This window comes from Piliocolobus tephrosceles, chromosome 3 (genome assembly GCF_002776525.5).
Source record: "Piliocolobus tephrosceles isolate RC106 chromosome 3, ASM277652v3, whole genome shotgun sequence".
In the NCBI taxonomy this organism is placed as follows: domain Eukaryota; kingdom Metazoa; phylum Chordata; class Mammalia; order Primates; family Cercopithecidae; genus Piliocolobus; species Piliocolobus tephrosceles.
In genome coordinates this window covers 79,472,478-79,590,487 of record NC_045436.1, presented here as the reverse complement: position 1 = coordinate 79,590,487, position 118,010 = coordinate 79,472,478, and the positions used below count along the sequence as shown (strand labels likewise).

At 39.9% G+C, this 118,010-nt stretch overlaps 1 protein-coding gene across 2 annotated transcripts; it reads right to left on the bottom strand.

The window, feature by feature from the left end:
- Positions 1 to 10,108: 10,108 nt before the first annotated feature.
- DAPP1 (dual adaptor of phosphotyrosine and 3-phosphoinositides 1) lies at positions 10,109 to 63,504 on the bottom strand. Of its 2 annotated transcripts, none has more exons than XM_023220081.3 (9): positions 63,192 to 63,501; positions 44,256 to 44,378; positions 39,679 to 39,812; positions 26,845 to 26,975; positions 18,617 to 18,664; positions 17,235 to 17,297; positions 16,448 to 16,533; positions 14,150 to 14,237; positions 10,109 to 12,189 (listed from the first exon to the last, which is right to left on the bottom strand). In XM_023220081.3, exons 1-9 carry the CDS (start codon positions 63,290 to 63,292, stop codon positions 12,121 to 12,123), a joined length of 843 nt encoding a protein of 280 aa, XP_023075849.1. In that variant the 5' UTR covers positions 63,293 to 63,501; the 3' UTR covers positions 10,109 to 12,120. The 2 variants fall into 2 exon arrangements, with proteins under 2 accessions (XP_023075849.1, XP_023075850.1); XM_023220082.3 differs by lacking the exon at positions 10,109 to 12,189 and adding an exon at positions 13,551 to 13,724 and having other exon boundaries at positions 63,192 to 63,504.
- Between the last annotated feature and the right edge of the window lie 54,506 nt (positions 63,505 to 118,010).

Genomic DNA, 118,010 nt, shown 5'->3' with positions numbered 1-118,010 from the left:
GAATCCAGTCTATCATTCAGAGTTGTTAATTTCTTTCTAGTTTCTTTGACAATCAATTTTTCCCTGGAACAGTTCAGTACATATGCATTGAGCACCTGTGTGCCAGTCAGCAGAGCTATCACATTGCACAATTCTAAGAAACACCATTCATGTCACATCATATTTCTATGCTCTGGGAGTTGCTTTTCACATAGAATATGTGTGATTGTTATCCCTAGAATTGTGCAGTGAGGCAATTGGCTAGGTGCTGTGCTGCTTTTTCTTTGTTTGTTTGGTTTTTTTTTAGAGACAGAGTCTTGCCATGTTGCCCCGTCTGGAGTGCAGTGGTGGCATGATCTTGCCTCACTGTAACCTCTGCCTCCTGGGTTCAAGCTGTTCTCATGCCTCATTCTCTCTTGTAGCTGGGATTACAGTCTTACACCATTGCGCTTGGCAAATTTTGTATTTTCAGTAGAGATAGGAGTTCACCATGTTGGCCAGGCTGGTCTTGAACTCCTGACCTCAAGTGATCCGTCTGCTTTGGCCTCCCAAAATGCTAGTATTACACGTGTGAGCCACAGCACCAGGCCATGTGCTACTTTTTCTTCCTTCCATCCTTCCACCCCCCTTCCAGTGTAAATATGAGATTAATTTGTGATACTGTCCTTTAAAGAACTTAGAGGTCAGTAAAGGAAGCAGGTATAGAAAGTGCTATGATAAAGCTATACATAGGATGGTATAGAACCACAGACTAGAGGCACCTAAAATAGGCAAGAAAATAGCCTTTACAAATAAAATAGAAGCAAGAGATATAATGCTTTACTTGCAAAAAAACTATAAATATAGCCATGTACCATATAATGATGTTGCACTTAATGAAAGACCACATACGAGGGTGGTCAGAACAGCAGGCTATACCATATAGCCTAGGTGTGTAGTAGTAGGCTGTACTATCTGAGGTTCTTGTCAGTACAGTATGATGTCCATATAATGATGAAATCACCTAGCAAAGCATGTCTTGAAATGTATCTGCATTGTTAAGCAACACATGACTGTAGTTAATTGTTACAATTGAAATATTAGATGTACTCATTAAAATCCAGAATTCCCATTATCTGGATTATTATTTAATAATGTTCAGGAAATTTTGCCAGTGCAATGGTGCATTAAACAATGTCTTTTAGAAATGAGGTGGCCAGATTTCTATTTGCAGGTAATAATTGTATATCGAAAACTAGAAAACGAAATGATTATAAATGGAGCTACTTAACCTTTACATGTTGAATGCTGCCACTGTTAAAATTTGTGAAGGGGTATAATAGAGAAACTATCCCATAGTTCATCTGGAAAAATAAGTAGGTGAAAATAGCTAAGAAGTTTTTGAAAGGGTAATAGAAACCTAGATTAACTATTTTTGAAAGGTAGTACAGAACTGAATGCACAATTAGATATCAATGGTATGTACTCACCCAAAAAAGATTTCAGTATCATACATGTGAGGGCTTAAAACATTGTGATAAAGATGGGATCACAATGGGAAAAGGATTATCCAATAAGTAGGGCAGGCATTCTCTGTGCCTGCTAGGGAAGTGTAACTTGTTATACAGTCTGTGAAACCTAAATTCACATACATAACCTTTTGCCCTGCAGGTCCACTTCTAGAAATTTACCCTACCAAACAAAGCACATAGATGTGCAGAAGTATGTATTTACAAGTATATTCTTTGCAACTTGGTAATATCAAAGAATTGGAAGCAGCCTAAATATCTGCCATAGGTAGGATAACCGTATGCTCTGGCTTTTTGAACACTATCAGTTTATACCTGCTGTTCTTGGTATAATTATTAATCGTGTTCCTTTCACTCTCAGTGTCTCACTTTAGATAATAAATTATACAGGATTGGTGAAACAAATTTCATTTGCCCAATGGAAGAAGGATTGAAGAAGTGCTTTAGGTACTGAGATGAAAGGATCTCTAAGGCATAATAATGTTTATCGAGAAAAGCATGGTGTGAAACTGTGTGGCATGCTACAATTGATGTATAAGAAGAAAAACGTGTGTATTCATATTTGTTTGCATATGGTAGACTGTCTCTGAAGACATACATGGAAGAACATGATCACATTGGTAGTCTCCAAGGAGTGGAACTAGATACCTGGGGGATAAGGATCCCAGGAGTGCTCCTTTTCATTATAAACTTCATTGTACTTTGAGTTTTTAACTGTTCAAAAATATTAAAATTAGAAATAAAATATTTCAACAAACAATACAATGGGATATTTGGGGAAGAAAGTTATCTCAGGGCTTCCAAAGAAGAAGAAGCAGTTGGATATATGAGTATTTATTTCAAGGAAGTGGCTTATGCTATTGTGGGGACTGGCAAGTCTAAAATCTGTGGGACAGGTCAGAAGACTGAAAAGTCTCAGGTAGGAGCTGAAGCTGCGGTTTGGGAGCAAAAGTTCTTCCTCTTGGAAACTTCAGGTTTGCTCTTAAGGCCTTTCAGTTGATTGGTTGAGTCTCACCCACATTATGGAGGATTATCTGTTTCTACTTAAATTTAAGAGATTATAAATGTTAAGTACATCTCCAGAATACATCCACAGGAGTACCTAGATTCAAGTTTTAATAACTAGGCAATGTGTCCTAGCCAAGTTGATGCGCAAAACTAACCTTCACAGTCCATTCCTAGTCAACTTGGCACCTGTATGCATATTTTTTGGTTTTTTTGTTGTTTTGTTTTTTTGTGAGACAGTCTCACTCTGCCACTTAGGCTGGAGTGCTGTGGCCCGATCTCAGCTCACTGCAACCTCTGCCTCCCGGGTTAAAGCGAGTCTCCTGCCTCAGCCTCCTGAGTAGCTGGGATTACAGACGTACACCACCACACCTGGCTGATTTTTGTATTTTAATAGAGACGGGCTTTTGCCATGTTGGCCAGGGTGATCTTGAACTCCCAACCTCTGGTGATCTGCCTGCCTTAGCCTCCCAAAGTGCTGGGATTACAGGCATGAGCCACTGCACCTGGCCTGTATGCATCTTAAACCATATTTTAGTCTCTATTTAAATAAAGACAGTAACTATTTTGTATTTCTAACATGTACAACCACGAATATTCCCTGGAGGAGGTTTCCTCAGAAGAGGATGCAATCCATTCCCCAAAGGAGGATGCAAAGTCCTTGGGTGATCACTTTTTTCCTTGCTATCCTGTACCTTAATACTGCAATGTAAGGATACTACTATTAATATATCTTACATTAGCTAAGAGGATAAAAGGGGGAAAAAGATTTGTTCAGTATATATATGTGTGTATGTGCAATATATACATATTGTATACATGAGTACACAGACATAATCACAGTTCTTGTTTTGGCAATTGGACATGTGGTTGTAGCTGGTATTTTTAACATCTTGCACTGCCTATTCCATATTTCCTTGCTCTCAGCGAGCAACTTGGCTATTTGGGATTCTGCCTGGTGAGGTATTCCAAACCTTCATTCCTGAAGAATCTCAGCCATTCGTTGTCCTGCCTGTATTGGGTTTTAAAGTTTTCCATTGACTTTAATCAGGGCTTGGTAAAACAGGTCTAGTGGATCTCCTGTATTCCAGACATACCCTTCTTTATTTCCTTGTGCAGTAGCAGCCCAGTTTCCCCAGGCAATCAGGACTAGTCACCGTAGTCAGTACAGTAATTCTCTTCTTTATGTGTTGATTCAGAGGCATGAGGAGTGCAAAGTGGCGGAGTGGTAATCTTAATGTCCAGTTTAATAGAATCATTGTGTCTCCTGGTTGAGGTATTACTGGTTTTGGAACAAAGTCTTCTAGAACTAAAGAGCATAGGGACAGAAAACAAAAATCGTTCCAGTGGACAAGGGGTGATAGTGAGTGGCACAGCTCCCATTTCCACCCATTTCATTGCTGGATCTGTGAATACTGGCTCTGGAAGAAAGAACACCATATATTGGATGCTGATTTTACAGCATATATAGCCTCCTGGAGAACATTCCCTCAGCCCTGCAAGATATCGCCACCTACCTAGTGCTGTAACTGAGCTTTCAAAAGGCTATTATACCATTTTCTCAAGCCAGCTGCTCCAGGATTATGGGCAACATGGTAAGACCAATGAATTACATGAGCAATACGGAAAACAATGTTGCCTCCAAAATCCAAAGATGCTTGTTAGGTATGTACTGTTTTTTTTTTTTTTTATTGTCAGAGGGCCAGATGCAACAAGTTATTCTTTACCTTAGGAAAGATATCTTGACATGTCCCACAACACTGGACCCCTAGAAATTTTGGTAAATTGGAAGGCATTTGAATTTTTGTCATATTTATTTCCCACTCTCTGAGACAAATGTCTCACCAATATGTCTAGGGTATTTGCTACTTCTTGTTGACTAGGTCCAGTCAACGTAATGTCATCAATGTAATAGACGACTGTGATGTCTTGTGGAAGGGAAATGCGATCAAAGACCCTGTGGAGAAATTATGACATAGAGTCAGAGAGCTGATACACCCTTGGGGTAGGACAGTAAAGGTATGTTGTTGGCCTTACCAGCTGAAAGCATACTGCTGTTGGTGGGGCTTATGGACAGGGAAGGAGAAAAAGGCATTTGCCAGATCAGTAGCTGCATACTGGGTGTCAGCGGATGTGTTAATTTGCTTAAGCAATGAAATCACATCTGGAAAAGCATCTGCAACTGGAGTCACCACATGAGTAAGTTTGTGATAATGTACTCATTTTCCCAAGACCTATCTTCTTCTGCATAGGTCAAATAGGTGGGCTGAATGGAGATGTGGTGGAATCACCACCATTGCATCCATTAAGTCCTTGATGGTGGCACTGACCTCTGAAGTCCCTCTGGCAATGTGGGCTTGCTTTTGGTTTACTATCTTCCCAGATAGAGGCAGTTCTAGTGGTTTCTACTTGGCCTTTCCTGTTATAATAGCCCACACCGTGTAGATCAGGGAACCAATGTTGGGGTTCTGTCGGTTGCTGAGTACAGCCATACCTCATTCATTAACTATGTCTAGGATTTGCCTTGAAGTGTTCCGAACAGAAAAAAAAGAAATTTTTAAGTGTGGGAGAGATCAACAATATGGCAAAATATTGATGACATTTTGAAAATTTCAGGAAAAGTTAAGCAAAAAAAAAAAAAAAAAAAAAATGAAATTGTTGCAGATGGTATCTTTGTGTAGAGAAGGAAAAAAAATTGTAAGTTTTTTGATCATGCAGTTTGCTCTTGTTTGAGACCTGTCTTTTTGGATCATGGTTTGCCTGTAAGTTTTTTTTTTGTTGTTGTTATTGTTAATAAAGGCCAACTTCAGTATCTGATTTAAACAAAACAGGCTGGACTTGTCAGTTGCTCTGGTTTCATCACATGAAGGATACTTTATTGTCTGAGACTGCTTAGCTGTCTTGAATAGCTAAGTTCATCAACCCAGGCATACCTTGTTTTATTGCTCTTTGCTTTACTGTGTTTTTTAGATGTCTTTGTTACAAATTAAAGGTTTATGGCAACCCTGAGTTGAACAAGTCTATTGGCACCATTTGTTCAACAGCGTATATTCACTTTGTGTCTCTGTGTTGCAATTTGGTAATTCTTGCAATATTTCAAACTGGTTTGATGATTATTTTATCTGTTATGGTGCTTTGTAATCAGTGATCTTTGATGTTACTATTGTAATACTTTGGGGTGCAATAAACCACACCCATATAAGGCAACAAGCTTAATAAATGTGTGTGTTCTGGCTGCTTCACTGACTTGCTGTTCCTCCATCTCTCTCCCTCCCCTTGACACAACCTTCCCTGAGACACAACAGTATTTAAATTAGGCCAATTAATAATCCTAAAATGGCCTCTAAGTGTTCACATGAAAGGAAGAGTCTCACATCTCTCATTTTGAATCAAAAGCTAGAAATGATTAAGCTTAGTGAAAAAGGCATGTTGAAAACTGAGACAGACCAGAAACTAGGCCTCTTGTGCCAAAAAATTGTGAATGCAAAGGAAACATTTTTGAAGAAAATTGAAAGTGCTACTCTAATCAGCACATGAATACGAAGCAAGACAGCATTATTGCTGAGATGGAGAAAGTTTGAGTGTGAGTGGTCGGGACTGAAGATCAAGCTAGCCACAATATTTCCTTAAATCAAATCCTAATCCAGAGCAAAGCCCTAACTCCTTTCAATTCTGTGAAGGCTGAGAGAGGTAAGGAAGCTGCAGAAGAAAAGTTCAAAGCTAGCAGATGTTGGTTCATGAGATTTAAGGAAAGAAACCATCTCCATAACAAAACTGCAAGGTGAAACAGCAAGTGATGATGTAGATGCTGCAGCAAGGTATGCAAAGGATCTAGCTAAGATCATTGATGAAAATGCCTACACTAAACACCACATTTTCAATGGAGCAGAATAGTCTTCTATTGGAAGAAGAGGCCATCCTTTGAAGCTTTGAAGCCAGTCATTGACTTCTCCTTTCTAGCACTTTCATAGCCAAAGAGAAGTCGATGCCTGCCTTCAGAGCTTCAAAGGATAGGCTGACTCCCTTGTTAGGGGTTAATACAGCTGGTGTTTAACCTGAAACCAGTGCTTACTTACCATTTTGAAAATCCTTGGGCTCTTAAGAGTTACGCTAAATCTACCCTGCCCCTGCTCTATAAATGAGACAAAGCCTGATAATAGTACATCTGTTCTCAGGGTGGTGTACTGGATATTTCTAACCCACTGTTGAGATTTACTGCTCAGAAACAAGAATTCTTTCAAAATATTACTGCTCATTGAAAATGCATCTGGTCACACAAGAGTTCCGATATGTACAATAAGATTAATGTTGTTTTCATACCTGGTAACAGGATCCATTCTGCAGCCCATAGACAAAGGAGTAATTTTGACTTTCAACTTTCAAATATTATTATTTAAGGAATACATTTAATAAGGCTATCACTACCATAGATAGTGATTCCTTTGATGTATCCAGGCAAAGTGAACTGAAAACCTTCCCAGAAGGATTCACCCTTCTAAATGCCATTAAGAATATTAGTGACCAGGTACAGTGACTTAAGCCTGTAATTCCAACACTTTGGGAGGCCAAGGCCTCCCAAGAGGAGGTCAGGGGTTCAAGACCAGCCTGGCCAACATGGTGAAATCCTGTCTTCACCAAAAATACAAAAATTAGCAGGGTGTGGTGGTGCACACTTGTAGTCCCAGCTACTTGGGAGGCTGAGCCAGGAGAATCGCTTGAACCTGGGAGGCGGAGATTGCAGTGAGTTGAGATCACACCACTACACTCCAGCCTGAGTGACAGAGTGAGACCTCATCCCAAAAAAAAAAAAAAACACCCAGAACCCAAAGAACAAACAAAAATAAGAACATTTGTGATTTATAGGAGGAGGTCAAAATACCAACATTAGCAGGAGTTGAGAAGAACTTGATTTCAGCCCTTATGAATGACTGTGAGAGGTTCAAGACTTACTGGAGGAAGTAGCAGATGTGATGGAAATAGTAAGAGAACTAGAATTAGGAGTGAAGCCTGAAGATGGGTCTGAATTGCTGCAATCTCATGATTAAAATTCAATGGATGATGAGTTGTTTCTTATGGATGAGCAAATAAAGTCATTTCTTGAGGTGAAATCTACTTCTGCTGAAGATGCTGTGAACTTGTTGAAGCGACAATAAAAGATTTAGAATGTTACATAAACTTAGTTGATAAAGCAGTTGCAGGGTTTGAGAGGAATGACTGCAATTTTGAAAGAAATTCTACGGTTAGTAAAATGCTATCAACCAGCATCTTATGCTACAGTGAAAGCTTTCAGGAAAGGAAGAATCAATTGATGTAGCAAACTTCATTTTTGTCTTATTTTCAGAAATTGCTGCAGCCACCCCAACCCTTAACAAGCATCACCTGATCAGTGAACAGGCATCACCTTCCAGGCAAGACTCTCCACCAGCAAAACGACTGCAACTTGCTGAAAGCTCAGATGATCATTATAATTTTTTTAGTAATAACTTTAGTATGAATTGGGAAAGAAAAAAATGGTGGGACTTACTTTATTGCAATATTTGCTTTATTGTGGTGGTGTGGATCCAAATCTGCAATATCTTCAAGGTATGCCTGGATGGCTATACTAATGATGCGTCTGGAACAGGGGAAATAATCATAAGATGGGATCAGGGACCTGCTGGGCTAACTTCTCTGGCTCCAATCTTGCTTTTACTGTGGAAAATATGGTCATTCTCAAATGCCTCCCAGATATTTCTGGAAGTCCTCATAGACCCTTCACATGTACTCCTGAAACCACATGGCATCTGCCATTATTTTATTTTCTTTGTTCTTGCTCTCTGGGATGATTATGCCCCACAACTCTGGCCATTGTTGCTACTGCTAAGTGAGGTTGTGGCTGCTGTTGTCTACAAGAGCACACAACCCTCGCTTAAGGCCAAGAGTGCCATCTTTGTTCACAGCTGAAAATGTGACACAACTTACTATCTCATTGTCTGTGCACTGGAGACTCTGGTGAAATAGCTCCTTTAGATTTTGCTGAGGAGGGACTGAGTAACAACCAAGAATATGCTCTGAATCACCTTTCCCCTCTAATGATGCCCATATTCCATCAATAAAATATGTGCACTTCAACCCTTTCTGTCTTCAGGTGAATTCTTTCTCAAGAAGGCTATTTCCTTTTACCTGCCAGTCAGCTAGACCTGTGCTACTCACGACGTGGTCCACAGACTGGGCTGTTGTGCACACTGTTTGCTCGCAAGATAAGTACAGAAATGCCCGTTTTAAGTGTTGAAAAACTTACAACAATTTAACATAGTAACTTTGTTGAATCTGATAATAGTAAACTGGGATTGTGATATTTGTATTTTTTGCTTGATTTTTCTAATAATTTATTGAATTTTATGAGATCTCAGTCTGTGATAGATTATAAATTAAAAAAAACAAAAAACAAAAGAAAGAAAATCAGATCCTTTGCCACAGATAATTTAAGAAACTCTGCTTGACATCATGGTCAGACAGCCTGAATTCATAGAGAGCAGAACGTAGGCTCAGCTTGGCACTCTGCTATGTAGTATACTTGACTAGGAAGAGTTTGGTAGAAACATGGATTTGCTGCAGAGGATCTGAAGTAGTGGAAAAGGAAGGAAGTAGAACGGACCTTCTCCGTATAGTTCTCTTGCTTTCTGCCTGAAACAGGGACAGAGCATAATGTGCTGACCTGCATGCCAAGCACTTGTGAGAAATAAGGAGAGAGGAACCCACTCTCTTGCATGCCATGTGGTTGGGAAAAGAAGGGTCCTGCCCTGCTGAGTTCTCTGATGTCCAGCTGTTCTGGCATAGGGTGAAGGTTTCCCCCAGAAATAGTACAGAAGCTCCTTGACGTATGGTGGGGTTCCATCCTAATAAGGTCATTTTAAGTCAAAGATATCAAAGGAGGAAATGTATTTAATACCCCAATAGACCCTTTGTGAAGTTGAACAATCCTAAATCAAATCATGATAAGTCAGGGACCATCTGTATTAGCCTTCCCTCACCATGTTGGTGTCTCCATTGGTCCAGAGAAAACTGCTCCTGTGGACCAGGATCTTCCCGGAGGGAATTCTGAGAATAACTGCTAATACTCTGTCTTAATAAGTTCATACCTGTTAGCAGACAGGTCATAATGCAGATATCCCACTCTCTTCTCCCATATTCCCCCGCTCTGATCTGCCATTGGCACAAAACATCCTCCCTCTTTTTGGACTTGGAGAAATAGCTGAGGAACCCTCACAGGCTCCACTTAGGAGTTAGAATCATTTCTTTGCAGGAATGCTGAGGGCAGGCAAAACACCTAGCCTAGTACTAATTACATAGGAGGTACATGTTAGCTCACCCTTTTCATGTCAAAACCCTCCAACAAATTGTTTTATCCCCTGCTGAAGCACCTGTTCCATAATATAGCTTTCTGTACTTCTCTTACAGTAATTGTCTTATTTACTGCTATATATATATATATATGTTTATCGTTTTGTCCATATTCAACCAAGAACTCCTTGAGATCTTGGACTATTTCTTCAACTTCCAATCCTTTGTGGTTAATAGTCTAAGTGAAGTGAATTCTTCATTACTATTTATGATATTAATCAGGTGTATATCTCTTTCAAGTTACAAATATTAAAATATATTTTAATAGCAAAATAGTACATACACAGCAAAATCATGCTCTTTTTAATAAACAGAGTCAAAGAATATAAATAAACAGGTTATGTTTTATAAAAGGTAAACATAGTAAAACACAGTATTACACACAAAGAAACACATTTGTTTCTAAGAAAACAAACATAGAACCATACACATCCGTGAGAATTCATTTGTAACCTCTGGTTTTTGTTTTGTTTTGTTTTTGTTTTTGTTTTTGTTTTTGAGACGGAGTCTCACTTTGTCACCCAGGCTGGAGGGCAGTGGTGCGATCTTGGCTCACTGCAACCTCTGCCTCCTGGGTTCAAGTGATTCTCCTGCCTCAGCCTCCTGAGTATCTGGGATTACAGGCACCTGCCACCACGTCCAGCTAATTTTTGTATTTTTAGTAAAGACAAAGTTTCATCATGTTGGCCAGACTGGTCTCGAACTCCTGACCTCAAGTGGTCTGCCTGTCTTGGCCTCACAAAGTGCTGGGATTACAGGCGTGAGCTGCCACGCCCAGCCAGTAACTTCTTACATTACAAATGACACAATGCATTTTAACTCAACATTTGCTTTATCCCATATAATACAAACATAACAAAATACATTAAAATGGTGTTGAAATATACAAAACTTTAATGTAATTTCTGAGTCTTAGATGTTTAAATAAGAAACTTCTTTAACCAGGTATCCCTTTGGACTGCAAGAGCAGTTTATATCATAACTTTGCATCATAATCTTTTTACTCTCAGGGTCTTCAAGCATTTTTATCTTCTTTGAAACTTCTATCTAAACAAAAATACTATTTAAAAAGATAACAGAAGGGGTTAGATTCTACCAATGATCTTTGGACATCAGTATCTCATTCTTCTGTTTGTCTCCTTATTCTAGTTTGAAAAAGCTTTGGAACATACTATTACCTATCATTATTACATATTTCATGTAGCTTTAGTGTTACTCCCTGAACTGGAAACAGAAGTTGCTCTTTAATAAGGCCCGGGGTGCTTAGGGAGCAATGCAAGATTTTTCTTACATCTCTTGGGTCAACCCTATACAACTAATTCTGGGAAAGGAATTGTTAAAATACACTGTCCTTGAGAAGTGTCTTTTGGTCATTTGGAGAAATGGTTAAAGATAGCTCAGTGCTTACAAGCATCTATTATGATTATCCTCATGACAATAACTATTATTAAACTAAAAGTTACCTACTGCTTTATCACCCTTCCTCAATTTATGCTTTCTCACTCTTTAAAACGTTTACCTCCAAAGGGTGAAAATAATGGCTTAAAAATTGTACCTTCATTTACCTTTATTACACTACCTAATTGCCCATAGGACATCTAGCCCTCACAGTTTTATCATTAGAAGCAAAGGACTCACCAAATTTCTGAACCTTTTAAAAAGAGAAAATAAATGCCACAAGCATTTTCCATTTTAGTTTTGGAAATGTTCTTGTTTTTTTTTGTATAACGGGGGAAAATTAAATTAAAAAAAGAAAAAAACCTCTTCCCTGAAAATATATGATGTTTGCTGTCTCAATATAAATCCTGCAGAAGTCATCTAAGCTTCTAAGTATCTGTTTCCTTCCTGGTTAGTAGCACAACCTGGATGTCAGACAGGCTGACCATGACTCAGAGTGGGACTCTAGGCAACTAGTGTCAATAGGCTTGGGGACCACAATGAGTGAAAACAAAAACCCTTCCTCCTCCATTGTGTGTTCTATGAGTGAGCAGACCTAGGAGTGGTGGTTTAAGCACTTTCTATCAGAATGGTGATTGCTTCAGCATTTTCAAGGAGATGGCAACATCATGGAAGGGCAGCAATGTGAATCAGCAACGTGGTATATGGGTCCCAATCAGCATCTGCTTCTGATTTGTTTTTAAAGGAAAATCCTTAGCTGGTTTTCATTTGAAGCCTGCTGCAGATTACAGCATCAGGGAACATTCCACCTTATTCCTGGGCCAGAGCAGTCCTTGGCAAGAAAGATCTATTCAAAGATGAACGACCGAGATCGGATCGTGCCTTCCCCTCGGTTGAGCTGTTTTCTTATTTGTGACTGTAATAAAGCACACACACGTGTATCCATTATTGAGTGATTGTAATGAACCCTGGATTCTAACAAATATTAAATAAGACATTTGATTAGTAAGGATGTCATACAACTATAAGCTAATTATGTGCCCACCCCCAACTATAAGCTAATTAATCATGTGTCCAGAAAAATTTTCTGCATTTTTTTTAGGACACATATTGTAAAGTGATTGCTAAAACATGTACAAATTGGGAATTGGTCTAATACTTACAGTAATCTATAAAATGCAATAGTATTCAATGAGTCAAAAGAAAAATATAGATCTAAAATTAATATGGAAAAATGTTCACAATATATTGCTAAGTGAAGGGAGCAGATATAGAACACCAGCAAGTGATTGTTTGTATATTATCAATAAAGATGCTATGAACATTATTGTAACATTTTTTGGTAGCTACACGCACTCATTTCTCTTAGATATACATCTCAGCGTGAAAATGCTGAATTATAGTGTAAGCATATGTATAGTTTTAAAAGAAACTGGCAAGCAATTTTTCAAAGTAGTCATACACATTTTCATTCTCTCTAGCAATGTAGGAGAGTTCTAGTTCCTTTGCATTCATGTTAATACTTGATATTGACAGTCTTCATTGTATCCATTCTGAAGGGTGTGTAGGGGTACATCATTGTGGTTTTTACTTCTAGCAAGTGATTAAATTTTGTTTTTAAATATTTATTTGTACAGAGAGAAGTCTAAAAGTGTGTATACTTGATATATTTTTCTATAATTCTTGTATAATGATTTTGTGTTACTTTGAAAATTAAAAATAGAAAGAATAAGAAATTAATTCATATCTGAGCAAAGGTTTCACAAGACAAATTATCCCTCACTGAATAATAAATACATTGGAACAATTTAAAAATGAATGGTACACTTATTTGAATTTCAAACTAAAAAGATAATTGAAAGCAAAAATCTCAGTATCTAGAAAGGAGTTTTCACATATGAGACAATTTTACAAAAACTAATTAAGAAAAATGTTTTATGTTTGAAATCATCTGCTCCGGCATGGTGGCTCACACCTGTAATCCCAACACTTTGGGAGGCTGAGGCCGTGGATCATTTGAGGTCAGGAGTTCAAGACCAGCCTGGCCAAAATGGTGAAACCCCGTCTCTGCTAAAAATATAAAAATTAACCGGGCATGCTGGCGGGCTCTATAATCCCAGTTATTAGGGAGGTTGAGGCACGAAAGTCGCTGGAACCCAAGAGGCAGAAGTTGCAGTGAGCCAAGATCACACCATTGCACTCCAGCCTGGACAACAGAACGAGACTCTGTCTCAAAAAAAAAAAGAAAAAAAAAACCATCAAAGCTTTCAAGATGGTATTTACAGGAAATTTTAGCCAGCTTTAAGGACAAGTTCTTGGCTAACAACTCACTAACTTGCAAGCACGTGAAAAACACGTAGAATATTGGTGAAGTTTTGTAAGTACTCACTCAGTCTTCTCCCCGGGAGATACATAGAGAGCAGACAAAATAAACCAGCTTTTGTCCTTGACCTGCACAAAGTGATGCTTACACTGGAAATGAAGCTAAGTTCCTCTGGCAAACTTTCTTCTCTAACAATTTAAGAGGCTTTTCAAAATAGGTCGGCTTTCCTCTGTCAGACCTTCTGGTCATAAATGTCTCCCTCCAGGCAAAGCTGAACTAACTGACACACCTTAAAGGAAGTCTGATAGGTGGTTATTAGGCTAAGGCTCTATGTCTAAGATCCAAATACAGCTTAATTCTTCCTTTTTTATAACCCTGTCTTCATCTCTTCTCATGTCCCAGAAGAATTAACAGACTGTTCCGCAAGCCTGGAAGTAGGCACCCAGACATCTCTTTGATTCTCGGGGATAGTCTGACTCTTGATAGAAATATGTTTGAAATCATCAACATGTTATTTCTCAAGACTCGATATCTGAAGGCTTAAAAATCTCACCAGTTTCCAGCGTAATATCTTGATCCACTCATCAGCTTCTACTCCAGTCTTTGCACAGAGATAAAATGTCCTGAATGGAAATACCAAACTAATAGGACAAAAGAAAGAACATAAGATATTGCAGATGGTTAGCTCTCTCTCTCTCTATATATATATATATATACACACACACACACATATATAGGTTGATTAGCTATATATATTTATATATATATGTTGAACACTAATTAGAGTATTGCAAGGGAAAAATGAATTGATAAAAGATCCAGGTAAGTACCTTTAAGAGCTGGTATATATGGACCTATTACTGCCAGCAAACTGCAGAAATGTTAAGGAAGTTGTAGATTCATATTACTACTCCAGGTCAGATGTATATACTCGAATAAGACTTTGAAGAAGAAAGAAGCATGTTCAGGACACCCCCAGATCCTTTTGTGGTTTATGTCTTAGGCTAACTCTAATACTTATGTATTTATTCAGCTGATCTCTCAAAGATCTCTCAAAAACTTGTGCTATGATTCAAAGAATAAGCAAGACAGGGAAGTTTGCTAAAAAGAACTCATTTGTGTTAGATTGCTTCAATGAGGATAACTCTGCCTTCTGTGGTTGTTGGCAATTTCAACTATCGAGAGAGTAAAAAGAGACAACAAAACTCAATTAGTTATTTCTCCCATCTCTGACCAAGAGTCAGTCTCTGCTTCAGGGATATGAACTTTCCTACTGGCACAAAATACTTTTCCTAGATATAGAGTAATTTTTCATTTGACTGTGTCTGATTACCTAGTTAAAATTATGCAAGTGATAATAAGGTCAGCTCTAAATTATACATTGAACATACTTCCCTGTACTTACAGTTGAGATGCAAAATATCAAAAATCTTTTCTTTTTGTGAAAAAAAGCCTTCAGGAGGGTTTCTATATCTTAAAGCCTACGCTGTATATTTTGTTGATGCCAGCAATTAATATTGAATAGGTAAGAGGTAAGTCCTTGTGCACAGAAGGTAATACCTTGCTGTGAGGTCTAGTGGAGGGTGAGCGGACAGTGGTGGGGAGGGAGTGATGTAGTGCATATACTTGAAAACTGGTTTCTGTAATTGTCATTGTTTGGTATTCCCTATGGGAGACATTATTACCTGCCAATTAATAAAGATACTTTTTCCTTTCTCTTGCTAACAGAACCCCAAGCAATAAATCCTAATTTGTTTAAGCCAATTATCATCAGCTTCTGGGGATGGCATGGCACCTAGTCTTGGCCAATGAGATATAAGGGACAACCTTATAGGGGAGTTTCTGGAGAAACATTGGTTTTCCTGATAAAAAGGGACAGACATGGCTGATACCATCCCTACATCTTTCTTTGTACTTTGTTGAAAACATGAGATCTACAGGTGTAGTAGACGCTTGAATCCTGAAGTAGCCAGCATGAGAAAAGGTCAGGAGAACTGCAGAGACCCTGGTCCTGACCTTGTCACCATAGCTGCTTGCCTCCTGATTTTTGGATATCTGAGAAAAATAAAGCTCTGCTAGCTCATAGGGCATGTCTACGCAAATTTTAAACAAGACACCCATTCTCAGTTGATATTATAGAATTAACATTAATTTCCTCAGGTGTAATAATGATATTGTAGTCCTATATGTGATATTTTATTCTTAGGAGACACATACTCAAGTCTTTAGGGGTAAAGTGCCATGATGTCTGCAAATTACTTTCAACTGATTCAGGAAAAAAAAAGTGGACAGACTGGGATAAAGCAAATATGGCAAGATATATTAATAACTGCTGATGGAGGGTATATAAATGTATGTCTTTCAACTTGTGTGTGCTTGAAAAACTTTAAAATAAAAGGTAGTGGGAAATAAGACATGCCTTTCTCAAGACTCTTCTCCCAGTTAGAACATTTTTATAATATATTGATTATGTTAGAAAAAAATATTTTTGTGCCATCTGCCAGAAATCGTCATAACAATACAAATCACCTATGATTAGAGTCAACAAAGTTATAATTAAAATGGGGGAGAGAGCCTCAAAGAAATTAAATTGTCTAAGATGTGAATGGCATCCTCTATGTGAGTCATACTTCTCCAGTACACAACGTAAGCTGAACTGATCTGCCTGTTTGTTTAAGCTACTTTAAATGAGGTGTTATGTCACGCTCAGCTGAAAACACTCCTAATATGTAGGCATGCCCCTCAGATCTGAACTTTGTAGACATTGAGATATACAGCTTTCTATTCCTTAGCCAAAATAAGTGTCTGGCAAGAAGACATTAAAAAATGTTTTCTTAATAAAACGACTTACCAAAAACAGTTTACCCTTTCTTGTGAATAATCAAATTGTACAGCTGAACATTCTGTTAGGTCAAGGATCCGAATTGGTTCTGGTGACTAAATAAAATAAAAAGCAACATATATCATCTTAAAACAAAAACAAAAACAAAACAAAACAGATAAATCTGTCCCTCACTTATTCCCCTCACAAGTCTTCCACTATGTGCAATTGTCAAATTTCACTAACAGGACTGACAATAGAAAAGCCCTACCAAGGGAAGTCCTTGGTTTTGGAACGAGCCTTTCATAAAACTGTACATTAAGATACTACCTTTATCAATTTACTGATGAAGATGGATTTTAACACATGGTAGAGAGGCATATTTTTCTCTCATTTTTTAAAAACTTCTACTTTCTTAGAAATTTTATGTAAGAAAAGTGAGAAAAAATAATTTTAAATTGGCTTAATGAAATGGGCATGGGAAATGGACAGACTGTATTTTTAATAAAGGAACAAATTGCTACAGAGAGATAGTTAATAAATTGTGGCAAGAGAATAATCACATTGCCCTAAACAGAGGGAATTATGTGCCCTGGGGAACTATAGTTTAGCCAATCCAAGAGAGCAATTTCTGGGATACACATCTCATCTTTGCAAAATAACTCTGTTCATTTCAGGAATCAAGATTTCATATCTCCAATCATTTATTAGGTGTTTCAGGTGGATATAAAGATAATTTCAGAGATTTTAAAGGCATAAGTTTCTTTCATCTAGAGAATTGATTTTTAAATGAAAAATATATTATCATGTTTCTCACCATCTGGTCTTTGTAGTATTTCAGTTCATTCCTGTGCAGGGTAAACCATCTTGTTTTCCAGGTCTGAGAAAAACACACACACAGAAACACATACACACACAAAGTTTTGAATGCAGAAATGCAATATTTGAACTAGATGATTTATTTTCATTTTAAAAGTATCTAAAAAATTAAATACTATAACCCTGAAAAAATTCTTGTGTGCCATTTCTGAGAAAAAAAGTTTCAAAATATCTATAAAAATTAAAATAATTTCTTACATGAAGCTCATAATGAAGGCAGATATATCATTAGTATATTTTTAAATACAAAAAGAATTAAGTCTATCATAAATATTCAATATGATTTATAACAAACCACTACAATTTCCATTTTATTAACCCTATAATAAAGACAAATATTGTTCTTTGAGTACCTAATATGGATGATATACTATCGTTGGAGGCTTTATATATAATACTCAATCCTCACACAACAATGCCAGCGTTATTATTCTTGTCTTACAGATAAGAAAACCGAGGTTTAGGAACCCTGACTCACATGCCATTCTAAACCTTGCCTAAGAACTCCAAGGTATCAGTGGTAAAAACCGTCGCTGCCCGCTATTACCTTCTTATATACAAACAGCATCCTACTCAGCATCCTACTCTATCCTGTGTGGCAATGTGCCCAGTTAAAAGAAGTAACAGAGGATTTAAACATAAGTATGCTATGAATATGAATACTCTCTGTCCTCAGGGAGCATTTGATCTAGAAGGGACACAAATAACAAAATTATTTAGGCTCATTCCAAGCACGCCAATACCTGTGAGAGGTTAAATACTGTGACTCTTAAAATAAGAAGGAGCAGGCACATTCTATGAAGGTCTTCTTGGCACATTCAGATGAAACAAAGGAATTCTAAAGGTACAATCTCATAAATGGGGAACATTTGGATACTCTGAACTTGTAAAAACCTAAATTATGTTTTTCTTGGGATTTTATAACATAGTTTCAGTAGCATCAGTGATGTTTTGGGCCTATCTTTAAGGAAACATTTTATACAATTTTGACTTCTTCCTTGTTTTAGAAAAAGAACGAAAGATGTTCTAGAGTTAACTTGCTATCTTCATCCTCAATCATCCCATTAAGAGGACTATATTTTATTGACTTTTAACTATAAGCTATACCTATGCAGGGCTTTGTCAAAGAATAGTCAAGTCATTTTCCAGAATTTCGACTAATAAGCCATAAAATGGACTCTTGAGTCAGGTAAATATTATAAGTGGGTTAAAATGAGCAGGCAATTATGCTTCCAAGAAAAACCATCAAGATGCGAATTGAGTCTACATGACGTGTTCTCTTTTTCTGTGGCTGGCGTGAGCAAAATCATACTTCCTTACCTTGACCAGGCCTCCCTGTTTGGTGAGGTAACCTTCTTTGGTACCCAGCTGAAAAAGAAGAGCACTGAATGAAGCCCAGAACTGTCACAACAGGACGTTTGTCCTTCCTTTCCTGTCCTATTTTTAAATGAAGAATGTTTGCATTTGATCTTTAAATTACTGTCTATGATTTTTCACCTAGGCACTTGAAAAGCTTCCATGTGCTATGAGAGATTGTTTTCAGATTGGATCTACTCGCGTCATTCGGTAGCTACTAACTCTAGTTAGCAATTTGTAAACAGTAAACCACATCATTTCACTTATAAAAGTCTGTGTTTGCCAGTGTGTCATGTGAAATCCAGCTGTTTGGATTGTTACAGGGTTATTAGCACATAAACACACACACATCTATTGTCAATATGTTTGGGAGACTGGATTAAGAAAACAAGAATGTTTTACTTCAGGGCTTCCCAGAGTCTATATTATGCTAATATACTTTGTAAATTTTTGAGAAGGAACCTTAGAAACAGCATTTTTACCATTTATTTTATCACATAATCCTCCTCCCCAGGTCCCACACTCTCTTGAGATCCATGTTCCGAGAAACAGACTGTCAGGAGTGTAGATTTATTTACACCTGATTTATCCAAAATGACTTTGAAATAAGAAAGAGCCAGTTCTTTTAACTCATGTTGTCGTTAATTTAAAGGTAAAAACAACAGCACACACTTAGCTAGCACCTATGAATTATAAGGAAGGGTGGAGAATTGTGTGAACAGAAATTTGCATAAGACAAGTAGCCTAACATCAAAAAATCTATCATTTCATAAATTCCAGAAAAAATTCAATTCCTAGTAGAATATTTTGTTCAAATGTGATGTCATCATATGTCTTAGTAAGAAACAAAATTAACAAAAATTGGGAAGTGATTTGGTTGACACCAAGGTTCTTTCTATGGTAATTTCCAGAATATTTTTTTCTGAGGTGAATTCTCCCTACCAAATACAAAGAGGAACAACCATCTCTACCACAATAAAAAGTCAAAGCAGGAAATAAGCAAACACATCTTTTAAAATCTTATGATATAAAATTAAGGATAAACTACCCAAATGTTCACTTGAATAATACTAATCAATATTGGTGAATTTGATATCTCATAATCAGTGTGATTTATTTTGACATTAAAGAAATTGAATTGACACAATTGAGTTTAGGTGTTATGGAAGGGCAAAAAGTAATATTTTGGGCTGCTACAGGTTAAAACCTGTAGAGGCAAAATAACTAGGAGTAAACTGTTACATAAAATATCCTGATAGAATTATTTACTGAAATCAAGCTAGGGAATAATCCCATCTTACCTCCACCCAAACAATATAAGTGTAGTGTTTTTCTAAGGTTTTCATAGATAAGTGGAAGGCTGCATGGGAAAGCACTGAGACTATTAATTTTATTCAGGGTCTCAAGATGGTAAGAAAGTAAATAATTATAGAGCAGATTTATCTTTAAAAATCTATGATCTGTAACAGAAAAACTGTTTATAAGAGCCCCCATTGGGGTACCACCTAAATGTTCAAAAACAAAGGACTATCTTTTCTGCCATCCTACCTACCTACTTGTCTCCCAGCCTTAAATGTAGTCAGAAGCCAACAGGTCAGGTAAAGCAAGGCAGGTATTGATGTGTGTGTGGAGGGCTTTCAAGCACCTTAGTACAAGGTGGTGGAGCCCAAGCAGGGCACAGGGAGCCTCTGTATGGACAATGGCGATGACGGTGGCAGCAGCAGCTGTGTGTGAGGCATTGAAGCCTGGCAGGGTGTGGAGGGCTTCTGCCTGAAGGGGTGGATTGGGCAGCTACTGCACAGTTTCAGAGCCAAGTTGGGCTAGGTAGGCATCTGTAGTCAGGGTGGGAGCAGCAGTGACCTGGAACTGGGCATTGAAGCATGACTGGGTGATTGGAGTGTCGGGGTAGGGGTTGGGTAGTAGAAACAGCGATGTGAGATTGCTTATATTCAATTGATCATCACATAAGTAAGTGTACTGAGGATGATAAGATCCATATTTTCTCACTGTGGGAGAAGGGAAAAAACTAGAATGAACTTTGTGGTATTGGAAGTATTGTTGTGAACTCATGGATGGATGAATGAATCGACAGATAAATACAGATGTAAAAGTATGTATGTGTACATGTGTGTATACATACATATCTTCCCAGCTCTGCTCACTGAGTGGGCTGGGAGAGTGACATCCCAATAACAATAAGCACACAGTACCTAGATGTCGATTTCTAAAGTACTATTCTGCGGAAACAGAGCAGGGTTTCTTGAAGAAATAGCTGGTTCTAGAGCAGCGTACAAAGAAAGAACAAGATACATCTGAATCATCTTGCTATTCAGAAAGTAAGAAGGTTCTTAAAGAATTTTGAGGCCAGGCCAGGCACGGAGGCTCACAACTATAATCCCAGCACTTTGGGAGGCCGAAGCATAAAGACTGCTTGAGCCCAGGAGTTCAATACCAGCCTGGTTAAAAACGGTGAAACCTTGACTCTACAAAAAACAAAATAAAACAAAACAAAAACCAAATATTAGCCAGGAGTGGTGGTGCACACCTGTAGTCCCTGCTACTCAGGTGGCTGAGGAGGGAGAGTCACCTGAACCCAGGAGGTCAAGGCTTCATGAGCCGTAATCACACCACCGCACTCCAGCCTGGGAGACAGAGTGCAGAGCGACAAAAAAAAAAAAAGGAATTTTGAGGTCATATGAACACAGACATCACTGAAAAGGCTCTTTCCCCAACTGGCCAAATCAGAGAAATTTTGAAGGATCAACACAAATAATGGTAGTTAGGATTGTAACCATTTGATATAAAATGATTGAAAATTTTGAAGAATAAAAAGCTTTTCCTTACAGTAGAATGACAACCAATAAATGTAAAAAGGAATAAGAGAATCAGAGAGTCACCATTTGATAACAATCATAGTAATGATTAAAACAGCCAAGAAACATCAGTAAATGCTGAAATTGGCGAGTAAAAATTTAATAAGCAACAGAATATTTTTATAGTCTCAAACAAGCTCTCCCCAAATATTTTTTAATAACAAAGGGAATATGGTGACTTTAGAGGGAAGAAACCTGGCGGACACCACTTAAGGAATCAAACACACCATAGTGGGACAGATTGCAATTGTGTTATGTCTGAGAGGATGCAGTGAGGAGTGCAGACAAAGCATACTTCTGTGGTATTTGTACCCAACATGAAAAAACCTGTATCTAATCATGATTCAATATCATATAAACCAAAGTTGGGGAACAATTTACAAAATAACTGGCCTTTAAGTTTCAGATGTGTCAAAGTCACCAAATTAAGGAAAAACTGAGGAAGTGTTCCAAAGTGAAGAATATTCCAGAGACAGGACAGATAAGTGCAACTTGTGCTTGAGAACTGGATCCTTTTACTCTGAAGGACCTTACTGAGAAAACTAGTGAAGCTTGAATGAGATCTGTGGATGAAACAGTGGCACGGCCTCAATGTTAATTTTCTAGTTTGAAAGGCTCTATGTGGTCATGTAGGCAAATGCCATTATTTTTGGAAACACACACTGAATTATTCAGGGTGATAGGGCATCATGTAGGCAATTTACTCTTAAATGGCTTGGGGAAAACCAAGTTCTGTGTACTATCCTAGCAATTATTCTGTAACTTTGACATTATTTCAAATAAAAAAGCATGTAAAAACATAATAATGGATTAACTGAATAAACTGATATACCCAATAATGGAATATTATGGAATTTGTTTAATGGTGTTTTAGAAAACTAAGTAATTACATGAAACAAATGCTAAAGATATAGTTAATTAAACAAGAATATTACAACTCTACAATGAAGAGCTCATTATTTTACATGTGTGTGTGCGTGTGTGTGTGTATACACACACACAAAAGACTGGAAGGATAAGCAACAAAATATTAAACCTGAGAAGAGTTTCAAAAGCAAAATACTGGAAAAGGGCAATATGTAAGGAAAGTGTCCAAGAAGAGGAACTATAAAATGTGTCAAAGATTACAGAATAAAAAGAGAAAGATATTGCCAAAGCTAAGGAAACAGAATTTTTAGAAGGAGGGAGTTGTTAAAAATGTCAAATACCACAAAAGGGAAGCTAAGGAAACTAACATTTTAGATAGGACCTATTATGTCAGGAATTTGAACTATATTAATTTCAATCTCTACCAACCAACTAATTGGTATTTCACATTTAACATGTCCAAAATAGAGCTCTTCTTTCTCATCCCCTCAACCCACCCCTCCAGCAGAGCCGGTCTTCTAAGTAAATAGCAGGGCTTCTCTGCCATGACTGTGCTACTCTTTCTTTTGTGTATCACATTCAATCCATGTAAAATAATTTTTTTTAAACAAGCTCAGAAGGTAAAGAATTTTTATGTTATGGACAAAAAGTACTATTGAGATTTTTGGGCAAGATAATTCTTTACTACTCTTTGAAGAATAGTTGGCCCCTGATCACTGTTGGGAAACAATTCTCTACGGGTCTCTTGTGTTTCCAAAAGTCTTATGAGCAAGGCATTAACAGCTCTTTGTTGCAGACTGATATTTAAAGCATGCTTATACAAGCAGCCTTGGAATATAGAAATATTTCACTTCAGAGCAAAAGACATGTCTACTGATCATTAGAAAAGATTTGGGTTCCCAAGGCTCAGGATTCCTCTCCTGTAGGGCAACCCATTATGGATATCAACTGGCCCTTTCAATGTTGCCCTTTGGGAACTTCGACTCAGCACAGGGAACTAGCACAAATACTGATATCCTAGCTTTTGCTCTTCCTATGAATAACAAACTGTTTTTCATCTCTTACTTAGAAGTCTTGTGTTATCCATCAGCATCCATGAAACTGTAGCAGGCTAACTTGTTAGCTTGCAAGCAGGGTAAAGTCAGACTCTTCATGGCTCTTGACACTCATTCATGATAGTAGTGCTGCAAAGCATTGCACCAGCAGAAACACTCATATTTCTAAATGTTCAGCTGGGAGGTGCTGCTCTTTGAAAACTCCATTGCCTTATGTGATCTGACCCCTCATTACCTCAATAATCTCACCTTCTACAACTTTTCCTCTAGCTCACTTCATCCCATAATTCTGACCTTCTTTCTAGCCTTTGAAACACCTCAATTTAGTTCACACTCCAGGGCTTTTGTACTATTTCCTCTGCCTGCAGCACTCTTTCCACATCTTGACATGAATCACTCCTTCCCTTCAGTGAAATCTCTTACTAATGGTTCCTCCTCACAGAGGCCTCCCCCTGCTTCCCTCTTCTCCCCTTATCCTACTTTTTCTTTTCATGATGTATTACCATCTGGCATTAGATTACTGCATTGATTATTGTCTGTGATCTTCACTAGAATGTGAGCTCAGTGACGGGAGGAGGACCATTGTCAAAATCACTGCCAAACTCCCAGTGCTTAAAACAGTTGTGAGTGTATTGGAAAAACTTTTTAAAAAAAGTTTGTTTAATAAATGAATTAATTAAATTTAATCCTATCATGGGAACTCAATGCTATGTTGTTTATGAGACATAAATAGCAATTTCCCCAAATGCAGTTACTAAAAGATGTTAAACAGTTTTACACAATCATCTGCATTTCTGGGCAGTGGGGCATCTTTCACTTTCACTTCAAACAAGAAGTTCTTTTAATTCTCTTCCTCCACTGCTAAACCTTGAGCCAGAACTACACCCCAAAAGGAAAATGCAGAAGTCTGAAAACCCTCAGGGCTCTCAGACTGGAGATGGAGGTGCAGCATCATGTAGCCATTTGGGGTAGCAAATGAAGGCTTAGAACTTGTGTTCGATAAGGGACAAGAGCATTCTGATCAGACCAGAACTCTTTCCCCAGTTATGCTGGTCCAGTCACCAATGATTTCCCAATAAGAAGTAATGAGAAACATTTCAGATCCTCTAGGAAACCTTTACAGTTTTTTTTGTCCATAGTGATGTACAATCAACTTCATAAGCTTGTCATTATACAATGTGAGTTCAAGTCATTGTCAATCAATCACTCCCCACTATTTTAAAAACTCCATTTTAAAAGAGGTGAATCCATCTGATAGCTGGAGTGAGCAAAGAAGATAAGTAACAAGGTTTCCAGAATGTGCTTTAAAGAGGCTTATTTCTGCATAAAGATACTATATCTTCTGCTCACACCAATCTCACAAATTAGGTATTATCTGTATTTTATTGCTGATTAAGAACACACTTAGTAGGATATGGTTTGATTGACTTTGAGTGGAGACCTTTAGGGGAAGTGTAGCAGAGGAGAAAGTGAAGTTAAACTAACAGTGCAAATGAAATAGATGTTGAAGTGACTGGTGACCTATATTAAGGCTAAGGATGGGTAAAGAGGAAATTATGAAGGGACTGGTCAACTGGAAAACAAGAATTGGTTGCAGAGTAGATCTTGATTTGTTCTTTGCTCTTTTCTGCCTCTGGACTATTTATTATCTTGTGCTCCTAAATTTCTCAAGTTCTGAGTTATGATGCTTTCTCCCCCACTTCTAGCAAAGCCAAAATAACTTTCTCAGTCAATTTTCAAGATTTTTATTTCTGAGGAGATGTAGCACTGCAACGAAAATGTAAGATGTGCCATGAGCCAGACTAGGCTGTAAAGCTGCAAGGACAAGCAATGATTCATGTCCTTAGATGTTTCTGGCTGGTGGGGAGGGCAGAGAGATGTGAAGGTAATTAGCCCACAGCATGGTAATTTTAGAATAAAGGCAAACAGAGGGTGCTCTGGAGCACAGAAGAGGAGCATTGTAAAAGAAGCTAGAGGGAGTGAAGAAAGGCTTCCTGGAAGATACTGATCCCTGATAGCAGTCTTGAGGGATGAGTAGATAGCAATGGTGTTGGCAGCATTTCAGATGCAGGGACAGGAGAAGGAGTACATTGTTGAGAGAGACAGGTTTCACAGTGTGAGTGTGGGAGTAGCATGAGATGAAGACAGAGAGCCAAGCAGGGTCCAGGTGGGCCATGAAGACAAACAGCATCACCAAAGGATGTAAAGCAGAGGTCATGTGGCAAGGCTTCTTTTTAAGAAAGATCTCTCTGGTCAAGGGTAGAGAAAAGTACTGCAGATATAGAAAGTTACACTTATTTTAACATAATTTGTAGCTGAATATCTTCAACTGATTATTTTTCAAGTGTCATGATTACTATCCAGAATTAGTTCTTGATATTTATTTGGGTATTATCTTCTTCATCATCTGCCCAAATCGAGGTTTCTAATACCAGTAATATTCAGCAAACAAGGAAGAGACAACAAACAGAAGAGCCTTCAGAAGAATGAAGGGAAAGGGGTGTTGGAGAGGAACCTCTGCAGAGTCACAGTTCACAAAACAAACATAAATGGACTCTTGGACAAACAATGAGTGCCCCAGTTGCACTGAAACTGAACAATGGCTCACGTTGCAAAGAAGCACAAGTGTTTTCTGTCTGTAAACTTCAGTCAGTAAAGGAAAAAAGCTAGACAAAATAATACACTGAGTTTTTATAGTAAAGGTGGAGAATATTTGTCTTCCATAGGTAGTTGAAATATTAAAAATATATATTTTCTTAATATAAGAAAATTGTAGAAGAAAACAGTTTAGTAAACTATGTGAATGCAAACTTCTCTTTCCCATTCTACTATGAAGTTGTTTGATTAACTAAGGACAGAGATTTAAGTTTCATTTTCTAAGTATTTAAAATCCTATTACTATTGCGTTGCTTTTATTTGTTCGTTTTGAGACAAGGTCTCACTCTGTAACCCAGACTGGAGTGTGGTGGCGCAATCACAGCTCTCTGCAGCCTCAACATCCTTGACTCAAGTAATCCTTCCACCTTAGCCTCCTGAGTAGCTGGGACTACAGGTGCAAGCCACTATGCCCAGTTAATATTTTTAAAAGTTTGTTGTAGAGATGTTTATGTTGCCCAGGCTGGTCTCCAACACCTGGGCTCAAGCAATTCTCTTACCTCAGCCTCCCAAAGTGTTGGGTTTACAGGCATGAACCACCATGTCCAGCTGCATTGTAATTTTTATGATCTACCCAGGACCAGATGAACTGAGTTATAGGCTTCAAATCTTACATTCCTTTCCAAGTTTTATATTCCAAACTAAAATTTTTATGTGAACAAATACACTCTTATTAACTTTTATTGAACTCGATTGATTTTAGACAGTAAGAGAGCTTGTGGTGACATTGAAGGTCACTTACAGAAGGTGCTGTGGGCACAAGGTCATTTTCTGTTCTTCCTGTCTGCATTGCTGTGTGAACCCGGACAGACTCATAAATGGAGGGTTCTTCCACTTTTCTTGGGTAGGGATGTTTTAGAACCATCAGAGTGCCTGAATGAAGACAAAAAGTATATAATCGAACAGTGTTCCCAGAAGGAAAGTCCAAATGCTAACTGGATAACTGTGGCTGGATTGGAAAGTCTTTTATTTTTTTCATGTATTCCCTCACTCATTTTCTCAACATTATCAAACATCAACTAGGTGTCAGGCACTTAAGCTGGACACTGAGATACTAAGCTTGGTGGAGATGCTCCTTGGCCTCCTGGTGCTCAGAACTGGTAACAGATATGGTCGTTTAAATGAACAGGGTAATGAGACCAATGGCAGCCATGCGAGTGAAGCATGATGATAGTCCCCAGCTGCCTGAATAACCTTTCCATGAAAGGATTCAGGGCAGCTTTTGTAAAGGAGGTGACGTTTGACTTAGATCTTAAGGAGTAACTGGAAGTTTTCCAGGAAGGCTTTATGAAAGCCATGAAAACAAGACTAAACAAATGTACTGGGGTAGAGGAAGATCTATTCCATTGCCCTTATTTTTGCCAGTTTCAGAATAAACTTGTAACAAATTAGTGGATTTCAAAAAAGTGAGCTTTCTCCCTACTCTCTAATACTACCCAATTAATGAGAGTAACCAAGCAAAGTCTTTGCATTACTAAATGAAGATGACCTGAACAAGCTGGTACTCACAGATTGCCTCCCCTTCCACCTGGAGAGGGAGCCTTCAGGCAGAAAAAGGGCTCAGCCCAGGGGGCCAGGAATGGGGGGCTGGGGAACTTTGTTCCAAGGGCTCAGAGCAGTTCTGAGTCTATGCTTCTGACATTTCCTTCTTGAAATCCTTCCCTCAATCAATCAGTCAATCAGAAACTAACTACAAAAAGAGGCAACTTAAGGGGATTTATTTTTTTTCTTCCTTGCTATGGTTTCTTGCTTTTAATTTTACTAGGGTCTTTTCTATAGCAGGCCTTAGATTGTATCAGAGATGGAAGAAATGTAAAGAATTCAGCAATTCATTCAACGAATATTTACAGAGCTTTGCACTGTGCCAGGCACTTGTCTAGGTACTGGGAATACAACAGCAAACAAAGGAGTTTAAATGCTCTTATGGAGCTTATGTTCTAGGTAGAGGAGACAGAAAAAAATAAAAATAAATATTTTATGTGTGAGAAGTGCTATGGAAAAAATGAATAGGGCATGGTAAAGGGATAGAGAATAAAAAAGGTGGGGTTGAGAGAGGGTGAAATTTTCCAAGGGTCATAAGGAAGGGCGTCTTTGAAAATATTTGAAAGATTCTGGAAAGTAGAGAACCTGAATTAGAGTAAGAGAGAGAAAATGAAAAATATCTCCTCTGTGGTTAAAAAACACCCTAATGTTAATGATAAATCTACACAAAACAGGCCGGGCGCAGTGGCTCAGGCCTGTAATCCCAGCACCTTGGAAGGCCAAGGCGGGTGTATCACGAGGTCCGGAGATTGAGAGCATCCTGGCTAACATAGTGAAACCCTGTCTCTACTAAAATACAAAATAAATAAATAAATAAATAAATAAATAAATAAATAAATAAAGAGTTGGGCGTGGTGGCAGGCACCTGTAGTCTCAGCTACTCGGGAGGCTGAGGCAGGGAAACTGCTTGAACCCAGGAGGCGGGGGTAGCAGAGAGCCGAGATCACACCACTCCAGCCTGGGCGACAGAGAGACTCTGTCTCAAAAAAAAAAAAGAAAAATCTACACAAAACAAAATCCTTCTGTGATACTTGAGTACATGCAATATCTAACTGCAAACACAGAACTGTGGCTTTTGACACTTGGACGCAGATAAGGTGCTGCTGTAAAATGAAAAGCTGTTGAGAAAAGTCAGAAGAGGGTGTCTGATCTTGACCTCAGAGAAGAATGAAAGCCTCTGGCCCTTCCTCTTTCTGCTTCTCATTGGTATTGCGGCATGGGGATCACAATGAAAAATGGATTTCGCCATTATCAGAACGGTCCCATTCTTGTACATTGTCTGTGCTCTCTTTTGTCGATGTGATCTTCCCATAAGAACAGAGCCAGTCATATGAGGAGAAGGGGCCAACTACAGTTTTACAGTCAGAATGAAAAAAGCAGTACCTATATCAAGAGTAGCCGCTGTGCAGACTCAGGGGCTCTGTGAACACAGTGCTCACATTACAGATGCATGGTAAATTCAGTGCTGGCTCCTATCCCTAAGAAACACTCCCAGTGATGTGCCTCATAGTCACTCTGGACCCTTGGAAAGAGCACTGGATGTACAGGCAGAGGAACAGGGTTCAATTGTCACTGCTGCCATTCAGTACTTATTGGCCTTGGACAACCATTACAAGCTTCTGCTCCTTTTCTGACTAGTGAGAATAATTATGCTTCTTTCAGAAGGCACCAAATAAATGTTGGTGGGAAAATTATAACATATTAGATATTATTATTATTTGACATAATATTTTTAAATCCTTAAATAAAATTTGAATGATTGCATCTTTGGGGACATGAATTTTGAAATCTTATAAAAGACCTAGATGCAACATTCTGCCAGGAATAAAAATGGTGGTAGTCCAGTAATCACTACTTGTGATTACTAGAGTTAAATTTGGTGCCTCTTAAACACTTTCACCCTGCAGAAGAGGAGAGGAGAATTGAAGCCTAGGGATCAAAGCAGCTCCCAAATTAGATACATTTTGAACTCATATGCTTTATCTTCAAAGTTGATGCTTAATTTTCATTCTACTTCATATATTTAATACTTAATATGAAAACAATGCTTTAAATGACACTCCAGAAAGAAGTACCCACTTGATATGACCAGACACACACTTCACATAATAATACCTGTGTTAATTTTTTTTTTTTTTTTTTGAGGCGGAGTCTTGCTCTGTCACCCAGGCTGGAGTGCAGTGTCACGATCTTGGCTCACTGCAACCTCTGCCTCCTGGGTTCAAGCAATTCTCCTGCCTCCGCCTCCCAAGTAGCTGGTATTACAGGCATCTACCACCACACCTGGCTAATTTTTGTATTTTCAGTAGAGATGGGGTTTCACCATGTTGGCCAGACTGGTCTCCAACTCCTGACCTCAGGTGATCCACCCACCTCGGCCTCCCAAAGTGTTGGGATTACAGGCGTGAGCCACTGTGCCTGGCCTAATTTTTTATTGCTATTGTAGCAAATTCCCACAAACATAATAGCTTAAAACAACTCAAATTTATCATCTTACAGTTCTGGAAGTTAAAAGTTCAAAATGGGTCTCACTAGTCTAAAACTGGCAAGGCTGCTTTCCTAGTAGAGGCTCTAGGGAGGATTCATTCCTTTGAATTTTTTCAGCTTTGAAAGGTGCCCTCATGTCTTGACTTGTGGCCATATTCCTCTGTCTTCAAAACCAGTAACAGCCAGTCAGATCCTTCTCCTGCTGCCATCTTTCTGGTTCTCCCTCTTCTGGCTCCCTACTACTTATGAGGACCCTGTTAATTATAATGGTCTCACTTAGACAATCTAGGATAATCTCCCCACCCCAAAGTTATCTGATCAGCTGCTTTTATACCATTTGCAAACTTAATTCCCTCTTGACATGTAACAATATATTACAGGTCCAGGGAGACATGTGGACGTCTTTGTGGGGGCATTATCCTGCTACCACAGTATCAGTCCCTGTAGGAGAAATGGCCGCCGGGGCCAGTTGTGCTGCAGGGTAAGGATCTCTGGGCTGGGCTACTGCCTGAGCCTGCAGTGCTGTTACCTCTTGGTATTAGAGAGCCACTGCCTTTCCAACGTGTGCATTTCCAACCTCTGTGAGCCTCTTCAGCCCACAAATGGGTCAAATTTATCTTGGTATCCATACCACCTGATACAGTTCCTGACATAATGAAGGCAGATGAGTAAATGAATTAATGAATGAATGCTACAGTAATGCAGGCTTGAGCCAGGAAAGAGCCTGGGATGAACCAGCCTCCCAGGTCCACAATTCTCCAGGCCTAGGGCAAGAAAGGACAACAATCGCAGGCACAGCTCTTCAAATCTCTAGTGGAGGAACCCAAATTCTATTTTGAAAATCTCCTCTAAAGTTGAATTCAACAAGAGTAAAACAAAGGAAAATGGTATTGAGTCAACCAGGAGAGTAGATCTGACTGTAGATTGATTTTAACTAGTAACCCCACAAATGAGGCTAAACTAAATTGTGAGATGAAGAAGATGACAATGTACTTATAAAATGGCAACTTATATTGATACAAATCTGGTGTCCTAAAAGATAGTTCTCCTTAGCTGACTATTCTTGCCCAAGGAAAAGCCAATATACAGACTTCTTGGCATGGCTATGAGGCTTAATGATTTCCCCTTCTGCAGAGATTATACCTCCCAGTGTACAGAGATAGATTCCCTACAACCATGTAATACCCCCAGACCTGGCCCTGCCTTCGAACACCTGATCTGGTCACACTAATTGGATTCACTTCTTGGGTATCCACTTAATTACTTCTCTAGAGAGAAGGTCCACCAACTTTAATTTCTGAACTACGTGAAGTAGACTATTGTTTCCTGCCTTTGACATGAAACCTGGTTTCAGAAAGACTGGGTGGAGGTACACTTCTGAGACGATCAGAGCTGAATTAACACAGACATATCAATTGACTGAAAGCCTCAGAGTTGCCATGATTACTAAGCAGATTCCTTGTTGTCTCTTGGTTGTTCAACTTGCTCTTAAATTCTGAGGGGGTATATTGTTAATATCCTTTTCAAAAATTCTGCTCCTGGGCCAGGCACGGTGGCTCACGCCTGTAATCCCAGCACTTTGGGAGGCCAAGGTGGGCACATCACAAGGTCAGGAGATTGAGACCATCCTGACTAACATGGTGAAACCCCATCTTTACTAAAAAAAGAAAATATAAAAAATTAGCCGGGCATGGAGGCATGCATCTGTAGTCCCAGCTACTTGGAAGGCTGAGGCAGGAGAATTGCTTGAACCTGGAAGGCAGAGGTTGCAGTGAGCCGAGATCTTGCCACTGCACTCTAGCCTGGGCGACAGAATGAGACTCTATCACAAAAAAAAAAAAAAAAAATTCTGCTCCTGTTCTCCTGTTCTTGTACCCTACTCACTTAAAAACAAAATCAAAAATAAGACAAAAGAAAAAACAAAACAAAACAGCTAGCCAGAGTTGATTTCTGTCATTTCCAATCAAAAGAAACTTATCAGCCAGGTGCGATGGCTCATGCCTGTAATCCCAGCACTTTCGGAGGATGAGGGGGGCGGATCACGAGGTCAGGAGATCAAGACCATCCTGGTCAAGATGATGAAACCCCATCTCTACTACGAATACAAAAATTAGCTGGGCAATGGTGGCACGTGCCTGTAATCCCAGCTACTTGGGAGGCTAAGGCAGGAGAATCGCTTGAACCAGGGAGTCAGAGGTTGCAGTGAGCCGAGATGGCACCACTGCACTGCAGCCTGGCAACAGAGTGAGACTCTGTCTCAAAACAAACAAACAAACAAACTACAAACAAACAAACTTAACTACTGTGGCTACCACAGACTCTTAATACTCTGCATCCAAGGTCCAAGATAGTGCCTCAGCTTGGGATGAAAGGGACTCTGGTTTACTGAGATTCAGACCAAATGAACTCCACGACTCAGCTGGGAGATTTAGAAAAAGGCAACAGGAGGCAGGGGTAGCAGAGCAAGAAGAGGGAGGAAGACCAGTAACCACAGGCCTTGGAAACTTGGCTGTAAGTTTCACTTCAGTTTCTGAACTACGTAAAGGTGACTATTTTTTCCTGCCTTTGACATGAAACCCAGTTTCAGCCATGCTTAGCAGAGGTACATTTTTGAGATGATCAGAGCTGGACCGCAGCAGGCATTTCCATTTACTTTGACTGAATGGTAACTCTGTGTAAGAGTTACATACATAACTGTATGCAATAATATGAAATTACATTGAAGGACCCTTTATCTTGTATTCCAGCAGAACTTCAGAAAGAGAGTAAGAACAGTCTCAATTCTTAGGCATTGGTTTGGTATCTGAAATAGAGTGTAGCACAGGGCACACAAAACTCCTAAAGAAAGACTTTTGTTTAGAGTATTTATTTTATGCAGGGAGGTCAGTGCTTATTCATCAGGTACCCCAGCTATCCTGTAAGGTGTTTGAAGGCAAGAATAATATCTGATTTATCTTTCTATATGATCAGTGGCTCACAGTGCCATTTCACTCAAAACACTTTGTTGAATTAAATTAAAATCAGATCATGTCCATCCACGTTTCATTACTGCCCTCAGGTTCAGAAAACAAGCTCTGCAACTGGAATAATGAGTTCCTCTCCCCCCCTCCCCCCCGGCTTCCAATAAGAAGTAGATTTCTTGGGGTTGGCAGGAGAGAATAGGGTTATTCAAGATCTTTTTCCTTCCTTCTTTGCCACCTGCTTTACAAATGGACTTTAAGCCATGTTCATTTACATGTGAAGGGGCTTTAATATTTAATTTCCACTCTTATAGGATGAAGTGCACTGAACTAGGAGAGGCATACCAGTTAGTCAGTGTAGGAGAAAATTCTGTTCAAATATCCAAGTCAAGTCACTCTTTCTGGAGTGCTCACTTGATTCTACCACTTATGTGAGTCCACTATGGAACTGGATTAAAGTTTGAAGAGAACATCACAAACATTTGACAAATGCAAATTCAACTGTCCCTAAACTAACTCTTCACGATTTATCAAAGAACGTACAGCTTTTGCATAGCATCTGATGGAATTAATAACCATAAAAGGGTTTTATTAAATATAAATAATAATTATTGAATACTTATACTATGCTAAGAATCATTCCAAATGTCCTATGTGCCTAATTTCACTCAGTCTTCACAATAAGTCATTAAAGTATGAGCTACGACCATCAAATCAGTTTCGTAAGATGATGAAACTGAAGCTCAGAGAGATTATGTAACTTGCCTGAGGAGACACACAGAGCCGGCAAATGGCAGAGGCTGGAGTTGAAACTTATAATTCGTGTGTTTACTCATTATACCATAATTATTCTCAGCCTCAATGTAGTCACCATGGAAACCTCTAGAGCATGTGAACTACTGTGCTCTATTATGGGCAAGAGTTGACACGTATAAATCAAAGTTTGAAGAAATGGATTCTTTAGGAGACAGTTTGAGGAAAGGAGATGTGAGTTTTTGCTTCCCCATTTCTAACCAGGCCTCAGTTTCTTCATTTATAAAGGAAAAATGCAAAAGTTCCTGAGCTCCCTTTCAACTCTAACATCCTGTAAATCTGGTTAAGCATATAGGCCCAAATAAGGGGAAAAAAACATCGAGAAGCTTAGTTACCAAATGCTTGTACTGCTTCCTGTAAATGTACAATATTCATTTGAAATACTTTGTTCCTGCTGTCATTTGATCTTACCTCTCATTTTCCCTTTCTTTCAGTTTCTCATTCAAACTTTAACTTTTATTTTACCTTGTTATACTTAGATAGGCTGTTTGATATCCTTGCCAGAGAGACATGACTAAGATGAACCTGAATATTTGGGGGGATGTTTTCTTGTCAGCCTTTTTATGTTTTAAAATTTCCTCTAGTATAATTTCTGAAATAGCAATTCATGTAAATAAAATGGGAATAACAATAAATACAAAGGCAGAAGTTAAAGTTGATTCACACTCTTTAGAACAATAGGTTGACTTCATGTACCAAACACATTATTATAGACTTTAAAGAAGAGATAAAGAAGAGACTGAGGGATAGGACTAAGACATGTGTTATAGCCTGACCATATCCTACAATCATTCTATTACATTATTGTGGCAAGACTTCTTCTAAATTCATTTAACGCCACGCTGTGCCATGGCAGCAATGTATTGCAGTCCCACTGTGGGATGAGTTTCAAGAGATAGCAAAGTGCGTGGAAAGCATCTATGCTTCAGGACCAGGTTAGCCCAGATTCCAATATCAGCTCTGAATTCTTCCAAATCCATTTAAGGTCATGCCGTACCACGGCAACAATGTATTGTTATTGTGGGACCGGTTTCAGAAGATAACAAGGTGCATGGAAAGCATCTATGCTTTAGAACCAGATTAGCCCAGATTCCAATCTCAGCCCTAATGTTTACCAGCAGTGAAAACTTGGACAAGTAACTTATAGCCTCTGAGTTTTCATTTCCTCATCTGAAAATAGGACTGTTGTATGCATTATTGTGGGTGGTTGAGATGAAATAAGTTGATGTAGGTGAATGCCTGGAAACTAGCAAACACTAAAAATGTTGGCCTTAATTCCCTTCTCAGCTGCTTTTTCCTTTTTCGAACAAAACTCATCTATCAACTGAGAACATTTTGCATTTTTGGCAAACATAAACTAAAGAAGTTTGGCAAAATTCTAAGCTGTCACTAGTTGTTTTCTGAAGAATCACCCAGTTCTCAAATTAAAATTAATTTTAACCGCATTATTTAAAAACGCCACCGGGGTAGTGTCACAAAATAAAATAATAATAGCAGTAGCAGTCGTCAAAAGATTGGGAATCCCCATATCAAAACAAAAAGAGAAATGGAGATTTGACATTTACAAAAAAAACCAGATGAGATCTTTAAAACTGAGAACCAATTATTATAAAGGGTAAGGGCAAACATAGAACTTTACTTGTATTATACTTTTGCATGCCAGTTAAGTGATTACAGTCACAACACAATATAATAAATTATACATGGCAATTTCATGTTAAGAATCATTGAAATATAAACAAAAGGTAATGGTAAAAGTAATTTTTTTGCTCTAATTATATTTAGACATTTAAGCATAAAGATAAATGCCATCTACATTTTCAAGACTATATATATGAAACTTAGCTAATTACAAGAGGATATGACAAAATTAATAATGGACCAAACATATTTATACTAATAAAAAAGTTTCTCAAATTTTCTAATCTATTTGAGTTTAGTTTAGAGTTCATGCACAGACATGAATATGTTTTATTTGATGTCCTACTATTAAGACAGAAAAACTCCAACCGGCCTGCCCACTGAGGTGGAGCCTTAGGAAGTCCGCGCCCTTTGCAGCGGGGAGGAACCTGGCCCTTCCTCTTCAGGTGAGGAACATAGAATTCAAACTGTTCAGCAGGCAGCGCTCTAGCAGGGACTCTGGCTAGGCCCTCTTTTCTTTCTTTTCATCCAATAAAACCCTGCTTCACTCACCCTTCAAACCATCTGCAAGCCTAAATTTTTGTGGCCGTGGGACGGAGAGGGACCCAATCTTTAGCTGAACTAAGGAAAAGTCCTGCAACACTATCACAAATGAAAGGCAAATTCTGAATTTAATCATCACTGAGCATACATGCAACACAAAACAACATTTCAAATTATGCTTTTATAAACTTTGAAAGTTAAAATTGTCACAAGTTTGCTAGTTTTGGTGTTGCCATAAAAAACTGCAATGCAGGCATTGGGAATGGGGCATCCGACATATCGTGGAAATGATTAGTACTTATTTTTTCAGGTCCTGGGACACAGCAGGAAGCAAAGCTGACAAAAATCCCTTTCTTCATGGAGTTTCCACACTCCATGTGTGTGGGAAAAAAAGGATTTTTTAAAAAATAAGTGAACTATATATGTCAGAAGGTAAAAGGGCCATTGAGAAAAATAAAGCAAGAGAGTACATTGTATATCTCTATCATGTACTCAGGAAATTATTAGGTTTTGAGAATTGGAAGTATCTTAAGAGTGTTTATGAGTATTGATAGAAAGAAATTAGAGTGAACAGAAACTTTAATGGAGATTAGAGAGATGAAATAGAGATTATGACAAGGGAAAGGGAAATTATCATGACATACTCTTAAAGTTGGCAGGAGGCTTAGATGTTGCTTAGGAAATCCTTACTTTTCACATTAGCAAACAGAAATCCTGAAAGTGTAAAGAGTAGGGAATAGGAAAAAAAAGATATCTTAAAATAGCATTAATCCCCTTAGGTCAACACTTTTATCTATTTTGAGTGCAAAGATTTTCTTATGACCCAGAATCAAATATTCTGGGTTTCACTCTAGTGAAGGCATTATATATAACTGCAAGGCAAAAGTGTAAAGTTTTGGTTATTTGGATATCATTTATGTTGCCCTCAAAGGTAATGCCACTTGTGCCAGTAGATAAATGTATTATAAGAAAGTCTCTCTTTAATAATCTTACCCTCTAGGCCCTGCAGGGTGAGGCTGGGCCTGCATGGGGTCTGACTGACAGGAGTGGCCTGAAATATCCAATTCTAGTCCTTCTCATTCTGGTAATCTGAAGTTGAGAGCCCTGGGAGGGGCTTGTCCATTGTGTGGACAAATGCTTTTCCTGGTGATGTTAATCAGACATAAACTATAAGAAGTATTCGTACTTCATCTAATGGTGAACATGAAATCATTAGTCTGAAGATCTTCTGATCACTGGGAACCAATACTAGGAGCCCATGCTTAAAGGAACAAGAAGAAAAGGCCTATTTTTAGAAGGTGGCATCTCAGGTACCATTCACCATTCTTTATAGTCTGCAGTGCTGACTCTGTAACCTCGAGGACTTTCTGGGCTTACAAGTCATCATGACTTGAACACATTATCTTGTTTTCCAAGGCTTATCACTCCCAGAGGGGCAAGATTTGAACACTCATCTGTCATGGGTTTTGCCTGTTGTTCCTAGCCCTGATGGCTTTCTCTTCATCTGGCTGGGACAGATAAGAGGAATAAAGCTAGCGGACTCTAACTCAAGGGCAGGAAGCCAGCAAGTCAAGTGCATATCCATCAGCACCAGGGGCCGGAAGGAGGAATTCAAACAGCAGCAAATGCTTCGTTGGGTAATGAGTAGAACAGAGGAGAGGCAGTGGAGAGGCTAAAAATATTAGGTTCCTGAGTTACATTGTAATAAATAAATTGGCAATTATAGTCAAGATAATAACATAGCAAGTTTGAGTTTTAGAGTAATTACTGTAGAAGTCTGGATTACAAATCCTCACAATCCCTAATGCATTAATCATAAGGCTTCTTTACTCAGAACAGTGTTATTTACAAGGAAGCTTATCATTGTCCCAAATGCAATATCAAAATATCTTTATTTTGGAGCAACCTTAGGTGATCCTCTTGCCTAGTAACTGGATCAGTGCCAGAAAGGTTCAACCAGAAAGCACTGCATTCACTTTGATCTTAAATGTTTTGAAATCTGCCAGTAGGCAGAATATGTATCTTTTCCCTAACTTGGAGAAGGTCAGGAAGGAGCACAGGGAATGATCAGAGAAGTTGAAAATAGAGTCTAGGAGAAGAGTTTAAAAGAAGGGAGCTGTCTTCGGTTGGAGGAAAAAGAGAAAGCAGAAAAATGGCAACTCTAGTGGCTTCGAAGGCTACAAAGAGTTCTTACTTAGAGTTATCCATTTATTCATTTATTTATTCACCCAAAATGCCCTGCAATGGGCCAGGACCTGGCAGACATGAAAGACAAAAATTAGAGGTACACAAAACAAAGCCCTGTCTCTAAAAATCTCCTCTCCATTGCCTGTGACCAATAACTGAACAAAATCAAGTATAGAATTGGATGCAAGTAGGAAAGGAGACTGAAGTGAAGGGATTTGAGAAACTGAAATGCTTGCCAAGGCCAAGGTAGCAATGGAAATAAATATACCTCCACTGGCCATTTGTTCATGAGAACAACTGCTTGTTAAATGGTAAAGTAATTTTCAAGGTTGATTGGGAGAATTTATACCAGAAGAAAGAAGGGAAAAAGGGTTATAGCTTCAGTTTGTAGTCTGGATTATTCTGTCTTAGGTTTGGTGTGGTCAGTATAAAGCAGAGCAACGATTTTCCAGTTTTCCGCTGTGCACTTCATGTATACTAGACACTGTCTGAGTCACATCAGAGACTATCCATGCCATATAAATAGCAGAAAAGACAGAAGCCAATGATGCCACCTCTTCCCACCACACTGAAGTTAACAGAAAGCCCACTGGCAAGTTTGCCAAGAAAACACATATGTTCAAACTCATGGTAACCGGTTGTGTTATTAAGTCTTGAGTTCCTCTTGTGCCACAGGTTCTTGGAATTTCCTAGTCTTTGATTAACTGAGATTTATCATTATTTAGGACAAAAGTGTTGTGATTCTGTATCACAAATACAGGTATGACCTTTTACTTCATTAAAATAATATAAGTAAACAAGATATTCAATCTTAGATAATTCAAGTGCCAAGATAGACTGTTTTTTGTGTTTATTCTTTAAACACGAATTTTCTGGTTTAATTCTCTTACCATTCAAACAGGAAAATTCAAACTTTTCCAGCCATAATTAAGTCTAGCTTAAAATCTTATTTAAAAAACTGTGACAATAGAAACAGAATTTTATAACTCAGGAGAGCACTTCCTAGTCAATATTTTCAATATTCAGCGATCCCTGTGAACATTTAAGTGGGAATTTTCATTTTTAAAATGCTTAAACTTTACTTCTGTGGGTCTCACTCATATGCAAACTGCCCATACCTGAAATTATGGGTAATCAAAAGGTCATTTTTACCTTTCTTCTTTTTGTGTGTATTGTGTATGTTATTTTTAAATGGACAACCCATTTTAAAGAAATGCTTTTAATCGATCCATTAAGTAACACATTCTGAGAATATATCTACTTTATACAAAGTACATTGTTTTCTCCTCAAGATAATGTTGAGATATAAATGACAACTATGACATTCTTTAACTGAAATCTGCCTTGTTTCTCCTACATCCCGAAACAATATTTCGTAGGTCAAATGTCTGCTCATAGCTTACCTGTCTCGCTTCCAATCAAAGGCTGATTTGCAAAATGTTTGACAAAATCCTTCAAAGATGAGAATTCATTAAAGCCAAATTTAAATGAATATCCAGTATATTCAACGTGAAAGTGTTTAACAGAATCTTTGGCCCTAAAAGGGAAAAATAAGTATTTAATGTCATTTAACAAATAAATACCTTGTTGAAGGGAAATATGATCTTAGATGTTAGCATCACTATTAACCCTTTCTAAGAGCTGAGAATTAGACAATCATTGAAACCATTGACAATTTTAAAGAGCATCACCAGTTTCTTTTGGCAAAGTGTGCTGTTTTCAACTTTTATTTATTTATTTATTATTTTGAGACAGAGTCTTGCTCTGTCGCCCAGGCTGGAGTGCAGTGGCATGATCTCAGCTCACTGCAACCTCCGCCTCCTGGATTCGAGTGATTCTCTGACCTCAGCCTCCTGAGTAGCTGGGATTATAGGTGTCTGCCTTGAGGCCCAGCTAATTTTTGGATATTTAGTAAAGACTGGGTTTTGCCATGTTGGCCCGGCTTGTCTTGAACTCCTGACCTCAGGTGATCCTCCCGCCTCGGCTTCCCAAAGTGCTGAGATTACAGGTGTGAGCCACCACGCCCTGCCTCAACTTTTCACTCTAATGGAAGACAAGAGACTGTTCTCCCTACTACTCCTAGACTTACCAAAAGAGTCCTTGAACATTATGCTGCTAATGGGGCATGAGTTTAAGAAGGGCAGAGAATAGGAATGACAGAAATGACGTATGACACCCTCACCACACTCTCCTCTGTCTTGGGCTTTTCTCCCTTGCTTGTCTGGGAGTCAATCAGAATTCAGCTCTGTCGCTTGATTAGTTATGTGAGCCCAGCTCTTTTCCTCCCATGCATGTTCCACTGCCTACTGAATAAAATATCAAATTTCCTACATTGTCATTTTCTACTTCATTTTTGAAATGAGCAGAGTATTAAATAATATATATATATATCTGCCTCTCCACTTTATTTGACCCCATTCTATCTTTCTAGCCTCACTTCCTGCTATTCCTCTCGGTGCAGCCCATGCTACAATGTTAGCATGCATCAGAATCATCTGACGGGCTTGTGAGAACTCAGCTTGCTGCCACCTCCACCTCCACCCCTGCAGATTCAAATTTGGTAGATCCAAGGTGGGGCCTGAGACTGTGCATTCCTAATATGTTCTTAGGTGATGCACTCGGTCTGGGGACCACACCTTTAGAACTGCTGCCCTAGTCCAACTGGACCTACTGCTCTTCAAGGAGTTTCCACTTCTGTCCCTTAGTTCACACTGTTCCTTTTTCCTGAAACAGTCTTTCTCTTTGTCTCTGCTGGTAGAAATCCCAGCCACTCATTAAGTTGCAGTTCAAGTACCACCTCCTCTGTCAAGTATTACATGATAATTCCAGCTTCAGTTAATTGCTTTTTCTCTTCTGAACCACCTAAACACTTATCTTGCTTTCTTTTATGTTATTTATCAACCTCTACTTTGTAGTATGTTACTTGTATGTGGTCTTTTTGGCTCTGTGAGGCTATAATTCCCCAAAATAAGGTATTTGAATCTTCTACAGCAGGGGTCCCCCATCCTGGGACTGCAGACTGGGTACCTGTTAGGAACCAGGCCGCACAGCAGGAGGTGAGCAGTGAGTGAGCATTACCGCCTGAGCTCTGCCTCCTGTCAGATCAGTGGTGGCATGAGAGTCTCAGGAGAATGAACCCTATTGTGAACTGCACGTGTGAGGGATCTAGGCTGCACACTCCTCATGAGAATCTAGTGCCTGATGATCTGAGGTGGAACAGTTTCATCCTGAACCCCTATTTCCCACAAAAGCAGCCCCCGGTGCCAAAAAGGTTGGGGACCACTGTTCTACAGCACTTACCAAAGTGGCTGTTGCAGAATCAATGCTTTCAAATATTCATCAGCAAAAGAATGAACAAATAAGTGAATATTTCTTCATGAAACAAAAATAGTCATTCTCCTGAATTAGTCTGTGGTTTTTGTCACCTCTGCTGGTCATTTTTTAAATATAAGCATTCTCTAGTGCTTGTAATGAAAATCAATAATTTATTCTTTATGTATATGAAATATATGTCATTGATTTATAAAAAGCTTATGATCTAATTGCTCAGATGAGACATACATAGGTGAAAAGTTAATTAACTTTTCATTTTTGGAAGATTCATGCCAGGAGTCCCCATCCATCCCCCTGCCAGCCACACAGCAAGAAAATGAGTGATGGGTGAACTAGTGAAGCTTCATTTGTATTTATAGTTGCTCCCCATTGTTTGCATTCTCACTGAGCTCCACCTCCTGTCAGATCAGTAGAGGCAACAGATTCTCATAGGAGCGCAAACCCTGCTGTGAACTGCACATGCAAGCGATCTAGGCTGTGTGCCTCTGATGTTAATCTAATACCTGACGAACTGTTACTGTCTCCCATCACCCCCAGATGGGACAATCTAGTTTCAGGAAAACAAGCTCAGGGCTGCCACTGATACTGAATGACAGTGGGTTGTATAATTATTTCATTATACGTTACAGTGTAATAATAACAGAAATAAAACACACAATAAATGTAATGCACTTGAATCATCCCAAAACCGTCTGCTGCTGCCCCGGTCTGTGGAAAAATTGTCCCAGGTGCCAAAAATGTTGGGGACCTCTGGTGTATGCAATAAAGCATCTACAACTTAACCATTAGATGGACTTTTAACATTTGCTATTGAGCAGAGAAAGCACAATTCTTATTGCCACTCAAACAGAATGCCATCTTGGATTAGTAATTTTTTTCATCTATGTTATTCAGAAAATGTATAAATAAAATATAAACGGGTGACATGAGAAATGTTAATGAATATGCTTTTTTCTCCTCTGTGACCCCTACTTACCCCATCACCCTCTACCTGTTTCGCACACCCACTTCAAGTAGGCCTGTAGATTTTCACTGTTCCAGGAATGGGAACTGTAGCAGGCAGCATTCTAAGATGACCCCAAATCCCAGCCTGTGGAGTACACACTTTATCCCAATTATTCAATCAAAAACTAGTCTACATGCTACTGGGAAGGGATTTTGCAGGTCATTAAATTCCCAAGTCAGTTGATGTTAAGATATGGACATTATTGGAGTGGGCCTGAAACTAATCACATGAGCCCTGTAAAACAGAGAGTTTTCTCTGGCTGCTCATAGAAGAAAACGTCAGGGAGATGTTTTCTGGTTGGCATGCAAGAAAGTAAACAGCCATGTGGTAAACAGCCATGGGGGCCATGTGGCAAAGAACTGTGGGCGGCCTCTCGGAGTTGAGAATGCCCCTCTGGCTGACAGCTAAAAGGAAAATGAGGACCTCAGTTCTACGGCAGCAAGGGAATGGATGAAGAAGAATGAAGAGGAAAGGAGAAAGTGAAGGAAGAAGACACTAAATGCCAGATCAGAGCCACAACCTTCCCCAACACCTTTATTCCAGCCTGGCAGGACCTGGACAGAGAATCCAGCCAGAAACGGAGATAATCAAGTTGTGTTGCTTTAAGTCCCTAAGTTTTTGATAATTTGTTATGTAGCATAGAAAATGAATATAGAAGCAAGGCCCGGAGCCCAAAGACAGAGTGTGAATGCTGCTACTGAGTTAGTGACAAGTAGTGACCGTGTAGAGTGGGAAAGAAGTGAGAGAGCCTCTGAGGCCAGATTAGCTTGAGGGACTGCACTATGAAGGGAAGAGTGACTCTCCATGGTATATGGAAGTGCCATCAGAACGGTAACACAATAACAGTTTGAGCTTAATGGGTGGGTGGCTGAGGGAAATTTCAAGGAGTCCTCACATCCCCTGCCTAATCCATGGAGAAGTGCCTAAGAACCCAAGAAAACTTGCTACATGTCAGTGGAAGGCAGAGTGTCAGATCCTGACTGAGAACCAGCCACCTCCCCTGACTACCAGAAGCTCGGTCAGCCTCTCTGATCTGCGGTGCCAGCCAGGAAGAAGCGGGTGTGGGGTGGGGAGGACCTGAAAGGTCTGGACAATGATTGCATTTGGCTGGATGAACCTGGTGGGGACTGGATTAACTTTCTCACCATTTGGGAGAAATGGAGACTCAATAAGAAAAGTTAGCCCACTATAGGAAAAATTTTAAAGTTGCATATTGCCTGCTTGAGGTTGTGACTATGAAAGCTGTACAGTCATAAATCATTCTGCATTTACAGATAAATCAGGGAATAGTGAAAAGGGCACTCAGCCAGGTGTCAGGAATCTGGATTCTGGCACTGTTTCTATTGTTGATTTTTGGGGTACCAGACATTCCACCGCTTTGGGTTTCAGATTCTTCAACAGTCCCATGAAAGGTTTGTATCAAATAATTCCTCATGTCTCCTCCAGCTCTAACAATTTTTTCCTGCTAATGAATGGAGCAGGAATGTTTTTTATACCTTCATCATTTAGAGTTTGGAATCCTTTAACCTGGTGGTCCAACAGGAATTGGGAAGTTTTGCTATCTGACAATTTGAGTGATGATAAAGTCAGTAAGTGACAGAGGAGCGCATGCTGAAGTCATAGAGCCCTGAAGCACCTTACCTAACGGAGAGAGAGTACAGCCCAGTGGTCTCATTGCTGTCCCGCAGAAGGTAGCTGCCGTCACACCCATTTGAGAGGAGAAGAGCTTCGGCAGCATGGCGCGTGAGGTTGCCATGATACCACCTAGAAAAGAGGGAACAGCGCTTTCACTCAGGCCAAACCATGGCATGACTCCCCTCCCCTTTTCCTCACAAAGATTAGCTAGCAACATTCTTCAAGATAAGTAGCCCAGAGATCCAGCTCTCAGCCCCAACATCAGGACAAGGAAATCGTTGGGTGGGGTTGAAAGGAGAGCACGGAGTTGACTAATAGTAGTGTGACATGGGTTGAATTGTGTCCTGAAGGTTCTTATGTTGAAGGGCTAACCTCCCAGTACCTCAAAATGTGACCTTGTTTGGAGACAGGGTCTTTACCAAGTTAAAATGAGGTCATGGCTGGGTGTGGTGGCTCACGCCTGTAATCCCAGCGCTTTGGGAGGCTGAGGCAGGCAGATCAGTTGAGGTCATCAGGGGTTTGAGACCAGCCTGGCCAACATGGTGACACCCCGTCTCCATTAAAAACACAAAAATTAGCCTGGCATGGTGGCAGGCACCTGTAATCCCAGCTACTCGCGAGGCTGAGGCAGGAGAATCGCTTGAACCTGGGGGACGGAGGTTGCAATGAGCCAAGATCATGCCATTGCACTCCAGCCTGGGCAACAGAGTGAAATTCCATCTCAAAAAAAAAAAAAAAAAAAAAAAAAGGAGGTCATTAGGGTGAACCCTAATTCAATATGACTGGTTTCCTCTTGTAAAAAGGGGAAATCAGAAGACAGACTTGCCTATGGGGAGAACACCACATGAACATGACAGTCACTTGCAAGCCACGGGAAGAGGCCTGGAATAGGTTCTCCCTCATGGCCCTTGGAAGGAACCAATCCTGTTGACACCTTGATTTCCGACTTTGAGCCTTCAGAACTGTGAGACAATCGATTTCTTATAGTCAGCTGCCCAGGCTGTGGTTGTTCGTTATAGTAGCCCTCACAAACTAATACAGTGTTGCTTTGTAATCAGAATTGGTTTTTAAAGTCCAAGTCAAAATAGGCTTTGACAAATTACCTCCTCCTTTTTTCTTTTTTGGTTTCTCACACTCTTTTTCAAGTGTGGTACTTTTTCATGGCGAAACCTCTGAGCTATAATACTAAAGTCTATTGTCATGAGTGAAACGAAGCTGGATGGAAGCAATTAAAGTATGAAGTAAATGCCATTAAGTACTGTTTCAGCCTGACAAACATCTGAAGAGCTAGGGAATGCCACAAGGAGATTCAAATTGATCTTTGTGTTTTAGAAAAGGTAATATATATCTATGGTAAAAAAAAAAAAAAGAAAGAAAAAAAAAAGTCCAAATTGTCCAAAAGGAGACATAGCAAAACATGTTTTCCTCATCCTTGGCCCTCAGGCTCCCTGCTCCTTTCCTAGAGGACACCATGGTAACCATTTTCCTGTGCTTCCTCTTAAGAGATAGTCTACACATGGTGGGAGGATCACAAGGTCAGGAGATTGAGACCATCCTGGCTAACACAGTGAAACCCCATCTCTACTAAAATTGCCAAAAAATTAGCCAGGCATGGTGGCAGGTGCCTGTAGTCCCAGCTACTCAGGAGGCTGAGGCAGGAGAATGGCATGAACCCAGGAGGCGGAGCTTGCAGTGAGCCGAGATGGCGCCCCTGCACTCCAGCCTGGGTGACAGAGCAAGACTCCATCTCAAAAAAAAAAAAAAAAAATTGTCTACACATCTAGAGGCATTGGGTGTGTACCCCCACTCCTGATTCTACAAACATAAGAGCATTATTTATTATTTTTATTTTCTAGGCATATTGCTCTGCACCATCTTTCTTTTCTCCAATGACAAGTCATTCACATTCTTTTAAACGATGGCATAGAGACATGCAATGTGATGATTAGGATTGTGGCCCCAGGGGTTGCTTTGCCTGGGTTCCAATCCAGTTGGTACCTCTTACTAGCTGTATGGCCTTGGACATGTTACTTAACCAATCTGAGCTTTGGTTCCTCATGTTTAAAATAGTATGACAAAGCCGGGCGTGGTGGCTCAAGCCACTTTGGGAGGCCGAGGCGGGCAGATCACAAGGTCAGGAGTTCGAGACCAGCCTGGCCAATATGGTGAAACCCCATCTCTACTAAAAATACAAAAATTAGCCAGGAGTGGTGGCGGATGCATGTAGTCCCAGCTACTCGGGAGGCTGAGGCAGGAGAATCGCTTGAACCCGGGAGGCGGAGGTTGTAGTGAGCCAAGATCAGGCCACTGCACTCTAGCCTGGGAGGCAGAGCGAGACTCCGTCTCAAAAAAATAATAAATAAATAAATAAATAAATAAATAAATAAATAAATAAATAAAATAGTATGACAAGTAGGCATACCGCATAGGCCAGTTGTGAGTCCTGCACACATTAACACGGGTGATGTGGTCCATAAAGCCTGTGCTTAGTATGCATTAATTGCTACCAGGAAGCCATTGAGATCCACAAAGCCGTAACTTTCAGTTTACTCTCTGTGGCATGATTTTCTTATTGCTCAAATATAATTTTTGTCACTTTTTATTTAGATTAGATAACACAAAGCTAGATAGCAGAGGCAGTTGCTGACTGCTAGGGACCACAGTTTAGGTCAGTGAAGATGAAAGAGACAGGCAATTATACAAGTGTCAGTGTGATGAACTAAATGCTATTAAAGAGGTGTGTATAGTGTAAAAGCGCTTTGAGGAATAGCCTGGTTCTGGCATTAAGGGATCTTGCTGTCACAAACCACATTGGCATCCACTGTGACATCCCTGTGGCGTAAAATTTTAGCCTAATAAAGAGTAAACGCAAGTGCATCTGTGGAAGGAAGTTTCTATATAAGTCTCCAGGATACCTATTTTCTAAATCTGCATTTCCTAATACATGTTTCTTAGCATATTTTATCTTTGGGGCAGAGATGCTTTCATCCTATATTAGAAATATATTTGCTAGCTGAAAGCAATGGCATGAAACACATTTTATAAGAATAATCACAGAGCTATTTACCCAAAGCAGCTCCATTCATTGAACTGATTCCCAGACAAGTTCAAATCTGTTCAGTATAAAATGCTTTCAAAGAACAATTGGAAGAATTGTAAGTGAAGCAATAATAAACTTCAAGTTCAATTGAAGCCAAAATTCTAATTCTTTTTGATAGGTGAAGTTTCTACAAGGTTATTAAAACTTAGATATATTTTGCCAATAATTAATTTTATAATAAACATTTCAGCATAAGTTTCAGTTTGAGCCAGTAGATTGTTTATTTAAAGCAATATTTGATTCGCAAAATTCCAAAACATTTAAAGGATTTGGACATTCCTTTGGATTCTTTTCAATAGAACTGGAAGTCTGTGTTTAAAGCATTTATAGAATTCTTCTGACATCTAATTATATAGCCTGATAACAGTTGTTTATTTAAGGCGATATTTGATTCGCAAAATTCCAAAACACTTAAAGGATTTGGACATTCCTTTGGATTATTTTCAATAGAATTGGAAGTTTGTGTTTAAAGCATTTATAGAACTCTTCTGACATCTAATTATATAGCCTGATAACAGTTTTTACTAATAATGTTTTAATGATAACTTAAAAAATAATAACTATATACCATAAATACATAAGAAATACTTGAATATAATGCAAGAAGAATCACACTATGCTGCAGTCTGGAAAAATCTTGGAGACTGCAATTCCTTGGTGGCAGCTTTGCTTGAGTCAATATTGCCTTTTCAGGATTCTACAGACTCCAGGGCCTGGGCAAGCCCAGTATAGAGCTTTCCAGGCAGCCACCTACATTCCATGATGTCAATGGTGCAATAAGGATCTTCATTCCCCAAATAGCTTTTCCATAAAAACCTAAACTTCCCCCTTTTAATTGAGTTAAACGTTCCTTTCCAGGAACATTCTGATGAGCATTTCTTCCAGGGGAGTGAATATATATCCTAATGACATTGTGTATCCTTTGTAGAAATATGTCCAGTTTTGATAAGGATGACTCAAGACTGTGTCCATAAAAGTTAAAAATAGAGTTAAGTTGCTAGTTTTCCCATAATCAACCTTTTCTGCCTTCAATCATTGCTTCAAATCTATGCAAGGCATTGTGCTAGGCAGGTCAAAGGGAACAAAAATGAAAAAGCCTCATACTGGGTGACAAGTAACCATTAATCTAGTCAGGAGGATAAGACAAGCATATTGCAAACGATATTCAAGAGAGAATAAAGTACCAAGGGATGTTCTGAGAAGAAGGATCAAAATCAGATTCCATGAATGAGCCAACATCTGTATAGGTCTTGAAAGATAACCTTTTTTTTTTTAAAGTGTGTATTACCTTTTATTCTGATTATAAAGGATATATAGTAAAAATCAAAATATATACATGTAAAGAAGAGAAAGTATATGTGTTTTTCAGAAGAGGAAAGATGTGTTTCAAATAAATAATCTCACTGTTAATCAGAGAAACACAGATTAAAACAATAATGTGATATTTTTCTCTATCCACCAGATCAGTTATAATGAAAGGGTTAGATAGTATTAAGTATTGGAGAATTTGGGCAATGGCTATTGTTGTCCATTGTTGATAAAGGTCTAAGTTGGAGGGGAATTTAGCACATAGGGTGTAACTGAACCTACACATATGATCAGTGATTCCTTTTCTAGTTTCCGCCTAGTGAAACACCCACACATGAGCAGAAGAAAATATGAACAAGGGTGTTCACTGCAGAATTGTTTGTAAGAGTAAAAAATCTAGAGCCATCCTAAATGTCCATCAACATGGAGATGATAAATAAAGCTGAGTGCTAAAAGGATGAGATTATGTAAAAAGTTAATCAGAAGTGTTTGAAAAGGTGTGAGCATATTTTTGGTTGCCAGATAATGAGGGCAGGGAGGTGGGGTGCTATTGTTATTTTGTGAGAGGGTGTCAGGGATGCTTAACATCCTACAAATGATACAGTCTTGAAGAACCAAGAATTATCTTGTTCATGATGTCACAACCGCCCCCCGCCCCCCACTGGAGAATCACTGAAGATGTGCGTGTATATACACACACACCAAAGTTGATAGATTCCAACATATATTGTAAAGTTAGAAAAACTAGTTGCAGGCACCAAATGCTACCACTTAGTTTTAACACGTTCCCCTATAAAAAATCAACAACAAAAATGCACTTACATATTAAGATATATAAAAACATAAAATAAGAGTTTAAAAAAATATATACCAAATTCATAAGTATGATTTTCTTTGTAGAAGAAACCAGCATTGGTTGAAAGGGGACTTTAGCTTGATCAGATTTTTCTAATTTAGCTTATTCTAATGAAAAAGAAAAAGATTTCTATATTGAGTAACTACAAATTTCATTAGAAAAAAAGAAAATAGCTAATTTTTTCCTTAATCCAACTTCCAGAGATAACCTTGTTAATAATTTGTCTTTTTCCTTCATTTATTCAACTACTGCTTATTGAGTACTTGGACTGGCCTAGGCACTTAGGTGAAGATTGAGAGAGAGAGAGAAAGAGAGAGGAAGAGAGTTTGGTTTTTTCCCATTAAAAGTCTGGTGGGGTTTGGAGTAGCAGTTGTTCAGGGAGATATAACGTGGGAGGGAATAGCAGCAGCAAAGGCCTAGAAGTGAGAGAATGCCAGGCATGTATGAGAATCAGAATATCATGCAGTCATGTGAGAATTCAAAGTGAGTGATGAAGGACAACAGTCGGGCATGGTGAGAGATGAAGCTGGAGGACATTGAGGCTGTATATGTGGCACTGGATACTGACAGTTCCTTGTTTGATGTTTATAGAGCCACCTGTGGCTTAATATGCATGTTCAATAGCTCATTACATAAAATCTAATTGCATGGACCTTAAAGTTTCTATAATTAGATCTACATTCGATTTTTTTTTTTTTTTTCCCTAGATGGAGTCTTGCTCTGTCACCCAGGCTGGAGTGCAGTGGTACGATCTCGGCTCGCTGCAACCTCTGCCTCCTGGGTTCAAGCAATTCTCATGCCTCAGCTTCCCTAGTAGCTGAGACTACAGGCATGTGCCACCACACCTGGGTAATTTTTGTATTTTTAGTAGAAATGCGGTTTCACCATGTTGGCCAGGCTGGTCTCGAACTCCTCACCTCAGGTCATCTGCCCGCCTCGGCCTCCCAAAGTGCTGGGATTATAGGTGTGAGCCACTGTGCTGGTCCAGAACAATATTCAATTTAAAAAAAAATTTTTTTTTTAATTGAATATTCCAATTATTAGGGATAAGAGGCAGATTTGAATGGTCTTGAAGCTTATAAAATCTAGAGGTCTCTTTAAGAAAAATTACACAAAATTACAAAAAAGAAAGGAATATTTATTTAAAATGAGAAATCACAGATTACAAATTTTAAAAACTGAAAAATATCACAAACATCACAACACAGAGAAAATAACTTACTTTTATTAATTAACTGTTGAATCAAACGTTATAATATTTTTCTCTATAGTTTTGCTGTCTGGTCTTTGATTGTCTCTTCATGTAATAATTTAATAATATAATTTTCTATAGAGGGAATGGAATGATAATTAATTCTTTCATCTAGAACACTTTAAAAAAATTCTCAATAGTATAGAAAAGCTATTTTCAGCTTCTCAATGTGATTGGTAATGAAATTTTTATAATTGTTGGTGAAGAGAGGCCATGCCTTTGTCTCCGGTTGTTCCCTCAGGTAGTCCATCTGCTCCAACAATTTTTAACTTATTCACTATGTGACCTCCTGGCAAGCAGCAACCTGTGTTTTCTCATCCATCAAGGTGACTAGTAAGAATGCCTAGGAAAAAAACTTTCCTTTTTTTTTTTGAGATACAGTTTCGTTCTTGTCACCCAGGCTGGAGTGCAATGGTGACATCTCGGCTCACTGCAACTTCCACCTCCCAGGTTCAAGCAATTCTCCTGCCTCAGCCTTCTGAGTAGGTGGGACTACAGGTGTGCATCACCACACCTGGCTAATTTTTGTATTTTTAGTAGAGACAGGGTTTCACCATATTGGCCAGGCTGGTCTCAAACTCCTGACCTCAGGTGACTTGCTAACCTCAGCCTCCCAAAGTGTTGGGATTACAAGCGTGAGTCACTGCGCCTGGCCAGAAAACCTTCTTATTTTCATGTATTGGAACAATTTTCTTCTTTTATAAACTTTTTATGCAATTCTTTAACTTTTACAGAAAAAAAAAATGAGCTACATTTGCTAAATTAAACAATGTATTATGAATATGCTAGACATTGTGCAAAGTGGTAGGAACACACTGTTATGCAGTTGGGAATAGGTTCATTTTTTGAAACTAAAAAAAAAAAAAAATTCTTCTAGTCTCATTTTCCCTGAAGAAGCAAAAGAAAGCAAGAAACTCCTATTAGAAAGAATGTTATAGTCTCCGTTTTCCCCAAGGCCCACACATTGCCATAATTATGTCTAGGGCTGATAGAGTCAACAGAGAAAAGACTAATCAAGCTCCAAAGGAATATTTGTACTGGGTTTATAAGATTATGAAAACCAGCAATTCAACTTGAAGGAAACAGTGATATTATCCTTTCCATGATACAATAAAAAACTAGGAAACACCCGCCCACTGAAGAATTTTCATAGCTGCCTTTTAGTAAGATATAGAAAATAAACCCAGCCACAGAGAATGCAGACAGGCTGGATCCAGAAAGCTGGTCCTCAGTTCAACTTCCTTTCCTTTCATTCTGGGGCCTCTTTGAGCTAGAATCTTCTGGAAAATTGCTCCAGAATAGTGGAAACTTCATAGTTTCTTATCCCATTGGGTTTTATTGTTTTAATTTACTAATCTAACTTTATACCTCATTTGTTCTGTTCTTTAAAGGAGAGGCTTTTAAATTTTTTGAATTGACTCACAGTATAAAATACATTTTATACTGTGTTTGAACAACAATGCAAAGCTTTGCTACTCAAAGTATGGACCAACAGCATCAGCATCACCTGGGATCTTGTCAGAAATGCACAACCGCAGTGTTTGAATAATTTCTAAACTCTATAGGACTCATCCAATCTTTGCCTACATATTGCTAATGATGGGGAACTCAGTACTTGTATAAGCAAGCTCAGTCCATATGCTCATGATTCATGGTTAGAAAACTCTTGGGCTACATTGAATTGCCATTTTTTGCTGTATGGCTTTCAGCAGACGGTTTCAGAGCTACTCCTTGGAGTTACATAGATGATACATGTAGAAAGAGTTGAAAGCATTTAGAATGCACATTCTTCTCTTTCCATCATCTTCAACTTATCCTTTTATGACATGCTTTCAGTTCCTTTATCATCCAGGGACCTTATCATCCAGAGACCTCATCTCCTCTGAAAACCTTTCAAACTTAAAAAATCTACCTTAACATTAAGCTCTAACCTGCAAAACAAAGCAGCACAGGAGCTCCCTTATTCTGGCTGCTGGGCACACACAAAGCAGCCTGAGATTCCATTAGTTTCTTCACAATTGCATCACGCAGCTGATTCACACTGGACTTACTGATGATTAAAACTTCCAATTAGGTCATTTTCCTCATCTGCACTTATAAGAGTGATGGTTTTAAAATCAAGTGCAATAAGAAACTTTTTACTACTGGGAAATACCAAGTGAAAAGAGATGCTAATGAGCAGCCAACCTGGACCACACACAACCTCAGGCCCCTCCCTCAACTTGCTAAGTCTCGCGTGATTGTTATGCAGTTTAGAGTTTGAGGAGCATGCATGGGAAGGACTCTTAGACCTGAAAACTTTAATTCACTTCAATAATGTGAACAGTTCGAGTTCACAGAATTTGGCATCTGAAGAGAAGGGCAAAGCAAAGTACTAAGTGGCTTTTCAGTACCAACAGAATGGAAAAGAGAAGGATCTGCAGGTTAACGTAGAAGAATCACCAAATAGCTGCTATCTCAGTGATGTGGACAGTAGATATTATAGCATAGGAAGGGGAGCTCACAGTGGGCTGGAATGATCAGGAAAAACTTCATGGAGCAGGAAGATGATAAACTGCAGTTTGAAGAATGAATATAGGTTTCATTAGGCAGTGAGAGGCATTCTGAGAGGAGAAATGACATAAGCAAAGGCACTGGAGTTGACGTGTGCTTGGTGTATACGTGCAACCAAATGCCTATCTGGAGCACAGGGTCCCTGTTGGGGAGTGATGAAAAATAACTCTGGAAGAACTGGTGGACACAGAAAGCAATCTTGCACTTTAAAACATATGCCACACATCCATTTAGATAGTACATTTCTTGATGACAAAAGTCCTTAGTAACTCATGTCTATAGATTATTCACATATTTATTGATATATTTTTCCCTGCCTGGAAAAGATACATGAAATAGAACCTCAATTCTGTTTCATCAGAGTTATAAAGAGGACATACATTTCAACCCAAAGTGGGAACAAAAACTCCTGATTGTGTGAAAGCAGCCAAAACGCCCTGGAGTTGAACAGCCAACAAAAGCATTCTTCTTTAGAAAATTTTCTCTTATTTCTTCATTTTCAAAGTTGTTCTCACTTTTATATGACACTGACACCCCTCTAAACTATGTAGACCAAAGATGACAAATGCATAACATATGTGCCACACCCCTTCTCTAAGGTCATACATGGCACAGCTAATTGATGTGTCTTTCTTCCTGAGCCTATACTTAGCCTCACAATCTTTCTGAACACAATGGTGGTAGAGCATAAGATGAATCTGTTAGGCATTCACACTCTAAGGGTTAATCTGTTCTTACCACTTGAACTATTCCATGGGATTGCTTGGCTGCTGATTTCATTCATGGTCATTTGTTCATAGGGCCGGTGCTAGATAATTGTGGAAGGTAAAGTGTTGATTGATTTTGTGGAAGGTAAAGTGTTTGGCCCTCTATGCCATTAGAAATCATGGGTTTAGGGTGTCTTATGTAACTGAAGAGCTACCAGTGCTGTAATTTCTATTAGAATCAGGTCGTGACATATCTACAAAAGATGGTGTTGCTCACATAAGCCCGTTAAATCACATGTTCACAAGTGTGGGCTTATTTTTCCATTGATAATAGCAATGGACCTGTTCAAATAGAGAGAATCAAGCAGAGGCCTTATAAAGGATTTTGGAAGTTCTTACATGGTCTCATACAGGTGTAGTGTTATATACAGGGGAAGCCAAAGAGATTCTTCAGAGTCTCTCCAATAGGGAGGTTTCTGTGATGGAAGCAGCAGGGCTGTATCTTTCAAAATTACTTTTCTAAACACCCATGTCTACATGAGCTAAGAGCAGAGCTAAATGGTGAGATCAGCTGCCCCAGCCTTTAGAAAACAGACCTGAGTGATGATGGAGACAGAGCATGCAAATATCTCATTGATCTGTGAGTTAAAGGCAGGTCCCAAGTTTTCTGGTGGGAGTCAAGGCTCAGCTAATGGAAATCAAAACTGAAAGGGAGGAGAGAATTCTGTAGTAGTTTGGCATCAGGATGAACCTGTTTGTGAAGAAGTCTGAGGAGTGAGGCAAGACGCTCTGGAAGATGAAAACACAGAGACAGACAGAGATGGAGACTCAGAGATTCAGAGACAGAGTGGCACAAAGACTCAGAGACAAATAAGTCAAAGAGCTGCATACAGACAGATAGAAACACAGAGACACAAAACTCAAGAGATCAAGATAGACCTGCCAGCTCACACAGATAGCCAGAAAGCACATGGGGACAGAGACTTAGGGAACACACATACAGACCCAAAGAGTGATCCAGGAGACAGGGGCAGAGAAAACAATGAAAGACAAAGATGTGTCTTTAAAGATAAAGAAAAATCCACAGAGCCTGACTCAGAGATGGACCAACAAACCCAGGGAAGTCAGACGGACAGACCTGAGGAACTGAGCCACAACTTGGGGGAGGGGTGAAAACCGCATCTCATTGTGCTGAGATTCTTCTGTTCGGTCCCCAGGGAAGCCTTCACAGTGCAGGAATGGCTGCAAGACCAAAAGAGCACCACTGCTCCCCAGTAAATGAGGCTCAGGGACCATTTTATTTGGACTGGAAAAAACCTTGAAAAGGTATAGAATGCCTAGGCAGGGAATGAAAATCAGAGGTTCTCTTAAGAGGGCTCATCTTCAAGTAAAATCAAGCTTGACTCTGGGCTTACTATGGTTACTCTTGTAACTTATACCTCATAAAGTGCTGGTTCAGGGTAATTGTCTTTGAACTGTGGTTGCCATTGACAACCTACCATTGTAGGCTAGTATAGGAGACAGAGAGGGTCACTCTCAGGAAGCTTCAGCTACAAGAAAGATTTAGAAGAACATTGGGGTCTACAAAAAATACAGGCAGATTCTTGTTTCATTAGTTATCTCTTCTCTATTCCATAGTTCAGGCAATACCTCTAACCAATGTCAGTTTATTCCATCAGTAAAAACTGCCGGACATATGGGGACTGAGTCTGAAAGTGATGGATGCAAGTACATCATCAGCGCTGGTGCAGTGGAAAGCTCACTGGCTTAAGTTGGGGAGGCTTGAGTTCTGGTCTTGGCCTTGACTCAACTTGGGGCAATTCAACAAACATTTAAACACCTGCTCTTTATCAAGTGGTATGCTTGGGTGGAGAAGGCAAAGATGAATAACCCACTGTCCTGCTCCTAAGGAGTTCACCATTAAAAGGAGTTTACTGTGCTCTAGCCTAAAGCAGGTGGCTAAACCTCTTAGTACCTCAGGACCGACATCTGCAAAATGGTTTCAAGATTATCTGATGAATCAATCCAAAACATACAATCAACTTGTGTAAGTCAGAACTCTAGGAGCAGTAACATGAAACCCAGGAAAATTTAGAAATTTATAATGATAAAGCAAACAATGAGTTATATTTGTGAGACATTAAGGTTTTCAAAATTTCTCTGATACCTTTTTGAAAATGTACACAAAAGCAGTAGAATTAGTTTTGTTTGGACATGAATCACTTATTTTGCTTAGCTCAATGGAATGACTGGATTCTACCCTTGATCCTTCCTGACTATTCCCAGGTTGGCACTCTAGTTTCCTACTCACCAATCTGCAAACTCCCTCACTAACTCATTATCTTGGCTCTAGCCCCTTGCCACCCATCATGCTGAACTACTAGATTAATCTACCTAAAAACAAAACATGATGACTATGTACTTCCACATTCCTACAAACCTTCAGTGAGTCCACATTGTTCACTGACCAAATCTATTTTAGGCCCTCTGGAATCTAGATCAACCCAAATATCCATGCTTTCAGAGGGAAACAAGAGCCTACTTGGAGACAGATCAAGAAGGAGATGATGGAAAAATGTCCTACCAAAAAGCAAAAGCAAAATTATACACATAATATGATTACAATTCAATCTCTGTATATGTGTGCATGTGTGTACAGAAAAACATTTTTTAAAAACTGGAATTGAGATGAACAATGTTATTTTAGGTGGTAGTACATGACTGACATTTTAGTGCTTTTCTTTATATTTTGATGCTTCTCTTTATTTCTCTAATTTTTAATAATATATAACTTATTTTCAACTATTTATTATAAATAATTTCAGATATACTGGAAAATAGAAAAATAGCATGAATGTTACTGCATTTAAATAATACCTATATTTTAGGCAGAAGAATTTTTAACGTTTTGCTACATTTTTATTGCAACATTTAATTTTGAGTCTTTTGATGAGCAGTTTTAAATTACAGATATCCTGACACTTTAACCCTAATCAAACATGCATCTCTAAAAAGTTACATTCTTTTACATAACCATCATACTGTTATCAAAACAAGTGATTACTCTTATGCTTTTTAAAGTTATAAACATTTTTTAAACAAAGAAGGTCTAACAACAGATAATGGGGGCAGGTGCTAGTGGTCAGGGTCAGGGGGAGCATGAGCATAGAGAAGCAGGTGGTGAGCAAGGAACACCAATAAGGCCCAGCAGTGTGCATTGTGCTCCTGGTAGAGGCAGGCCTCTATCAGGGAGTAGAAACCAGAAGTCTATGGGCTCAGAATAGGAATTTATCCTCTAGGGGAGTTGGTAGGAGCCAGAAATTAATGCAGGCTTTAACGAAATGTCTAAGAGTATGGTCATGAAAGCAGAATTACAAGAGAAAAGTCAAGTAGAAGCTTCTCATAGGACGAGACTGATGGAGGTAGAGACCAGAACCAGACCACCTGAATGCTAACAAACCAGATGGGTCCTGGGGACTGGGCCAGTTTGAGTTCATGTGAGCTTTTTCGATTCCAAATCCTTGCATATTTTCCTACCATCACTCCTTTACTCATACCGTTTTCTCTGTAGAAAATGTCATATTTTCTAACTTCAACTGACAAAAATAATATCAGCTCCAAGGCCATCTTTTCCACTTCCACTGTGGAGAAATAGCCTTCCATAGGAGGTTGTTTTATCTAGACACTGTCACAGCCCTCAGCCCGCACAACAATGCATTCTAACTCTACACGCATATGAATCCTCCATCTCTGCACAGCCATGCCTTCTTTATTGTAGTCTCCACTATGTTGTCTTGCCTGGCATCATCATTCAACAGATAGATCTATGACCCAGTAAAAGAGTGAATGAATGAAACAAAGTTACTCCACCCAACATGGACAATCTGTGGGACAGATTTCCACTTGTAAGTAGAAGGAAGTCACCCTTCAGAGGAACAGAAAAACACCACAACTGAAGAGGAAATTCACTTGAGTTAAGAAGAGATGGAACTGTACACTAGTTACGTACTCATTATACAACCACAGAAGAACTACCTTCCGTTTTTAGAATCCAAGATTACAAAGTTGTGCACAGAAGAGGAACAAGCTGTATTGCTGTAGTTGGTGTCACACCTCTGTAAACAGGTTCCACTGAAATTTTGACTTTACTATACGTTTCTTAGCTGAATAAATTTTTCTAGTCCTGAAAATGAAATCTACACAAAATTCAATAACATCTGACTAACTAGGATGCTGGCCTGGCTTTGTGTACATGTGTATGTATAGTATGTGAGGAATAGAAAGAATAATGTCTTTTATAGTAAACTTTGTTATAATCACGAACTTTCTTTGCTTCTCTCAGTTCATATTAAGCACTACGAACATGTACTAGTATAATAAGATGAGAGAAATTTGATGAAAACCAGTTTACATTAGTGGTTACATTAGTTTACATCAAGCATGAAGGCTGTGGAGCAAAACGCTTGGATTTGAAGGTATATTAGAATGGAAACTTGTGCATGTGATTAAAACTCAGTTCTTTACTTTTCTCATCTGTAAATGGGGATGACATTAGTAATAATACCCACCTCACAGCAATGTGTGAATTAAACAAGTTCATCTGGGCAAAGGGCTTAAACTAGTGCTTGGCACATGGCAAGCATCCAATAATTACTGATTGCCATTATTAGAATATATACCTTTGACCAGTGGGCTCTACAAAGCAGCACCACGCAGTGGAAAGCTCTGGGGTAAGTCCCTAGGTGTGTCTCTCAGCTCCACTACTTACAAAGTCTGTGATCTGGATTGTATACTTAGCTTATTGAAGTCACCTTCTGCATCTATGAAATGAGTATGGTGATATCGTATTGAAAGTGTTCTTGTGAAGGCTAAATGGCATTATGCATGTGAATGGCATGGTGCTGGTGCATAGTAGGTGATCAGTAAATTAGGACTATCACAGCCGGGAAACAACCTGGTTTGTGGAGCCAGCATGGGTTTTGAACACAGACACTCCAAGAATGTAGGCAACCTGATTTTTCTTCTCTTGAGTCTCTTCCTATGTAAAGCTGGAATACCAATGCCTTTTGAAGACAAGAGCTGGTGTCTACAAAATGCCTGCCTTATAATAGGGACTCATTTTGTTTGTTATAATTTATTCCTTGGGTCAGCAAATCACCAGCTGAGGGTCAATTCCTGCCAGATACCTGTTTTAGTATGGACCGGGAGCCAAGAATGGCTGTGCATTTTGAAATGCTTGGGGGAAATAGAAGAATACTTTGTGATTCATAAAAATTACATGAAATTTACATTTCAGTATACAAATAACATTTTGTTTGAACACCATCACGGTCATTTGTTTCTGTGTTCTCTTGTAGTTTTTGCACAACAGCAGATGTGAGTAGTTGAGGTAGAGACTGTAAGGCCTGCAAAGCCTAAAACGTTCACTACCCAGACCTTTATAAAAAAAGTTTGCTGCTCCATGATCTACTCTAACCTTCTCTTATATGTGAAGAATTAGCTATCAATTAATTTAAATATTCAGAGCTTACAATCTAGTTCTTTGGCACTGGTCAACCCAGCCAAACACTGGCACTTTCTTATACAACTTCCAATTTGAGAAAATATCTAAAAAAGAGAATGTTTATTATGTTTCTCACATGGAGTTATGACTGACTGGATCATTTGAATATTTAATTGTAAAGTATGCTAAAATATTTTCATTTTATGTTATTTCTTTTGTGTTTATACTTATATAGAGCTAAATGTAGAAAGAGTATAGTAACCTTTGTTAAAGCCAAAGAATTGCTGGAATTTTCAGTAATTTTACTAGCTATTCTTTACCAGTTTGTTACTTAGGTGATATCTCCAGTATTTGTTACTTGTTTAATTTTGCCATCTCTTCATTTTGCCAGCAGCAAACAGCCTGACTCATCTCCTGGTTCATGGTCCACCTCCTTCCTCTCCCCTGATTCTCCATGCCCCTCACTTCTTGCCCTCCCCACACCCCTCTTCCCCCTAAACCCGTACCCTCCCCTGCAAAGTGTAAGCAAAGCTGAGCAACAATTTAAGATGGTTTTATTTCTCCTTTGCTTCTGGACACATGAATGTATTTTAGATGAAAGAAAATTAACGTTTTTAGGCTGACACTGTGTAAATGAGACATGGAGAAGGATGGTGTTGCTTGATTTAGGTATTTTAGAAAATAATAAACCTGTACTCTGAGCAAGTTGTATATGTCCTAGAAAGGCAAGTGATGGATTTGCTGCAGTTCAGGGCTCAATTTACAGGATTTACATATTCCAGAGCCTGAAAAAAACAGATGCCCAAGAACAAAGACTTCTGATATTTCGGTAATTTAACCACTAACTTATCTGTTTATGTCTATCAAAAATATAAACATAAGGATTTATCTAACTACTTAAATAACCTCTTCAAAATAATTGAAAAATTAAGTCATTAAAACCAGCCAACTTTTATCCATCAGTTACATTAAATCATTTTGTTTTTAAGGAGGTTTTGGAAACTTAATTAATCAGAAGGTTTGGTAGAGATTCTATCTCACCAGTGGTTAAAGATTCAAAGAAAAAGTCAATATTATGTTTGAGTTACGTTCAGTATTCTAGCAGAGGCAACAAGTCATTGTCAAGAGTTCTCAAATTGTTATCTATAAAAAGTGTATCAGTGAGGTGCTGCAGGGCAAGTGCTGGCACAAGTTGATTATTAAATATTCAATTCAATGATGTTACATTGTTGGCAGCTTGAAATTGTCTATAGTGGGAGTATTTATACCAGGGAATTAGGCAAATTCTTGAAATCAGGGCTTTCTCCACCCCTCAACTCACCCCAGGTGTTTTTCCAGCACACTATTGAGTATGCTTAAATAAGCCCTACATCTGAGGGTTCTTTTTGGAGAACGGAAATGTACTGATTTATGGTGACAGTTGTATCACTCTGTAAAGTTAGTCAAAAGTCTTGAATTGTACACTTGAAACGGGTACATTTTATGATATGTAAAATACACCTTAATAAAGTTGCTAATCGAAACACCCCTAAACCAATAAACAAAATATCAACACTTATTAGTACTTTTAAGATTCAAGTACACACCCAACAGACTTAAAATGAAAAATAAGACCACATTTACCTAATGCATTTGGTGGATACATATTCTATGAAGTGATCATCAACCTAGGGTCTCACTTTGGAATTACTTGGAGAGTTTGACAAGAAAACGCTCACCCTCAGAGATACTGAAATCATTTGTCAAGTCTGTGGTTTGGGTGTCAGGAGTGTTTCTTTCTTTTTTTTTTTTTTTTTTTTTTTTTAAAAAAAAAAAAGGAAAAGCTCCTTGGGTTGTTCCAGAGCACAGCCAAGGTCAAGAACCTGGACTGTAGAGCAGTTTTCCCAGATAACTGCAGGTTGCCCATTGCTATAGAAATCATCCTCATGTTTAATAATTGTTCAGGCCTTCTGAAATAGGGAAATCTGGACATGAATGTATCCTTTTTTTGCAGGGAAGTGGTGTAACTCGGTTTTGTATTCAATGTCTATTCTTTGCACATGGAGGAAAGACACAGTCCACAGTCCTATTTCCCCCGTGGGGTTCACCTGTAGTTGCTTCTTGCTATTGGCATTGTGGTGGGGCACAGAGACAGCATCTAATTCATCTTTGTCATCTAAGCATGTTCCCACAGTACTCAACCACAGACTCTGGGTTCTAGGATTGTTTGTTTAACTAAACGACCAGAATTGAATAAATTCTTCTGTCTCCTCCTTTGGGGTTTTCTATTACAGTGGGCTGGGAATCAGTTAACAGAACATGTAAAGCATTGTAGCTTAATGGTTCAATAAGGCACTGCGGGCCACAGTTCAGCTTCAGCGTTTGGACTTGGTGAAAACTGTGCTGGATGCTCACAGAAGGGCCCTTTGCCTCTTCTGTTTGGGGATTCAATCTAGAGGGATGGAGAGATTCTAGAGCTCTGGCTTCCTAATAAGGGGAGTTTTCTTTAATGAAAATTTCAGGTGTTTTATCTGATTTGCCAAATGAAAGTAGAGTTCAATTCCGAGACCTCAGTTTTATAATCTAAAGACAGGAATTACTGATAAATTTTTACAGTAATACAACATAAAAAGATACAATCTCTGCAGCCTTAACACAGAGAGGTTTCAACTCTATTTTGGTTTTTCTTCGGTTTAGGACACAGCCTGTGGCAGGTTGGATGCCCAGCTTTTCTATGTAATTGATGTGTGACTAGCAAGCAAGTTATTCAAACCTGTTTGGTGCTCGTTTTCATCCTTTGTAAGATAAAGATGACAACAGCTCCCATGTCATTGGATTGTTATGAAAATTTAGAGCTATTTATCCAGGCAGAAGGTACAGGTTTTACCTCTCCTCATGCACAGGTGCCAAAGCCACCCTCATTGGGATATTCCCAGTGCATTAGGCAGAAGGTTCAGTTTCTCTAGGAAATCCCCAATTCCTCTCTTGTGTAATACTTGCTTCTTTTATTAAATACCCGGATGAGTTGTCATCTGGGTCACTTCTCAAAGACAGAGCTCCGATGACTCCACCTACCTATGCTTACCTGTTTGAAGCAGAAATTTTATCCTCTTCATGGATTGTTGATATTTAAAGGCTCAAAGTTGGCCCTCTGGACATACATAAAATATAAAAGATCCCAAATGCAGTATCAGGAGAAAGAAAGATACAAGCGAGACTACTGCAGAAACTTCCTCATTCTCTATCTTTTGAAAAAGTTCCTCTCCCTTACAGCAGGGTAGGCTTTCTGTTTATCTTACCAGCAACACGGTCCTTTTACTGTCCCTGGATCAGTGCTGGAAACTCTTGAACAACACATTTATTCATAAACCAGAGCAACATCAAGGAAGCCAGGCAACGTCACCTCTATATCCCAATTCTGTCCCTCCTCTCAAAGAATGACCAACATTTGATTTTTTTCCCTATTTTCTCAACCTACTTGTTTTCACATCTAGAAAAATAATGCAGGCTTTTCCAATGGAATTAGCCCCAAACAGGAAGATACTTAACAGATACAAATGAATAAAGTGGAAAAAAATAAACGGTTGAGGTGGCAGAGGGCAACAAGGCGCTGAAGATAGTCATTAATCAAAGCATGAAGGTGGGAGTGCGGAGTCAATTTTGAAAGGAGATCTGCTCCCTTACCCCAAGTCCTGGAGCAGCTCAGCTTCTCCATCGGATCTGCTCCACAGATCTGAGGGATCCTGGGTGCTCATCTTCCCTTCTAGAAGTTCTGCTCTGCCCATTCGCGCCCTTCGCAGAGGCAGAGAGAGACAACTCGGCTGCTCCTGCCACCCTCTCCCTCTGTGAGACAGCAGCCTGCTGTGGCTCTGAGTCTCCAAGGCAAGGAAGTGAAACTTGGTTACTTACTCCTCCCACCAAACCCACCACCCTGGCCTGGAGGCACTGGCAGGAGTGTTCTGTCAGTCAGGAAGTATGCAAACTTAGGTAGTTACCTCTGAGGACACCCACACTGCATCACGCAACAGGCAGTTGCTATTAAAGGAAATGAAGAGGCCGTCACCCCACCTGGGATTGGACAACAGCGCAAACTGCTGTGTGGGGCCAAACCCTAGCTTCTCCCTAATGCTATCAGCCTCTGGTTTGTAGGGGAGGATGAGTGCACTCTTTTACCAGTCTTCTTTCTATCTTACACACCAACACAGGGAACACTGAGGAAGCTTCTATATCAGGAACACCTTTAGAGTAGGTAGAAAAAACAGAAGCAAACCACAAGTTCAACCCTGAAGTTTGCTGTTTTAGCACTTTTGTAATATTTGTGCTTGTTTACCCAGACCTTGTAATATATCCTCAATTCTCTGAATAGGGATGATTCAGAGATAATTATTGTTTCCTCCATGGAAGAAGAATTAGGAGAGAAGAAGGTAGGAAAAAGTTACAAGGGGCCATTCTGGTGCCCACCTAATGGGGCATATTAGAACTCCTGCAGTCTTTCTTTCTTTTTTTTTTTTTTTTTGAGACAGAGTCTCGCTTTGTCACCCAGTCTGGAGTGCAATGGTGTGATCTGAAATCACTGCAACCTCTGCCTCCCAGGGTTCAAGTGATTCTCCTGTCTCAGCCTCCCAAGTAGCTGGGATTACAGGCACCCACCATCATGCTCGGCTAATTTTTGTATTTTTGTAGAGATGGGGTTTCACCCTCAGGTGATCCACCCATCTCACCCTCCCAAAGTGCTGGGCTTACAGGCATGAGCCACTGTGCCTGGCCTGAACTCCTGGAGTCTTTGAGTGCCACTTCCTTCATGGGCTTACTTACACCTGCATGGCTTTGTGCCCAGATTCATATGTAGAGGGGGATTCTACCTGCCTGGAATGCTAAAGGTAAATGGCAGTGACTGAATCCTTGGGAAGTAGGACAAAGTGCAGTATCAAATGAGTCAAGGACATATGTTGCTTCCTGCCTTTTCTATGTACCTACAGGTCTCTCTCTCCCTCTCCCTTTCTCTCTATTTCTTCTTATCTCTACTCCCTGACTCACTCAGCACTCACCAGGGTGCTCTGTAACTTGTTCTCACAGTGTGGCCTGAGGACTAGCAGCACAGCAGAGCTGTTCCTAAAGGACTAGATGATTGCAAGAGGCTGCTGTTCACCTCACATGGTTCTATCCTTCATGTTCCTCCCTATCACCACTGTTCACCCAGGATCGGTGAGACCCTGGGTAACGCTGGTTGCCAGTGAGAAATTCCTGAGTGTCTAGAGGCAGTCTGCTGAAGACTAAGCTCTGATAATACATATGTAACTGACTAAATGAGCACTTAAAATTCTTTTGGCTACAGTTTGTTCACAGAGGAGGACAAGGCCCACTCAAACAGAGAGGCCAGTGCAGGCCAGGGAGATACTGAATATGTACACAGCAGCGACAGGGGAACAGCCTGTGCACTAGAGTTCCTGTTCCCTTTCTAGAGCCCTTTATTTGGTGTTTTAGTATCTATTTCATTCCCATTTTTAGCAAATTTTGGTTATTCTTTTTCTTAACTTTTTTGGAAGCTCAAGTAGCAGAATTTTCTAAGATCGTCCCGCTTTTCTCTCTGAATCTTCCAGTCTTTCTCCCTTTCTCATGCTGCTGTCCTATCTGTTGTCCTCTCCTTTGATGTCATTGTTCCACTTTGTCATTTACTCAATTTTCCCAGTATCCCTACCCCCGCACCCATTCCACTAACTGCACACTTAGTTTTGCAGTGGTAACAGCTGTAGGAGGCTTACTAGATAGTTTCAACAAAATGCTGGACCTTCATAAAAATATTTGGTAATATATGTTTCACATTATTCAAATGATATAATTCTTAAATATTTGTTTATTTATTTATTTTTTAGAGATGCCCAGGCTGGTCTCAAACTCCTGGGTTCAAGCAATCCTCCCATTTAGGCCACCCTAAATATTGAGATTACAGGTGTGAGCCACTACATCCAGTATGTTTATTAAAGGGACCTCAACTTTTGCTTCCAAGCAAGTACAAGGTATGTTTTTAAAACTCATGTAATTTACTTATTATTTCAACAATCTCTTTTCACTGGTGCTGGTTCACAGCACTGATTTTTTTCCACGCAGGTATTGGAGGTTTCCTTTCAGTGGTGATTTTAAGCAGAGTTCTGCTGGATGCCTTAGACCCTCAGTCACGTCTGTTATGTCTAAAACCCGACTGCATACAGAGTCTTGAAAATCCTATGCAAAACAAGAAGTGAGTCTAACTGGTAAGGGGTCAGGGGTTGGGGGAGGTTTAGGAAATATGTCCCCAACTCCACATTGTATCCTCAACTGCAGCACAATTCTAAGACCACTTCTGAGAAGCCATCTGACCATGTTATCTCCTTTCTTTTTTCCCCGAAGTGGATGAGACTTAAGATCAACTTAACTTTAGTCTCCAAAAGAATACATATGCTTTTGTCCACACTCTTTGTCTGCCTAGAATGCTTTTCTATTCTATGTTCTGTCCAGCCAACTCCTTTGCATTTTCCAGTCTCAGCATAAATATTATCTCTTTTTGAGAGGTGTTTCCTGGCTACCCACTCTGTATACGGGGTCAGATGACTGTCCGTGTTGCTAAGCACCTGCACTGCCCTAAAGTACTTCATGTCTCGATTACAACATTTTTGCCACTGTATTGAGATGATTTTATTTTGTTTTGTTATGTGTCCCTCAAGACAAAACTCTCATCTAATTGGACTGAGAGAGCACTTAATGGCAGACTTTCTGTCTTGTTCATCTTTATACCTGTTTCACTCAGCACAGTACGCGGGGAGAACTAGCAGCTCAATGATTCTTGTTGACTCAGTGGTAGAGTCTCTTTCTGAAGCTTTTGATTGAAAGCCTAAAACTTGGATTTTTTCTTTTTTAAATTTTGGGGTGTGTGGCAGTATAGGCTTTCTGGAAAGTAGGCACCAACAGGGAATGAAAAGTACAGGGAATTTATTGGGTGGATGTGTCCTATGAAGGACAGAGGTGAGAAGAAGAAGAACAGACAGGGTGAGTCTCAGACCACAATGTAGAGCTGTGTGTTAGTGTCCTAGGCCTGCCTCAACAGGGGACCACACACTGGATGGCTAAAAACAATAGAAATGTATTGCCTCCCAGTTCTGGAGTCAGAAGTCCTAAACCAAGGTGTTGGTAGGATGGATTTCTTTGGAGACTCTGAGGGAGAATCTGTTCCAGGCCCCTCTACCAGATTCTTGTGGTCACCGGCAATCCTTGGCATTCCTTAGCTGGTAGACACAATACTTTAACCTCTGCCTGCATTTTCACACCACCTTCTCCTCTCTGCATCTTCACCTGGACTTCTTATAAAGACATCAGTCATTGGATTTAGGACCCTTCCTAACCCATTATGAACTCATCTTAATTAATTCCATCTGCAGAGACTCTATTTCCAAATAGGATCACATTCTAAGGTTCCAGGTGGATAAGAATTTTAGGGGTCAATTATTTAATTCAGGATAAGCTGATATCTGTGAAGGGAGAGAGAGAAGGGAGGAACTGGGTAGATAGAACGTTGGACTGCATTTCTTTTTTTTTTTTTTTTATACTTTAAGTTCTAGGGTACATGTGCATAGCGTGCAGGTTTGTTACATATGTATACTTGTGCCATGTTGGTGTGCTGCACCCATCAACTCATCAGCACCCATCAATTCATCATTTATATCAGGTATAACTCCCAATGCAATCCCTCCCCTCTCCCCCCTCCCCATGATAGGCCCCGGTGTGTGATGTTCCCCTTCCCGAGTCCAAGTGATCTCATTGTTCAGTTCCCACCTATGAGTGAGAACATGCGGTGTTTGGTTTTCTGCTCTTGTGATAGTTTACTAAGAATGATGGTTTCCAGCTGCATCCATGTCCCTACAAAGGACGCAAACTCATCCTTTTTTATGGCTGCATAGTATTCCACATATACACCATGGACTGCATTTCTAAGAAAACTTCAGTTAGGCCCATGGGGAGCCCCAGAGCAAGGATTTGGCCCAGAGCAAGCATTTGCATTGGGCAGAAAGAGCCAGATCTAGTAGCCCCATTGTGCTCAGACAATGGCTGGGAGCAGCCAGGGAAAGCTTTGGCGGGAGTGTGGACAGCAGAACTAGAAGGCACCATCTCCAGGCACTCCAAAGACATCTGCCAGAAAGAAACCATCAGAAATCTTCCCAACCACACTTAAGACATCTGCCGGAGACAAACCAAGCAGAAATCTTCCCAACCTTCCTCTTTTCTTCTTCTTTATTTCTCTTCTCTATTGTTTTCCTACCTTTCACTTTCAACACTCAGTCCTGAACTCCATTCTCACCCTTCATTCTCTAATGTGAAGTATTTTTTCTATTTGTCAGTTCAGTCACTTGGTTTAATCCCTTGATATCACTTCAAGTGTGATAAGGTTTTCCAGAAGTAGCACTGCTGTGTAGTTCATAAAATCCACTTCAGGAAATATGGAAAACAGAGACCCTGGGGTAGAGGGGAATCCTTGTCCTGCACCCAAGTGTCCTAGGAATCTCCTTGTAGTGTGTCACAAAGAAAAAGCTCCATTCTCTCAGGACTTCCTGACGGCAATACGTGTCCCGCATCCGCTGTATGTCTAAAGTAGATCAAAGTGCACAAGAGCCACAGAAATGGTTCAAGCTCATGGCTTCTATGGATTTTGTCTCAGTTTCTACCAATATTCCAGCTACTCTTTTATTTAAATAGTGATACAACTGTCTTCATGATAAAACAAATAGATGTTTAACGTTCTCCTCACTCTCTTCAATCAAAGCTCCCCTCCTCCTTCTCCTCCTGAATGTGACTCCCTTTTGGCTTAGGGCTATACCATTGCTTTTCACTCTTCCTGGGTCTCCCTTCCTCCAGATCTCACTGTGGCTCTCTCACTTCATTTAGGGGTTTTGTTCTAAGGTCACCTTCTCAGAAAGAACTTCCTTATCTACCGTGTCTAAAATACTTTTCTGCCTGCCTCAAGCCTATCATTCATTTCTATTTCCTTACTCTGTCTTACTGCTTTTCAAAGCTCTTAATATTGGTAGAAAATACTTTCATACCAGTTCGTAAATAGTCACTGTCATGTGGTGATTGTAGAAGTCCTGAGGCCCTGAATGTCCCTCAGTCATCTTGGCCACCCCATCTCTCCCAGGACATCTATTGCTGTGTACCTGAGAGGGGCTTTTAGAATCTTGTTCTGGGCTGGGCATGGTGGCTCACGCCTGTAATCCCAGCACTTTGGGAGGCCGAGGCGGGCGGATCACAAGGTCAGGAGATCGAGACCATCCTGGCTAACACGGTGAAATCCTGTCTCCTCTAAAAATACCAAAAATTAGCCGGGCGTGGTGATGGGTGCCTGTAGTCCCAGCTACTCCGGAGGCTGTGGCAGGAGAATGGCATGAACTCAGAAGGTGGAGCTTGCAGTGAGCTGAGATCATGCCACTGCACTCCAGCCTGGGTGACAGAGTGAGACTCTGTCTCAAAAAAAAAAAAAAAAAAAAAATCTTGTTCTGGAACCGAGGCCAGCATCATGTCAGTTCTTATCCTTCAGTGCCTGTGGCATGCTAGTTGTATATTTAACAGGTGTATTGAGGTATAATTTGTATATCGTAATGTTCATTTTCCTTAGGTGTACAATAATTTTGAGTAAATTTGCAGAGTTGTGCAACCATCATTGCAATATAATTTTAGAATGCTTTTTATCACCTCAGAAGATCCTTTGTATCTCTAACAGTCTAAATACCACTTCTATTTTTAGCTCTACCTGAAATTATGTAGAATATTTGCTTACTTGTGGCAAATTCTCTTGATGGATGGAGAGTAGATAGATGATTGATACATACATACATACATACATACATACATACCCACATGCTCCTAACCCACATGCTCTTCTGCAATGTGACCTTGCTGCTCCCTGTCAAGAGGCAGCACCTAACTCCCCTGCTTTGAATCTGGCCTGGCCTCTGTGATTCACTTGTGACCAATAGAATGTGGTGGAAGTGACACTGGGTCACTTCTGAGGCTAGGCCAGAAGAAGCCTTGCAGTTTCTATCGTGGTCTCATGGCCTGTTGGAATGCTCACTCTCCAGATGTTACTTTCAGAGGTTCCCCTTAGGAACACAGCTGTTATGCCTAGAAGCCCAAGCCATGTGGAATGCTTCATGTGTGTGCTCCGGTCAACAGTCCCAGATAAGCCCAGCCTGAATCATTCTAGTCCAGGTGCCAGACTTGATTGAAGAAGACTCCAGATGATTCCAGCCTCCAGTCATTCAAATCACTCTTTCCTAGTGGTTTGCATATTGCCAGCTGAGACCCCAGACATCAAAGAGGAGAGACAAACCATGCCCTGTTTGAATTTTGGATCTAAAGAATACTTGCACTTAAGAAGATGTTTGCTATTTGATGCCATGAAGTTTGGGATGGTTTGTTAGGCAGTGATATGGTTTGGCTCTGTGTCCCCACCCAAATCTCATCTTGTAGCTCCCATAATTCCCACATGTTGTGGGAGGGACCCAGTGGGAAATGACTGAATCATGGGGTGGGTCTTTCCCCTGCTGTTTTCGTGGTAGTGAATAGGTCTTATGAGATCTGGTGGTTTTTAAAATGGGAGTTTCCCTGCACAAGCTCTCTCTTTGCCTGTTGCCATTCATGTAAGATGACTTGCTCCTCCTTGCCTTCTGCCATGATTGTGAGGCCTCCCCCAGTCATATGGAACTGTAATTCCAATAAACCTCTTTCTTTTGTAAATTGCCTAGTCTCAGGTATGTCTTTATCAGCAGCATGAAAATGGACTAATACAGCCAGCGATAGATAACTGAAACACTTGCCTATCATCTGGGTCACTGCCTAGAATGTGAGCTCCCAGAGGCAGGGACTTCCAGGGTCTTGATCACCTTACATCTTTGATGGATACTTTTATGTGTCGTCTTGGCCAGACCACAGGTCAGATGTTATTCAGAGTGTTTCTATAAGAGTGTTTTTGAGTGAATTAATATTTAAATGGTAGGCTCTGAGTAAAGCAGATTGCTCTCTATAATGTGGGTGGACCTCATCCAACCAGTTGAAAATTTGAACAGAACCAAAAGACCAGCCTCCCCCGAGCAACATAATTTTCCAGTAGACTGCATTTGGTCTTCATCTGCAGCATCAACTCTTCCTGATACTATAGTACACAAGCCTGTGGACTTGAACTAGTTCTCCAGCCTGTCAGCCCACCCTGCAGATCTTGGACTTGCCAGCCTCCATAATTATGTAAGGCAATTCCTTATTTTACACACACACTCCCTCTCTGTCTCACACACACTCACACTCCACATATATACATACTATTGGTTGTGTTTCTCTGGAGAACCTTCACTGATATAGTATCCATAGTCCCTAAAATGGTGGTTCTCAATTGCATCCTCATATTTGAGGTGGTTTTCATTGTTAGTTGTCACAACTTGGGGAGCCTACTGACATCTAGTGTGCAGTGATGCTGAATATCCTAGTGTGCAGTACAGCCCCCACAACAAATAATTATCTGACTAAAAGTTTCAAAAGGGCTACCTGGTCTACCTCAAGCACATTTTTTTTTTTCTCACTTTAAGAGCATCCTAAAAACCATAATACAGTAAATCCACTGAAGGTAACTATGCAAAGTCATCTACCTAATGAGAGAGCTAAGGTGAAATAAAAAGCCAGCCCTTCCCAGAAATCACTGGGGAGGATTTCAGGGAGAAAGGGCTAAGACCCTACCTTTTTTTTTACAAGCAACCTGAGGTCAAGTGAGCACAAGTCAAGTAACATTAATGGGACATTGAGGTCACTCTTCATTTGTGTCTACCACACACCCTGTGCCCAAGCCCATCGCCGGCCTGACTTGGATTATCAGTTCTACATGGTTACAGGAAGCCAGGCTAATTGGTTCACTGGTGACATTTCCCAGTAGCCAGTGTTGAAACAGTTAAAGCTTTGCCCTCAAACAAGAAATACAGCCACTCTCTGTGGTTATAAAAGAACAGCTCCCCCTGTTGGTGCAATGCAGGCTATATTCATCTTTTCAAATGAAAAAATAACTAACATATTTGACTGGATCACAATTTAGAAACATTCAATGGGCTCCTGAAGGTCTAAAAAGAGAAAGACGTGACCAATAACAGCAAAGTTAACCAGGATCCATAAAAATATGTTTCTTTAGATTATGAGTGTTCATAATCATTTTTCATTTGTATATCATGAACATTAGGTTATTGAGAGAGAGCAGATATCACTATTCTTGTTATTTTTTTAATAGATAAGAAAATTGGAGCTCAGAAATGTTAAGAAAATTGCCAGAAATTAGCAGCACCAGGAAGAGAATTTATGTGCATAAGTCACTGTCCAGTTAAGAAAATAGAAGCCACTATAGACATTTAGCTGCTACTGCTGGTCTGTGGGACCAGAAGGACACAACTCTGTTGATGCAGCTGAAAACTGGCACTGAGACTTCTAGAGCATGCAGCTGCCCACCATTGCTGAGGGCTGCTCATGCTGCCGAAAGCACTGCCTAAGGAAGAAAAAAAGAAAAACAAAGATTTCTACCCTTCTCCAGTCTTCCTGTGAGCAAATTCTTTCTGGAAGACAGCTGGCAAGGGAATTAGTGAAATGTAGTTTGTTGGCTTCCAGTCCCCTATGACACCAGGGGAGGAGAGGAGGTCAGAAGTGGAGCTGAAGCCAGTGGATGAATAACTAGCACATAACATTTTCACTCAAGGTTCTTTTCACTCTGTCTCATTCTCTCCTGTGTTCATCAGGGTATGCTAAATTGCTACTCTAGAAAGACCCAAAATTTAACACTTCAACACAGAAGTGAATTTCTTATTCACATGACTGTGAAAAACATGAGTCATTCACCCCACCCCATCCCTAGGGGTCCTGGGTCACTCTCCCCACCCCATCCTTAGGGGTCCTGAGTCACTCTCCCCACCACATCCCTAGGGGTCCTGGGTCACTCTCCCCACCACATCCTTAGGGGTCTTGGGTTACTCTCCCCTCACCCTATTTCTGGGGTCCTGGGTCATTCTCCCCATCTTCATCGTTAGGGGTCCTGGGTCACTCTCCCCACCTTAATCACTAGGGGTCCTGGGTACTCTCCCCACCCCATCCCATAGATTGGGTAGCTTACACACAACAGAAATTTATTTCTCACATTTCTGGAGTCTAGGAAGTCCAAGATCAAGGCACCAGCAGATGTGGGGTCTGATAATGCCTGATTCATGGTTCATAGACGCTGGCTGTCTTCTTGCTGTGTCTTCACATGGTGGGAGGAGCTGAGAAGTTCTCTGGGACCACTTTTAGAAGACACAAATCCTGTTAATGAGAATTATGACCCTATGACTTAATCACCTCCCAAAGGCTCCACCTCCAAATACCATCACATTGGGGATTAGGCTCTTACACAGGAACACTGTGGGGCACAAATGTTCAGTTCATGGTAGTGAGGAATGGTTTGCCTCTGCTGGGATGTATATTCTATCACTGACATTGGTTAGAATTGCTAGTTTCTGGTGATAATAAAGAGCAGAATGACTTCTCATTGGTTTTATCATTGTTTCTTTATTCCTTTTTTCTTTCTTTCTTTCTTTCTTTTTTTTTTTTTTTTTTTTTTGAGACAGGGTCTGGCTCTGTCACCCAGGCTGGAGTGCAGTGGCATGATCTCAGCTCACTGCAACATCTGCCTCCCCAGCTCAAGCCATCCTGCCACCTCAGTCTCCTGAATAGCTGGGACAGCAAGCATGTGCCACTATACCAGGCTTATTTTTGTATTTTTTGGTGGAGACATGGTTTTGCCATTTTTCTCAGGGTGGTCTTGAATTCCTGGGCTGAAGCAATCCTTCCGCCTCAGGCTCCCAAAATGTTAGGTTTACAGGTGTGAGCCACAATGTACAGCCTGCTTCATTATTCTTATTGACTATACCAGGGATTAAAGTGCTCCCATGCACCCCCTCACCTTTGTGTGTGACTGGTAAAAAAGATTCTTATATAAGAAGGAAAGTTTTACTAAGTCACTTTTAAGTTCCCTTTTAAGTTTGAAATAATGTAACATTTTGAAACAAATACCCAGGGTTGCTGAAGCTATCCTGCACACATAGATAATACATATTAGGCTTTCTTGCTGAAGCTGGGGATGATTTATATTTAACCAAACACCTCTTATCACAGCAAATCAACATGCCTTCAGATAGAGCAGTGTTTATATGTTATTCCAATAATGTTAAGAGAACACGTGTGGTTTAAGAAGAGTGCTGTGTTTTGCATGTCTCCTAATTTCCTAGAACTTCACTCTGGCTTTCTTAACAGGTAATGCAAACAGATTAAATAATATTATGCTCCCTTCTGGAAAGCCTTTACTTCAGCACTTACTTTACCATTTTTAGATGCAGTGTCTTAAAAATATGCAAACATGTGCACTTGCGGGTGAGTGTGGCAGATGCTGTTTGCACTGGTGAAGCAAGGCACCATCTGCATGGAAAGGTCATGCTTAATTGTGTCAGCACTGATTTCTGAGTAATGAAAGTCTGGACAAAAATGAAACTTCAAACACACCAGCTTTTGCATTTAAGTCTGCAAAAGTAGCTGCTAACTCAACCAAATGAAATTAAATAAGGTTACTTTTGGATACTGTGGGCCTTATCCAAATATTTTTTGTCTTCTTGGCCACACTTCATCTGAAACGATTGCTGTGTTAACTAATGGGAGCTAATGGCAAACAACAAAGATTATTTGACCAACTGGCCAGCTGAGATATCTCCCAGATTCTTAGCTTCCAGGAAGCACCAGGGTAGATTCAGCTTTTGAAAATGGGTAAAACTTGAAATCGTTCATGATAATGTGCGTGAAGTGAGCATCTCAGCCAAAATGTCGGAATGTTTGGTCTACCTTGGGGTAGGACTTAAGAGATGAATAAGAGGAGAGGGCTCTTAGAGCTTTTCATGGAGAGCGTCTTCGATGGAAACGACTTCAGTTCCCCTATTTAACAGGTTGAGCAAGTGGGGTTGGAAACTATTAAGATACTTGCCTGAGATTTCACCCCTGGTTATAGGGGATCTGGCACTTCTGACTGAGCCCAATTCTTTCCTTACTGAGTCCAGTAATACAGCTAACTTTAGTGTTTTCTTTTAAATCACAAAATGTTTTCCAGGCCAGCATTAAATTAATAGAAAACTAGAACCTCAGATACCTGCTGTTTGTCTATTTGAAGCCTGGATAAAACAAACTCCGCGGGAGTAAAAACTGTGGCTTACAGGTCCTCACACGACCTACTTTGAAACCCCATCAAAATAAATATTTCTTAAAATAGCCCTGGAAGCAATGAGAATGGACATTATAGAACATACAACCTTACTCTAGCGCTCCCCTCGCCATCCCCCACCCCCGGTGTACTTAATTTGTGGATTCGCCCTGCCCTGCCGTTGTGCTTCCTACACCTCTTCCCCTCCACTTACACAGACAGGACCTCGGTGATGAGGATATGCTACCACTAGGTGGCAGTAATACCGCGTGGTGGGCTCGGGGGAGCTGTTTTATCTGAAGTCAAGATTAGACCCATTCATTGCTTTTTTCTTCCTCTCTGTGAAAGTATAGTTCTTTATTAAAGTAGCTGAATTCAGGTGATACGACCCAACACCACATTTAGAGAAGATACCTTAAACGTCAGACTATTAAACTACTAAATGATCCAGGTATAATTTATTACCTGTCTGACCAAGTTTTAAATGGTTCAATTCTTAGTTCTGCTCTCTTTTCCCTTTAAAGCTTTGAAACCTTTACTGAAATAATTTAAATGAGTAGGAAGTGATTGAAATCTAAAATTTCAATTTTATACCTAGAAATGATTTTCATGCCTGCAATTGCAATATATTTTAAGCACTTACTTATTCCTCAGCTCATTTGGTAAATATAAATCTTTAAAGCATTTCAATTTCTCTTTAAAATAAGGAATGTAGGTGACTCTAAACTGCTAACGTAGAGTGCTGTCACAGTAACAGTGACTGGAAATAGTGAAAATTCTTCAGGGTTCTCAGTGTTACAGTGAAGGCAGCTTGGGAACAGCTCCCCGATTACAGAGACAATGACTCAGCCAAAGCGACAACTTTGAAGAAGATTTTGTCACTATTCATGGCTGGCCCATGGGCCTGAGTTTTCTCTGTTAATCATATTAATATGAGATCTTTGGTATTTTAAATATTTTAAGGGTGGTAAAGAGAAGTTTCTCTTAACATGCAAATGCTTTTGTTTTGTCTATTTAAAGAAGATATTATAGAGATGATTTGTTTTGAGATGGGGGTCTCGCTGTGTTGTCCATGCTGGTGTTGAACTCCTGGCCTCAAGTGATCCTCCTGCCTCAGTCTCTCAAAGTGCTGGGATTACAGGTATCAGTCAATGTGCCCAGACACAAAGTGAATTTTATCCAGAAGGTTAGGTGGGGGATGGAAGCAGGAGGAAGAACAGAATTATGAGGAACTATGAGTGGTTAAACAAAAATGTGAAGAGAGTAGGAAAACTACAAAAAAGGGTACTGACAGGATGGTGTAATAGGTGACTGAACCAGTAATATGCCTGAAGCAAAAAGGATAAACCTGGCCCTGAAGGGGGTCACATCAGAGCAAAAAATGAAGGCTTCAGAAGAGCCTGGAGGGTGGGGAGCATGGAGGTGACACACCGGAAGCTGAAAGCCAAGGGCTCCAGCAGGGTTTCTCCCAGGAGAGGCTGTGTACCACCAGCCTCAAAATCCCCATGGCACAGGGCCCTAGGGCCTGCATCTTGGACAGTTGCCCCGGGTGATTCTGATGTCCAGCAAAGGTTGAAGAGCACCCAAGTCTGTGGAAGAGCCTGCAGACCAAAAGTAATGTGGTGATGGGACTGTGGGCTCCTGGGGCAATGATAGGTACTAAAAGCCTATGCCAAGAAAAGATGGTACCTCATGACCTGACAAGCTATCATGTTTGTGTCAGTCAACACCCGTCACAAAAGAAGCCTGTCATTCCTTGGACCATCTGTGTGTCCTCACAGGCAATGGGCTATGTAAGGAGAGAAAGAAGGACTTCCAAAAACAAGAAAGGTTGAGGTCTTTTAGGGCTTGGAGGTGTCAACTAAGTAACCTCAAGCTCTTATCTAGTATCTCTTGACTGCAGCTCAGCTGAGACTCAGCTATGCTGGCATCAGGATTTGGTGGCTCCTTGTGGAGATCCTCCAAGTGCTCTCAGCAGACAAGGCCTTCTTAGGGGAATAGGTCGCTCAATGACACTGATGATCCAGATGTCCAGAGGTCCCATGGTGGGGGACTTAACTTGATCTAGGCTTAGGCTTCAGACACATACAAACCAGTCTGATAGACAAGGACAGATGGGAAAGGGATGGAGCTGGACTTCTGGGAGTAAAAAAGGGAGTCCCTGGGAGGAAGAATTCTTATAGGTGAGGATTCATGGCTTCAGAACCAGGGGCAGACAGGTCTCAGTGGTTGTTCTTGGCCTTAACCTAATCTTGCCTACTCTCTAGCAAGATTTTGTGTCTTGGAAGGAAAGGGCATGGTGATGCTCAGTAGTGTTATTGCTTCCTAAGTGATCTAAGTCACCTCAGCCTATTGGGTTGAGGGGATCCAAGTCCCCTAACCCTTTCCTTTAATTAATGAAAAGAATAACCCTTCCAGGCTTCCCTATCTCACATGCTGTGGCCAATCCAGTGATCTGATAATCCAGTGAGATTTTCATGAATTCTGGGGGCTTACAATATCATAGTTTCTCTTCCTCTTACTTCCTGCTCCGACTGACATCTAAGCCACTGAGCCAGTCAGCCAGCGCACCTTCTGAGGTTGTTCTCTTCTCTCTGCACCACCTGACCAAACAGTAGACATGGTGCATCTAAGTGCAGCTGTCTTGTCAAACAGTCAAGGATAGCAGACTTGACTAAAGTTTTGCTTAGGGAAATGAAGGAAAGTTTGCATTATAACACAGCTTAACATTAAGTAGCAGACATAGCCAAGCATGGTGGCTTATGCCTGTAATCCTAGCACTTTGGGAGGCCAAGGTGGAAGGATTGCTTGAGGCAAACAGTTCAAGACCAGCCTGAGCAAAATAGCAAAGGCAGCCCGTCTCTAGAAAAAGCTTTAAAATATTAGCCAGGTATGGTGGCACATGCCTATAGTTCCTGCTGCTCAGAGGCTGAGGCAGTAGGATCATGTTAGCCAAGGAGTTTGAGGCTGCAGTGAGCTATGGTTGCACCATTGCACTCCAGCCTGAATGACAGAGCAAGATGCTGTCTCTAAAAAATCTAAAAATAAATAAATAAATGGCAGACTCTGAGTTGAATTTCTTCAATTCCGCCACAGAGCACTTACTACTTGGTGACCAGCTTTGCCTTCTGGCCACTACTTCCCACCATCTGCACCTTTTCTTCTCTCAAATTTCTCACTCCCTAGCCTCCTGTCCAGCATAGAGATGGTCATTTGAAGAGAAATGCTGTCACCTGAAAGGGAGGTGAGCACTGGAGACTATTAAGCAGATGGCAAAGAACTCTAGGTGACATCAGTTTGCCATGCAGTTGCCCTGGGTCATGCAGGTCGGGGATGTGTCCCCTCACTATTTGGATGGTTGGAGACTGATGCAGCAGCATTAAAGCCTCAGAGACCTGAAGCAGAGGCTGCCCCAAGAACAGAGCAACAGCTAGAGCAGCAGGTGAACAGGGCTGCAGGCAGAGGCTGACTATGTGTGAAAGACCCCCCCTCTTTTTCCTGGGGACTTTTAGACAGATACAAGAATGGGAAGGACTGAGACCCGGCCACCAGCAGGTGGAGGGTATTAATCCAGCAACTGTAGGAACAAATAATGTATTTGCCTAGGACTGACAAGCTGATGGGCCTTGGGGAATATCCACCAAGATACAGAATAGGATGCAGTGCCTTGCTTGCCTTGCCTTGCCTTTTTGAGATAGGGTCTCAGTGTAGTGGCACATTCACAGCTCACTGTAGCCTCAACCTCCCAGGATCAAGCATCCTCCCACCTCAGACTCTTGATTGGCTGGGACTACAGGTGCGTACCACCATACCTAGCTAATTGTTTAATCAAATTAAATAATAAAAATTTTTGTAAAGACAAGGTCTCGCTATGTTGCCCAGGTTAGTCTTGAACTGCTGGATTCAAGCACTCCTCCTGCCTCAGCTTCCCAAAGTGCTGGGAATGTAGGCATGAGCCACTGCACCTGGCCCGCTGCAGTTTCTTGTGTTCTCATATCCTCTTTCAATACCCAGAAAAGGTAAATCATCTTCCCAACATGCAAACCAAAAAATAAATATTATAAATCTACTCTAAGCTGTGGTCAGTGCTTCTTAAACTTTAGTGTGCATATACATCATCTGGGGATGTGGTTAAAACAGATTCTGATTCAATAGGTCTGAGATGGACCTCAGGCCTGCGTCACTGACAAAAGCATCGACGTGATGTTGATTCTGCTTGGGCCACTTTGAGAAGCAAGGGTGTGAGAGCACCCCTGATGTGCTCCTTGCCCTCCCCCTCCCCACCTATATTTACAAACAATGACAAAAAATAGGCACTGAAGGACAAAAGGTAATTCATAATCTACAAGGATGATAATTTATGGTAGAGGCCAGGCTCTACAGTGAAATGGGAGTGGTGGGATGGGAGAGGAGAAGCAATCCTGAGGCTCCTTCATGGCTCTCTTAATGAGAACATTCATTTTATCTTCATTGGACTAGCCCAGTAACAAAATGTGCAAATAAATCCTCTACTGTACAGCTTTTCCTTCTGAGGGGCTTGACAGTTTGCTGTCTCCTGATTGCAGTTTCCTGACCCATCGGTAACACTTTTCTTAAAAGGTGGCTCAGTATGATGTTAGTGGGGATTTTTAGATTCCAAACTTGACATTTTAATTATAGAATAAAAGACTTGGACCATTTTCAGAGAACAAGATAGGGGGATTATTTTGAGGGTCACTTTGGTGTCCCTAAATCAACTTGGAGAGACAGCTAACTTCTAACAGCCCTACACTCACCTTGCTTTAATCAGATCTTCTCCTAAGCACTCAATAAAATCTAACAATGTACTGGGGTGAGTCTTTGTCCTGGGGTTATTTGAGCATTAGCTGTGGCAGCTGCATCCAGCTCCAAGTGACATGTATGATCAATTCTTGCCAACATGAAGGCCACCCATCCAGCTCTTCCTTTATACAGCCCTTTGCAGAACCGCTCCCCAAAGGGTTATAATTAGAATTGTAAAAGCACATAAACAAAATACAAGCCACATGAGCCTGCCTGCCCAGCTTCGGGAAATTTGAAAGTGTCAGAGAAAAATCTTCATTTAAAAGATTTTAGGACAAAAATACAAAGGAGTAGAATTGGATTGAAACAGAAAGGCCAAACAAAAATAGAGCAAACTGGTGGCAAAAAAGCTATTTGTTTATTGAGGATTATGTTTAAAGGTAGGAATTTAGCTGGAGGGAGTGAATTGAAGCCTGGGGAGCTAACTGTCTGTTTCCTGTAACCTCCTTTAACTTGTGACTGGAAAAGCTCATTTGAGGATTTTGATGAGCTGAAAAACTCAGCTTGTAGGGTGTGTCTTTGGAGAAATCCCTTAGTAGTAAATGTTTGTATATAAATCTGACAGTTCATTGACTAAGAGCTCACTGAACACTAGTCAGTTGCTAGATTTGGGAAGCAGGTGGAGTTCAGCTACTCCACCTCAAAAGAGGCTACTGTGGGATATTGATTGTTTTCAGTTAAAGGCGTTTGAAAAACAGCAGATGCCAGAAGGGCACTCTGATCTCTGATCTTCCTTTTTCTTCCTGAAAGCAGGAAATAAAACTCCCAAGTGAAAGGTACCCTCCTTGTACCAGGAAACAGAAAGATATTCTTATCACCAGAGACAGGGAGTTGGGGCCAAGAGAAATCTGTGCAAACAAATACTGTTAAAGGAACCCTAATCTTCCTTGATGCTTTTCCACAGTTAACTGCCTGAGCTCAAGCCCCTTTGTTTTGCCGCATTTCCTTAATTTGCTGCTCTTTGTCAAGCCTAGTAGATAAACCTTTGGTTCTAACTGCTTCTTTGGGTCTTCAGATTTTTTGGTAAAGGCGTCCATATATATGTAAAAACCTATTGCAATTCTTATGCTTTTCTCTTTTTAATCTGTTTTATGTCAGTTCCAGCTGGAGATGCTGGAAGCTTGGAGGAAAATTTTCCTTTCCCTACACAGGAGATGAGAGAGGTGCATATATGACCTCTGCTTTGAGGAAAGGAAAAAATGCACAGGAAAATATGGAACACTGTTTATAGTGAACACATGAACAAAGAGCCAGTTCATTATAGCTGGGGTCCCATAGTGGAATGCCACCTCAATTCACTCACCTTCTAGTGAAGAAGAACATTCATTTGACATTAAATTAGGAGTCAAACAAAAATTGGGGGACTTTTGAAATGCCAATTAAGAATAGAGTCTTCCCTCTGTTTCTGATAGTCATAAGTTGTTCTCTATGAGTTATACCACAAAATCACTGTCATTTATAAAACTAATGCTAGCCTGTAACTAATACCCTGTACTAAACTATGTTTTACCAAAGTGTTTCAGATGCAGTAACAGTAACTGCTATTATGTAAACTGTTCACAATGATTATTTAGATGCTAAAATTCCTTACAGGTATACTGGGAGGGGCTCCTGTGCCACACCGTTAGTTAACCCCTTTGAACCATTCCCTCATCTAGTTATCATAGACTCTTGTGAGGAGGGCTCAGTATCATTATCTCTGAGGTAGAAACAAATAACCTGAGACTGATACACAGAAGTGGTAGTGAGGAGGGAAATTCTGATTCAAACTTGGGTCTATCTGGCTCATAACCTTTGCTCACTCCCACCTGCTTGCCCACCCGTGATTCCCCAAGGAGGTCAGGAGCTCCCTGGGGATTGGAGAAGGACCTTGCTGGCCCACATGCTGGAATCACTTCCCCCTGACTGGAACTGGCGCCTCCAGGCTGCAAGAAGGAAACTGTGATGTTGAGATAGACACAGTAGCCTCATCCCTCATTCCTGGGGGGAAGAGGGATCATAGAACGTCAAGTGCATTTCTCAGGTTTTAATTAAACAAAGCAAATACTGTAAAAGAAAAATCAAATAGGTGTCCTTAAGAAGTTTATTAAAAAATAAAGAAAATCTATTTTTTAATCCAAAAATAAAATTCTAAGACCCCAACCAACCAACTGATGGATCTCTCCCTCAGGCAAGGGCATTCCAAAGTTAACTTGAAAAACTAGTTCAGGCCATGTGGGAGTGGGGGTTGGACATGCCTCATTATAACCTGCACCTGTTGGAATTCAGGTACAGCTGACCAGCATTAACATTAAAACAGAGACCTTAAGACTGAGAGAACAGACTCTTCAAGTTCAACAAGAAACATTTACAATCTGCTCTCTCTGAAGCCTGCTACCTGGAAGCTTCATTAGTATAAGGACCTTGTTCTCCACAGTTCCTTATCTTGACCCAGACATTCCTTTCTATCGACTCCAGGTTTTTAGAAAATAAATCTTTCAACCAACTGCCAAACAGATTATGACTTGGAAGCCCCCTGGCTGCCCCCATTGTTCCAGACAGAATCAATGTACATCTTACATGTATTGATTGAGGTCTTGTCTCCCTAAAATGTATAAAACAAAGTTATAGCCAAACCACCTTGTCACATGTTCTCAGGATCTCCTGGAGCTGTGTCACAGGTCATTAGTCACTCATATTTGGCTCAGAATAAATTTCTTCAAATATTTTACAGGGTTTGACTCTTTTCATCCACAATTTTCAAAAGCACTTTGCAGCAACTCATGGAATGTACCTCTGATTTCCTAAGAATAACTACCTCTTCCTCCTCCTCACCACTACCTCTTTTCATCCTGAATTTTAAAATGATAATACGATCAACACTTGGAGTTAGACTCATTAAAGGTTTATTTTTAGGAGAGGTTTACGAGAACTATGTGACCCACCTGTGGCAATTAAGGATCCTAGAGTGCTGTTGTGTGAGCCCTGGGAACTGGCACCCTGAGCCTTGGCTGTCTTCCAGATTGGGCTACTATATTTAGCCTCACTAAAGTTCTCCCCTGAAGTTGAACTCATGGCCACATTTTCATTTCCTGAGTTTTTATGTGGGGTCACCCATTTCTTGAGGGGCCCTACCTTCTGAACCTAGCTCTGTCATTGTTCTGTCAAAGATTTGCAGAGGGCAAGTCATTCAATTCCTGGGACTCACCCTGACCATCTAGAAGAATGGAATGATTCATGGACAACTGCCATGAAAAATAGCTAATTACTGGAAATGATTGTGGAAATCTAGAATACTATGTATGTCTTCTAGCCTCAGGAGGAGGGGAGCAACATGTGCAGATGGTATTTTTCCACCAAGTGTGGGCCTTGGAGGAGCTGTCAGATGTAGACAAGGTTCAGCAGAAGAGGTCATGGTTTGGGAATGAGCCAGACAGGGCCTGGGGCAGAGAGGACTTAATTTGAGACAGTGTTCAAGGATCTGAGAAAGGGTCTGTTCTTTCCACTCCTCTCTAGTGCGACACTGACCCTGCCTCATGGGTACGTGCAACCATGGGAGGGTATAATTACCTAAAATCATTCAAATTAGTGATTAGAAGGTGAGTATTGGATTTTTACAAAGAATGCTGTTGTTGGGTTCCCGTTTCTTGGAAAGTTTGTATCTTCTGAGTGTTTGGTTTTAGGACAAGACACATAAGTCGGTCTCAGTCTTGTGAAAATACCACCTTTGTTACATATTTGCTCATTTATATTTTATGGTTGTAAAAGAAACAACCATAAAAATTGATGTCAGCTTTGTGGAAACTACCTAAAACTCTAAGAAAGTAGTGAATTTTCTAAGTGTATTTTTCTTTTCAGATGACTTTTTCATCTTCCTCAAACTATGAGATGATGAAATAGCACAGGAATCAAGAACTCTTTTTTGGATAAAGTTCATCTCCAAAATGTCAAAGTTATGCAAGTTTTCTGCCGTAAGTAGGGGAAAGTATCAAACACACACATACACACACACACACACACACACACACACACATGCTTATACAAACCCACAATTGCTCAGGAATCATAGGCTGTGCATACTCCTTTGCAGGTAAGTGATTTGTTTTTCTAAGACCAGCCGAGCGCGAGCACAAAAGAACCAGCGGGTAGGCAAGTGTAAGAGCAAAACTGCAAGTTTATTTTTGGTAACCTAAGGTGTGGGGGAGAAGTCTGTCCGCCTCCCGCGAAGGAGGCCGGCAGAGTCCCCCGTGGGGCTCTCCGACGGAGTTCCCACAGTCCCGACATCCCGACTGTGAGAAGGCCGCCTGGCTCACTGGCTGAGAGCGGCTTTTCTAGGGGTGGGAGGGCAATAGGCGGGGCATGGGCGTGTCCCGGGCGTTCCGCAGGTGCGACCAGGTAAATCTTGGTCTCTTCGGATTGACGTCACCTGGCGCATGCCCAGTTGATCTGCACCGTCCCTAGTGCTGGCTGCATTTTCGCACGGGAAGAGTTGGTGGTGAAGAAGAACCCGGAAGTGCACCATCTTGCCTCCGTTCGTCCAAACAGTAAGGAGTACCATTATAAAATGTCACTTGGTTCAACACACTGCCAAAATATAACTATGAAACTATCAAAATTCCACATCTGGGGTATCAAAACTGCTTTATACGTTCATTTTTCTCTTTCAAAGATGGTTTATTAAAGTGTTTTGGAAGCAATAAAAGCTATTACCTAATTTGTTTAAGGTGATTAGATGATATGCAAGAGCACTTAAAGGTATTAATCCCTACAATCTGAGTCTTTAAAAATTTCAACCCATAAATACTTAATGATTGTTCTGGAAATACATGAGGGCATTAGCTTTACTTTAAAAGGTATTTAAAACTCTTCACCACATTTTTCCATTTAGCTGTTTGCTTCCAGCTACCCTTGGGCAAGTTGTTTGGTCAGAGGGCTGGCTGTGCCTTTGCTCCTAAGGCAGATCTTACAGGCTGCCCATTGCGGAGGTGTGCCAACTGTTTGAAGCTCCCCAAGGTCACAGGTGAAGCCTTGCCTCCTTAGAATCTTTGGGATAAAGGATATTTTTAAGATTGGATATAGGTAAGGCATAGCTCGTTATAATACACCAAAGGCAATTGCTTATATAAATAAGGACCTTAGTAGCTGAAATTAATATAAGCAAACTTCATTTTGTGCCATCAGGTCAAAGCATGCCTGGTCTCCCCCTAACAAGGCAAAAGATTGTGGACATTATAGCTGTGTTATAAGACTTCACATAACATTTGGCTCAATAAGCTGCTGAAATTTTCCAGAAAAAAATTGATATCTGAGAATATTTTCTATCGTCCTATCTCCAATTTGGAAGATTCACCAGAATCAGAATAGTCTTAGGTCTCTCCAGTGGTTAATTTTCTAAACAAATGAATGACCCAAAACTTAATGTTTGCAAGTCTCTGAAACACAGTCATAACTTCTGTCAAGCGCTATGAGTGAACATCAGCTGAGCATTTCTAATTATTATTGGGTGGCCTCTATATGGATGACCATGATGCAGTTTAAGATCCAATGTGTCCTCCAATGTTTTCTTCTAGGAATGGTTCCTACTTGTTTCCTCTTCCTCATCTGAAAGTATCTCTAACCTCCCAGTTACTGGATCAGAAGTCAGATTCTTTACTGATCTTCATCTACTAATAGTTAATTCTGGTCTGGGCAGATTCAGAAGGTCTGCAAGTATAAATTTCTTTATTTGTGAATGGAAATAGGTTGCAGGCCTATTCCATAGGATGGGATGCAGATGAAAAGTGTTGTGGAGCATGGCATACAAACACCAACTCAAACTAGAAAGTTGGAGCCATCCTCTGCTCCTTTCTGTACCTTGGCTGACAGATTGCATCTGCCTCTTTTTGGTCACTCTTGCTGTTTCTGGATGAGGTCAGGCCTCTATCATCTTGCTCTAGGAATATGGTGTCTGGTTTCAACTGGTCTTTTAAAAAAATCTCCATTTCATCATTCACATTCTTGATAGCAAACTAATGCTCACATACGATTATACTACAGTCTCCTGCTCAAAACTTTGAATGACTCCCTATTACACATAGAAAAAAAATTGTATTTCCTTTGTTTGGCTTTTACTTTCCTTACCATCTAGCTTTAAACTACATTTTAAACATCTTTTTGTTCATTATATCCTCCGCTCTAGGTACATAAGTCTCCTCCTTATTTTTCAAATACAATTCATGCATTCGTATACTATTTATTTATTTATTTATTTATTTATTTATTTATTTATTTTTAGATGGAGTCTTGCCCTATCACCCAGGCTGGAGTGCAGTGGCATGATCTGGACTCACTGCAACTTTTGGTCTCAGGTTCAAGTAACTCTCTTGCCTCAGCCTCCTGAATAGCTGGGACTACATGTGTGCACCACCATGCCTGGCTAATTTTTGTATTTTTAGAAGAGATGGAGTTTTGCCATGCTGGCCAGACTGGTCTCCAACTCCTGACCTCAAGTGATCCACCCACCTCAGCCTCCCAAAGTGCTGGGATTACAGGTATGATCCACTGTGCCTGCCCAGTATATTCTTGTGCCTCCATTTATTTATTGCCTTCTGTTGTCTTAGAACGTTTCTCTTCCCAGCCAATCCAGAAGAATATTGCCAAAAGATATCCATGAGGAATCATTCTAGAAACCTCTCAAAGTTAATCCTTCCAGCCCATCTCCCTTAGCATATTCTGTATCTCTTACAGCCTTAGCCTTACTCTGCCCTATGTAGCTTATACTTCTTGTATGTAGCCACCAGAGATTTTATACTCTTTGAGGGCATCAATTGCCTCATTCTTCTTTGTTTTCCTTCTTCTCTCAAACTTTTGGCAGAGAGCCTCTCCCAGAGTGACTGCTCACTAGACATGTTTTGACAAATTGAAAAAAGAAATTGCAAAGAAATAGTAAGTTGTACCTTTGCTTAACTTACTAAGAATTAAGTTGGAGATAAGAGAGACCCAACAATGTGCCAGAAGTCACCAGAACTTCGGACAAATGACCTGGAGTCACTTTTGACAGGTTCTAAGCTCAACAGTATTATACCATTACAGCTTTGTGATCCTTTTGAGACAAAATGTCAGGCTCAGATGTGGCCATTGACTGTGGCAGTTAATTAAGTACAGGTGTCCTCAAAAGCCATCTGTAAGGAAGGTGCTCCTGGGCTTGCTGCACGCTCACTAATCCCTAGGGCTGTGGAGGAGCGCAATGTCATTTTAATTTAGTTTGACTAGCAGCAGCTTTGTTTAGACACCTGCTCTTCTTCAGTAACCAAAGGTAACTGATATCTGTGTGCTTGTACGTGCCCAGACAGGCTTCCAGTCAACTAAAATTATCCTTCTTGAGGGATCTATTTGAATCTGACATTTGTTCATTTATTTTCTTCAAAATATAGTAGAGAAACCAAGAGATTGTTCATTACTATTTCAGTGGTAGACTTCCACATATTTTCTCAAGTTTCAGGTTTAGGGTACTTTTAGATCCCTATGAGGGCCAGGCAACCATGCATTTTGGAGGAAAGGAGGAAAAGGCTGAAGGCTGGAGAATTTTGTCCTCTAAACAGAATTCCTCAGGAAAATGTCCTTGCTTTTGCCTATACCGTTCCTATTGATTGCAGTGCTCTCCCTCCTACCCTATCCTTCCTAATCCTGTTCATACTTTAATTTAACTTAAGACCCTATGCTCTTTTCATGAGGTCTTGCTGATTCATGCAGATCACATTATCTGTCCTTTTTCTGAGCTACTCTGAACCACTCATCAGTATCACTCAAATTGCATTTTTTTCCTCTCACTGTTAATTGGATTTTCATGACCAGAAGGCAATTATTTTTGGGCTGGGTAATGCATGTCCTTTGCTACCTATCATGGCATCACTTGGTAAATACTTATTGGTTGACTGGAAGCTATTGAAATAAAATCAAAGAATATAATGTAATTGAAGCTTCAACTACTAGAGCAGTCTCATGATACTCCTGATTCCTAGAAATCATTTGGAAACTAAAAAGCAGACTGAATTGTTGCTTTAAAACATATTTCCTTGAAGACTGAATCTTGCACTAATGGAAGTTTTAATAATTTGTGGGCAGTTACTAACCAAGCATGAATAATATTCATAGAGGCTCAGTGGAAGAGACTTTAGGCATGAACCAGTTTTTTAACCTTGTTAGTAGTATGGAGAGAAGAGAAACAGTCAGAGAAGGCCTCCAAAAAAGACAGGATTAGTTCAGGGGCTTACTGGGGACATATTGAAACAGAATAGGTTGAAAGCAAGATGATACCTCTACAAGTCTGAAAGAGCCACAGCATTACTAGGCTTGGGGCTACCCCTAAAGAAGCTGTGTCTGCAGTGACCAAAGACTCAGATTACAACATCAAAGTTTCTTTGAATACCTGGAAAGCCTTCCCAAGAAGGTTGGATACAAATACAAATAAGTACAAACTGCAACGACTATAATAAATACCCAACTTTTTAATGCCTAGACATCAACAAACATCCACAAGCATCCGGACCATCCAGGAAAACATGACCTCACCAAACAAACTAAATAAGGCACCAGAGACCAATCCTGGAGAGACCAAGATATGTGATATCTTTCAGACAGAGAATTCAAAATAACTGCTTTGAGGAAGCTCAGTAAAATCCAAGAAAACACACAGAGAAGGAATTCAGAATCCTGTGAGATAAATTTAACAAAGATATTGAAATGAAAAGAAACAAGCAGAAAATCTGGAGCTGAAAAGTACAATTGACATAGTGAAGAATAAATCAGAGTCTCTTAACAGCAGAATTGATCAAACAGAAGAATTAGTGAGCTTGAAGATAAGTTATTTGAAAATACAGTCAAGAGTAGACAAAAGAGTTTCGTACCTTCATATAATTTCTTATTGCTCATTAATGTGAAGTTAAAGTGTAGAGTTTTTATTAGTTTTCTCTTTGCTTGTTGGTTTGTTTGTTTATGTTAGTTGTCATCAGTTTAAAATAATGAGTTATAAGGTATTATTTGCAAGCCTCATGGTAACCTCAAATCAAAAAACATACAACAGATACACAAAAAGTAAAAAGCAAGAAATTAAAACATATTACCAGAGAAAATCACCTTCACTAAAAGGAATACAAGAAGGAAGAGAAGACCTCAAAACAACCAGAAACAAATAACAAAATGGCAAGAGTAGTCCTTACTTATCAATGATAACACTGCATGCAAAGAGGTATAGGAAAAGGTGCTCAACATCATTGATCATTCAAGAGATGCAAATCAAAACTACAATGAGATATCATCTTATCCCAGTTAAAATGGCTTTTATCCAAAAGACAGGCAACAACAAATGTTGGCAAAGATATGCAGAAAAGGGAACACTCATACACTGTTTGTGGGAATGTAAATTAGTACAACCACTATGGAGACCAGGTTGGAGTTTCCTCAATAGACTAAAAATACAGCTACCCCTGACCCAGCAATCCCAGTGCTATGTATATACCCAAAAGACAGGAAATCAGTACACCGAAGAGATATCTGCACTAACATGTTTGTTGCAGTACCACTCACAGTCACCAAGATTTGGAAGCAACCTAAGTGTACATCAGCAGATGAATGGATAAAGAAAATGTGGTACATATACACAATGGAGTACTATTCAGCCATCAAAAGAATGAAATCCTGTCATTTGCAACAACACGGATGGAACTGGAGGTCATTAAGTGAAATAAGTGAGGTACAGAAATATAAACCTCACATGTTTGCACTTATTTGTGGAAGCTGAAAAAATTAAAACAACTGAACTCACAGAGATAGAGAGTAGATTTATGGCTATCAGTGGCTGGGAAGTGTAGTGGGAGAGTAGGGGATGTGGGGATGGTTAATGTGTACAAAAATATAGGTAGAAAAATATATAAGATCTAGTATTTGATAGTACAACAGGGTGACTACAGTCAACAGGTTAGAAACAAGATGGAGTTGGTTAGATCAGGTCTCTTTCACTGTCTCAGTTATAATTTTGCAAAGGTGGTTTCACCACATTTGGCTAATTTTTAAATTTTTAGAGACAAAGTCTCCCTGTGATGCCCAGGCTGGTTTCCAACTTCTGGGCTCAAGCGGTCCCTCCTCCTTGGCCTCCCAAAGTGCTGGGATTATAGGCATAAGCAGTAGCTCCTAGCCTGTACATATTTTTAAACTCAAGTTTTCTAATTCATTTTTTGGCAAGTTTAAACTATGGTTTGAAAACCAAAACCAATGATTGAGGCAAGGTTGTGCCACTGTACTCTAGCCTGGGTGACAGAACTAGACCCTATCTCTAAAACAAAAGAAAACACCAAGGGCATAGTTGTCACCATGCAAATTCTATTAAGTAAGGATGTATTTATGGAATATTTGAATTTAATTATTGAAAGAAACCTTGCAAATAGGTATGAGGGCAATTTTGGATTAGCAAAGATATTAGATTGATTTGTATTAGATTTAATTTATCAGGGAAAGGGCTGATATATTAAATGCAATATATTATGATATAGAGCCATTGACAGTTATGAAGAAGAAAGAATTCCTATCTTTTTCACATTGATAAAGGGTTTTAAATAATATATTATATCATAGTTAAATATGGTGTGATAAGTTAACAGCACCAGTAAAAAGAGCATAATTGCTCGACAGGTTCTTCTTGCCGACTGCACAGATGAAAAACAGTTAACTGAGAACCCAGTTCACTAAGACATGGTATTTCAGTAAAGAAAAAGTTGAATTAATGTAAGGCTAGCCATGCAGAAGACAGTTATCACTGAAATCAGTCTCCCTGAAGGCTCAAAGCTTAGGGTTTTTCAATGATAATTTGGCAGGCAGTGGGGTAGAAAATGGGGAGTGTTGATTTGTTGTTGATGAAATTATACGGGTGTGAAAAATGGTCCCCCTGTGCTGAGTTCACCTCTGGGTAGGGGCCACAGGACCAGTTGAGTCATGAGTTGCAGGGCTGGGTGGACAGTTGCAGCTCAGCTGGTTGTCAGAAATGCAAAAGTCTGAAAAAAAAATCTCAAAAACCAATCTTAGGTTCTACAGTAGTAATGTTATCTACAGGAGGAATTGGGGAAATTACGAATCTTGTGATCCCTGGAACAATTGTTGGTTATCATTTCACTGCACATACATTTTAGCAGAATTCAGGCCCCTCTCATAATCTTAACCTTGTGGGCTTTTATTAGTTTTACAAAGGCAATTTAGTTTTGGGAAGAAATATTATCATCCTTGCCTTATGGTTAAACTATAAATTAAATTCCTCCCAAAGTTAGCTTGGTCTATACCCAGGAATGACAAAGGACAGTTTGGAGGTTAGAAGAAAGGTAGAGTCAACTATGTCACATTTCTCTTACGGGTTTCTCTTAATTTTGCAAAGGTGGTATTACTACGAAGCAAGGTTTTACATTACAGTGTAAACTTGTGGAAAGGGAATGATAAAATTAATATCACTGATAGTGGCAGAAGCCAGACAAATTCCTGGACAGACAAGGATGGGTACGGGTTAATTCCAACCTTCAAGCCAAAGAGAGCCTAAAACCCAAAGACTGAGCTGCCAGTTTGTGGTAGAGTCCATGACTGGAGCGTGAACTTTCTCCATGCCTTTTAGCCTATCAAATAGTGCTTTTACCAGGCCTGCTCATGGACCAAGTAGCACAAACTCCCCCATTCTGAGACCATAGAAACTCTGGACTCTGCTGCACGTGGGTCTCCCCATTTTGGGACCCCTCTCACACAGAAGGCTACCTGCTCTTGGGTCCTCTCTCTGCTGAAAGCTTTCCTTCTGTGACTCAATAAAATTATTCTCCGTCTTGCTCACTCTCTGGTGTTCACATACCTCATTCCTCTTGGACGCTGGATAAGAACCTGGAAACTGCTGAACAGCAGATGAGAAAGGAGTTGTAACACTCTAACCCTCCTTCCTGCTCGCCTAGCAATGGGGGAGAAAAAGCGGCTGGGTGCCACACGCCCCCTCTCGCCAAGATGTGGGTGGTGGGACCGAATGAGCTGTGATATGCCCCCATTCACTAAAGCTGCGGGTGGAGGGAATGAATATGAACTGCAACACTTCCTAGGGGCTCAGACCTCAAGACTCCTCAAGTAAAAGCCGTAACACCCCTTTGGGGCTCTGCTGGTTGCTGGCATCTACTAGTTTTCAGACAGCAAATCTCTTCTCCTAAGTGTACCAGTCATATTGGATTAGGATCCTCCCTAAGGCCTTCATTTTAACTTAATCACTACTATAACAACCTGTCTCCCAATATGTCTACCCTCTTTGGTATTGGGGGTTAGGACTTCAACATATACATTTTTGAGGTGGGCATAATGCAGCTCACAACAAAAGGCAGGATGGAAGCAGGAGATGTGGGAAGAGGTCACGTAACGACCTATGCAAGAGATGGTGGAACTTGGACCAGGGTGGTTATGGTGAAGATGGTGATAAGAAGTAGGATTCTGAATCATAGTGAAGATCAGGAAAACAAGATTTGCCAGTAGATTGAAAGTGAGGTATGAGAGGAAGATGAGTCAGGGTGACACCACAGAACTAAAATTCCAGATGGGCTTAACCATGGGAGACATGTGAGGAGATGGAAGTGAAGAGTGAGATAAGTGGAAGCATAGGAAGGTACTTATCTGGATTAGAAGGAGGATAAAGACACTATGCTTTTTAAACTGTAATTACCAGGAGTACTTATTAGTAGTAAATTTCAGGTAGATTAAATAGTTAAAGGGGAAAAGAGCCTATAAAACTGTTAGACACAAAACATAGAAAACTATTTTCACTATTTTGGAGCGGAGAAGTTTGCTAATCAAGAAATAAACCTCAAAGTCATTTACAAATGATTGAAAGCTTCAACCAAAACATGCATATACATTTTTGCATATATCACAAAGCGTATTATAAAAAATACGAAAAGCTAGGTGACAGAGGTGTAAAAAAGGAAAATGATTATTTTCTTTACCACTAGTTTCGTGGCTGAAGACCATAAAACAAAGATAGATCAACAAGAAAAAAGCATACAAACTTATTTAATCCAAGTTTTATGTGACATGGGAGCCTTTGTAAGAAGTGGAAGACCTGAAAAAATGGTTAATTGTATGTATTTTCACGTTAGATTTGATGAAGTGGATAGCTGTGGAGAAATAGGACTGGACAAAGAGTACAATCTAATGATGATAAACTGTGGGAAATTTAGCAAGTCCTATTAGTTCATATTCTTCTCTGTGACCTTTCTTCAGAGATAAGGATGTTCCTTTCCTCTAGGTATAGGGAGGGCACACCTCAGCTGAGAGTCTCATGACCTGCTTCAGGGAAAGGTCAGACAATCCTTCCTAGGTTTTATAGCCTGCTTCAGAGGATAAGGATGGGGGAAGGCCATAGAGACCTTCCTGCTTCTGCTGTTTTTCTAAATGCCAACACACCAAATTTTGAGGTAACATGTCCTGAACCCCATCACCGGGTGGACAGTATTTGCAACCCACTTAATGAGCCAAAGTTTTATAACCAAAATTTACAATCAACCTGACAGAAAAAAATCGGCAAAAAATATGGACAGGTAATTCAAAACCTAGAAAAAAAGGTTAATAGATGTTAACCATAGAAAAGATGCATAATCTAATAGTAATTGGGGGAATGTGAATTTTAAAAATGAGAAATTAATTTTGTATTCATCAGATTGACAAAAAACTTTAAAAAGTGAAATTATATCATTTTAGAAACTCTTGAAAGAAGTGTATATTTAAAAGCCTATGCTGGATAGTAATTTTGTAGTAGCTGCCAAAAATTGTAAATGCATTATCTTCAATCTAGTAATCCTATCCTGAAGTTTCTGTCTTAGATAAATATTCCCACATATAAACAAAGATACATATACATGTGTAGAAAAAGAAAAATTTTTTTCCTCTACCCATCTTAGGTTCATTTGCTGAGGCCTTGTAAATTAGACCAACAAGAGAAAAACAAACAGAAGTTTATGAGCATGTTCATCACACATACATATGGGAGCACTCAGAGTTGAGTAACTCAAAGGTTAGTTGGAACTTGCACTTATATAGCATCTCAATGACAACAATAAATTTTAGAGCCATGAGAAGACAAAAAAAAAAAAAGAAAAGATTCTGAGTTTCTAGTGCAGCAAATTGTGAGAAGGAAAATCTGTAAGAAAACTGATGGACGATAAGGGCTAGTTAATAAAGTTGATGCACTCTTCCAGATGACAAGGGTCTAGAATTGTCTCCACAGTGATTAACTTGTGTCCTTCCTGGTAAAGGGGAAAGGAAGGACACCTTTACAAATTTATGTCCTACTTTTAGGCAAATAGGGGGACAGCAGCGGCTCCTGTTGCCCAGGCTGGAGTGTGGTGGCACGATTTTGGCTCACTGCAACCTCTGCCTCCTGGGTTCAAGCGATTCTCCGGCCTCAGCCTCCTGAGTAGCTGGGATTACAGGCACCCGCCACCACACCCAGCTAATTTTTATATTTTTAGTAGCTTCTTTTCACTTGCCTTCAGCTCAAAATAATCCTAATGCAAAAATAGTATGTTTTGGGATGGCATATTCTACCACCCTACATATACAAATATGTTATTAAAGCACTATTTATAATGGGGCTAAATTGAATAAAACCTACATACACATCACCTATAAATTACTTAAACTATGGTACATGCTCACTATGGAATACTCAGCAGCATTTAAAAAGAACAAGGTAGATGTGTAAATATTGACACAAATATATCAAAACAAAAAGGCAACAATATTCAATATTAAACATGATCCCATTTATGTCCAAAATCCAAGCTACATATTTGCATATGAACATATATATGTATTTATAGAAAATAGCCGGAAGATATGAGCCAATCTTACAACAATTTTTCGTGAAGGGAGTCAGATATTACTTTGGAGACTGAGGAGGAGAAGGAAGAATCATTTGCTTTATGAGTCTTGGTTTTGTTTTGACAATAGGAATGTATTAATTTTATATATATATATTATTTAAGGATTTAAGTCAGGTGATATCTTAATGATGAACAAAGAACATCCAGAAAAACTAACTTCCCAAGAGCAGGAAGCAGACCCATCTGGCCCCGAATGAAAGAGGATCAATAACTACAGTACTGGTAACACTTGCCTAAGAAAACACAGGGTCGTGCCCTGAAGTTTTTTTTTTTTTTTTTTTTTTTAGGCCATGTCTCAGTTATCCAGCTGGAGTGCAGTGGTGTGATTTCAGCTCACTGCAACCTCCACCTCATGGGTTCAAGTGATTCTCTTGCCTCAGCCACCCAAATAGCTGGGACTACAGATGCGTGCCACCATGCCTGGCTAATTTTTGAATTTTTTGTAGAGACAGGGTTTCATCCTGTTGGCGAGGCTGGTCTTGAACTCATGAGCTCAAGCAATCTACTGGCCTTGGACTCTGAAAGTGCTGGGATTATAGGTATGAGCCACCACACCTGGCCTTTCTGAGGCTTTCATTGAAATAAGAAGCAGTGGTGAGTGAACTTCTGATCCAGAAGAGAGATAATTTGAATGTAGCATAATATTGACCTTTGATGGCATATTCGGAGGCATAGGAAGGTCAAGATTAAATGTGCGATGAGATCTTAACAGATCTGGTTCAGACACCAATTCTGTTGACTGTACTTGTTAATTTATCTTCAAAGAACAGGTATTACCAGTATAATAAAAGGTAGTATTAAAAGTTTGAAATACACCATTTCTTTAAAAACTGGTGTAAAAATGAGGACAAGAGATTCCATGAAATTGTGGGAAAAAGAAGAAGAAAATAGGCAAAATGAACAAGACAGAGCATGGGGACGTTTAGAGTAGAGGCCCAAGATTGAAGAACTGAATTAACTGCCATCACTGAAAAATTAAAAAGTGTAATTTAAAAGTCTAACTTTCTGGCTTGTCTTGAAAAATCTGAAGATCTAGAACACAGAACTGGTGTTCCTACGTGGAAATCATACATGGGGACTTAGCCCCTGAACCTCCAGTCAATCTCAACTGCTTTTGGATGCTGAGTTTCTTAACCTTTAGGTTAAGAACTTTTGATGTGAAACACTCTGCATGGATGCAGACTCACAATTATGGACTCCCTGTGGACCTCCTTGTCAGAATAGTGTTTTTAAATGCACAGATTAAAATATAGGGAATCACAAAGGAAACCAACTATGTTGTGATTCAGTTCTGCCCTTGTGCCCCTTGGGTGTTGAGGCCTAGGATCAGTTGCCATTTCCATTGAGCTCCATCACTCTGGGTTTTGTTTTTCAATTTTTGTTAAGTTCCAGGGTACATGTGCGAGATGTGCAGGTTTGTTACATAGGTAAACATGTGCCATGGTGGTTTGCTGCACCTATCAATCCATCACTTAGTTATTAAGCTCAGCATGCATTACTTTTCCTAGTGCTCTTCCTCCCCCTGAACCCCCCTAAAGGCCCCAGTGTGTGTTGTTCCCTTCCCTGTGTCCATGTGTTCTCATTGTTCAGCTCCCATTTATAAGTGAGAACACATGGTGTTTGGTTTCCTGTTCCTGTGTTAGTTTGCTGAGGATATAGCTTCCAGCTCCATTCATGTCCCTGTAAAAGGCATGGTTTTATTCCTTTTTATGGCTGCATAGTATTCCATGGTGTATATGTGCCACATTTTCTTTATCCAGTTTATCATTTATGGGCATTTGGGTTGATTCCATGTCTTTGCTATTGTGGGTAGTGTTGCAATGAACATATGTGTTCATGTATCTTAATAATAGAATGATTTATATTTTTTGTGTATATACCCAGTAATGGGATGGCTGGGTCAAATGGTATTTCTGGTTCTAGATCTTTGAGGAATCGCCACACCATCTTCCACAGTGGTTGAACTAATTTACATTCCCACCAACAGTGTAAAAGCTTTCCTATTTCTCTCCAACCTCACTAGCTCTTTTTTACTTTTTAATAATTGCCATTCTGACTGACATGAGATAGTATATCATTGTAGGTTTGATTTGCATTTATCTAATGATCAATGATGTTGAGCATTTATTCATGTTTGTTGGCTGCATGAATGTCTTCTTTTCAGATGTTTCTGTACGTGTCCTTTGCCCACTTTTTAATGGGATTGTTTGTGTTTTGCTTATAAATTTGTTTAAGTTCCTTGTAGATCCTGGATATTAGACCTTTGTTAGTGGGATAAATTGCAAAAATTTTCTCCTACTCTCTAGGTTGCTTGTTCACTCTAATGATGGTCTGTTTTGCTGTGCAGAATCTCTTTAGTTTAATTAGATTCCATTTGTCAAGTCTGCTTTTGTTGCAATTGCTTTTGGCAATTTAGTCATGAAATCTTTGCCCATGCCTATGTCCTGAATAGTATTGCCTAGATTTTCTTCTAGGGTTTTTATAGTTTTGGGTTTTACATTTAAGTCTTTAGCCCATCTTGAGTTAATTTTTGTATAAAGTGTAAGGAAGTCATCTAGTTTCAATTTTCTGCATATGGCTAGCCAGTTCTACCAGCACCATTTATTAAATAGGGAATCCTTTTCCCATTGCTTGTTTTTGTTAGGTTTGTCAAAGACCAGATGGCTGTAAATGTGTGGTCTTATTTCTTAGCTCTCTGTCATGTTCCCTTGGTCTTATGGGTCCATTTTTGTACCAGTACCATGCTGTTTTGGTTACTGTAGCCTTGTAGTATAGTTTTTAGTTTGGTAGCATGATGCCTCCAGCTTAGGATTGTCTTGGCTATATGAGCTCCTTTTTAGTTCCATACAAATTTTAAAACAGTTTCTTCTAATTCTGCGAAGAATGCCAATGACAGTTTAATGGCAATAGCATTGAATCTATAAATTACTTCGGGCAGTATGGCCATTTTCACGATATTGATTTTTTCCTATCCATCAGCATGGGATGTTTTTCCATTTGTTTGTGTCCTTTCTGATTTCCTTGAGCAGTGGTTTGTAGTTCTCCTTGAAGATGTCCTTCACTTCCCTTGTTAGCTGTATTCCCAAGTATTTCATGCTCTTTGTACCAGTTGTGAATTGGAGTTCATTCATGAATTGGTTCTCAGCTTGCCTGTTGATGTATAGGGATGCTAGTGATTTTTGTACATTGATTTTGCATCCTGAGACTGCTGAAGTTTCTTATCAGGTTAAGAATCTCTTGGACTGAGATGACGGGGTTTTCTAGATATAGGACCATGCCATTTGCAAACAATTTGACTTCCTCTTTTCCTATTTGAATTCTCTTTATTTCTTCTTCTTGCCTGATTGTCCTAGCCAGAACTTCCAATACTCTATTGAATAGGAGAGGTGAGAGAGGGCATCCTTATTTTGTTCAGGTTTTCGAGGGGAATGCTGCCAGGTTTTGCCCATTCAGTATGATATTGGCTGTGGGGTTGTCATATGTGTCTCTTATTATTATGTTCCTTCAGTACCTGGTTTTTTGAGAGTTTTTAGCATGAAGGGATGTTGAATTTTATTGAAGGTCTTTTCTGCATCTATTGAGATAATCTTGTGGTTTTTGTCTTTAGATCTGTTTATGTGATGAATCACATTTATTAATTTGTGTATATTGAACCAGTCTTGCATCCCAGGAATGAAGCCAACTTGATTGTGTTGGATAAGCTTTTTGATGTGCTGGTGTATTCGGTTTGCCAGTATTTTATCGATAATTTTTGCATCGATGTTCATTGGCATATTGGCCTGAAGTTTTCTTTTTTTGTTGTATCACTGCCAGGTTTTGATATCAGGATGATCCTGGCCTCATCGAATGAGTTAGGGAGGAGTACCTCCTTTTCAATTGTTTGTAATAGTTTCAGAAGAAAGGGTATCAGCTCCTCTTTGGAGCTCTGCTAGAATTCAGCTATAAATCTATCTGGTCCTGGGCTTTTTTGATTGGTAGGCTATTTATTACTGCCTCAATTTCAGAACTTATTATTGATCTTTTCAGGGATTCAACTTCTTCCTGGTTCAGTACTGAGAGGGTGTATGTGTCAGGAATTTGCCCATTTCTTCTAGATTTTCTAGTTTATTTGCATAGAAGTGTTCACAATATTCTCTGATGGTTGTTTGTATTTTATGGGGTCACTAGTGATATCCCCTTTATCATTTTTTATTGTGTCTATTTGATTATTCCCTCTTTTCTTCTTTATTAATCTAGTAAGTGGCCTATTTTATTAATTTTTTCAAAAAACCAGCTCCTGTATTCATTGAGTTTTTGAAGGGTTTTTCTTGTCTCTATCTTCTTCAGTTCTGCTCTGGTTTTGGTTATTTCTTGTCTTCTGCTGGCTTTGGGGTTTCTTTGCTCTTGTTTCTCTAGTTCTTTTAGTTGTGTTGTCACAACTAAAAGGGTGTCAATTTGAGATCTTTCTAGCTTTTTGATGTGAACATTTGGTGCTATAAATTTCCCTCTTAAAACTGCTTTAGCTGCGTCCTAGAGATTCTGGTATGTTGCCTTTTTGTTCTCATTGGTTTCAAAGAACTTCTTGATTTCTGCCTTAATTTTATTATTTAACCAGGAGCCATTCAGGAGCAGGTTGTTCAATTTCCATGTAGTTACGTGGTTTTGAGTGAATTTTTAAATCTTGAGTTCTAATTTGATTGCACTGTGGTCTGAGAGACTATTAAGATTTCTGTTTTTTTTGTATTTGCTAAGGAGTGATTTACTTCCAATTATGTGATCAATTTTACAGTAAGTGCCATGTGGTATTGAGAAGAATGTATATTCTGCTGCTTTAGGGTAAAGAGTTCTGTAGATATCTATCAGGTTCACTTGATCCAGAGCTGAGTTCAAGTCCTGAATATCTTTGTTAATTTTCTCAATGATCTAATATTGACAGTGGGGTGTTAACGTCTCCACTATTATCGTGTCAGAGTCTAGTCTCTTTGCAGGTCTCTAAGAACTTGTTTTATGAATCTGGGTGCTCCTGTATTGGGTGCATATATATTTAGAATAGTTAGCTCTTCTTGTCGAATTGATCCCTTTACCATTATGTAATGCCCTTGTCTTTTTTATCTTTGTTGGTTTAAAGTCTGTTTTGCAGAAACCAGGATTGCAACCTCTGCTTTTTGCTGTTTTCCATTTGCTTGGTAAATTTTCCTCCATCCTTTTATTTTGAGTTTATGCATGTCTTTGCATGTGAGATGGGTCTCTTGAATACAATACAATACAATAATGGATCTTGACTCTTTTTATTTTATTTTATTTTATTTTATTTTATTTTATTTAAGAGGGAGTCTTGCTCTGTCACCCAGGCTAGAGTACAGTGGTGAAATCTTGGCTCACTGTGACCTCTGCCTTGTGGGTTCAAATGATTCTTCTGCCTCAGCCTCCCAAGTAGCTGAGACTACAGGCACACACTACCACACCTGGCTAATTTTTGTATTTTAATAGAGATGGGGTTTCACTGTGTTGGTTAGGCTGCTCTCAAACTCCTGATCTCAAATGATCCGCCTACCTCGGCCTCCCAAAGTGCTGGGATTACAGGTGTGGGCTACCACACCGTCCTAGATCTTGACTCTTTATCCAGCTTGCCATTCTATGTCTTTTAATTGGGCCATTTAGCCCATTTATATTTAAAGTTAATATTGTTATGTGTGAATTTGATCCTGTCATCATGATACTAGCTGGTTATTTTGAAGACTTGTTTATGTAGTTGCTTCATGGTGTCATTGGTTTGTGTACTTCAGTACACAAACTGAAGTACACAAGTGTTTTTGGAGTGGCTGGTAACAGTTTTTTCGTTTCATATTTAGTGCTTCCTTCAGAAGCTCTTGCAAGGCAGGCCTGGTGGTGACAAATTCCCTCAGCATTTGCTTGTCTGAAAAAGATTTTATTTCTCTTTCACTTAGGAAGCTTAGTTTAGGTGGATATGAAATTTTGGGTTGGAAATTCTTTTCTTTAAGAATGTTGAATATTGCCCCCCCATCTCTTCCGGCTTGCCGGGTTTCCTCTGAGAGGTCTGCTGTTAGTCTGATGGGCTTCGTTTTATAGGTGACCTGGCCTTTCTCTCTGGCTGCCCTTAACATTTTTTCCTTCTTTTCTACCTTGGAGAAGTTGATGATTATGTGTCTTGGGGTTGATCTTCTTGTGTAGTACCTGATGAGGTTCTCTGGATTTTTTGAATTTGAATGTTGGCCTGTCGTGCTAGATTGGGAAAGTTCTCCTGGATGATATACTGAAGTATGTTTTCCAATTTGGTTTTGTTCTCCCCATCTCTATCAGATAGCCCATCAGTCGTAAGTTCGATCTGTTTACATAATCCCATAGTTTTTGGAGGTTTTGTTCATTCCTTTTTGTTCTTTTTTTTTTTCTCTCTCTCTCTAATCTTGTCTGCATGTCTTATTTTAGCAAGAAAATCTTTAAGTTCTGACATCCTTTCTTCCACTTGGTCTATTTGGCTATTGATACTTGTGTTTGCATTGTGAAGTTCTCGTTTTGTGTTTTTCAGGTCTGTCAGATCATTTATGTTCTTCTCTAAACTAGATATTCTGATGAACAGCTCCTGTAATATTTTATCATGGTTTTTAACTTCTTTGCAATTAGTTAGAATATACTCCTTCAGCTCAGCAAAGTTCATTATTACGTATCTTCTGAAGCCTACTTCTGTCAATTCATCCATCTCAGCCTCAGTCCAGTTCTGTGCCCTTGCTGGAGACATGTTGCAATCATCTGGATAAGAGACACTCTAGCTTTTTGAGTTTTCGGTATTTTTGTGTTGACTCTTTCTCATCTTCATGGGTTTATCTACCTTTGACCTTTGAGGCTGCTGACCTTTGGACTGGGTTTTTGGGGGTCTTTTCCATTGATGTTGTTGCTTTGTTTTTCTTTTAGCAGTCAGGCCTCTCTTCTGTAGGGCTGCTGGGGTCTCACCCCAGACCCCATTTTCTTGGGTCTCTCTTGCCCCTGGAAATATCACCAACGGAAGCTGAAGAACATAAAAGATGGCAGCCTGCTCCTTCCTCTGGGAGCTCTGTCCCTGAGGGTCAGTGACCTGATGCTGGCCAGAATGCTCCTGTTTGAGGTATCTGGAGACTTCTATTGGGAGATCTCATCCAGGCAAGAGGAGTGGGATCGGGGACCCACTTAAATAAGCAGTCTGGCTGCCCCTTGGCAGAGCAAGTGTGCTGTGCTGGGGGTAATCCTTCTCGTCTGGGCTGCCCTGACCCTCCAGAGCCAGCAGGCAGAAAAGACTAAGACTGCTGATCCATGATCCTGCAGCCACTACTCTTCCTAGGGGCTCCTCTGAGGGATATCAGAGTTCTGTCCATAACCCCCTGGCTGGGGATGCTGAAATTACCACAGGGAGCCCCAGCCTGGTGAAGAGGAGTGGATTGGGGTCCTGCTTAAAGGAACAGTCTGGCCACGAACTGTCCCAGCTTCTGTGCTGCGCTGTGGTGAATTACTCCTGGTACAAACTGCCCAGTCTCACTGGCACTGGTGGCAGGCGAAAACGGTGGACTGGATCCGCAGTGATGGCAGCTGCCTCTCCCAACCCTAGCACTTGGTCTTCTTAGTCAGTCTCTAGCCTGCTGTGCTAGCTGGTGGGGATTCCAAGTCAGTTGGTTTTAGCTTGTGGGTTTCATGGGAACAAGGCCACTTGGCTCCATGGGTTCAGCCCCCTTTCCACAGGAATGGATGGATCTCCTGTCTCACTGGGGTTCCTGGAGCCAGAGTATATAAAACTCCCATGTCTCAGTGCCTGCTTGAGTGGCCGCACACCGAGTAGTCCCCATGAGTCTGCACAGCTCTTTGCTTGGGACCCAAGGCACTGGTGGCATGGGCTCATGAGGGAACATCCTGATCCATGGGTTGCAAGGATCTGTGGGGAAAGCGTGGTTTTCAGTGAAGGGTAGCACAATCCCTGACCACCTCCCTTGGCTGAAGGGATGGAGTTCCTTTTGCGGCATGAAGCTCCCAGGTGGGCCCTTACTCTATCCTGCTTTTCCTCACTCTTTGTGGGTCATGTCTACCACCTAGTCAGTCTCAGTGAGAGAACTTTGGTACCTCAATTGAAGATGCAGAATTCACTCACTATTTTCATCCTTCTTGGTGGGAGCTGCAGAGGGGAGCTGTTTCTCTTCAGCCTTCTTGGCTGCTCCAACCCATCACTGTGTTTTTGACACATGGCTTGTCTCCCTCCTGGGAGGGAGTTACCTCCCAGGGCCCATGTAGGCATTTGAATTTATCCCAGTTCAGAGAAATTCATGAAGACAAAGATTAAAGAGCACAAGAATAATAGATTCTCCACAGAAGTTGGAGCCAAGATCCCAGTGTGGTACAGAGTAATGCAAATAGTCTTTGAAGTCAGAGAAACCAGCTTTGCTATACGATCTTATAAAATTTATTTAACCTCCTTAAGCCTCAGTTTCCTCATTTGTAATACCACATCATATGATTGTTCTAAGAATCAACTAAAATAATGCATAAAAACAAAGTGGTGGGTCAAAGAATGCCATCAGTAAAGGGTAGATATAATTATTCTCCAAAGTCTCGTTTCTCAACTGCAAAATAGGGTTGGTACCACCTGTTTCACAGCTCTATTGCAAAGGTTAAATGAGACATTTGAAAAGTATTTTCTGCTTTCTGGCTTAAGAGCCAATCAATATATGTTGGCTTCCTTTCTTCTTTCCCAAAATTAATATAAAAGAAACATCTATTTTGGCGTATAATATTTGTCTTGATTATGATAGAACAGGATTTAATTATGTTGCAGAAAGCAGTCAAATGAAACCAGAAATAACACAAAAGTGACTGGAAAACAAATACTTAGAATCAGCTTAAATATTCTTCCAAAAAAGAGTAAGCACCAACAGAATCCACAACATTTATGTGCCTAGAATAGAGATTATGAAAGATGCTGTACTTTCTTTCTTTCTTTTTTTTTTTTTTTTGAGACAAAGTCTCACTCTGTCACTCAGACTGGAGTGCAGTGGGGTGTGATCTCGGCTCACTGCAACCTCTGCCTTCCGGGTTCTAGCAATTCTCCTGCCTCAGCCTCCCAAGTAGCTGGGACTATAGGCACGCACCACCACATCCGACTAATTTTTCTACTTTTTTAGTAGAGACGGGGTTTCACCATATTGGCCAGGCTGCTTTCAAACTCCTGACCTTGTGATCTGCCCACCTCAGTCTCCCAAAGTGCTGTGATTACGGGCATGAGCCACCACACCCAGCTGATGCTGTACTTTGTTTTCTAATTCTCCTATGTTAATAAAAGAAATCAGTTTCCAAAAAAATATTAATTTAAGCAGAGGGTATGAGAGACAAAAACAGTTATCACAATTTTTAAAAATGTTTAAACAGGACGATATAAAAATAAAAGAGTATAAATATAGCAAAATATGTAAGAGGATGAATTCTGGAGTTTGAATTCCAGCTTCATCTCTTAGTAGCTGTGTGACCTTAGGCAAGTTACTTATCCTCTGTGCTGCACTTTCTTGTCCTTCCTTCATGCCTCATTTCTATCTTTAAAACAGCTACAATGATAGTAGCTGTCTCACTGGATTGTTGTGTAAGGCAAATGAGTTAGTTGAATATATCTAAAGTGTGTTTAAAACAGTGCCTGAAACATCATAAATGCTACGTGTAAGCTATTATTATCCTAAGAGGCAAGATTGATAGAATTCTGATTCTCTTTTCTAAGTATCAGAGACTGGAAATGTATGTCATAAACATGTCAAAATACTCTCAAGTAAAGTGTCAATGGTGACTCTAATAGAGAAGATTTTAAAAACAAACATTGCCCCTGCTCCCAACCACAGAAGTAGAATAAATAGTTAAAAACCAAAGGCAACTGTGGAGACACAAGGGAGCTGTTAAAAGAAGCAAGTGTCATGAAAGAGTAACCACCGAGAGAAAATTTCAGCAACTTTTTTTTCCCCTTAAGATACAGGGTGGTGGTAGTATTAGGAGAGGAACATTGAAAGGGAGGTTATGGATAAGAGAGTTATAGTATTTTGTAAGTTCATTTAAAAAAATTGTGTGAATAATATATGTTTACCATGTGGAAATTTAAAAATACACATGAGGTAAAATAAACAATAACAACAACCCATGATCCTACTGTGGTGGGCAGAATAATGGCCAACACAGGTGTCCACATCCTAATCCTGGAGCCTGTGAATATGGTAGGTTATGTGGCAAAGGGGAATTAAAGTTTCAGATTGAATTAAGGTTGCTAATTAGCTGCCTTAAGGTAGGAAAATTATTCTCTTGAACTAGGTGGGCCCAATGTAATCACAAGGATCCTTACAAATGAAAGAGGAAGTCAGAAGACAGACCAGAGAGATGGCTGCATCAGAAGGTTGGGCTGGCTTAGAAGACAGAGGAAGGGGCCATGGAATGCAAGCAGCCTCTAGAAACTGGAAGGACAAGGAATGCAAGCAGCCTCTAGAAACTGGAAGGACAAAGAAAAAGATTCTCCCCTAGAGTCGCTAGAAAGAAATGCAGCTCTGCTGACATCTGGATTTTAACCCAGTGAAACTCATTTTGGATTTCCTAACTGTATTAGTCCATTTTGCATTGCTATAAAGGAATACTACATGAAGGTCAGTAATTTATAACGAAAAGAGGTTTATGTTGGGCTCACATTTCTGCAGACTGCACAGGAAGCATAATGACAACATCTGCTTCTGCTAGGCCTCAGGAAGGTTTTCCTTACGGTGGAAGACAAAGGGGAGGCAGGCATCACATGGTGAGAGAAGGAGCGAGAGAGATGTCAGGCTTTTCTAAACAAACAGGTCTCACATGAGCTAATAGAGTGAGAACTCATTCATTACTATGAGGAAAGTGTCAAGCCATTCTTAAGGGAGCAACCTCATTACCCAAACACCATTCACTAGGCCCCACATTCAACACTGGGGGTCACATTTCAACATGAGATTTGGAGAGGACAAATTCTAAACCATATTACTAATGAAAGCATTGTAAGATAACAAATTGATGTTGTTTGAAGCCACCATATTAGTGGTAATTTGTTACAACAACTAGGGGTGTATTAGTCCTTTTTCACACTGCTATAAAGAAATACCTGAGACCGAGTAATTTATAAAGGAAAGAGGTTTAATTGGCTAACAGTTCCATATGGCTGGGGAGGTCTTAGGAAACTTATAATCATGGCAGAAGGCGAAGGGGAAGTAAGCACCTTTTCACAAGGTGGCAAGAGAAAGAAGAGCAAAGGAGGAGCTTCTAAACACTTAAAAAACCATCAGACTTCATGAGAACTCACTCACTATCATGAGAGCAGCATGGATGAAACTGCCCCCATGATCCAATCACCTCCCTCCCTTGACATGTGGGGATTATAGATCAAGTTAAGATTTGGATAGGGACACAGAGCCAAACTGTATCAATGGGAAACAAGTACACCTACTATCCAGGGACAACCACTAGTATAGGTAAACATTTTAATGTACATATATATATTTGTGCATATGTTTTTTGTATAACCAGATTGTTTGAAAGCAGAATTCTTTAAGGGACTGCTTTGGAAACAGGAAAAGTAGAGCGAGAAGGAAAATAATGCAAGTTAGGGTTCAGTTACCAGTCAAATAATGAAGCAGCAGTGTCAAAATAGTTGACGTCTGCAATGGCCTGAGTCAGCCAGGGCACACATAGAAAACTGCTGTGAATGGTACTCAGAAGACCTGCAATAGGGCTCACTAGGATGACTCACACTTCAGAAAAGAATTTGCCAGAATTAGTTGCTAAAAGGTTGAGTCACTTATGACAGTATGCCAGTTGGCAAAAAGAGTGCCACTTTTAAGTTAAATACAGCTGAGGTTAAAGATGCAAAAATTATCTCATGTGGTAGGACACTTTCTCCCTCCAGTGCACTGTCCTTGCTCACCTGACAGACCATTCACCATTTCCACCCATGGGTCTGGGTGCAGTGATGTTTAGGCACACCAGAGTTCCCCCTTTCTTTGCTTTAATCCCTTTTCAGTTCATACGATGTCATTCTGGGCACCAGGCTCTTAGGAGTCTGTCTCTGAACTTAACCTGGCTAGTATATATTGTGGCTTCTTCTTAGGGTTGCTTCCATTTTCTCTTGTTAAGGCTGCATCCTCCTTTCTAGAACTGCACCATTTTTCATGCCCACCTTCTGACAGACTCACACAATAACAACAGCATCTCTTGGAACTCTAGATTTATTTTGCCATTCAGACAACGAGCTTTTAGGTTCCTTTTTACACAGGTCAGGCTCCCATGGGATGCCGAGAATCTTGGGTACAGACATGATCAGTCCAGTGATGCAAGGGCAGTGGCAGTCTTTTCACTTAAGCAAAAGAAAATTAGACTTTGGAAGCTGCTAATATTTTAAACATCGTTTCAAGTGGTTTCAAGACAATCTTGCTGCAAAGCTGCAAAGAACAGCAGAGGCCATGGTATGGATGCTGCAGAGGTTCAAGACAGCAGTGGGGAAATAAAAAATGTGCCAAAGGATAGGTGTGGGAAGACACTTATGACGTTCAGGACTATAGAAGAAACTTGAACAGACAAATATAATTTTCTCCTTAAGATCACCCATGATATAATGTGTCTGAGAAGATGCCAATGATGGGGTCTTGTATCCTAGTGCCAGCTAGTTGGGAAACCAATCAAGTGACTAGCAGAGAGAGATAAGGATCTCAGGAAAGATATGTCAGAGATAGTCTTGTGAAGGTGATTGGAAGTTGCTGCCAGTGCTTAGTTATAAGTAGCTGACATCCTTCTGGCAGTAGATTTTTTAAAGTACAGCAAAGAAGTGGTATAATTATAGCTCACTGTTGAGTGCTTACCAACAGACACTGGTTCAAGTGCTTTACATACATGATTTTATTTATTATTATTTGTTTTGGGAGATGCGGTGTCAGTCTGTCTCGCAGGCTGGAGTGCAGTGGCACAACCTCCACTCACTGCAACCTCTGCCTCCTGGTTTCAAGTGATTCTTATGCCTCAGCCTCCTGAGTAGCTAGGATTACAGGTATGTGCCACCACACCTGGCTATTTTTGTATTTTTAGTAGAGACAGGGTTTCACCATGTTGGTTAGCCTGGTCTTGAATTCTTTACCTCAAGTGATCTGCCCACACTGGCCTCCCAAAGTGCTGGGATTACAGGTGTGAGCTACTACTCCTGGCCCACATGATTTTATTTAATATACCTTATTATAGCAGCCCTATGAGGGATGTTGTGGTAAATAGAATTCTAAGATGGCCTCCTTGTTCTCTGCCCCGTAACAATAGGCTCTGCATTATCTTCTCCCCAAGAGTGCAGGTGGAACCTGTGACTTGCTTCAAACCAACAGAATATGTCAATCCCTCAGTGATCCTTATTTATTTCCTTCATGGTGCTTAGGACAATCCAAACAATAATCATTTACTTCCTATTCCTCCATGAGAACTTGGATGATGCCTGTTTTGTTCATTGTTGGATCTGCAGTGGTAATACACTTGTGCCTGGCATTTACCAGCAGCTCAACAAACACATAATTTATCATATGAATGAATTAAGGGAGATGCACAAGCCTGTTTTATATAATGTAAAGAAATAAAGAAGCAGAACTATAGGAAGGAGTGGACTTGAGGATGAAGCTTTTGCTCAGGAAATTGACATGCTCAGATGGCAGCCATGCATGGGAGGCTCACACGGCCTACTGCTGGCCAGCAATGAAGTGTTCAGGGCAAACTTCTTACCAAAAGATGGAGAGAGGCTGGAGGAAAGGCAACAATACTTGATCTCTGTATCTCTGAATGAAAGTTGTCTACATGTGGGCAAATTGATGAAGGAAGGAAAACAGAATCACAATTGTGTGAATAAAGTTATTGATTGAGTGGAAACACAGCAGTCAGAAACAGGTAAAAGTTCCAAAGGAAGATCCAATGGAAAGGATAACACACGCTCTTGAAAAGAGAAGATTCTGGTAGATGAAAAGAAAATAATGAAGACTTGGGGATACTGCAATTATAGGAAACAGCTATCATATATCTATGGAAAGTTCTTGGTAATTGAAAAGTGTAAAATATTATAATTAAATAAATTTTGGCTATTATTAATTTGCATATTTACATAAATGTTTTCATAGAAACCTGTGAAATAACATACATACATAAAAGAACTTTAAAAAAGCAAAAAAGCAATTGCAACAAAAGCCAAAATTGACAAATGGGATCTAATTAAATTAAAGAGCTTCTGCATAGCAAAATAAACTATCATCAGAGTAAACAGGTAACCTACGGAATGGGAGAAAATAGAGAAATTCAAATCAAAACCACAATGAGATACCATCTCACAACAGTTAGAATGGCAATCATTAAAAAGTCAGGAAACAACAGATGCTAGTGAAGCTGTGGAGAAATAGTAAAGCTTTTATATGCTGGTGGGAGTGTAAATTAGTTCAACCATTGTGGAAGACAGTGTGGTGATTCCTCAAGGATCTAGAACCAAATATACCTTTTAACACAGCAATCCCATTACTGGGTATATATTCAAAGGATGATAAATCATTCTACTATAAAGACACATGCACATATATGTTTACTACAGCACTATTCACAATAACAAAGTGTTGGAACCGATCCAAATGCACATCAATGATAGAGTAGATAAGGAAACTGTGGCACATATACACCGTAGAATACTATGCACCCATAAAAAAGGATGAGTTCATGTCCTTTGCAGGGACATGGATGAAACTGGAAGCCATCATTCTCAGCAAACTAACACAGGAACAGAAAACCAAACACCACATGTTCTCACCCATAAGTGGGAGCTGAACAATGAGAACACATGGGCACAGGGAGGGGATCATCACACACAGAGGCCTGTCAGGGGGTGGGGGCTAGGGGAGGGATAGCATTAGGATAAATACCTAATACGTACGAGGCTTAAAACCTAGATGACGGGTTGATAGGTGCAGCAAACCACCATGGCACACGTATACCTATGTAACAAACCTGCACATTCTGCATATGTATCCCAGAACTTAAAGTAAAATAAAATAAAAAAGCAACATACAAATGTAAGCAATTTTTTTCTTTATAATCCCAGCAGTGAGAAAATTATTAATGCAAGCATCCCCTTGGAGAGAGGAAGTACTAAAGCTAGGCAAGCCTTGAGATGTGGAGTTCTTTTCCTCACCAAAATACCATGAACAAAGGAACAAAATGTTCAGGAGAGGAGCTGCTCTATATAAGTAAGGTGAGTAAAATAAAGGTGTCAGTTGTTAGTATATTGCTCGCATTATTTTTTTGAATTGTAACTTTCCTAGTATTTTCTGTATCAACTTTTATACTTTAGTGCTTAGTTCTTGCTCAGATGTACTTCATAAGTACTCAAGAAAGAGTTAATCATATGAGGCTCTTAAAACAATTCCTGGCACATAGTAAGCAACTCCATACATATTTGATAAATAAGTGCATGATTCTAAACATTCACCTCAAGTCTGAATTTCATCTTCCATATGGTTTTCTTTATCATACGTAAACTCAACAGGGTTAAAATGTGAAATGAAACAAATGATTCACAAAAAGACTGGGAATGGGTGTATTAAGTGGGTTGGTGCATTTATAAAAAAAGAGTTAAATGACTCATCTTACAAATTTATTCTATTCTTCACACTCTTCTTCCCCCACTTCATGTGATCTATAAATATATCTAAACACTGGGAATTTTACCCTAACACTTTTAAATACTTCAGCAGAAAGCTTGTATTTCTCTATAAAAATAGCCCTTTCCTTTTCATTTGTGAATAATCACTTCCCCCAATCATCCTTAAAAGAAGCATGACAAAATATTGCTTAAAATTCATGTTTCTATGTTCTATTTATTGCTCTGAAAATACAGGATATCTATCGAGGAATGTGGAGTTTAGTTTTCAATTTGCTTTGTCAGCATATGGACCAGGACTGAATTTATGTTTCTTCAATTCCAGATCTCTAATGGACCACACTAGAATTCCTTCTGGTGAATTGTGGGAATTTTTCCACTTCCCAGTTGGTGCTGCCTGAACTTCATTTAGAACTCTGTGATATGTGCCTCCTGTCTTGTGTTTCTTTCTTTGAGCAAATGTGGAAGACCGGATGGCACAGAGGGGGAGGACACAGAGGCAGGACTGCAAGTGCCTGCACCTGTTGGAAATGGCAGGTCCTTCGCTTTCTTCCCCGCCCCTCACGCCTCATGTCCATCTCTTCAGCTCTCAGGGCTGAAGGTTCTGCATTCTTTTTTCCTAGCTTGTTTCTGGCCCCAGTTCTTACATGTTGTCCACTAATTGGAGCAATGCATGAATGAAATGCGATGAGGAGAGGGTGGGAGCCATGGGCTGGGTAGGATCCAGGCATATAGAAGGCTGTAAAGAGGGTACAATCTGACCTGGAGCAGATGTTGTACCTCTGTGAGCCATCCTGGTGGCTCTACATTAGGGAGCTAATTTTTCAACCCATATCACTTTGGAAGAGAGGGTGCACAGTACTTCACATTTAAAAATAAAATTTGTCCTTAAAAATATCTATTTTATTTTATTTTTTTGAGACAGAATCTCCTTCTTTTGCCCAGGCTGGAGTGCGGTGGTGTGATCACAGCTCACGGCAGCCTTCACCTCCCGGGCTCAAGCAATCATCTCACCACAGCCTCCTGAGTAGCTGGGACCACAGGTATGCACCACCACATCCACCTAATTTTTTAATTATTTGTAGAGATGGGTCTCGCTATGTTGCTCAGGCTGGTCTCAAACTCCTCAGCTCAAGTGATCCTTCTGCATTAGCCTCCCAAAGTGGTGAGATTACAGGCATGAGCCACCATGCTCAACCCTAAAACTGGTCTTTGAATTAGGGAAGAACTAGTAACAGGATAATTAGTTAAAAAAAAAAAAATAAATAAACTAAACTAAAATTCAACGTTTTACCTCAGACAGATGGGATAAACGAAGTTTTAAATTTATTTCAGGGCTAATAGCAACAATTAAAAAAAATACTAAAAACTACACCTTGCTCAATAGTGAAAGAAAGTTGTTATGAGATTTGTTTTGGATGGGCACATATACAGTTCACTTTCTGGCATGTTGATGACTAATTCTCCCTTTTAAAAACAAAGACAGCAGGGTCTATATCCCAAGACTTGGGTTCTAGCCTGAGCAGCTTGTCAGATGTTATTTAAACTCTTTGGACCTCAGCTTTTCTCATTTGTAAAATAAAAGATTTAGTTTAAATGAGGGGTCAGCAACCTTTTTCCTTAAAAGGAAAGACAGTAAATACTTTAGGCTCTGAGGTTCATATAGTGCATGTAACAACTCAGCTCTGCTGTTGTGGTGTGAAAGCGGAGGTAGACAATAATAAAACAAGTGGTATTCATGGATTGAAACATCACCCTGTACACCATAAACATGTACAATTATTATATGTCAAATAAAAATATAGCTTTAAAAAACTCATTTAAAAATTTCAAAAATTCAGTCATTTAAATGACTGACAAAAGTGATGAATCATTAGGCCAGGTGCAGTGGCTCAGGCCTGTAATCCCAGCACTTTGAGAGGCTGATGCGAGCAGATTGCTTGAGCTCAGGAGTTCAAGACGAGCCTGGCCAACATGGTAAAATCCCATCTAAAAATGCAAAAATTAACCTGGCATGGTGGCGCACGCCTGTAATCCCCGCTACTCAGGAGGCTGAGGTGAAAGGATCACGTGAACCCAGGAGAGGGAGGTTGCAGTGAGTCGAGATTGCACCACTGCACTCCAGCCTGGGGGACAATGAGACCTTGTCTCAAAAAAAAGGAAAAAAAAGTCATTAAAAAAAATTCAAATGACTAACAAATGTGAAAAAAAAGAAAACAAACTAACATGGTTGTGTTCGGATACAATTTTATTCACAAAAACAGGTGCGGGGCTGGATTTGGTGTGCAGGAGGTAGTTTTCTGGACACACTAGAGAGGTCTAGATCACTCATGTTTCAACTGTTTTCCTCAGAGATTTCTGGGGCTGCCTTAGGAAGAAAAAGGAGTAGGGAGCCTGAGCACATGGGATTGTGCAGCTGTCGCCTCCGTTTCAATCAAAGCAATTCTTTTTCATATTTTAGATTTCTAAGATTTTTTTTAAGGTTTTTCATTTGAAAAGCATGTAAAGAAAACATTAAGTCTTTAAAGTCCCCTTGAAAATTGTATGCTTCTGGCCAGGTGCGGTGGCTCTCGCCTGTAATCCCAGCACTTTGCGAGGCCAAGACGGACAGATCACGAGGTGAATCTTGATCGAGACTATCCTGGCCAACATTATGAAACCCCCTCTCTACTAAAAATACAAAATTTAGCTGGGCGTGGAGGTGCACGCCTGTAGTCTCAGCTACTCAGGAGGCTGAGGCAGGAAATCACTTGAACCCGGGAGGCGGAGCTTGCAGTGAGCCGAGATCGTGCCACTGCACTCCAGCCTGGTGACAGAGCGAGACTCAGTCTCAAACAATAACAACAAAACAAAACAAAACAAAATAACAACAACAAAAAACATATGCTTCTAAGCAGTGTCAGCCACTCATGCTTTTGACCGCCTGCTTCCCACCCTCCTGCCTTACCCGCGCTTCACCCTGACGATATCGCGGCCGCCATGTTTCCTTCTCCTGTCTAGAATTCTCCGTGGATTAGACCCGTGTATTCCAATGTCTTTCTAGACAACTCTCTGGATTTTCCGCAAGTACATCATAATCAATTATGTCAAAAATACTCATTATTTTTAACTCTAAAGCTGCTCCTTTTCTCTTTTTTCATCTGAGTTAATGGCTTCAGCTTCCCTCTAGTCACACAAAGCGGAAACCTGGGACTTAACTCTTTTCTCTCCACTGAGAACCAGCCCCCGGTTCTGACAGGTTTTATCTTGTGATCACATGTTCTAATCTGTTGCCTCCTCTGCGTTAGTACCTTCATCCTGATGTAGGCCTCCACCTCTCACCTGGGCGGTTCCCAGATGAGAGAGAAGGAGAGAAACTGGTGACAGGAATAAACGGGTCTTTGCCACCTTCTTAGTGTGTGAGAATGATCTGTCTAAAATGCAGCACTGAGCTGGAAACTCGCCTGATTAAAAATCCTCAGTAGTTTTTTATTCTATGCAAGATAAATCTCAAGTTCCTTAACCTGGAATTAATATAAAAGTTGTCCATGACCAACTTCACTGGTTAGAACCATATGAAATAGCCATTTCTCTAGGTCAAAATGGCTGACTGTAATAATGGTTTATGGTTAACCTAAAACTTTTCTGGTGTCATCTCCTACCATTCCCTAATTCCTACTTCATACAAGGGAAGGGGGGGAAGGGGAAAATTCCTTTGCTGGAGCTGAGATCCACATCTTGACTGACCTCATTAATTTCTATACATCTTTCTCATCCTAGTTCTGGTGGACATTTCCTTCAGATCTCCAAACTGCTTCCTGAGAAAATGTTCCTTCTCTGTATTCCCAAAGTAACCACTGCAAAAGACAGCCATAGTACTTAGGCATTGCGTTGAAATTGTCAAATGATCTGTTTGTGTCCCAGCCATCTGCCCAGACCTTCAGGAATTTGGAAGCGTCTTTGCCTCCCCTCTGCCTGGCACAATGGATTTAGTCTATTGAACTATACTTAATAGACTGGATCAAAGCAATCAAAGTGTACCCCAATTCTTAGCAAATAACTATCACAAATTAATTTTGGATTTCACAGTTGTGTTTGAGTTTCAGAACTGTTTGGTGGATTTGAGACTGGCCAGTGTTTTTATGTGCTGATAAATGTGATTTGAAGCATGAAGCACTAACTAAATGAATATTTAGCTTTGAGGATTAAAGAATAAATCAAGCTAAAAGGCTTGTACTTTTAGCCATAAGATTTATATAAGAATAAATGATTAGAGTAAAGGATTTCTGGAGTTGTACTGTGGAAGAAAAACATTTTTATAGTTTGAGTAATGCAAACTTTCATTTTCAAGTTCTCTGAATGTGCAAAATTGCTTTTCTTCGTTACATCCAGATCTTCATAGATGAAGATGTGATATTTCAGCCCTCCTCCCCCACAAAAAACATACTGAGAAGATTGTAGGCAAATAGTAATTTTAGTTTAGATAAAAAATAATTCTCAGTCATAATTATAGCAACCCAGCTGTGAAACTATATATGGCGTGGGAACAGACATATATATTGGGCTGTTCGGGGAGGTGAGCAAACTTTTATTCATGCAAGGATGGAATGTTCCCATGTAAAGCTCTCCTGCCTGGTGGAGAGGTAGACAACAAACAAGCCAGTAAGCAACATCAGTTAATGGGTCACATAGTTGTGTGGGGCTCCTGGAGTAAAGAGCCCAAAGAGGGAGGCAGCAGGCTGCAAACAGGTGATGACTGTATATATTCAAATAACTGGAGTGAAGCAACAAAAAATAGCAGGCTTATATGGGAGGTAAATATTGAGCACCTCTCCTAGATACTGTGCCAACTGGAGGGCTCTCACAAAGAAAGCCTCACTGTGGCATCCTCCCCTGTCCTTTAAATGCCACACACAGCTGTTAAGCCATCTTGTTCACCAATATGTGTTAGAAGCCTCGTCCTCAACACAGCACTAGGCATATAGCAATTACTAAAAGTTTTTTGATAGTCAAAACTCTCCCACAGGGAGAGGGAAAATTGAAGACCAAGAAGGGACACAAGGCCTGTGCAGAAGCTACATGAGAATACCAACGTTGCAACATATCCTGTGCTCAGAAAGGGCTTTATGTCCTGGATATTGAAGTGACGTGTGTGGAGGATGTGCACAGGATTTCATGGCTACCATAATCAGTGTAAAATCTAAATATAGTGAATACCATGTTTTTCTCCTCTTCTTCCTCCCCCGCTTCCCTCTTGCTTCAGAGCTGTGTGGCTCATCACAGAAAGCAAGGTGACTTTTCTAAATGCAGTTGTGTGGAGTCTTATTTTACTGCCACACCTGGTTCCATGTCCATATGAAAGCCACATGTGTACCCATTTTCCTTTTATCTTCACTTTGAGTACTTTTAAGTGTCTGGGTTACTCTCCATTTTCCTTTTTGGCTCTCAGTCATCATTCTCATAATGATCTTTAATGGCTTTCTCTGGGCCTTGACCAGAGATTTTAATATATATATTCTCTCTGCTTCTTGTAATAATGGTGGTGATGGTGTGCATTGTTAAGCCACCATTTACTGAGCATTATTACATGCCACACACTGCTATGAGAAATTCAGACATGTTATTTACTCTCATTCACTCATTATTTGATTTTTGTTCTCTGTATAACTCATTAAGTTAGGTATTACCATCTTCATTTTTAGATAAAGAACCCAAAGGTAAGAGAGAGAAGTTTGATTAATACTGTTAGCAATTAGCAAAGCTAGAATTTAATCTGCATTCTGTTTGACCTCAAAGCTCAGGCTCCTTCTACTTGAAAACTTTTGTTGCAAGTGGTTGCACCTGGTTCTCCATCATCACCTGTTTTCATTCATGTAAGTTGGCTTCATTTACTTTAAATGTATCCTACCTATTTGACTGGTATTTTTGTGTGACTGTTTCCAAATTTGCCTTTCTGTTCTAACTCACATTCAGAGCCCACCACCCAGCATTCTCAAAAAATGTTTTGGAGTATTTTTTACAAACCTTTATAGAAAGACAAAATATCCGACCATTATTCCCAAGCCCTTCCTAATTTAGCTGTTCTCTATAACTCAGAGAGCCCTCATAATTTGTCCTGTTCCCTAACCACAAAATCTTTCTGCTTAATTTTAACCTTTTCTATAATAATGTGCAAACAAAATTCAAATACAGGTATTACGTTTTTGAATGTTCTTGAACTGACCTCCTCTATGTCTTTCAAGGGCATCCTTTTAATTATTGACTAATTTACTGAAAAGGTTTCAGATTGTTGCAACAGAAAATAACGAGATAAAGTTAATATTCTTCTTCTGGCATCCAAAATAGGATTTTTGCAATGATGGTTTTGAAAGCTGGGCATTTTGGAAGAATACAATTTTAAAGTTCCTTTATCCTCTCTTTCAACATATGAAGAGTAAGGCCTGGTGTACTGGTTCAAAGATTTATTTAAGAAAATTCCCGATCTGATAGAAAGAAGAAAGAAGAATGAGCTATGGGAGAAGGAAGATTTCAAATGGTAATGGGGGAAGAATCATCCAGAGGAAGCCTACCTGCTTACGTGTTCTGGAGAAGGCTGGAGGGCTCCAAGAGAAGCCAGACACACGGCTATTTTCAACAAGATTCAGAGAGACGATACAGAGGTACCAGCAGGAGTGAGCTAAAAAGTTAATGCTTCAGCTTACACAAAGCAGTGATGGAGTTCAGGTGTGCCCAGATGCTGATTTAGGAAAGCACTGTGGCTCTTAGAGCATCTTGGTAGGTAGAGTCTGGGTCTGGGGAGAGGAAATGTTTGACAGTGGAGAGCAAGAAGATCAAAGTCCATGTGGTCAGATACAGTGGAACACTCTCCAAAAAGTAGGATAGGATTCATTGCAACTCAGTATTCACCCATTCAAGGAGCCACTGAGACCAGCCACTCTGCAGCAGAGCCTGGCAAGAGGTAGAAGACACTGCATGGATCCACATCTTTCTACCATTCCACCATCAGATCACAGGAGCCAGAATTATTTCCCATATATATAAGGCCATCCTGAAAGAATCAAGGAGAAGAAATACATTTGGGAGACTAAGAAATTCCAAGTATGAATACAACTCAGGCTCATTACAGAAAAAAGAACCACAGAAAATATTCACAAAAAAGAAGAAAATACTCATAATCAGAGACATCTTGCAACAGATCCTGTTAGATCCTTTCAATATCGTTCCCTCATCTCTCTCTCGCTCTCACTTGCTCTCTCTCATGCAGGCACTTATTTTCTGTGGCTCAGCCTCTTACCACTCATGTGACCTTGAGCATATTCATCATTTGTGAAATGAAGGTAATAATAATACAGTCATGTGCTGCACAATGACGTTTTGGTCAACGACAGACCGCATATACAATGGTGGTCCCATAGGATTATAATGGAGCTGGAAAATTCCTATTGTCTAGTGACATGATAGCCATGGTAAGGTCACAGCACAATGCAACAGTGTTTATGGTACTGGGTGTAAACAAACCTTCACAAACTCTTTCCCAGTATGTATAATTACGTATAGTATTTAATACTTGCTATTGATAATAAATGACTGTGTTACTGATTTATGTATTTACTATACTTTTTATCATAATTTTAGAGTATACTTAATTCTTCTACTTATTAAAATAAAAGTTAACTGTAAAACAGCCTCAGGCAGGTCCTTCAGGAGGTATTCAGAAGAAGGCACCGTTATCATAGGAGATGATAGTTCCATGCATATTGTTGCCCCTGAAGACCTTCCAGTGGGACAGAATGTGAAGGTGTAAGATGGTGGTACTGATGATCCTTACCCTGTGTAGACCTAGGCTAATACATGTGCTTATGTCTTAGTTTTTA

What these genes read in the sequence shown, in the direction of transcription:
- DAPP1 (XM_023220081.3), bottom strand. Translation starts at nt 63,292, where the DNA reads ATGGGCAGAGCAGAACTTCTAGAAGGGAAGATGAGCACCCAGGATCCC. An exon ending in AACAGGGAGGCCTGGTCAAG is followed by an intron (nt 17,298 to 18,616) that starts GTAAGGAAGTAT and finishes TGTTTTTCTCAG; the next exon opens with ACCTGGAAAACAAGATGGTT. An exon ending in AATACTACAAAGACCAGATG is followed by an intron (nt 16,534 to 17,234) that starts GTGAGAAACATG and finishes TATTTTATTTAG; the next exon opens with TCACCAGAACCAATTCGGAT.